This window comes from Coregonus clupeaformis, unplaced genomic scaffold (genome assembly GCF_020615455.1).
Source record: "Coregonus clupeaformis isolate EN_2021a unplaced genomic scaffold, ASM2061545v1 scaf0092, whole genome shotgun sequence".
NCBI lineage: Eukaryota > Metazoa > Chordata > Actinopteri > Salmoniformes > Salmonidae > Coregonus > Coregonus clupeaformis.
Window position 1 is genome coordinate 123,679 of NW_025533547.1, and position 144,179 is coordinate 267,857.

Here is a 144,179-nt window from a genome sequence, read left to right on the forward strand (position 1 = left end):
CAGACCTCCTGTTCCCCTGTTGGTGTCCCCAATGATACCACTACACTCCTCCTCACAGACCTCCTGTTCCCCTGTTGGTGTCCCCAATGATACCACTACACTCCTCCTCACAGACCTCCTGTTCCCCTGTTGGTGTCCCCAATGATACCACTACACTCCTCCTCACAGACCTCCTGTTCCCCTGTTGGTGTCCCCAATGATACCACTACACTCCTCCTCACAGACCTCCTGTTCCCCTGTTGGTGTCCCCAATGATACCACTACACTACTCCTCCTCACAGACCTCCTGTTCCCCTGTTGGTGTCCCCAATGATACCACTACACTACTCCTCCTCACAGACCTCCTGTTCCCCTGTTGGTGTCCCCAATGATACCACTACACTCCTCCTCACAGACCTCCTGTTCCCCTGTTGGTGTCCCCAATGATACCACTACACTACTCCTCTCACAGACCTCCTGTTCCCCTGTTGGTGTCCCCAATGATACCACTACACTCCTCCTCACAGACCTCCTGTTCCCCTGTTGGTGTCCCCAATGATACCACTACACTACTCCTCCTCACAGACCTCCTGTTCCCCTGTTGGTGTCCCCAATGATACCACTACACTACTCCTCCTCACAGACCTCCTGTTCCCCTGTTGGTGTCCCCAATGATACCACTACACTCCTCCTCACAGACCTCCTGTTCCCCTGTTGGTGTCCCCAATGATACCACTACACTACTCCTCCTCACAGACCTCCTGTTCCCTGTTGGTGTCCCCAATGATACTACTACTCCTCCTCACAGACCTCCTGTTCCCCTGTTGGTGTCCCCAATGATACCACTACACTCCTCCTCACAGACCTCCTGTTCCCCTGTTGGTGTCCCCAATGATACCACTACACTCCTCCTCACAGACCTCCTGTTCCCCTGTGGTGTCCCCAATGATACCACTACACTACTCCTCCTCACAGACCTCCTGTTCCCCTGTTGGTGTCCCCAATGATACCACTACACTACCTCCTCACAGACCTCCTGTTCCCCTGTTGGTGTCCCCAATGATACCACTACACTACTCCTCCTCACAGACCTCCTGTTCCCCTGTTGGTGTCCCCAATGATACCACTACACTCCTCCTCACAGACCTCCTGTTCCCCTGTTGGTGTCCCCAATGATACCACTACACTACTCCTCCCTCACAGACCTCCTGTTCCCCTGTTGGTGTCCCCAATGATACCACTACACTACTCCTCCTCACAGACCTCCTGTTCCCTGTTGGTGTCCCCAATGATACCACTTACACTCCTCCTCACAGACCTCCTGTTCCCCTGTTGGTGTCCCCAATGATACCACTACACCTCCTCCTCACAGACCTCCTGTTCCCCTGTTGGTGTCCCCAATGATACCACTACATACTCCTCCTCACAGACCTCCTGTTCCCCTGTTGGTGTCCCCAATGATACCACTACACTCCTCCTCACAGACCTCCTGTTCCCCTGTTGGTGTCCCCAATGATACCACTACACTACTCCTCCTCACAGACCTCCTGTTCCCTGTTGGTGTCCCAATGATACCACTACACTCCTCCTCACAGACCTCCTGTTCCCCTGTTGGTGTCCCCAATGATACCACTACACCTCCTCCTCACAGACCTCCTGTTCCCTGCTGGTGTCCCCAATGATACCACTACACTACTCCTCCTCACAGACCTCCTGTTCCCTGTTGGTGTCCCCAATGATACCACTACACTCCTCCTCACAGACCTCCTGTTCCCCTGTTGGTGTCCCCAATGATACCACTACACTCCTCCTCACAGACCTCCTGTTCCCCTGTTGGTGTCCCCAATGATACCACTCACTACTCCCCCTCACAGACCTCCTGTTCCCCTTCTGGTGTCCCCAATGATACCACTACACTCCTCCTCACAGACCTCCTGTTCCCCTGTTGGTGTCCCTAATGATACCACTACACTCCTCCTCACAGACCTCCTGTTCCCCTGTTGGTGTCCCCAATGATACCACCACACTAATCCTCCTCACAGACCTCCTGTTCCCCTGTTGGTGTCCCCAATGATACCACTACACTCCTCCTCCTCACAGACCTCCTGTTCCCCTTCTGGTGTCCCCAATGATACCACTACACTACTCCTCCTCACAGACCTCCTGTTCCCCTTCTGGTGTCCCCAATGATACCACTACACTCCTCCTCCTCACAGACCTGCTGTTCCCCTTCTGGTGTCCCCAATGATACCACTACACTCTCCTCCTCACAGACCTCCTGTTCCCTTCTGGTGTCCCCAATGATACCACTACACTACTCCTCACAGACCTCCTGTTCCCCTGTTGGTGTCCCCAATGATACCACTACACTCCTCCTCACAGACCTCCTGTTCCCCTGTTGGTGTCCCCAATGATACCACTACACTCCTCCTCACAGACCTCCTGTTCCCCTTCTGGTGTCCCCAATGATACCACTACACTCCTCCTCCTCACAGACCTCCTGTTCCCTTCTGGTGTCCCCAATGATACCACTACTACTCCTCCTCACAGACCTCCTGTTCCCCTGTTGGTGTCCCCAATGATACCACTACACTACTCCTCCTCACAGACCTCCTGTTCCCCTTCTGGTGTCCCCAATGATACCACTACACTACTCCTCCTCACAGACCTCCTGTTCCCCTGTTGGTGTCCCCAATGATACCACTACATACTCCTCTCTCACAGACCTCCTGTTCCCCTGTTGGTGTCCCCAATGATACCACTACACTCCTCCTCACAGACCTCCTGTTCCCCTTCTGGTGTCCCCAATGATACCACTACACTACTCCTCCTCACAGACCTCCTGTTCCCCTGTTGGTGTCCCCAATGATACCACTACACTCCTCCTCACAGACCTCCTGTTCCCCTGTTGGTGTCCCCAATGATACCACTACACTACTCCTCCTCACAGACCTCCTGTTCCCCTGTTGGTGTCCCCAATGATACCACTACACTCCTCCTCACAGACCTCCTGTTCCCCTGTTGGTGTCCCCAATGATACCACTACACTACTCCTCACAGACCTCCTGTTCCCCTTCTGGTGTCCCCAATGATACCACTACACTCCTCCTCCTCACAGACCTCCTGTTCCCCTGTTGGTGTCCCCAATGATACCACTACACTACTCCTCCTCACAGACCTCCTGTTCCCCTGTTGGTGTCCCCAATGATACCACTACACTACTCCTCCTCACAGACCTCCTGTTCCCCTGTTGGTGTCCCCAATGATACCACTACACTACTCCTCCTCACAGACCTCCTGTTCCCCTGTTGGTGTCCCCAATGATACCACTACACTCCTCCTCACAGACCTCCTGTTCCCCTGTTGGTGTCCCCAATGATACCACTACATCTCCTCCTCACAGACCTCCTGTTCCCTGTTGGTGTCCCCAATGATACCACTACACTACTCCTCCTCACAGACCTCCTGTTCCCCTTCTGGTGTCCCCAATGATACCACTACACTCCTCCTCACAGACCTCCTGTTCCCCTTCTGGTGTCCCCAATGATACCACTACACTCCTCCTCACAGACCTCCTGTTCCCCTGTTGGTGTCCCCAATGATACCACTACACTCCTCCTCACAGACCTCCTGTTCCCCTGTTGGTGTCCCCAATGATACCACTACACTACTCCTCCTCACAGACCTCCTGTTCCCCTGTTGGTGTCCCCAATGATACCACTACACTCCTCCTCCTCACAGACCTCCTGTTCCCCTGTTGGTGTCCCCAATGATACCACTACACTACTCCTCCTCACAGACCTCCTGTTCCCCTGTTGGTGTCCCCAATGATACCACTACACTACTCCTCCTCACAGACCTCCTGTTCCCCTTCTGGTGTCCCCAATGATACCACTACACTACTCCTCCTCACAGACCTCCTGTTCCCCTGTTGGTGTCCCCAATGATACCACTACACTCCTCCCTCCTCACAGACCTCCTGTTCCCTGTTGGTGTCCCCAATGATACCACTACACTACTCCTCCTCACAGACCTCCTGTTCCCCTGTTGGTGTCCCCAATGATACCACTACACTCCTCCTCCTCACAGACCCCCTGTTCCCCTGTTGGTGTCCCCAATGATACCACTACACTACTCCTCCTCACAGACCTCCTGTTCCCCTGTTGGTGTCCCCAATGATACCACTACACTACTCCTCCTCACAGACCTCCTGTTCCCCTTCTGGTGTCCCCAATGATACCACTACACTCCTCCTCACAGACCTCCTGTTCCCCTGTTGGTGTCCCCAATGATACCACTACACTCCTCCTCCTCACAGACCTCCTGTTCCCCTGTTGGTGTCCCCAATGATACCACTACACTACTCCTCCTCACAGACCTCCTGTTCCCCTGTTGGTGTCCCCAATGATACCACTACACTACTCCTCCTCACAGACCTCCTGTTCCCCTGTTGGTGTCCCCAATGATACCACTACACTACTCCTCCTCACAGACCTCCTGTTCCCCTGTTGGTGTCCCCAATGATACCACTACACTACTCCTCCTCACAGACCTCCTGTTCCCCTGTTGGTGTCCCCAATGATACCACTACACTCCTCCTCCTCACAGACCTCCTGTTCCCCTGTTGGTGTCCCCAATGATACCACTACACTACTCCTCCTCACAGACCTCCTGTTCCCCTTCTGGTGTCCCCAATGATACCACTACACTACTCCTCCTCACAGACCCCCTGTTCCCCTTCTGGTGTCCCCAATGATACCACTACACTCCTCCTCACAGACCTCCTGTTCCCCTGTTGGTGTCCCCAATGATACCACTACACTACTCCTCCTCACAGACCTCCTGTTCCCCTGTTGGTGTCCCCAATGATACCACTACACTACTCCTCCTCACAGACCTCCTGTTCCCCTTCTGGTGTCCCCAATGATACCACTACACTACTCCTCCTCACAGACCTCCTGTTCCCCTGTTGGTGTCCCCAATGATACCACTACACTCCTCCTCACAGACCTCCTGTTCCCCTGTTGGTGTCCCCAATGATACCACTACACTACTCCTCCTCACAGACCTCCTGTTCCCTGTTGGTGTCCCCAATGATACCACTACACTACTCCTCCTCACAGACCTCCTGTTCCCCTGTTGGTGTCCCCAATGATACCACTACACTACTCCTCCTCACAGACCTCCTGTTCCCCTGTTGGTGTCCCCAATGATACCACTACACTACTCCTCCTCACAGACCTCCTGTTCCCTGTTGGTGTCCCCAATGATACCACTACACTCCTCCTCCTCACAGACCTCCTGTTCCCCTGTTGGTGTCCCCAATGATACCACTACACTACTCCTCCTCACAGACCTCCTGTTCCCTGTTGGTGTCCCCAATGATACCACTACACTACTCCTCCTCACAGACCCCCTGTTCCCCTGTTGGTGTCCCCAATGATACCACTACACTACTCCTCCTCACAGACCTCCTGTTCCCCTGTTGGTGTCCCCAATGATACCACTACACTCCTCCTCACAGACCTCCTGTTCCCCTGTTGGTGTTCCCAATGATACCACTATACTCCTCCTCCTCACAGACCTCCTGTTCCCCTGTTGGTGTCCCCAATGATACCACTACACTACTCCTCACAGACCTCCTGTTCCCCTGTTGGTGTCCCCAATGATACCACTACACTACTCCTCACAGACCTCCTGTTCCCCTGTTGGTGTCCCCAATGATACCACTACACTCCTCCTCACAGACCTCCTGTTCCCCTGTTGGTGTCCCCAATGATACCACTACACTACTCCTCCTCACAGACCTCCTGTTCCCCTGTTGGTGTCCCCAATGATACCACTACACTCCTCCTCCTCACAGACCTCCTGTTCCCCTGTTGGTGTCCCCAATGATACCACTACACTACTCCTCCTCACAGACCTCCTGTTCCCTGTTGGTGTCCCCAATGATACCACTACACTACTCCTCCTCACAGACCTCCTGTTCCCCTGTTGGTGTCCCCCAATGATACCACTACACTACTCCTCCTCACAGACCTCCTGTTCCCCTGTTGGTGTCCCCAATGATACCACTACACTACTCCTCACAGACCTCCTGTTCCCCTGTTGGTGTCCCCAATGATACCACTACACTCCTCCTCACAGACCTCCTGTTCCCCTGTTGGTGTCCCCAATGATACCACTACACTACTCCTCCTCACAGACCTCCTGTTCCCCTGTTGGTGTCCCCAATGATACCACTACACTACTCCTCACAGACCTCCTGTTCCCCTGTTGGTGTCCCCAATGATACCACTACACTACTCCTCCTCACAGACCTCCTGTTCCCCTGTTGGTGTCCCCAATGATACCACTACACTACTCCTCCTCACAGACCTCCTGTTCCCCTTCTGGTGTCCCCAATGATACCACTACACTACTCCTCCTCACAGACCTCCTGTTCCCCTGTTGGTGTCCCCAATGATACCACTACACTACTCCTCACAGACCTCCTGTTCCCCTGTTGGTGTCCCCAATGATACCACTACACTACTCCTCCTCACAGACCTCCTGTTCCCCTGTTGGTGTCCCCAATGATACCACTACACTACTCCTCCTCACAGACCTCCTGTTCCCCTTCTGGTGTCCCCAATGATACCACTACACTACTCCTCACAGACCTCCTGTTCCCCTGTTGGTGTCCCCAATGATACCACTACACTACTCCTCCTCACAGACCTCCTGTTCCCCTGTTGGTGTCCCCAATGATACCACTACACTACTCCTCCTCACAGACCTCCTGTTCCCCTGTTGGTGTCCCCAATGATACTACATACAGTATGGTACAGTGCCTTCAGAAAGTATTCACACCCCTTGACTTTCTCAGCATGTTGTGTTACAGCCTGAATTTAAAATAGATTAAATTCAGATGTTTTGTCACTGGCCTACTCACAATACCCCATAATGTCAAAGTGGAGTTCTGTTTTTTGAAATGTTTACAAATTAATAAAAAATAAACAGCTGAAATGTCTTGAGTCTAAGTATTCAACCCCTTTCTAATGGCAAGCCTAAATAAGTTCAGGAGAAAAAATGTGCTTAACAAATCACAAAGTAAGTTGTACTCTGTGTACAATAATAGTGTTTAACATGATTTTTCAGTGACTATCTCATCTCTGTACCCCACACATACAACTATCTGTAAGGTCCTTCAGTCAAGCAGTGAATTTGAAACAGATTCAACCACAAAGACCAGGGAGGTTTTCCAATGCCTTGCAAAGAAGGGCACCTATTGGTAGATGGGTAAAAATAAAAATGCAGACATTGAATATCCCTTTGAGCATGGTGAAGTTATTAATTACACTTTGGATGGTGTATCAATACACCCAGTCACTACAAAGATACAGGCGTCCTTCCTAACGTAGTTGCCGGAGAGGAAGGAAACCTCTCAGGGATTTCAACATGAGGCCAATGGTGACTTTAAAACAGTTAGTTTCATGGCTGTGATAGGAGAAAACTGAGGTTGGATCAACAACTTTGTAGTTACTTCACAATACTAACCTAATTGACAGAGTGAAAAGAAGGAAGCCTGTACAGAATACATTTTTTTCCAAAACATGCATACTGTTTGCAACAAGTCACTAAAGTAATACAGCAAAAAATGTGACAAAGCAATTAACTTTATGTCTTGAATACAAAGTGTAATGTTTGGGGCAAATCCAATAGAACACATTACTGAGTACCATTCTTCATATTTTCAAGCATAGTGTTGGCTGCATCAAATCAAATCAAATCAAATTTTATCATGTTATGGGTATTCTGGTAATCGTTAAGGACTGTGGAATTTTTCAGGATAAAACATTTACGGAATGGAGCGAAGCACAGGCAAAGTCCTAGAGGAAAACCTGGTTCAGTCTGCTTTCCACCAGACACTGGGAGATGAATTCACCTTTCAGCAGGACAATAACCTAAAACACTAGGCCAAATCTACACCGGAGTTGCTTACCAAGGCGACTATGAATGTTCCTGAGTGGCCGAGTTACAGTTTTGACTTAAAATCTACTTCAAAATCTATGGCAAGACCTGAGAATGGGAGTCTAGCAATGATCAACAAACAATGTTGTACTGGTTGAAGAATTGTTGCACAATCCAGGTGTGGAAAGCTCTTAGACCCTTCCCTTTTTCCACATTTTGTTACGTTACAGCCTTATTCTAAAATGGATTAATATATTTGTTTTCCTCATCAATCTACACACAATACCCCATAATGACAAAGCGAAAACAGTTTTGTAGAATTTATACAAAATAATGAACAGAAATACCTTATTTACATAAGTATTCAGACCTTTTGCTATGAGACTCGAAATTGAGCTCAGGTGCATCCTGTTTCCGTTGATCATCCTTGAGATTTTTCTACAACTTGATTGGAGTGGTAAACTCAATTGATTGGACATGATTTGGAAATGCACACACCTGTCTATATAAGGTCCCACAGTTGACAGTGCATGTCAGAGCAAAAACCAAGCCATGAGGTCGAAGGAATTGTCCGTAGAGCTCCGAGGCAGGATTGTGTCGAGGCACAGATCTGGGGAAGGGTACCAAAACATTTCTGCAGCATTGAAGGTCCCCAAGAACACAGTGGCCTCCACCATTTTTAAATGGAAGAAGTTTGGAACCACCAAGACTCTTCCTAGAGCTTGCCGCCCGGCCAAACTGAGCAATCGGTGGAGAAGGGCCTTGGTCAACAAGGTGACCAAAAACCCAATGGTCACTCTGACAGAGCGCCAGAGTTCCTCTGTGGAGATGGGAGAACCTTCCAGAAGGACAACCATCTCTGCAGCACTCCACTAATCAGGCCTTTGTGGTAGAGTGGCCAGACGGAAACCACTCCTCAGTAAAATACACATTACAGCCCAATTGGAGTTTGCCAAAAGGCACCTAAAGTACTCTCAGACCATGAGAAACAAGATTCTCTGGTCTGATGAAACCAAGATTGAACTCTTTGGCCTGAATGCCAAGCGTCACGTCTGGAGGAAACCTGGCACCATCCCTACGGTGAAGCATGGTGGTGGCAGCATCATGCTGTGGGGATGTTTTTCAGAGGTTGATTAATAACCTGAACCAGATTACAGGCACTGGTTACAGTAAGAAGCTTCCTCTTGAGCGGACAGCTTGATGAAAACCAGTCAATATTCAGGTTCCCAAGAATGTAGACCTCTCTGTTTACATCACATACACTATCAAGCATTTCACACATATTATTTAGATACTGACTGTTAGCACTTGGTGGCCTATAGCAACACCCCAAAAGAAAAGGCTTTATATGTGGCAAGTGAACCTGCAACCACAACACTTGACATAAGATATTCTCTAAGCATTACAGGGATATGGCTCTGAATATATACAGCAACACCTCCCCCATAAGCATTTCTGTCTCTTCTATAGATGTTATATTCTTGTATTGCTACTGCTGTATCATCAAATGAATTATCTAAGCGAGTCTTAGAAATGGCTAATATATTAATGTTATCTGATGTTAGCAAGTTATTGATCTGGTAAAAGATAATACAAACAAAAAGACATGCGTTTTCTAAAAGAATGTTTTTTCCGTCATCTTTAAAATGCAAATCCTATTTGTAAGTCGCTCTGGATAAGAGCGTCTGCTAAATGACGGAAATGTAAGAGAAAGGCCACAATAAAATATTGCAGTTTAGGCGCAATTTAGATGTTGGCCACTAGATGGCAGCAGTGTGTGTGCAAAGTTACAGATTGACCCAGTGAATCATTGCAATACTGGACTATTTTGTATCAAGTCTGCCTAAATGTGCCAAATTGGTCAATTGATACATTTTCAAGTACATAACTATAGAGAACATACAAAAATGATATGGTAATACAAAATGTAAGTTTACACACTCCCAGGAATGTCATAATGATGGATCATTAGCTTATACACTAACTTTCACACATCTAGATGGCCGGGCGGGGTGGGTGTGGAGCCAGAGTCCGCAGGGGTTCAAACTGTAGAACCCAGTTCCTACATTTGAATATAAAAATTGATTTGATCAAACAAAACTATGCTACATTTTATCTCTGGGAACCTTAGGATGACAAATCAGAGCAAGATTACTGAATGTAAGTACATCATTTACCTTCAGAGGTGAATGTATCAAAGAAGTTGCCGTGATGAGTTTTTTGTTGTTGTGCACTCTCCTCAAACAATAGCATGGTATGTTTTCACTGTAATAGCGACTGTAAAAAGTATGATAATGTATGCACACACTAACTGTAAGTCGCTCTGGATAAGAACGTCTGCTAAATGACTAAAAATGTAAAAATGTAAAAAATGTAAATTGGACAGTGCAGTTAGATTAACAATAATGTAAGCTTTCTGCCCATATAAGACATGTCTATGTCCTGGAAAGGTTGCTGTTACTTACAACAGTCATGCTATTCACATTAGTGCACGTTAGCTCAACCGTCCCGTATACGGGACACCGATCCCGTAGAGGTTAATTCCATTTACAAGTTCTGTCAATTTAGTCATTGTATTTTGTTTGGAGTGCTCCTGTCAATGTTGAGTAAGGACTCGCACGCATAGAGTAGGCCTATAGGCTACCTGGCCTGCGCGCAAATGTAGGCATATACTGTAAATGTGCTAATTTGGGGATCTGATAGTATTTCTGATTGTCTTAACGCACCACCACTAATGAGCTGTGGAGCTTCTCAAAGTAATGTTTTATAGATAGACAGATGGGTCAGGGGAAAAAGAGAGAATGTCCCTTGGGAGAGATGAGGATTCCTGTGCCACCGCCACGCTGACCAGATGCTCTCGGGGTAAGCGAGAACACATGGTCAGACGAGGAAAGAGCAGTAGGAGTAGCAGTGTTTTCTGTGGTAATCCATGTTTCCGTCAGCGCCAAGAAGTCGAGGGACTGGAGGGTAGCATAGGCTGAGATGAACTCTGCCTTGTTGGCTGCAGAACGGCAGTTCCAGAGGCTGCCGGAGACCTGGAACTCCACGTGGGTCGTGCACGCAGGGACCACCAGATTAGAGTGGCAGCAGCCACGCGGTGTGAAGCGTTTGTATGGCTTGTGCAGAGAGGAGAGAACAGGGATAGACAGACACATAGTTGACAGGCTACAGAAAAAGGCTACAATAATGCAAAGGAGATTGGAATGAAATGAACTAAACATCTGGGAAAGGAGAGAGCGGGGCCTCTCGCATACGTCTCACTGAAACACTCAAATATAACTCTCCCAACTTCCACTTTAGAAATTATAATTGTTGTAAACTACAGCGGTTCAATGTTTCTAGGAATAGACTCTAACTTAGTTTATTCAGCTAGCTAACTTGGTACAGTATTCTTACGTGAAAACCGTCCAGGGCACCGAATCCTATGACACCAAAGCCAACTAGCATGCCAGCCTCCAATAACACGGTTTACCACCAATACTCAGTTACAACAAACCACCAGTGTGTTAACATGCCGGGCAGATCATTTGTGTCCGTGTCTAACGTTGTGTAAAGTTTTGGGTTAGTTTTGACAGTTTGAGTGAGTACGTCGTCAACTTATTCAGCCAGTTAGTTAGCTAGAATAGTTAGCATACTAGCTAGCCATTGCTCTCTGCCAACGAACCAACCCCTCTTCCCACGGCACGAACACACAGAAAGCCAAGCTAATGTGTAATAATGTTATTCTCTAGTAATGTGTAATAATGTTATTCTCTAGTAATTTGTATAATGTTATTCTCTAGTAATGTGTAATAATGTTATACTCTAGTAATGTGTATAATGTTATTCTCTAATAATGTGTATAATGTTATTCTCTTGTAATGTGTATAATGTTAATCTCTAGTAATGTGTATAATGTTAATCTCTAGTAATGTGTATAATGTTAATCTCTTGTAATGTGTATAATGTTATTCTCTAGTAATGTGTATAATGTTAATCTCTAGTAATGTGTATAATGTTAATCTCTTGTAATGTGTATAATGTTATTCTCTAGTAATGTGTAATTATGTTATTCTCTAGTAATGTGTATAATGTTAATCTCTAGTAATGTGTATTCAATTCAGATCTCATGGTGCATTTCACCTCAGATTGGTTTAATTCACAACACTGCTTTGCCACTTTCTCTCTCCCCCCTTCCTCTACCTCTCCCTCCCCCCTCTTCTCCTCTTCCCCCCCTCTCCGCCCCACACCCTCCACATTATCCTGTCCCTCTCTCTCCTCTCCCCCTCTCCGCCCCACCCCTCCTCTCCCCCTCTCCGCCCCACCCCCTCCACAGCGGTATCAGACCTGGATGTAGAGTCTAAGTTATCAGACCACTACGTGTCTCCATGGCTCCTCCAGAGGAATGTGTTCCTACCCTCCAGCAGACCACCATGTCTCCAGGAGCTGCACCGCACCGCACAGCAGAGCCTCAGGGCCATGCACAGAGGTACACACACACACACACAGGTCGTTATTGTGTTCTCAATGATTTACCTGGTTAAATAAAGGTTGAATAAAATAAACAAAAACACACACTGCACAGAGGTGAGGCCTTAACCAGTGACCACCACTCAGTCAGTAGTAATAAACCAATAATCTGATATTATTATAATAGTAGAAGACATCTCTCTACTCTCCTCCTCTCTACTTGGTCTTAGCTTGTCTGTTAAATTTGTTTTGTTGTCAGGGGATTGTTTTCATGTGTTTCTCTTTGTTTTGCCTCGTTCCTCTAAAGGATTTTCAGGGCGACGTGCCTTAAAGGGCTGCATCTCCTGTTTATAAAAATATATATATACTGCCCTCTAATGATAGAAACACAACACTACACCCCAGATAGTAGGATTGTGTTAATAGAAAGTTGTATTGTGTTAATAGAAAGTTGTATTGTGTTAATAAATAGTAGAGTGGTATTGTGTTAATAGATAGTAGTATTGTGTTATCAGATTTAGTAGTATTTTGTTGATAGATAGCAGCAGGGTGTTGATGGATAGCAGCAGGGTGTTGATGGATAGCAGCAGGGTGTTGATGGATAGCAGCAGGGTGTTGATGGATAGCAGCAGGGTGTTGATGGATAGCAGCAGGGTGTTGATGGATAGCAGCAGGGTGTTGATGGATAGCAGCAGGGTGTTGATGGATAGCAGCAGGGTGTTGATGGATAGCAGCAGGGTGTTGATGGATAGCAGCAGGGTGTTGATAGATAGCAGCAGGGTGTTGATAGATAGCAGCAGGGTGTTGATAGATAGCAGCAGGGTGTTGATAGATAGCAGCAGGGTGTTGATGGATAGCAGCAGGGTGTAATGGATAGCAGCAGGGTGTTGATGGATAGCAGCAGGGTGTTGATGGATAGCAGCAGGGTGTTGATAGATAGCAGCAGGGTGTTGATAGATAGCAGCAGGGTGTTGATAGATAGCAGCAGGGTGTTGATGGATAGCAGCAGGGTGTTGATAGATAGCAGCAGGGTGTTGATGGATAGCAGCAGGGTGTTGATGGATAGCAGCAGGGTGTTGATGGATAGCAGCAGGGTGTTGATAGATAGCAGCAGGGTGTTGATAGATAGCAGCAGGGGTGTTGATAGATAGCAGCAGGGTGTTGATAGATAGCAGCAGGGTGTTGATGGATAGCAGCAGGGTGTTGATGGATAGCAGCAGGGTGTTGATGGATAGCAGCAGGGTGTTGATACATAGCAGCAGGGTGTTGATAGATAGCAGCAGGGTGTTGATAGATAGCAGCAGGGTGTTGATAGATAGCAGCAGGGTGTTGATAGATAGCAGCAGGGTGTTGATGGATAGCAGCAGGGTGTTGATAGATAGCAGCAGGGTGTTGATGGATAGCAGCAGGGTGTTGATGGATAGCAGCAGGGTGTTGATGGATAGCAGCAGGGTGTTGATAGATAGCAGCAGGGTGTTGATGGATAGCAGCAGGGTGTTGATAGATAGCAGCAGGGTGTTGATGGATAGCAGCAGGGTGTTGATAGATAGCAGCAGGGTGTTGATGGATAGCAGCAGGGTGTTGATGGATAGCAGCAGGGTGTTGATAGATAGCAGCAGGGTGTTGATAGATAGCAGCAGGGTGTTGATGGATAGCAGCAGGGTGTTGATGGATAGCAGCAGGGTGTTGATAGATAGCAGCAGGGTGTTGATAGATAGCAGCATGGTGTTGATGGATAGCAGCAGGGTGTAATGGATAGCAGCAGGGTGTTGATGGATAGCAGCAGGGTGTTGATAGATAGCAGCAGGGTGTTGATAGATAGCAGCAGGGTGTTGATAGATAGCAGCAGGGTGTTGATAGATAGCAGCAGGGTGTTGATGGATAGCAGCAGGGTGTTGATAGATAGCAGCAGGGTGTTGATGGATAGCAGCAGGGTGTTGATGGATAGCAGCAGGGTGTTGATGGATAGCAGCAGGGTGTTGATAGATAGCAGCAGGGTGTTGATAGATAGCAGCAGGGTGTTGATAGATAGCAGCAGGGTGTTGATGGATAGCAGCAGGGTGTTGATGGATAGCAGCAGGGTGTTGATACATAGCAGCAGGGTGTTGATGGATAGCAGCAGGGTGTTGATAGATAGCAGCAGGGTGTTGATAGATAGCAGCAGGGTGTTGATAGATAGCAGCAGGGTGTTGATGGATAGCAGCAGGGTGTTGATGGATAGCAGCAGGGTGTTGATGGATAGCAGCAGGGTGTTGATGGATAGCAGCAGGGTGTTGATAGATAGCAGCAGGGTGTTGATAGATAGCAGCAGGGTGTTGATGGATAGCAGCAGGGGTGTTGATGGATAGCAGCAGGGTGTTGATAGATAGCAGCAGGGTGTTGATAGATAGCAGCAGGGTGTTGATGGATAGCAGCAGGGTGTTGATAGATAGCAGCAGGGTGTTGATAGATAGCAGCAGGGTGTTGATAGATAGCAGCAGGGTGTTGATGGATAGCAGCAGGGTGTTGATGGATAGCAGCAGGGTGTTGATGGATAGCAGCAGGGTGTTGATGGATAGCAGCAGTGTGAATTCTGTGAATGTATGTCTGTTCTGTCTTCTGAGTTTCTAGTTTCTAGTTAACCCGTTATTTCCCCTCTGTGTTTGTGGGCACTATCAGTATGGTGTTATATCAGGTTCTGTCTTCAGTACTGACATATAGTATGTTTAGTTAGGGTTAGGGTTCTGTCTTCAGTACTGACATACAGTATGTTTAGTTAGGGTTAGGGTTCTGTCTTCAGTACTGACATACACTATGTTTAGTTAGGGTTAGGGTTCTGTCTTCAGTACTGACATATAGTATGTTTAGTTAGGGTTAGGGTTCTGTCTTCAGTACTGACATACAGTATGTTTAGTTAGGGTTAGGGTTCTGTCTTCAGTACTGACATACACTATGTTTAGTTAGGGTTAGGGTTCTGTCTTCAGTACTGACATATAGTATGTTTAGTTAGGGTTAGGGTTCTGTCTTCAGTACTGACATACAGTATGTTTAGTTAGGGTTAGGGTTCTGTCTTCAGTACTAACATACAGTATGTTTAGTTAGGGTTAGGGTTCTGTCTTCAGTACTGACATACAGTATGTTTAGTTAGGGTTAGGGTTCTGTCTTCAGTACTGACATATAGTATGTTTAGTTAGGGTTAGGGTTCTGTCTTCAGTACTGACATACACTATGTTTAGTTAGGGTTAGGGTTCTGTCTTCAGTACTGACATACAGTATGTTTAGTTAGGGTTAGGGTTCTGTCTTCAGTACTGACATACAGTATGTTTAGTTAGGGTTAGGGTTCTGTCTTCAGTACTGACATATAGTATGTTTAGTTAGGGTTAGGGTTCTGTCTTCAGTACTGACATACACTATGTTTAGTTAGGGTTAGGGTTCTGTCTTCAGTACTGACATATAGTATGTTTAGTTAGGGTTAGGGTTCTGTCTTCAGTACTGACATACACTATGTTTAGTTAGGGTTAGGGTTCTGTCTTCAGTACTGACATATAGTATGTTTAGTTAGGGTTAGGGTTCTGTCTTCAGTACTGACATACAGTATGTTTAGTTAGGGTTAGGGTTCTGTCTTCAGTACTGACATACAGTATGTTTAGTTAGGGTTAGGGTTCTGTCTTCAGTACTGACATACACTATGTTTAGTTAGGGTTAGGGTTCTGTCTTCAGTACTGACATACAGTATGTTTAGTTAGGGTTAGGGTTCTGTCTTCAGTACTGACATACAGTATGTTTAGTTAGGGTTAGGGTTCTGTCTTCAGTACTGACATACAGTATGTTTAGTTAGGGTTAGGGTTCTGTCTTCAGTACTGACATACAGTATGTTAAGCTGTTACTCTGTTACATGCTACATATGTTACTGTGCTGTTTGTGTGTCAGATCACCAACAGAGACAGCGAGCATGCAGCAGAGAATGCAGAGTGACCATCGACGTGTCAGTGGCGCCCTCTATGTCCACGTACCCCTCATCACGTTCTGCCAGGAGGAGACAGCAGAGGCACCGGAGCCTGACCACAACGGTAACACATCTAACAACATATGATCAACTACATACTTACGGATAACAGACAATGTCCTTACAGACAATGGGCTCTATTCAGTCGGTAAAGCTGAAGTGTTACAGATTGAAATGTAAAGATAATTTCTGATTGAGCCGACACATGCAGCGTTTACCGTGAATGCAGTCTCCGCTAAAGCAGGAAAATTGCCTTTAAATTTCAATCACGCTGTAAAGCTGAACTTCTGTGATGTGCATTAAATTGAGCACAATATCTATGATAAAACCTCTCGGTGCCACAGCATGCTGAGTCATCAGTGTGTCTGTTTGACTGTTGGTCTGATGACCATGTCAGATCCTCTCACAGAGGGACTGCTGTCACTCCATGGATCACCCTCAAGGGGTTATCTCTCCCCTTTGTTCTTTAGCTCTCATCTATATACAGTTGAAGTTGGAAGTTTACATACACTTAGGTTGGAGTCATTAAAATTCATTTTTCAACCACTACACAAATCTCTTGTCCTAACCGACTTGCCAAAACTATAGTTTGTTAACATCTACTTTGTGCATGACACAAGTCATTTTTCCAACAATTGTTTACAGACAGATTATTTCACTTATAATTCACTGTATCACAATTCCAGTGGGTCAGAAGTTTACATACACTAAGTTGACTGTGCCTTTAAACAGCTTGGAAAATTCCAGAAGATGATGTCATGGCTTTAGCAGCTTCTGATAGGCTAATTGACATCATTTGAGTCAATTGGAGGTGTACCTGTGGATGTATTTCAAGGCCTACCTTCAAACTCAGTGCCTCTTTGCTTGACCTCATGGGAAAATCACAAGAAATCAGCCAAGACCTCAGAAAAAAATGTGTCGACCTCCACAAGTCTGGTTCATCATTGGGAGCAATTTCCAAACGCCTGAAGGTACCACGTTCATCTGTACAAACAATAGTACGCAAGTATAAACACCATGGGACCACGCAGCCATCATACCGCTCAGGAAGGAGACGCGTTCTGTCTCCTAGAGATGAACGTACTTTGGTGTGAAAAGTGCAAATCAATCCTAGAACAACAGCAAAGGACCTTGTGAAGATGCTGGAGGAAACAGGTACAAAAGTATCTATATCCACAGTAAAACGAGTCCTATATCGACATAACCTGAAAAGCCGCTCAGCAAGGAAGAAGCCACTGCTCCAAAACCGCCATAGAAAAGCCAGACTACGGTTTGCAACTGTACATGGGGACAAAGATCGTACTTTTTTGGAGAAATGTCCTCTGGTCTGATGAAACAAAAATAGAACTGTTTGGCCATAATGACCATTGTTATGTTTGGAGGAAAAAGGAGAAGCTTGCAAGCCGAAGAACACCATCCCAACCGTGAAGCACGGGGGTGGCAGTATCATGCTGTGGGGGTGCTTTGCTGCAGGAGGGACTGGTGCACTTCACAAAATAGATGGCATCATGAGGAAGGAGAATTATGTGGATATATTGAAGCAACATCTCAAGACATCAGTCAGGAAGTTAAAGCTTGGTCGCAAATGGGTCTCCCAAATGGACAATGACCCCAAGCATACTTCCCAAAGTTGTGGCAAAATGGCTTAAGGACAACAAAGTCAAGGTATTGGAGTGGCCATCACAAAGCCCTGACCTCAATCCTTTAGAAAATGTGTGGGCAGAACTGAAAAAGCGTGTGCAAGCAAGGAGGCCTACAAACCTGACTCAGTTACACCAGCTCTGTCAGGAGGAATGGGCCAAATTTCACCCAACTTATTGTGGGAAGCTTGTGGAAGGCTACCCGAAACGTTTGACCCAAGTTAAACAATTTAAAGGCAATGCTACCAAACACTAATTGAGTGTATGTAAACTTCTGACCCACTGGGAATATGCTGAAAGAAATAAAAGCTGAAATAAATCATTCTCTCTACTATTATTCTGACATTTCACATTCTTAAAATAAAGTGGTGATCCTAACTGACCTAAGACAGGAATTTTTACTAGGATTAAATGTCAGGAATTGTGAAAAACAGAGTTTAAATGTATTTGGCTAAGGTGTATGTAAACTTCCGACTTCAACTGTACATGTGGTAATAAGTAGATATTGTAGTGTTTCAGGCTTGTGGTCCACTGTCATCAGTTACTGTGAAAATATGTGTTTGTTCACAAAACATGAAGGTTGTTCATCAATTTGAATTTTTCATTTTCAGATGTGTTTTGATCACTCCTGTCTGCATGTGTCACGTCATATTAATTTACACTATTTCATCCTGAAATGCAGTTAGATCAGACGCAAGTAAACAGAAGGGAGGAGGGGTTACCCTGGTGTTGCTTGGTGTTTGTTGGGTTTTAACTCTGCATTCTCCTCTGTCATTTATTGATCTGGGAAACATTTAAATAATCCTTCATCTTTTGCAGGTGAACAGAGTTCAGAGGTCATGGGTTTCTGGGCAGTTCTGGATCTCTGTTCTAACATGTTTATTCTCTACAGTTCAAATCACCAGGTCAAGGACTGGGGGGTTTGGCCATTGATGAGTCAGTCTCTCTGATATACCTGGGGCCTATTGCAGCCAACATGGCCAGCGGACTAACACACTAAGGGCCATTTATCTTCTTCATCTTGATTTCATTCCTTACAATTGAAAAAATTATTTTATTTCATTGTTTACCACAGCAAATCTTCTATGGCAATGGAGCCTACCCTACACGTTTTATAAATGGAAAACTCATGGTGTAGGATACATTTTTAGTTTCCAATTTATGTAATCCATTAATGATTTCACTTGAATAGGGTGCAGGCCAGGCAGCAGGCTGTTAGCCAACCTGCCAGCTTAGTGGAGTCTGCCAATAGCATAGTCAGTGTAGTCAGCTCAGCCATACCCATTGAGACTGTGTCTGTGCCTCGACCTAGGTTGGGCAAAACTAAACATGGCGGTGTTCACCCTAGCAATCTTATTAGGATAAAGACCTCCTCCATTCCTGCCATTATTGAAAGAGATCGTGATACCTCACATCTCAAAATAGGGTTACTTAATGTTAGATCCCTCACTTCAAAGGCAGTCATAGTCAATGAACTAATCACTGATCATAATCTTGATGTGATTGGCCTGACTGAAACATGGCTTAAGCCTGATGAATTTGCTGTGTTAAATGAGGCCTCACCTCCTGGTTACACTAGTGACCATATTCCCCGTGCATCCCGCAAAGGCGGAGGTGTTGCTAACATTTACGATAGCAAATTTCAATTTACAAAAAAAAATGGCGTTTTCATCTTTTGAGCTTCTAGTCATGAAATCTATGCAGCCTACTCAATCACTTTTTATAGCTACTGTTTACAGGCCTCCTGGGCCATATACAGCGTTCCTCTCTGAGTTTCCTGAATTCCTATCAGACCTTGTAGTCATAGCAGATCATATTCTAATTTTTGGTGATTTTAATATTCACATGGAGAAGTCCACAGACCCACTCCAAAAGTCTTTCGGAGCCATCATCGACTCAGTGGGTTTTGTCCAACATGTCTCTGGACCTACTCACTGCCACAGTCATACTCTGGACCTAGTTTTGTCCCATGGAATAAATGTTGTAGATCTTAATGTTTTTCCACAAAATCCTGGACTATCGGACCACCATTTTATTACGTTTGCAATCGCAACAAATAATCTGCTCAGACCCCAACCAAGGAGCATCAAAAGTCGTGCTATAAATTCTCAGACAACACAAAAATTCCTTGATGCCCTTCGACTCCTTCTGCCTACCCAAGGACGTCAGAGGACAAAAATCAGTTAACCACTTAACTGAGGAACTCAATTTAACCTTGCGCAATACCCTAGATGCAGTTGCACCCCTAAAAACGAAAAACATTTGTCATAAGAAACTAGCTCCCTGGTATACAGAAAATACCCGAGCTTTGAAGCAAGCTTCCAGGAAATTGGAACGGAAATGGCGCCACACCAAACTGGAAGTCTTCCGACTAGCTTGGAAAGACAGTACCGTGCAGTACCGAAGAGCCCTCACTGCTGCTCGATCATCCTACTTTTCCAACTTAATCGAGGAAAATAAGAATAATCCAAAATTTCTTTTTGATACTGTTGCAAAGCTAACTAAAAAGCAGCATTCCCCAAGAGAGGATGGCTTTCACTTCAGCAGTAATAAATTCATGAACTTCTTTGAGGAAAAGATCATGACCATTAGAAAGCAAATTACGGACTCCTCTTTGAATCTGCGTATTCCTCCAGGGCTTAGCTGTCCTGGATCTGCACAGACTCTGCGAGGGCCTGGGATCGGGAGAGACACTTAAGTGTTTTAGTACTATATCTCTTGACACAATGATGAAAATAATCATGGCCTCTAAACCTTCAAGCTGCATACTGGATCCTATTCCTACTAAACTGCTGAAGGAGCTGCTTCCTGTGCTTGGCCCTCCTATGTTGAACATAATAAACAGCTCTCTATCCACCGGATGTGTACCAAACTCACTAAAAGTGGCAGTGATAAAGCCTCTCTTGAAAAAGCCAAACCTTGACCCGGAAAATATAAAAAACTATCGGCCTATATCGAATCTTCCATTCCTCTCAAAAATTTTAGAAAAAAGCTGTTGCGCAGCAACTCACTGCCTTTCTGAAGACAAACAATGTGTACGAAATGCTTCAGTCTGGTTTTAGACCCCATCATAGCACTGAGACTGCACTTGTGAAGGTGGTAAATGACCTTTTAATGGCGTCAGACCGAGGCTCTGCATCTGTCCTCGTGCTACTAGACCTTAGTGCTGCCTTTGACACCATCGATCACCACATTCTTTTGGAGAGACTGGAAACCCAAATTGGTCTACACGGACAAGTTCTGGCCTGGTTTAGATCTTACCTGTCGGAAAGATATCAGTTTGTCTCTGTGAATGGTCTGTCCTCCGACAAATCAACTGTACATTTCGGTGTTCCTCAAGGTTCCGTTTTAGGACCACTATTGTTTTCACTATATATTTTACCTCTTGGGGATGTTATTCGAAAACATAATGTTAACTTTCACTGCTATGCGGATGACACACAGCTGTACATTTCAATGAAACATGGTGAAGCCCCAAAATTGCCCTCGCTAGAAGCCTGTGTTTCAGACATAAGGAAGTGGATGGCTGAAAACTTTTTTACTTTTAAACTCGGACAAAACAGAGATGCTTGTTCTAGGTCCCAAGAAACAAAGAGATCTTCTGTTAAATCTGACAATTCATCTTGATGGTTGTAAAGTCGTCTCAAATAAAACTGTGAAGGACCTCGGCGTTACTCTTGACCCTGATCTCTCTTTTGACGAACATATCAAGACTGTTTCAAGGACAGCTTTTTTCCATCTACGTAACATTGCAAAAATCAGAAATTTTCTGTCCAAAAATGATGCAGAAAAATTAATCCATGCATTTGTTACTTCTAGGTTAGACTACTGCAATGCTCTATTTTCCGGCTACCGGATAAAGCACTAAATAAACTTCAGTTAGTGCTAAATACGGCGCTAGAATCCTGACTAGAACCAAGAAATTTGATCATATTACTCCAGTGCTAGCTTCCCTACACTGGCTTCCTGTTAAGGCAAGGGCTGATTTCAAGGTTTTACTGTTAACCTATAAAGCGTTACATGGGCTTGCTCCTACCTATCTTTCCGAGTTGGTCCTGCCGTACATACCAATACGTACGCTACGGTCACAAGACGCAGGCCTCCTAATTGTCCCTAGAATTTCTAAGCAAACAGCGGGAGGCAGGGCTTTCTCCTATAGATCTCCATTTTTATGGAACAGTCTGCCTACCCATGTGAGAGACGCAGACTCGGTCTCAACCTTTAAGTCTTTACTGAAGACTTATCTCTTCAGTAGGTCATATGATTGAGTGTAGTCTGGCCCAGGAGTGTGAAGGTGAACGGAAAGGCTCTGGAGCAACGAACAGCCCTTGCTGTCTCTGCCGGGCCGGTTCCCCTCTCCACTGGGGTTCTCTGCCTCTAACCCTGTTGCAGGGGCTGAGTCACTGGCTTGCTGGTGCTCTTTCATGCCGTCCCTGGGAGGGGGTGCGTCACTTGAGTGGGTTGAGTTACTGACGTGATCTTCCTGTCTGGGTTGGCGCCCCCCTTGGTTTGTGCTGTGGTGGAGACCTCTGTGGGCTATACTCGGCCTTGTCTCAGGATTGTAAGTTGGTGGTTGAGGATATCCCTCTAGTGGTGCGGGGGGCTGTGCTTTGGCAGAGTGGGTGGGGTTATATCCTTCCTGTTTGGCCCTGTCCGGGGTTTCTTCGGATGGGGCCACAGTGTCTCCGGACCGCTCCTGTCTCAGCCTCCAGTATTTATGCTGCAGTAGTTTATGTGTCGGGGGGCTGGGGTTAGTTGGTTATACCTGGAGTACTTCTCCTGTCTTATCCAGTGTCCTGTGTGAATTTAAGTATGCTCTCTCTAATTCTCTCGTTCTCTCTTTCTCTCTGAGAACCTGAGCCCTAGGACCATACGTCAGGACTACCGGGCATGATGACACCTTGCTGTCCCCAGTCCGCCTGGCCTTGCTGCTATTCCAGTTTCAACTGTTCTGCCTGCGGTTACGAAACCCCTACCTGTCCCAGACCTGCTGTTTTCAACTCTTAATGATCGGCTATGAAAAGCCAACTGAGAGACCTGAGCACCTAGGACCATACGTCGGGACTACCGGCCGTGGTGACTCCTTGCTGTCCCCAGTCCGCCTGGCCTTGCTGCTATTCCAGTTTCAACTGTTCTGCCTGCGGTTATGGAACCCCTACCTGTCCCAGACCTGCTGTTTTCAACTCTTAATGATCGGCTATGAAAAGCCAACTGAGATTTATTCCTGATTATTATTTGACCATGCTTGTCACTTATGAACATTTTTGAACATCTTGGCATGGTTCTGTTATAATCTTCACCCGGCACAGCCAGAAGAGGACTGGCCACCCCTCATAGCCTGGTTCCTCTCTAGGTTTCTTCCTAGGTTTTCGCCTTTCTAGGGAGTTTTTCCTAGCCACCGTGCTTCTACACCTGCATTACTAGCTGTTTGGGGTTTTAGGCTGGGTTTCTGTACAGCACTTCGAGATATTAGCTGATGTAAGAAGGGCTATATAAAATAAAATTGATTGATTGATTGATTGACTTGTCTTAATAAAATATGGCAATTTCTGATCAAGAAAAATCGAAGAGAAACAACTAAATGGGTTACAACTAAAACAATCATTCATTACAACTAAAATAAAGTATACAGAGATACAGAGATCCAGAACTGCCCAGAAACCCATGACCTTGTACTATTATGTGTGTTTTTCCGCGTTATTTGTAATTTATTTTGTACATAATGTTTCTGCCATCGTCTCTTATAACCAAAGAGAGCTTCTGGATATCAGGACAGCGATTACTCACCTCGCATTGGACGAAGATTTTTTCTTCAACGAGGCGTTCGCGAAGGATTTCCTACAGACACCCGACAAGGCCCAGATCCCCGTCATTCGCGTGAGGAAGAGACGGAGATATCGTGGACGCAGATCCGGGTGCCTTGTAAGGATCCGACGGCGAGCGAGTAAACTGCCTCTCCCATCAATCCTATTAGCCAACGTTCAATCTTTTGAGAATAAAATTGACGATTTAAGATTACGGTTATCCTACCAACGGGACATTAAAAACTGTAATATCTTATGTTTCACGGAGTCGTGGCTGAACGACAACAATGATAACATTCAGCTAGCAGGCTATACGCTACATCGACAGGACAGAACGGCAGACTCCGGTAAGACAAGGGGTGGCGGTCTGTGTATATTTGTAAACAACAGCTGGTGCACAAAATCAAATACTAAGGAAGTCTCGAGGTTTTGCTCGCCTGAGGTAGAGTATCTTATGATAAGCTGTAGACCACACTATTTACCAAGAGAGTTTTCATCTATATTTTTCATAGCTGTCTATTTACCACCACAAACCAATGCTGGCATTAAAGATTGCACTGAATGAGTTGTACAAGGCCATTAATCAACAGGAAAACGCTCATCCAGATGCAGCGCTCCTAGTAGCCGGGGACTTTAATGCAGGGAAACTTAAATCCGTTCTACCTAATTTCTAAATATAAACATTCACAAGGCCGCAGGGCCAGACGGATTACCAGGACGTGTACTCCGAGCATGTGCTGACCAACTGGCAAGTGTCTTCACTGACATTTTCAACATGTCCCTGACTGAGTCTGTAATACCAACATGTTTCAAGCAGACCACCATAGTCCCCGTGCCCAAGAACTCTAAGATAACCTGCCTAAATGACTACCGACCCGTAGCACTGACGTCTGTAGCCATGAAGTGCTTTGAAAGACTGGTCATGGCTCACATCAACAGCATAATCCCAGAAACCCTAGACCCACTCCAATTTGCATACCGCCCCAACAGATCCACAGATGATGCAATCTCTATCGCACTCCACACTGCCCTTTCCCACCTGGACAAGAGGAACACCTACGTGAGAATGCTATTCATTGACTACAGCTCAGCATTCAACACCATAGTGCCCTCTAAGCTCATCACTAAGCTAAGGATCCTGGGACTAAACACCTCCCTCTGCAACTGGATCCTGGACTTCCTGACGGGCCGCCCCCAGGTGGTAAGGGTAGGTAACAACACATCTGACACACTGATCCTCAACACGGGGCCCCTCAGGGGTGCGTGCTCAGTCCCCCTCCTGTACTCTCTGTTCACCCATGACTGCATGGCCAGGCACGACTCCAACACCATCATTAAGTTTGCCGACGACACAACAGTGGTAGGCCTGATCACCGACAACGATGAGACAGCCTATAGGGAGGAGGTCAGAGATCTGGCCGTGTGGTGCCAGGACAACAACCTCTCCCTCAACGTGACCAAGACAAAGGAGATGATTGTGGACTACAGGAAAAAAAAAGAGGACTGAGCACGCCCCCATTCTCATCGACGGGGCTGTAGTGGAACAGGTTGAGAGCTTCAAGTTCCTTGGTGTCCACATCACCAACGAACTATCATGGTCCAAACACACCAAGACAGTCGTGAAGAGGGCACGACAAAGCCTATTCCCCCTCAGGAGACTAAAAAGATTTGGCATGGGTCCTCAGATCCTCAAAAAAATTCTACAGCTGCACCATCGAGAGCATCCTGACTGGTTGCATCACCGCCTGGTATGGCAACTGCTTGGCCTCTGACCGCAAGGCACTACAGAGGGTAGTGCGTACGGCCCAGTACATCACTGGGGCCAAGCTTCCTGCCATCCAGGACCTCTATACCAGGCGGTGTCAGAGGAAGGCCCTCAAAATTGTCAAAGACTCCAGCCACCCTAGTCATAGACTGTTCTCTCTGCTACCGCACGGCAAGCGGTACCGGAGTGCCAAGTCTAGGTCCAAAAGACTTCTCAACAGCTTCAACCCCCAAGCCATAAGACTCCTGAACAGCTAATCATGGCTACCCGGACTATTTGCACTGCCCCCCCACCCCATCCTTTTTACGCTGCTGCTACTCTGTTAAGTAAGTACTTATGCATAGTCACTTTAACTCTACCCACATGTACATATTACCTCAACTACCTCAACTAGCCGGTGCCCCCGCACATTGACTCTGCAACGGTACCCCCCTGTATATATAGCCTCCCTACTGTCACTTTATTTTACTGTATATATAGCCTCCCTACTGTCACTTTATTTTACTTCTGCTCTTTTTTTCTCAACACTTTTTTTGTTGTTGTTTTATTCTTACTTTTTTTGTTTAAAATAAATGCACTGTTGGTTAAGGGCTGTAAGTAAGCATTTCACTGTAATGTCTGCACCTGTTGTATTCAGCGCATATGACCAATAAAATTTGATTTGATTTGATTTGAAGTATTTCCTCGTTTACCCCAGCGAATTCTATGATTGGAAAACTCATGTTGGTGCAGCCACTTATACATTTTTCATTTCCAATGTATGTAATCCATTCATTACAATTTGTCTTAAAGTATATAGTAATTTCTTATCAAGACCGAGGGAGAAATATCCCTGAACTGTCCATATTTGAAATGTGTAAATTGTGATGGGTTATATAATCTATACTTTTTATCAAATGAAAATGTAGTCTAATAAAGTTATTTCAAATGGCACACATACAGTGAGGGAAAAAAGTATTTGATCCCCTGCTGATTTTGTATGTTTGCCCACTGACAAAGACATGATCAGTCTATAATTTTAATGGTAGGTTTATTTGAACAGTGAGAGACAGAATAACAACAAAAAAATCCAGAAAAACACATGTAAAAAATGTTATAAATTGATTTGCATTTTAATGAAGGAAATAATTATTTGACCCCCTCTCAATCAGAAAGATTTCTGGCTCCCAGGTGTCTTTTATACAGGTAACGAGCTGAGATTAGGAGCACACTCTTAAAGGGAGTGCTCCTAATCTCAGTTTGTTACCTGTATAAAAGACACCTGTCCACAGAAGCAATCAATCAATCAGATTCCAAATTCTCCACCATGGCCAAGACCAAAGAGCTCTCCAAGGATGTCAGGGACAAGATTGTAGTCCTTCACAAGGCTGGAATGGGCTACAAGACCATTGCCAAGCAGCTTGGTGAGAAGGTGACAACAGTTGGTGCAATTATTCGCAAATGGAAGAAACACAAAAGACCTGTCAATCTCCCTCGGCCTGGGGCTCCATGCAAGATCTCACCTCGTGGAGTTGCAATGATCATGAGAACGGTGAGGAATCAGCCCAGAACTACACGGGAGGATCTTGTCAATGATCTCAAGGCAGCTGGGACCATAGTCACCAAGAAAACAATTGGTAACACACAACGCCGGGAAGGACTGAAATCCTGCAGCGCCCGCAAGTTCCCCCTGCTCAAGAAAGCACATATACATGCCCGTCTGAAGTTTGCCAATGAACATCTGAATGATTCAGAGGAGAACTGGGTGAAAGTGTTGTGGTCAGATGAGACCAAAAATGGAGCTCTTTGGCATCAATTCAACTCGCCGTGTTTGGAGGAGGAGGAATGCTACCTATGACCCCAAGAACACCATCCCCACCGTCAAACATGGAGGTGGAAACATTATGCTTTGGGGGTGTTTTTCTGCTAAGGGGACAGGACAACTTCACTGCATCAAAGGGACGATGGACGGGGCCATGTACCTTCAAATCTTGGGTGAGAACCTCCTTCCGTCAGCCAGGGCATTGAAAATGGGTCGTGGATGGGTATTCCAGCATGACAATGACCCAAAACACACGGCCAAGGCAACAAAATAGTGCCTCAAGAAGAAGCACATTAAGGTCCTGGAGTGGCCTAGCCAGTCTCCAGACCTTAATCCCATAGAAAATCTGTGGAGGGAGCTGAAGGTTCGGGTTGCCAAACGTCAGCCTCAAAACCTTAATGACTTGGAGAAAATCTGCAAAGAGGAGTGGGACAAAATCCCTCCTGAGATGTGTGCAAACCTGGTGGCCAACTACAAGAAACGTCTGACCTCTGTGATTGCCAACAAGGGTTTTGCCACCAAGTACTAAGTCATGTTTTGCAGAGGGGTCAAATACTTATTTCCCTCATTAAAATGCAAATCAATTTATAACATTTTTGACATGCATTTTTCTGGATTTTTTTGTTGTTATTCTGTCTCACTGTTCAAATAAACCTACCATTAAAATTATAGACTGATCATGTCTTTGTAAGTGGGCAAATGTACAAAATCAGCAGGGGATCAAATACTTTTTTCCCTCACTGTATATGATTTAGCCATTTAATAGGAGTTATAGGTCTACTACCATTTAATAGGAGTTATAGGTCTACTACCATTTAAAAGGAGTTATAGGTCTACTACTTCTATATTCTTATAACAAGTAGCCTATTTTCCATTTTTCAGTCTTACGCTTTCCGATGCTCCTGATAGGTCCTTCTTTCATTGGGGGCGGGAATAGAGAATGTTGACAAGCTGTCTGGTATCAACCTAAGATCAGCTACACTGCCTTCAAAGATTTCACACCCCTTGACTTTTTCCACATTTTATTGTGTTACAAGGTGAGATTAAAATTGATGTAATTCTCATTTTTTGTCAATGATCTACACAAAATACTCTTATGTCAAAGTGGAAGAAAAGTTCTAACATTTGTAAAAAAATTCATGAAAAATAAAACACTAATATATCTTGATTACATCAGTATTCAACCCCCTGAGTCAATACAGGTTAGAATCAACTTTGGCAGCGATTACAGCTGTGAGTCTTTCTGGTTTGCACATTTATTCTTTAAAAAATTCTTCAATGATCTGTTGTGTTAGATTTGCCTCAACAATATTTAGGACATACATTTAATTTCTTTGCCACATTTTTTGCAGTTGTATTTCAGTGCCTTATTACAAACAGGATGCATGTTTTGGTATCTTTTTTTATTCTGTACTTGCTTCCTTCTTTTCACTGTGTCATTTAGGTTAGTATTGTGGAGTTAATACAATGTTGTTGATCCATCATCAGTTTTCTCCTATCACAGCCATTAAAATCTGTAACTGTTTTAAAGTCACCATTGGCCTCATGGTTAAATCCCTGAGATGTTTCCTTCCTCTCCGGCAACTGAGTTAGGAAGGACGCCTGTATCTTTGTAGTGACTGGGTGTATAGATACACCATCCAAAGTGTAATTAATAACTTCACCACGCTCAAAGGGATATTCATTGTTTGCTTTAAAAAAAAAAAAATCTACCAATAGGTGCCCTTCATTGTGAGGTATTGGAAAACCTCCCTGGTCTTTGTGGTTGAATCTGTGTTTGAAATTCACTGCTCGACTGAGGGGCCTTACAGATAATTGTATGTGTGGGGTACAGAGATGAGGTAGTCATTCAAAAATCATCTTAAACACTATTATTATTGTACACAGAGTGAGTCCATGCAACTTATTATGTGACTTGTTAAGCACATTTGTACTCCTGAACTTATTTAGGCTTGCCATAACAAAGGGGTTCAATACTTATTGACTCGATCCAGTCTGCACCACCCCCCTCCTCTCCTCTGATCCGGTCTCCTCTGGCTGTTCTCTCCAGTCTGCGCCATCCCCCTCCTCTCCTCTGATCCTGTCTCCTCTGGCTGTTCTCTCCAGTCTGCACCATCCCCCTCCTCTCCTCTGATCCTGTCTCCTCTGGCTGTTCTCTCCAGTCTGCGCCACCCCCTCCTCTCCTCTGATCCTGTCTCCTCTGGCTGTTCTCTCCAGTCTGCACCATCCCCCTCCTCTCCTCTGATCCTGTCTCCTCTGGCTGTTCTCTCCAGTCTGCACCACCCCCCTCCTCTCCTCTGATCCTGTCTCCTCTGGCTGTTCTCTCCAGTCTGCACCATCCCCCTCCTCTCCTCTGATCCTGTCTCCTCTGGCTGTTCTCTCCAGTCTGCGCCATCCCCCTCCTCTCCTCTCCTCTGATCCTGTCTCCTCTGGCTGTTCTCTCCAGTCTGCACCATCCCCCTCCTCTCCTCTGATCCTGTCTCCTCTGGCTGTTCTCTCCAGTCTGCACCATCCCCCTCCTCTCCTCTGATCCTGTCTCCTCTGGCTGTTCTCTCCAGTCTGCACCATCCCCCTCCTCTCCTCTGATCCTGTCTCCTCTGGCTGTTCTCTCCAGTCTGCGCCATCCCCCTCCTCTCCTCTGATCCTGTCTCCTCTGGCTGTTCTCTCCAGTCTGCACCATCCCCCTCCTCTCCTCTGATCCTGTCTCCTCTGGCTGTTCTCTCCAGTCTGCACCACCCCCCCTCCTCTCCTCTGATCCTGTCTCCTCTGGCTGTTCTCTCCAGTCTGCACCACCCCCCTCCTCTCCTCTGATCCTGTCTCCTCTGGCTGTTCTCTCCAGTCTGCACCACCCCCCTCCTCTCCTCTGATCCTGTCTCCATTATGCTGTTTGGTGTATTGTGGTTCAACAACGCTCCATAAGTCTTAATCCATTCTTATTTCTTCATCATCATTCGTTCATTTTGTCATCCTTTTGTTTTTGTCTTTGATGTTGTAGTTTGACAGCCCCGCCCCCCGTTCCTCCTCCCCCACCGAATGTTGCCACTTCTCTCCCTGGAGCAGAAAGGTATTGGTCCTCCTCTCCTGCTTTCCCTGTCTGGTCTGATGTTCTGGTTTTCTAATGTTCTAACTCTAGAATGGTTCTGAAATATTCTCTCAACATTCCTTCTCTATTGCATGTTTCGTCACAATATTGTTTTGAACATTCGTTTTGGACTGATGACTGACTGAGCATTCTACTCAATGCATTTTTCAATGACCACAGATGAAGACTTCATCAAAAGTGCATTACATTGGCTTGGAAATACAATGACATTCCAAAAGGAGGCAAATAATTAGTAGGAAAACCTTTTGTCATCATTTTGATGTTGCCAGATTGACATTAGATGGAGTATATAACGTTAGCTAGCTAGCTAAGATTGAGGGGGACCACCACATTTTAGCTAGCTAAATTAGCATTGCTTGCTATTTTCGACGAACTTTTTCTAGCTGATGACAACATTGCCATCTGTCTAAAGTAAATTTGACGACATGATAAGGATGGCAAAGTTGTTTCCTACTAAATATCTGCCTACTTGAGCAATGTCATCGTATTTCCAGGACACTATAGTGTAATTTAGACGAAGCAGCCATTAGCCTCCGTCCAGAATGACTGGGCTTATCACCACTCTAGGGCCCCACTATGGCGCCGCCGGCAGATGGCTGCTTGACAACCTTCATAACAATGGCATGATGCGACCGAGTGACAGAGGTGCAACCTACAGTATGAACACTGTTTCTTCTGTTGTTTTGAACTTTTGTCTTTGTCAACATCCACATAATACCTGGCTATCCTTGCTACCACAGAAGTATGTTACAGCAGCATGTTATAGATAGTTTACAGGCTCTTACTGGTTCTGCTATTCAAAACTGGTCAGATTATAGAAACATACGGGGCAGTAAATAACAACCAATCCCATGTGATTCTCTTTTATGCACCTCGTTCAGTCAGGCGCTCACAGAGCTAGCTATTGTTTTCCTAGTGCCTGTGGAGGGTCAGGCTGTAAAGTAAGGCTTTAGAATAGTTATCTGACATCTGAACTGCAGTATGTCTGGAATGTGTGTGTGACGGGTTAAAGGGTTCCCTCCAGACAGAGTCCCAGCAGCCTGTTAGGGTTCCTCCCAGAGTCCCAGCAGCCTGTTAGGGTTCCCCCCAGACAGAGTCCCAGCAGCCTGTTAGGGTTCCCTCCAGACAGAGTCCCAGCAGCCTGTTAGGGTTCCTCCCAGAGTCCCAGCAGCCTGTTAGGGTTCCCCCCAGACAGAGTCCCAGCAGCCTGTTAGGGTTCCCCCCAGACAGAGTCCCAGCAGCCTGTTAGGGTTCCTCCCAGACAGAGTCCCAGCAGCCTGTTAGGGTTCCCTCCAGACAGAGTCCCAGCAGCCTGTTAGGGTTCCTCCCAGAGTCCCAGCAGCCTGTTAGGGTTCCCCCCAGACAGAGTCCCAGCAGCCTGTTAGGGTTCCTCCCAGAGTCCCAGCAGCCTGTTAGGGTTCCCCCAGACAGAGTCCCAGCAGCCTGTTAGGGTTCCTCCCAGACAGAGTCCCAGCAGCCTGTTAGGGTTCCCCCAGACAGAGTCCCAGCAGCCTGTTAGGGTTCCTCCCAGACAGAGTCCCAGCAGCCTGTTAGGGTTCCTCCCAGACAGAGTCCCAGCAGCCTGTTAGGGTTCCTCCCAGACAGAGTCCCAGCAGCCTGTTAGGGTTCCTCCCAGAGTCCCAGCAGCCTGTTAGGGTTCCTCCCAGAGTCCCAGCAGCCTGTTAGGGTTCCTCCCAGACAGAGTCCCAGCAGCCTGTTAGGGTTCCTCCAGACAGAGTCCCAGCAGCCTGTTAGGGTTCCTCCCAGAGTCCCAGCAGCCTGTTAGGGTTCCTCCCAGACAGAGTCCCAGCAGCCTGTTAGGGTTCCTCCCAGACAGAGTCCCAGCAGCCTGTTAGGGTTCCCCCCAGATAGAGTCCCAGCAGCCTGTTAGGGTTCCTCCAGACAGAGTCCCAGCAGCCTGTTAGGGTTCCTCCCAGAGTCCCAGCAGCCTGTTAGGGTTCCTCCCAGACAGAGTCCCAGCAGCCTGTTAGGGTTCCCCCCAGACAGAGTCCCAGCAGCCTGTTAGGGTTCCTCCCAGAGTCCCAGCAGCCTGTTAGGGTTCCCCCCAGACAGAGTCCCAGCAGCCTGTTAGGGTTCCTCCCAGACAGAGTCCCAGCAGCCTGTTAGGGTTCCTCCCAGAGTCCCAGCAGCCTGTTAGGGTTCCTCCCAGACAGAGTCCCAGCAGCCTGTTAGGGTTCCCTCCAGACAGAGTCCCAGCAGCCTGTTAGGGTTCCTCCCAGAGTCCCAGCAGCCTGTTAGGGTTCCTCCCAGACAGAGTCCCAGCAGCCTGTTAGGGTTCCTCCCAGACAGAGTCCCAGCAGCCTGTTAGGGTTCCCCCCCAGACAGAGTCCCAGCAGCCTGTTAGGGTTCCTCCCAGAGTCCCAGCAGCCTGTTAGGGTTCCTCCCAGAGTCCCAGCAGCCTGTTAGGGTTCCTCCCAGAGTCCCAGCAGCCTGTTAGGGTTCCTCCCAGACAGAGTCCCAGCAGCCTGTTAGGGTTCCCCCCAGACAGAGTCCCAGCAGCCTGTTAGGGTTCCTCCCAGACAGAGTCCCAGCAGCCTGTTAGGGTTCCTCCCAGACAGAGTCCCAGCAGCCTGTTAGGGTTCCCTCCAGACAGAGTCCCAGCAGCCTGTTAGGGTTCCTCCCAGACAGAGTCCCAGCAGCCTGTTAGGGTTCCTCCCAGACAGAGTCCCAGCAGCCTGTTAGGGTTCCTCCCAGAGTCCCAGCAGCCTGTTAGGGTTCCTCCCAGACAGAGTCCCAGCAGCCTGTTAGGGTTCCTCCCAGAGTCCCAGCAGCCTGTTAGGGTTCCTCCCAGACAGAGTCCCAGCAGCCTGTTAGGGTTCCTCCCAGAGTCCCAGCAGCCTGTTAGGGTTCCCCCAGACAGAGTCCCAGCAGCCTGTTAGGGTTCCTCCCAGAGTCCCAGCAGCCTGTTAGGGTTCCCCCCAGACAGAGTCCCAGCAGCCTGTTAGGGTTCCTCCCAGACAGAGTCCCAGCAGCCTGTTAGGGTTCCTCCCAGAGTCCCAGCAGCCTGTTAGGGTTACCTCCAGACAGAGTCCCAGCAGCCTGTTAGGGTTCCTCCCAGACAGAGTCCCAGCAGCCTGTTAGGGTTCCTCCCAGAGTCCCAGCAGCCTGTTAGGGTTCCCCCAGACAGAGTCCCAGCAGCCTGTTAGGGTTCCTCCCAGAGTCCCAGCAGCCTGTTAGGGTTCCTCCCAGACAGAGTCCCAGCAGCCTGTTAGGGTTCCTCCCAGAGTCCCAGCAGCCTGTTAGGGTTCCTCCCAGACAGAGTCCCAGCAGCCTGTTAGGGTTCCTCCCAGAGTCCCAGCAGCCTGTTAGGGTTCCCCCAGACAGAGTCCCAGCAGCCTGTTAGGGTTACCTCCAGACAGAGTCCCAGCAGCCTGTTAGGGTTCCCCCCAGACAGAGTCCCAGCAGCCTGTTAGGGTTCCTCCCAGAGTCCCAGCAGCCTGTTAGGGTTCCTCCCAGAGTCCCAGCAGCCTGTTAGGGTTCCCCCCAGACAGAGTCCCAGCAGCCTGTTAGGGTTCCTCCCAGACAGAGTCCCAGCAGCCTGTTAGGGTTCCTCCCAGACAGAGTCCCAGCAGCCTGTTAGGGTTACCTCCAGCAGCTTGGGGTTTAGTAATGATGGGGTTCTGTCTGTCATTACCCATGATGCCTCTGGGCTATGGTTACCCAGAAACATTTACATTTGAGTCATTTAGCATGCTTTTATCCAGAGTGACTTACAGTTGGTGCATTCATCTTCAGATAGCTAGGTGAGATAACCACATATCATGGTCCCGTGTAGCTCAGTTGGTAGAGCATGGCGCTTGCAACGGCAGGGTTGTGGGTTCGAATCCCACGGGGGGCCAGTATGAAAAAAATGTATGCACTCACTAACTGTAAGTCGCTCTGGATAAGAGCGTCTGCTAAAATGACTAAAAAATATATATATATATATATATATATCACAGTCGTAGTAAGTACATTATTCCTCAATAAATACGTTTTCAGCAGGCAGTGCCAGTAGGAAAAGACTAGTGGTTTAAGATACTCTTTGAAGAGGCAGGGTTTCAGACATTTTCAGAACATATGCAGCTTCAGGGGGAAGCTGGTTCCACCATTGGGGTGCCAGGACAGAGAAGAGCTTGGACTGGGCTGAGTGGGAGCTGACCTCTCATAGGGGTGGGAGGGCCAAGAGACCAGAGGTGGCAGAACGGAGTACTTTGGTTGGGATGTAGGGTTTGAGCAGAGCCTGAAGGTAGGGAGGGGCAGTTCCTCTTGCTGTTCAGTAGGTAAGCACCATGGTATTGTAGTGGATACGAGCTTCGACTGGAAGCCAGAGGAGTGTACGGAGGGGCTGCAGCGTTCTGGATAAGTTGCAGGGGTTTGATGGCACAAGCGAGGAGTGCAGCCAACAGAGAGTTGCGCAGTAGTCCAGATGGGATATGGCGAGTGCCTGGATTAAGACCTGCGGTGCTTCCTGTGGATGATTGAAGACTCCTCTGAACAGAGCCATGAACCTCCCATAGGAACCCAACTCCTCCTCTCCTCTCCTCTCTCCCAGACGGCCATAGCCCATTCCAACGCCCGCCCGGTCAACAGGGAAATAACCATGGCAACCTTGGACCTTTCGGTGGTGGGGGCTCCCGCTTGATGAGCAAAATAGAGGGAGCACTGGAGGAGGAAGCCACGGCATGATGGAGTCCCGTCATATTTATCTGGAAGGGACAAACAGGCATTGCTGACCTGGGCAGACTGCTGAATGGGCTGGGGTGCTGGCTCGCTGGGTCGACTCATGGTAGAGGATCCTCCGCTCGTTGGGGTGACACCCCATGGGGAAGATCTAGACATTGATGAACGCGGAGGACCTCATCCATTGCCGTCCCCAGTTGCGCCAGCTGATCGTTGTGTTGGCGAAGTAGGTCTCCCTGTTCGTCGACCATCTGGGAGATGTCTTGGTTGGCTGCTGCTTCCATTTTGTGAGGCAATATTCTGTAACGTAGACGCAGGGAGTCAGGAAGCAAGTGCAGTTAGTGAGTTTAATGACGAAGAACATGGACCGATACAGAACAAGGGAAGCGTCTAACATGGAAACATAAACAACACTGCCTGGTGGGTGATAACAACAGAGCGCTAGATAAAGGGGAAGTCATCAGGGAGGTGATGGAGTCCAGGTGTGCCTCATGATGGGGCGCAGGTGTGCGTAATGAGGGTTGCCAGGTGTGCGTAATGATGGGTTGTCAGGTGTGCGTAATGAGGGTTGCCAGGTGTGCGTAATGAGGGTTGCCAGGTGTGCGTAATGAGGGTTGCCAGGTGTGCGTAATGAGGGTTGCCAGGTGTGCGTAATGAGGGTTGCCAGGTGTGCGTAATGATGGGTTGCCAGGTGTGTGTAGTGATGGGTTGCCAGGTGTGCGTAATGAGGGTTGCCAGGTGTGCGTAATGAGGGTTGCCAGGTGTGCGTAATGAGGGTTGCCAGGTGTGCGTAATGATGAGTTGCCAGGTGTGTGTAGTGATGGGTTGCCAGGTGTGCGTAATGAGGGTTGCCAGGTGTGCGTAATGAGGGTTGCCATTGTTCAAATTTTGCCTTTGTGCATGTTATAGGATACTACTAAATCTGATTTAAAAAACGTTTTTAATCACTATGAGGACCAAAAAAAATAACCCTAATCAACTCCTGACCCTAACCTTCAACCCCTGCATGTAACTCTGCTGTAACCCAGCTATAGTAACCTTAACCGTAATCCAACCCTAACCTTCAACCCCTGACCCTAACCTTAACCACCACTTACTGTCTGTCTGTTCCAGGCTGGTCCTCCCTCTGACCCTGAGCGTCTCGGCCAGCGACCCCGGCACCCTGTCCCTAACGTTCCCTCCACGCTGGACAAGCAGACTAACTGGTCCAGCGTTCTGCCGCTGCCCACGCCTCAGGAGAGGATGAAGAGCGACTCACAAGTCATCACATCCTGCATCGTCCCAATTAACGTCACTGGTAAATACCATGCAGCTTCTTAACCCTGTCTGTCTGTCAGTCAGTCTGTAGCATATTTGCATGGAACCGGGAGTGTTACCACAAGACCACGGCTCCGCACAAGTTCTCTTTCAAGATATTAAAAGGCAGTCTTGTTGTCAGTACAGTATTAGGTAGTTTATTAGGATCCCCAGTAGCTGTATTAGGTAGTTTATTAGGATCCCCAGTAGCTGTATTAGGTAGTTTATTAGGATCCCCAGTAGCTGTATGTGGTTGTAGGTAGTTTATTAGGATCCCCAGTAGCTGTATTTGGTAGTTTATTAGGATCCCCAGTAGCTGTATTTGGTAGTTTATTAGGATCCCCAGTAGCTGTATGTGGTAGTTTATTAGGATCCCCAGTAGCTGTATTTGGTAGTTTATTAGGATCCCCAGTAGCTGTATTTGGTAGTTTATTAGGATCCCCAGTAGCTGTATTTGGTAGTTTATTAGGATCCCCAGTAGCTCTATTTGGTAGTTTATTAGGATCCCCAGTAGCTGTATTTGGTAGTTTATTAGGATCCCCAGTAGCTGTATTTGGTAGTTTATTGGGATCCCCAGTAGCTGTATTAGGTAGTTTATTAGGATCCCCAGTAGCTGTATTAGGTAGTTTATTAGGATCCCCAGTAGCTGTATTAGGTAGTTTATTAGGATCCCCAGTAGCTGTATGTGGTAGTTTATTAGGATCCCCAGTAGCTGTATTTGGTAGTTTATTAGGATCCCCAGTAGCTGTATTTGGTAGTTTATTAGGATCCCCAGTAGCTGTATTTGGTAGTTTATTAGGATCCCCAGTAGCTGTATTTGGTAGTTTATTAGGATCCCCAGTAGCTGTATTTGGTAGTTTATTAGGATCCCCAGTAGCTGTATTTGGTAGTTTATTAGGATCCCCAGTAGCTGTATTTGGTAGTTTATTAGGATCCCCAGTAGCTGTATTAGGTAGTTTATTAGGATCCCCAGTAGCTGTATGTGGTATTAGGTAGTTTATTAGGATCCCCAGTAGCTGTATTTGGTAGTTTATTAGGATCCCCAGTAGCTGTATTTGGTAGTTTATTAGGATCCCCAGTAGCTGTATTTGGTAGTTTATTAGGATCCCCAGTAGCTGTATTTGGTAGTTTATTAGGATCCCCAGTAGCTGTATTAGGTAGTTTATTAGGATCCCCAGTAGCTGTATTAGGTAGTTTATTAGGATCCCCAGTAGCTGTATTTGGTAGTTTATTAGGATCCCCAGTAGCTGTATTTGGTAGTTTATTAGGATCCCCAGTAGCTCTATTTGGTAGTTTATTAGGATCCCCAGTAGCTGTATTTGGTAGTTTATTAGGATCCCCAGTAGCTGTATTTGGTAGTTTATTAGGATCCCCAGTAGCTGTATTTGGTAGTTTATTAGGATCCCCAGTAGCTGTATTTGGTAGTTTATTAGGATCCCCAGTAGCTGTATTTGGTAGTTTATTAGGATCCCCAGTAGCTCTATTTGGTAGTTTATTAGGATCCCCAGTAGCTGTATTTGGTAGTTTATTAGGATCCCCAGTAGCTGTATTTGGTAGTTTATTAGGATCCCCAGTAGCTGTATTTGGTAGTTTATTAGGATCCCCAGTAGCTGTATTAGGTAGTTTATTAGGATCCCCAGTAGCTGTATTAGGTAGTTTATTAGGATCCCCAATAGCTGTATGTGGTTGTAGGTAGTTTATTAGGATCCCCAGTAGCTGTATTTGGTAGTTTATTAGGATCCCCATTAGCTGTATTTGGTAGTTTATTAGGATCCCCAGTAGCTGTATTTGGTAGTTTATTAGGATCCCCAGTAGCTGTATTTGGTAGTTTATTAGGATCCCCAGTAGCTGTATTTGGTAGTTTATTAGGATCCCCAGTAGCTGTATTTGGTAGTTTATTAGGATCCCCAGTAGCTGTATTATGTAGTTTATTAGGATCCCCAGTAGCTGTATTAGGTAGTTTATTAGGATCCCCAGTAGCTGTATGTGGTATTAGGTAGTTTATTAGGATCCCCAGTAGCTGTATTATGTAGTTTATTAGGATCCCCAGTAGCTGTATGTGGTATTAGGTAGTTTATTAGGATCCCCAGTAGCTGTATGTGGTAGTTTATTAGGATCCCCAGTAGCTGTATTTGGTAGTTTATTAGGATCCCCAGTAGCTGTATTAGGTAGTTTATTAGGATCCCCAATAGCTGTATGTGGTTGTAGGTAGTTTATTAGGATCCCCATTAGCTGTATTTGGTAGTTTATTAGGATCCCCATTAGCTGTATTTGGTAGTTTATTAGGATCCCCAGTAGCTGTATTTGGTAGTTTATTAGGATCCCCAGTAGCTGTATTTGGTAGTTTATTAGGATCCCCAGTAGCTGTATGTGGTTGTAGGTAGTTTATTAGGATCCCCAGTAGCTGTATTTGGTAGTTTATTAGGATCCCCAGTAGCTGTATTTGGTAGTTTATTAGGATCCCCAGTAGCTGTATTTGGTAGTTTATTAGGATCCCCATTAGCTGTATTTGGTAGTTTATTAGGATCCCCAGTAGCTCTATTTGGTAGTTTATTAGGATCCCCATTAGCTGTATTAGGTAGTTTATTAGGATCCCCAGTAGCTGTATTTGGTAGTTTATTAGGATCCCCAGTAGCTGTATTTGGTAGTTTATTAGGATCCCCAGTAGCTGTATGTGGTTGTAGGTAGTTTATTAGGATCCCCAGTAGCTGTATTTGGTAGTTTATTAGGATCCCCAGTAGCTGTATTTGGTAGTTTATTAGGATCCCCAGTAGCTGTATTTGGTAGTTTATTAGGATCCCCATTAGCTGTATTTGGTAGTTTATTAGGATCCCCAGTAGCTCTATTTGGTAGTTTATTAGGATCCCCATTAGCTGTATTAGGTAGTTTATTAGGATCCCCAGTAGCTGTATTTGGTAGTTTATTAGGATCCCCATTAGCTGTATTTGGTAGTTTATTAGGATCCCCATTAGCTGTATTTGGTAGTTTATTAGGATCCCCATTAGCTGTATTTGGTAGTTTATTAGGATCCCCAGTAGCTGTATTTGGTAGTTTATTAGGATCCCCAGTAGCTGTATTTGGTAGTTTATTAGGATCCCCAGTAGCTGTATGTGGTTGTAGGTAGTTTATTAGGATCCCCAGTAGCTGTATTTGGTAGTTTATTAGGATCCCCAGTAGCTGTATTTGGTAGTTTATTAGGATCCCCAGTAGCTGTATTTGGTAGTTTATTAGGATCCCCAGTAGCTCTATTTGGTAGTTTATTAGGATCCACAGTAGCTGTATTTGGTAGTTTATTAGGATCCCCAGTAGCTGTATTAGGTAGTTTATTAGGATCCCCAATAGCTGTATGTGGTTGTAGGTAGTTTATTAGGATCCCCAGTAGCTGTATTTGGTAGTTTATTAGGATCCCCATTAGCTGTATTTGGTAGTTTATTAGGATCCCCAGTAGCTGTATTTGGTAGTTTATTAGGATCCCCAGTAGCTGTATTTGGTAGTTTATTAGGATCCCCAGTAGCTGTATTTGGTAGTTTATTAGGATCCCCAGTAGCTGTATTATGTAGTTTATTAGGATCCCCAGTAGCTGTATTAGGTCGTTTATTAGGATCCCCAGTAGCTGTATGTGGTATTAGGTAGTTTATTAGGATCCCCAGTAGCTGTATTATGTAGTTTATTAGGATCCCCAGTAGCTGTATGTGGTATTAGGTAGTTTATTAGGATCCCCAGTAGCTGTATGTGGTAGTTTATTAGGATCCCCAGTAGCTGTATTTGGTAGTTTATTAGGATCCCCAGTAGCTGTATTAGGTAGTTTATTAGGATCCCCAATAGCTGTATGTGGTTGTAGGTAGTTTATTAGGATCCCCATTAGCTGTATTTGGTAGTTTATTAGGATCCCCATTAGCTGTATTTGGTAGTTTATTAGGATCCCCAGTAGCTGTATTTGGTAGTTTATTAGGATCCCCAGTAGCTGTATTTGGTAGTTTATTAGGATCCCCAGTAGCTGTATGTGGTTGTAGGTAGTTTATTAGGATCCCCAGTAGCTGTATTTGGTAGTTTATTAGGATCCCCAGTAGCTGTATTTGGTAGTTTATTAGGATCCCCAGTAGCTGTATTTGGTAGTTTATTAGGATCCCCATTAGCTGTATTTGGTAGTTTATTAGGATCCCCAGTAGCTGTATTTGGTAGTTTATTAGGATCCCCAGTAGCTCTATTTGGTAGTTTATTAGGATCCCCAGTAGCTCTATTTGGTAGTTTATTAGGATCCCCAGTAGCTGTATTTGGTAGTTTATTAGGATCCCCAGTAGCTGTATTTGGTAGTTTATTAGGATCCCCAGTAGCTGTATTAGGTAGTTTATTAGGATCCCCAATAGCTGTATGTGGTTGTAGGTAGTTTATTAGGATCCCCAGTAGCTGTATTTGGTAGTTTATTAGGATCCCCAGTAGCTGTATTTGGTAGTTTATTAGGATCCCCAGTAGCTGTATTTGGTAGTTTATTAGGATCCCCAGTAGCTGTATTTGGTAGTTTATTAGGATCCCCAGTAGCTGTATTTGGTAGTTTATTAGGATCCCCAGTAGCTGTATTTGGTAGTTTATTAGGATCCCCAGTAGCTGTATTATGTAGATTATTAGGATCCCCAGTAGCTGTATTAGGTAGTTTATTAGGATCCCCAGTAGCTGTATGTGGTATTAGGTAGTTTATTAGGATCCCCAGTAGCTGTATTAGGTAGTTTATTAGGATCCCCAGTAGCTGTATTTGGTAGTTTATTAGGATCCCCATTAGCTGTATTTGGTAGTTTATTAGGATCCCCAGTAGCTGTATTTGGTAGTTCATTAGGATCCCCAGTAGCTGTATTTGGTAGTTTATTAGGATCCCCAGTAGCTGTATTAGGTAGTTTATTAGGATCCCCAGTAGCTGTATTAGGTAGTTTATTAGGATCCCCATTAGCTGTATTTGGTAGTTTATTAGGATCCCCAGTAGCTGTATTAGGTAGTTTATTAGGATCCCCATTAGCTGTATTTGGTAGTTTATTAGGATCCCCAGTATCTGTATTTGGTAGTTTATTAGGATCCCCAGTAGCTGTATTTGGTAGTTTATTAGGATCCCCAGTAGCTATATTTGGTAGTTTATTAGGATCCCCAGTAGCTGTATTTGGTAGTTTATTAGGATCCCCAGTAGCTGTATTTGGTGGTTTATTAGGATCCCCAGTAGCTGTATTAGGTAGTTTATTAGGATCCCCAGTAGCTGTATTTGGTAGTTTATTAGGATCCCCAGTAGCTGTATTAGGTAGTTTATTAGGATCCCCAGTAGCTGTATTTGGTAGTTTATTAGGATCCCCAGTAGCTGTATTAGGTAGTTTATTAGGATCCCCATTAGCTGTATTTGGTAGTTTATTAGGATCCCCAGTAGCTGTATTAGGTAGTTTATTAGGCTCCCCAGTAGCTGTATTTGGTAGTTTATTAGGATCCCCATTAGCTGTATTTGGTAGTTTATTAGGATCCCCAGTAGCTGTATTTGGTAGTTCATTAGGATCCCCAGTAGCTGTATTTGGTAGTTTATTAGGATCCCCAGTAGCTGTATTAGGTAGTTTATTAGGATCCCCAGTAGCTGTATTAGGTAGTTTATTAGGATCCCCATTAGCTGTATTTGGTAGTTTATTAGGATCCCCAGTAGCTGTATTTGGTAGTTTATTAGGATCCCCATTAGCTGTATTTGGTAGTTTATTAGGATCCCCAGTAGCTGTATTTGGTAGTTTATTAGGATCCCCATTAGCTGTATTTGGTAGTTTATTAGGATCCCCAGTAGCTGTATTTGGTAGTTTATTAGGATCCCCATTAGCTGTATTAGGTAGTTTATTAGGATCCCCAGTAGCTGTATTAGGTAGTTTATTAGGATCCCCAGTATCTGTATTTGGTAGTTTATTAGGATCCCCAGTAGCTGTATTTGGTAGTTTATTAGGATCCCCAGTAGCTGTATTTGGTAGTTTATTAGGATCCCCAGTAGCTGTATTTGGTAGTTTATTAGGATCCCCAGTAGCTGTATTTGGTGGTTTATTTGGATCCCCAGTAGCTGTATTAGGTAGTTTATTAGGATCCCCAGTAGCTGTATTTGGTAGTTTATTAGGATCCCCAGTAGCTGTATTAGGTAGTTTATTAGGATCCCCAGTAGCTGTATTTGGTAGTTTATTAGGATCCCCAGTAGCTGTATTAGGTAGTTTATTAGGATCCCCATTAGCTGTATTTGGTAGTTTATTAGGATCCCCAGTAGCTGTATTATGTAGTTTATTTTTTTCCAAGATGGCGAAGTAGTGCAGTCCTGTTTCTGTCGTGTGTCTGTAAATAGCCTGTAAATACCCTGTTTTTTTGTATTTTTCGTACATATTTCCCTATCAGACTTTTCATCCTTCTACAAAATATACTTTCCTGCAACCCGCCTCACTCAATGTGGAACGGATTCTATTTTTGACTTACCTTTATCTAGAATCTAGAATCTCCAGTTGAAACTAGCTAGCCAGCTAACTAGCTACTTGCTATTAGCCACAGCTAGCGGTGTTTCACCCAAAACATTGGATTTTTTTTCCGCGGGATTAATTTTAATCATTGGACATTGATTACCGGATATTCGGCCAGTCTGCACAGCGCGTTATCGACCCAGATCATATCAGTTTTTCGGCCGGAATCACTGAATCACTGGACCTTTAACTCCGGATTCATCGCTACCAGCTGGCTACAACAAAACGGACGCTGTGGTCTGGCTAATCATCCTGAGCTAGGCCCATCTCCCGGCTATCTACCTCTCTGTCAACCGGACGGGACCACCTAGTGTTGACACGAAGCCCCGCCGATCCTACACGACTGGTCTGCCGACGAAATCGTCTGATGTGGTTACGACGTTAACCACGAAGATTCCATCCATCTGCTAGCCCTGGCCCGCTAGCACACGCTATCCGTGGCCTCTTACTCACAAGTGCTTCACCACCGGACCTTATGATAACTCAGCTATACAGCTGATATCTGCTGGACTGTTCCTTTTACGGTACTACATCCTGTTTATGTTTAGCCTCAGCCCAAACATGGTTAGTTTATTGTTGTTTCGGTTATTTCTAATTGTACTATATCACTGTAGACCCCCCAGCCTAGCTAAACCTGCCTTAGATAGCTCCTTTGTCCCTCCCCCCATACACTCAGAGACCGACTCAATTGATGCCTCTAGAGATACTATCTCTTTCATTGTTACCCAACGCTTAGGTTTACCTCCACTTTACTCATATCCTTCCATATCCTTGTCTGTACATAATGCCCTGAATCTTTTCTATAACACCCGGAAATCTGCCCCTTTATTCTATGTACCCAACGCACTAGAAGACCAGTTCTTAAAGCCTTTAGCCGTATCCTTATTCTAGTCCTCCTCTGTTCCTCTGGTGATGTAGAGGCTAACCCAGGCCCTGCAGCCCTCAGTATCACTCCTACTCCCCAGGCGCTATCATTTGATGACTTCTGTATCGCAAAAGTCTTGGTTTCTTGCACATAAATATCAGAAGTCTACTTCCTAAGTTTGAGTTATTCACTGCGTTAGCACACTCTGCCAACCCTGATGTTCTAGCAGTGTCTGAATCCTGGCTCAGGAAGGCCACCAAAAATTCTGAAATTTCCATCCCCAACTATAACATTTTCCGTCTAGATAGAACTGCCAAAGGGGGGTGGAGTTGCAATCTACTGTAGAGAGAGCCTGCAGAGCTCCATCATACTATCCAGGTCCGTGCCCAAACAGTTTGAGCTTCTACTTCTAAAAATCCACCTTTCCAGAAATAAGTCTCTCACTGTTGCCGCTTGCTACAGACCCCCCTCAGCCCCCAGCTGTGCCCTGGACACCATATGTGAATTGATTGCCCCCATTTATCCTCAGAGTTTGTACTGCTTGGTGACCTAAATTGGGATATGCTTAATACCCCAGCCATCCTACAATCCAAGCTAGATGCCCTCAACCTCACGCAAATTATCAACGAACCTACCAGGTACAACCCTAAATCCGTAAACATGGGTACCCTCATAGATATCATCCTGACTAACATACCCTCTAAATACACCTCAGCTGTCTTCAACCAGGATCTCAGCGATCACTGCCTTATTGCCTGCGTCCGTAACGGGTCCGCGGTCAAACGACCACTCCTCATCACTGTCAAATGCTCCCTAAAACACTTTAGCGAGGAGGCCTTCCTAATTGACCTGGCCCAGGTATCCTGGATGGATATAGATCTCATTCCGTCAGTAGAGGATGCCTGGTTGTTCCTTAAAAGTAATTTCCTCTCAATCTTAAATAAACATGCCCCATTAAAAAAATACAGAACTAAGAACCGATATAGCCCCTGGTTCTCCTCAGACTTGACTGCCCTTGACCAGCACAAAAACATCCTGTGGCGTACAGCATTAGCATCAAATAGCCCCCGCGATATGCAACTTTTCAGGGAAGTTAGGAACCAATATACACAAGCAGTCAGGAAAGCAAAGGCTAACTTTTTCAAAAAGAAATGTGCATCCTGTAGCACTAACTCCAAAAAGTTTTGGGACACTGTAAAGTCCATGGAGAATAAGAGCACTTCCTCCCAGCTGCCCACTGCACTGAGGCTAGGAAACACTATCACCACCGATAAATCTACAATAATCGAGAATTTCAACAAGCATTTTGCTACAGCTGGCCATGCTTTCCATCTGGCTACCACTAACCCGGCCACCAACTCTGCACCCTCTGCTGCAACTTGCCCATGCCCCCCGCTTCTCCTTCACACAAATTCAGACAGCTGATGTTTTGAAAGCGCTGCAAAATCTGGACCCCTACAAATCAGCTGGGCTAGACAATCTGGACCCTTTCTTTCTAAAACTAGCCGCCGAAATTGTCGCAACCCCTATTACTAGTCTGTTCAACCTCTCTTTCATAACGTCTGAGATCCCCAGAGATTGGAAAGCTGCCGCGGTCATCCCCCTCTTCAAAGGGGGTGACACTCCTAGATCCAAACTGCTACAGACCTATATCCATCCTGCCCTGCCTTTCGAAAGTATTCGAAAGCCAAGTTAACAAACAGATCATCGACCATTTCGAATACCACCGTACCTTCTCCGCTATGCAATCCGGTTTCGAGCTGGTCACGGGTGCACTTCAGCCACGCTCAAGGTCCTAAACGATATTATAACCGCGATTGATAATAGACAGTACTGTGCAGCCGTCTTCATCGACCTGGCCAAGGCTTTCGACTCTGTCAACCACCGCATTCTTATTGGCAGACTAAATAGCCTTGGTTTCTTAAATGACTGCCTCGCCTGGTTCACCAACTACTTCTCAGATAGAGTTCAGTGTGTCAAATCGGAGGGCCTGTTGTCTGGACCTATAGCAGTCTCTATGGGGGTGCCACAGGGTTCAATTCTTGGGCCGACACTTTTCTCCGTGTATATCAATGATGTCGCTCTTGCTGCTGGTGACTCTCAGATCCACCTCTACGCAGACGACACCATTTTGTATACATCTGGCCCTTCATTGGACACTGTGTTAACAAACCTCCAAACGAGCTTCAATGCCATACAACAATCCTTCAGTAGCCTTCAACTGCTCTTAAACACTAGTAAAACTAAATGCATGCTTTTCAATCGAACGCTGCTAGCACCCGCCCACCCGACTAGAATCACCACTCTCGACGGGTCTGACCTAGAGTATGTGGACAACTACAAATATCTAGGTGTCTGGTTAGACTGTAAACTCAACTTCCAGACTCACATAAAGAATCTCCAATCCAAAGTTAAATCTAGAATCGGCTTCCTATTTCGCAACAAAGCCTCCTTCACTCATGCTGCCAAACATGCCCTCGTAAAACTGACTATCCTACCGATCCTTGACTTCGGCGATGTCATTTACAAAATAGCCTCCAACACTCTACTCAGCAAATTGGATGTAGTCTATCACAGTGCCATCCGTTTTGTCTCCAAAGCCCCATACACTACCCACCACTGTGACCTGTACGCTCTTGTTGGCTGGTCCTCACTACATGTTCGTCGTCAAACCCACTGGCTCCAGGCCATCTATAAATCACTGCTAGGCAAATCCCCGCCTTATCTTAGCTCATTGGTCAACATAGCAGCACCCACCCGTAGTCTGCGCTCCAGCAGGTATATCTCTCTGGTCATTCCCAAAGCCAACACCTCCTTTGGCCGCCATTCCTTCCAGTTCTCTGCTGCCAATGACTGGAACGAATTGCAAAAATCTCTGAAGCTGGAGACTCTTATCTCCCTCAATAACTTTAAGCATCAGTTGTCAGAGCACCTTACCGATCACTGCACCTGTACACAGCCCATCTGAAATTAGCCCACCCAACTACCTCATCCCTATATTGTTATTTATTTTGCTCTTTTGCACCCCAGTATCTCTATTTGCACATAATCTCTTGCACATCTAGCATTCCAGTGTTAATACTATTGTAATTATTCTGCACTATAGCCTATTTATTGCCTTACCTCCATAACTTGCTACATTTGCACACACTGTATATATATTTTCTGTTGTATTTCTGACTTTATGTTTTTTTTTTTACCCCATATGTAACTCTGTGTTGTTTTTATTGCACTACTTTGCTTTATCTTGGCCAGGTCGCAGTTGTAAATGAGAACCTGTTCTCAACTGGCTTACCTGGTTAAATAAAGGTGAAATATTAGGTAGTTTATTAGGATCCCCAGTAGCTGTATTAGGTAGTTTATTAGGATCCCCAGTAGCTGTATTAGGTAGTTTATTAGGATCCCCAGTAGCTGTATGTGGTATTAGGTAGTTTATTAGGATCCCCAGTAGCTGTATTATGTAGTTTATTAGGATCCCCAGTAGCTGTATTAGGTAGTTTATTAGGATCCCCAGTAGCTGTATTTGGTAGTTTATTAGGATCCCCAGTAGCTGTATTTGGTAGTTTATTAGGATCCCCAGTAGCTGTATTTGGTAGTTTATTGGGATCCCCAGTAGCTGTATTAGGTAGTTTATTAGGATCCCCAGTAGCTGTATTATGTAGTTTATTAGGATCCCCAGTAGCTGTATTTGGTAGTTTATTAGGATCCCCATTAGCTGTATTTGGTAGTTTATTAGGATCCCCAGTAGCTGTATTTGGTAGTTTATTAGGATCCCCAGTAGCTGTATTTGGTAGTTTATTAGGATCCCCAGTAGCTGTATTTGGTAGTTTATTAAGATCCCCATTAGCTGTATTTGGTAGTTTATTAGGATCCCCAGTAGCTGTATTTGGTAGTTTATTAGGATCCCCAGTAGCTGTATGTGGTAGTTTATTAGGATCCCCAGTAGCTGTATTAGGTAGTTTATTAGGATCCCCAGTAGCCGTATTTGGTAGTTTATTAGGATCCCCAGTAGCTGTATTAGGTAGTTTATTAGGATCCCCATTAGCTGTATTTGGTAGTTTATTAGGATCCCCAGTAGCTGTATTTGGTAGTTTATTAGGATCCCCAGTAGCTGTATGTGGTATTAGGTAGTTTATTAGGATCCCCAGTAGCTGTATTTGGTAGTTTATTAGGATCCCCAGTAGCTGTATTTGGTAGTTTATAAGGATCCCCAGTAGCTGTATTTGGTAGTTTATTAGGATCCCCAGTAGCTGTATTTGGTAGTTTATTAGGATCCCCAGTAGCTGTATTTGGTAATTTATTAGGATCCCCATTAGCTATATGTGGTAGTTTATTGGGATCCCCATTAGCTGTATTTGGTAGTTTATTAGGATCCCCATTAGCTGTATTTGGTAGTTTATTAGGATCCCCATTAGCTGTATTAGGTAGTTTATTAGGATCCCCAGTAGCTGTATTTGGTAGTTTTTTAGGATCCCCAGTAGCTGTATTTGGTAGTTTTTTAGGATCCCCAGTAGCTGTATTTGGTAGTTTTTTAGGATCCCCAGTAGCTGTATTTGGTAGTTTTTTAGGATCCCCAGTAGCTGTATTAGGTAGTTTATTAGGATCCCCAGTAGCTGTATTTGGTATTAGATAGTTTATTAGGATTCTTAGCTGAAAGCAGGGGTTCAGCACTTCGTCTGAGGACAAACTATAGATAAACTATCACTCCTTTAGCTTTTCACACAGTTACCATCGAGCTCCCCTGTGGTTTCCTGCTCGAGCCCACAATATGGTCTGGCAGCAGGACACCTAAGGTGACCCTCCTGAACCTGTAACCTAACCCTAACCCTAACCCTAACCTGTTGTAATGATAGTCTTCTGGCTGCAGGACACCTAAGGTGACCCTCCTGAACCTGTAGTTGTTGTAATGATAGTCTTCTGGCTGCAGGACACCTACTTTATTTAACAAGTCATTTAACTCGTTAATGAAATGAAAACCAGTAACACTTGCCTTTTGGTTCCACAGTTTCACAACTGATGGATTATATTGTTTTTTTAAATATCAATTATAATGCAGTAGCTTCTAACAATAGTAATTAAGTTATGTTCTTACCTTACCCCAAAAGTCTTCTAACTTCAAGTACATCAATCATCTCCTGATCTGTCTTCCTCCTGAATCTCCGCTCCTCTCTTTTCCCTCTCTTTTACATTGGGTTTTATACCCCTTAATAGCCTCCTTTGTTTGCTGCCACACAAGACTTCCTCCTTTTTACACGTGATTTAAGCAAAGTTCCGTAACACATATTCTCATTTACACGTATTTGTATTTATTATGGATCCCTGTTAGTTCCTGCCAAGGCAGCAGCTACTCTTCCTGGGGTTTATTATGGATCCCCATTAGTTCCTGCCAAGGCAGCAGCTACTCTTCCTGGGGTTTATTAGGGATCCCTGTTAGTTCCTGCCAAGGCAGCAGCTACTCTTCCTGGGGTTTATTATGGATCCCCATTAGTTCCTGCCAAGGCAGCAGCTACTCTTCCTGGGGTCCAGCAAAATTAAGGCCGTTATACAATTTTAAAAACATTACAATACATTCATAACAGATTTCACAACACACTGTGTGCCCTCAGGCACCTACTCCACTACCACATATCTACAACACAAAATCCATGTGTACGTGTGTGTATAGTGCGTATGTTATCGTGTGTGTGTATGCATGTGTCTGTGCCTATGTTTGTGTTGCTTCACAGTCCCCACTGTTCCAGAAGGTGTATTTTATTTGTTTTTGAAATCTAATTTTACTGCTTGCATCAGTTACCTGATGTGGAATAGAGTTCCATGTAGTCATGACTCTATGTAGTACTGTGTGCCTCCCATAGTCTGTTCTGGACTTGGGGACTGTGAAGAGACCGCTGGTGGCATGTCTTGTGGGGTATGCATGGGTGTCCGAGCTGTGTGCCAGTAGTTCAAACAGACAGCTCGGTGCATTCAACATGTCAATACCTCTCACAAATGCAAGTAGTTATGAAATCAATCTCTCCTCCACTTTGAGCCAGGATAGATTGACATGCATATTATTAATGATAGCTCTCTATGTACATCCAAGGGCCAGACGTGCTTCCCTGTTCTGAGCCAATTGCAATTTTCCTAAGTCTCTCTTTGTGGCACCTGACTGAACAGTAGTCCAGGTGTGACAAAACTAGGGCCTGTAGGACCTGCCTTGTTGATAGTGCTGTTAAGAAGGCAGAGAAGTGCTTTATTATGGACAGACTTCTCCCCATCTTAGCTACTGTTGTATCAACATGTTTTGACCATGACAGTTTACAATCCAGGGTTACTCCAAGCAGTTTAGTCACCTCAACTTGCTCAATTTCCACATTATTTATTACAAGATTTAGATGAGGTTTAGTGTTTAGTGAATGATTTGTCTCAAATACAATTATTTTAGTTTTTGAAATATTTAGGACTAACTTATTCCTTGCCACCCCATTCTGAAACTAACTGCAGCTCTTTGTTAAGTGTTGCAGTCATTTCAGTCACTGTAGTAGCTGACGTGTATAGTGTTGAGTCATCCGCATACATAGACACACTGGCTTTACTCAAAGCCAGTGGCATGTCATTAGTAAAGATTGAAAAAAGTAAGGGGCCTAGACAGCTGCCCTGGGGAATTCCTAATTCTACCTGGATTATGTTGGAGAGTCTTCCATTAAAGAACACCCTCTGTGTTCTGTTAGACAGGTAACTCTTTATCCACAATATAGCAGGGGGTGTAAAGCCATAACACATACGTTTTTCCAGCAGCAGACTATGATCGATAATGTCAAAAGACGCACTGAAGTATAACAAAACAATTTAACCGTTTTTACAGTCATTTTCTTAATAGGTGCAGGCTTATTAGTAACTGGGAAAAGCAATTTCATAAATGTGTCAAGTGCAGCGTCTGTTTTTTCTTCATTACACACCATGGACCAACAAATATTATTTACATCAACATCATAGGAATCACTACAAAACTTATTGTATGACCTCTTATACACTATATTAGGCCCATCCTTTGGAACTTTGGTTTTCCTAGATATGGCTACTATATTGTGATCACTACATCCAATGGATTTGGATACTGCTTTCAAGCACATTTCTGCAGCTTGATGATTTCATTCCTGTGCTGTTTGTAACTACCCTGGTAGGTGGACTGATAACCTGAATCAGGTAGCAGGCACTGGTTACAGTTTGAAGCTTTTTCTTGAGTGGGCAGCTTGATGAAAGCCAGTAAATATTTAAATCACCCAGAAAATATACCTCTCTGTTGATATCACATTCATTATCAGGCATTTCACACATTATCCAGATACTGACTGTTAGCACTTGGTGGTCTATAGCAGCTTCCCACCAGAATGGGCTTTAGGTGAGGCAGATTAACCTGTAGCCATATTACTTCAACAGTATTTAACATGAGATCCTCTCTAAGCTTTACAGGAATGTGGTTCTGAATATAAACAGCAACACCTCCACCATTGGCATTTGTCTTTTCTGTAAATGTTATAAACTTGTATTGCTACCACTGTATCATCAAAGGCATTATCTAAGTGAGTTTCAGAGATAGTCAGAATATGAATGTCATCTGTTACTAGCAAGTTATTAATTTCATGAACCTTGTTTCTTAAGCTACATATGTTAACGTGGGCTATTTTGAACACTTTTCTGGGATGCTTGCTTGTTTTCATTGCTTTACTGGGAAGCTTAGCAGAAGTAGTTATTCTCATGTTATTTATGTTAGTGCAGGGTGAGCTGCACATAGTGGACTTCCTACTAGGGCACACCGCCTCAGTGCTAAGAGCATAAGTCTGGTTCATAGGCACATGATTGCTGCATACTATAGCTGTAGGATCAGCAGAGGCATTCAGGGCAGTTAGAGGGACATAAATTAGGTTACTTATATTGTGTCTATCAACTCCCCTGATATAATGTACATTTGCTAAAGCATAATGACAACTCAGCGACACAATGGTAGGGATTAACTGAGCTGGGCTTGGGTCATTGATAAGTCATTGTTTCATCGCAGCCTTATAATGCTGTGAAAGGATCCAGGAGCCCAAATGATTTGGGTGGATCCCATCATCCTTATAAAACGTGTTGTTTCCAAAAGGTATCGAAATTGTCAACAAAAGTTAGACCCATTGAGCTGCAATAATCACGTAGCCAGTTGTGAAGAGACAGAATCCTGCTAAAGCGTTCAATGCCATGATTCAGAGAGGGCACAGGGCCAGATATGATGCCATGATTCAGAGAGGGCACAGGGCCAGATATGATGCCATGATTCAGAGAGGGCACAGGGCCAGATATGATGCCATGATTCAGAGAGGGCACAGGGCCAGATATGATGCCATGATTCAGAGAGGGCACAGGGCCAGATATGATGGGTCTTTTATTAGTGTCTAGCAGAGAGTCAATCAGTTCTTTAAAATCCAGTTTCAACTGTTCAGACCTGCCCTTCATAATGTCATTAAAACCCACATGGACTACGATATAATCTATTTCCATGTCCTGGTGTAGTACATTCGGGAGCAGCTTAGTAATGTCATTTACTCAAGTTCCGGGATAGGACATTGTTTTTGCACCAGGAACAGTCACATTTCTTACCATGGAGCTGCCTAGAAGGATGAGGAAATCCGCCTACTCCCACGCTTCACAGGATTCGGAGAACCCTTTAAGGACGGGCGAGAGGTAGGATAACTTAAGCCCGTAGCTCCCGGTGCCTTGTTGCAGGCCTCCGACAGATGGAGAAGCCCCGCTCGATCCAGAGCAGGGACGGAAGGTTGTCGACGTCAACTTTGAAATCTTAGGGGAAGGAGTAAGAGTGCCCCAGTGACAAAGGTGCAGGAAGGTCAGCCTCCAGGGCAGCTAAACTATTCGTTGTTTGTATCCGCTCCGGGCCTCTCGTTGGGAGTGTAGACTGCTTTGAGGGAGGCCGCTGTCTTTGACTTCCACGGCTCGTGACATGCGACCATCGTTGATTGCCATGCTCCTCTTCCTGTGCTGCTTCGACCACTATCAGATGGGGGAGGAGAGGCAGGAGTTGGCTACCCTGGAGAACGAAATCTGGGCAATACCGGTCGAACAACGACAAACAACAAGGTGGAGATGCATCCAACAAGCGCGAACACCGTCCAGCCACCGGCGTAGAAAAGGTAAACATTCCACTATGCGTTTTCCACAGTTTCTTACGTAGGCTGTCGACCTGTGTGATCAAGGAAGCCAACTCAAGCCTATAATCCTCGGAAAGCAAACAATTGCCGCATTGGAACTCTGAGTGATCCAGTTTGTCCTGAAACAAAGCGTAGTAACCGTTCATTTACTTCTCCAGACAAAGAGGGCTCCATTGCAAAACTCATCTAGGACTAACAAGTGATGTCTACACAGAGTCAGGTAACACATTGGTTCCTTTGTAGGTGACGACAATCCGTGGTGTCATATGCTTAATGCCCACGTTACATCAGGCAACTCTACCAACTCCATCCCAGGGCCGAGATCTGACAGGGGTGTTGCCATATAAGATGAACCTCCACCCTCCAGAGAATCATCTGCATACAGTCTACCTCCACCCTCCAGAGGATCATCTGCATACAGTCTACCTCCACCCTCCAGCAGAGGATCATCTGCATACAGTCTACCTCCACCCTCCATCAGTCTCTGTCTGGGTTGTCCTGTGGTTGAGACCTCTTCCTGTCCTCCTTCTGCTTCTTCTTCATCTACCTTGTCTCAGTGTTACCATAGCTCTGACTGGAGGAGTCACCAGGTCATCTACCTTGTCTCAGTGTTACCATAGCTCTGACTGGAGACTGGAGGAGTCACCAGGTCATCTACCTTGTCTCAGTGTTACCATAGCTCTGACTGGAGACTGGAGGAGTCACCAGGTCATCTACCTTGTCTCAATGTTACCATAGCTCTGAAGGAGACTGGAGGAGTCATCAGGTCATCTATCTTGTCTCAGTGTTACCATAGCTCTGACTGGAGACTGGAGGAGTCACCAGGTCATCTACCTTGTCTCAGTGTTACCATAGCTCTGACTGGAGACTGGAGGAGTCACCAGGTCATCTACCTTGTCTCAGTGTTACCATAGCTCTGACTGGAGGGAGTCACCAGGTCATCTACCTTGTCTCAGTGTTACCATAGCTCTGACTGGAGACTGGAGGAATCACCAGGTCATCTACCTTGTCTCAGTGTTACCATAGCTCTGACTGGAGACTGGAGGAGTCACCAGGTCATCTACCTTGTCTCAGTGTTACCATAGCTCTGACTGGAGGAGTCACCAGGTCATCTACCTTGTCTCAGTGTTACCATAGCTCTGACTGGAGACTGGAGGAGTCACCAGGTCATCTACCTTGTCTCAGTGTTACCATAGCTCTGACTGGAGACTGGAGGAGTCACCAGGTCATCTACCTTGTCTCAGTGTTACCATAGCTCTGACTGGAGACTGGAGGAGTCACCAGGTCATCTACATTGTCTCAGTGTTACCATAGCTCTGACTGGAGACTGGAGGAGTCACCAGGTCATCTACCTTGTCTCAGTGTTACCATAGCTCTGACTGGAGACTGGAGGAGTCACCAGGTCATCTACCTTGTCTCAGTGTTACCATAGCTCTGACTGGAGACTGGAGGAGTCACCAGGTCATCTACCTTGTCTCAGTGTTACCATAGCTCTGACTGGAGACTGGAGGAGTCACCAGGTCATCTACCTTGTCTCAGTGTTACCATAGCTCTGACTGGAGACTGGAGGAGTCACCAGGTCATCTACCTTGTCTCAGTGTTGCCATAGCTCTGACTGGAGACTGGAGGAGTCACCAGGTCATCTACCTTGTCTCAATATTACCATAGCTCTGACTGGAGACTGGAGGAGTCACCAGGTCATCTACCTTGTCTCAGTGTTACCATAGCTCTGACTGGAGACTGGAGGAGTCACCAGGTCATCTACCTTGTCTCAGTGTTACCATAGCTCTGACTGGAGGAGTCACCAGGTCATCTACCTTGTCTCAGTGTTACCATAGCTCTGACTGGAGACTGGAGGAGTCACCAGGTCATCTACCTTGTCTCAGTGTTACCATAGCTCTGACTGGAGGAGTCACCAGGTCATCTACCTTGTCTCAGTGTTACCATAGCTCTGACTGGAGACTGGAGGAGTCACCAGGTCATCTACCTTGTCTCAGTGTTACCATAGCTCTGACTGGAGACTGGAGGAGTCACCAGGTCATCTACCTTGTCTCAGTGTTACCATAGCTCTGACTGGAGGAGTCATCAGGTCATCTACCTTGTCTCAGTGTTACCATAGCTCTGACTGGAGACTGGAGGAGTCACCAGGTCATCTACCTTGTCTCAGTGTTACCATAGCTCTGACTGGAGACTGGAGGAGTCACCAGGTCATCTACCTTGTCTCAGTGTTACCATAGCTCTGACTGGAGACAGGAGGAGTCACCAGGTCATCTACCTTGTCTCAGTGTTACCATAGCTCTGACTGGAGCCTGGAGGAGTCACCAGGTCATCTACCTTGTCTCAGTGTTACCATAGCTCTGACTGGAGACTGGAGGAGTCACCAGGTCATCTACCTTGTCTCAGTATTACCATAGCTCTGACTGGAGACTGGAGGAGTCATCGGTCATCTACCTTGTCTCAGTGTTACCATAGCTCTGACTGGAGACTGGAGGAGTCACCAGGTCATCTACCTTGTCTCAGTGTTACCATAGCTCTGACTGGAGCCTGGAGGAGTCACCAGGTCATCTACCTTGTCTCAGTGTTACCATAGCTCTGACTGGAGACTGGAGGAGTCACCAGGTCATCTACCTTGTCTCAGTGTTACCATAGCTCTGACTGGAGACTGGAGGAGTCACCAGGTCATCTACCTTGTCTCAGTGTTACCATAGCTCTGACTGGAGACTGGAGGAGTCACCAGGTCATCTACCTTGTCTCAGTGTTACCATAGCTCTGACTGGAGACTGGAGGAGTCACCAGGTCATCTACCTTGTCTCAGTGTTACCATAGCTCTGACTGGAGACTGGAGGAGTCACCAGGTCATCTACCTTGTCTCAGTGTTACCATAGCTCTGACTGGAGACTGGAGGAGTCATCCGGTCATCTACCTTGTCTCAGTGTTACCATAGCTCTGACTGGAGACTGGAGGAGTCACCAGGTCATCTACCTTGTCTCAGTGTTACCATAGCTCTGACTGGAGACTGGAGGAGTCATCCGGTCATCTACCTTGTCTCAGTGTTACCATAGCTCTGACTGGAGGAGTCACCAGGTCATCTACCTTGTCTCAGTGTTACCATAGCTCTGACTGGAGACTGGAGGAGTCACCAGGTCATCTACCTTGTCTCAGTGTTACCATAGCTCTGACTGGAGACTGGGGGAGTCACCAGGTCATCTACCTTGTCTCAGTGTTACCATAGCTCTGACTGGAGACTGGAGGAGTCATCCGGTCATCTACCTTGTCTCAGTGTTACCATAGCTCTGACTGGAGACTGGAGGAGTCACCAGGTCATCTACCTTGTCTCAGTGTTACCATAGCTCTGACTGGAGACTGGAGGAGTCACCAGGTCATCTACCTTGTCTCAGTGTTACCATAGCTCTGACTGGAGACTGGAGGAGTCATCAGGTCATCTACCTTGTCTCAGTGTTACCATAGCTCTGACTGGAGACTGGAGGAGTCACCAGGTCATCTACCTTGTCTCAGTGTTACCATAGCTCTGACTGGAGACTGGAGGAGTCACCAGGTCATCTACCTTGTCTCAGTGTTACCATAGCTCTGACTGGAGGAGTCATCAGGTCATCTACCTTGTCTCAGTGTTACCATAGCTCTGACTGGAGACAGGAGGAGTCACCAGGTCATCTACCTTGTCTCAGTGTTACCATAGCTCTGACTGGAGACTGGAGGAGTCACCAGGTCATCTACCTTGTCTCAGTGTTACCATAGCTCTGACTGGAGACTGGAGGAGTCACCAGGTCATCTACCTTGTCTCAGTGTTACCATAGCTCTGACTGGAGGAGTCACCAGGTCATCTACCTTGTCTCAGTGTTACCATAGCTCTGACTGGAGACTGGAGGAGTCACCAGGTCATCTACCTTGTCTCAGTGTTACCATAGCTCTGACTGGAGACTGGAGGAGTCACCAGGTCATCTACCTTGTCTCAGTGTTACCATAGCTCTGACTGGAGACTGGAGGAGTCATCAGGTCATCTACCTTGTCTCAGTGTTACCATAGCTCTGACTGCTGGAGGAGTCATCAGGTCATCTACCTTGTCTCAGTGTTACCATAGCTCTGACTGGAGACTGGAGGAGTCACCAGGTCATCTACCTTGTCTCAGTGTTACCATAGCTCTGACTGGAGACTGGAGGAGTCACCAGGTCATCTACCTTGTCTCAGTGTTACCATAGCTCTGACTGGAGGAGTCACCAGGTCATCTACCTTGTCTCAGTGTTACCATAGCTCTGACTGGAGACTGGAGGAGTCACCAGGTCATCTACCTTGTCTCAGTGTTACCATAGCTCTGACTGGAGACTGGAGGAGTCACCAGGTCATCTACCTTGTCTCAATGTTACCATAGCTCTGACTGGAGACTGGAGGAGTCACCAGGTCATCTACCTTGTCTCAGTGTTACCATAGCTCTGACTGGAGACTGGAGGAGTCACCAGGTCATCTACCTTGTCTCAGTGTTACCATAGCTCTGACTGGAGACTGGAGGAGTCACCAGGTCATCTACCTTGTCTCAGTGTTACCATAGCTCTGACTGGAGACTGGAGGAGTCACCAGGTCATCTACCTTGTCTCAGTGTTACCATAGCTCTGACTGGAGACTGGAGGAGTCACCAGGTCATCTACCTTGTCTCAGTGTTACCATAGCTCTGACTGGAGACTGGAGGAGTCACCAGGTCATCTACCTTGTCTCAGTGTTACCATAGCTCTGACTGGAGACTGGAGGAGTCACCAGGTCATCTACCTTGTCTCAGTGTTACCATAGCTCTGACTGGAGACTGGAGGAGTCACCAGGTCATCTACCTTGTCTCAGTGTTACCATAGCTCTGACTGGAGACTGGAGGAGTCACCAGGTCATCTACCTTGTCTCAGTGTTACCATAGCTCTGACTGGAGACTGGAGGAGTCACCAGGTCATCTACCTTGTCTCAGTGTTACCATAGCTCTGACTGGAGACAGGAGGAGTCACCAGGTCATCTACCTTGTCTCAGTGTTACCATAGCTCTGACTGGAGACTGGAGGAGTCACCAGGTCATCTACCTTTGTCTCAGTGTTACCATAGCTCTGACTGGAGACTGGAGGAGTCACCAGGTCATCTACCTTGTCTCAGTGTTACCATAGCTCTGACTGGAGGAGTCACCAGGTCATCTACCTTGTCTCAGTGTTACCATAGCTCTGACTGGAGGAGTCACCAGGTCATCTACCTTGTCTCAGTGTTACCATAGCTCTGACTGGAGGAGTCACCAGGTCATCTACCTTGTCTCAGTGTTACCATAGCTCTGACTGGAGACTGGAGGAGTCACCAGGTCATCTACCTTGTCTCAGTGTTACCATAGCTCTGACTGGGAGGAGTCACCAGGTCATATACCTTGTCTCAGTGTTACCATAGCTCTGACTGGAGACTGGAGGAGTCACCAGGTCATCTACCTTGTCTCAGTGTTACCATAGCTCTGACTGGAGACTGGAGGAGTCACCAGGTCATCTACCTTGTCTCAGTGTTACCATAGCTCTGACTGGACTGGAGGAGTCACCAGGTCATCTACCTTGTCTCAGTGTTACCATAGCTCTGACTGGAGACTGGAGGAGTCACCAGGTCATCTACCTTGTCTCAGTGTTACCATAGCTCTACTGGAGACTGGAGGAGTCACCAGGTCATCTACCTTGTCTCAGTGTTACCATAGCTCTGACTGGAGACTGGAGGAGTCACCAGGTCATCTACCTTGTCTCAGTGTTACCATAGCTCTGACTGGAGACTGGAGGAGTCACCAGGTCATCTACCTTGTCTCAGTGTTACCATAGCTCTGACTGGAGACTGGAGGAGTCACCAGGTCATCTACCTTGTCTCAGTGTTACCATAGCTCTGACTGGAGACTGGAGGAGTCACCAGGTCATCTACCTTGTCTCAGTGTTACCATAGCTCTGACTGGAGACTGGAGGAGTCACCAGGTCATCTACCTTGTCTCAGTGTTACCATAGCTCTGACTGGAGGAGTCACCAGGTCATCTACCTTGTCTCAGTGTTACCATAGCTCTGACTGGAGACTGGAGGAGTCACCAGGTCATCTACCTTGTCTCAGTGTTACCATAGCTCTGACTGGAGACTGGAGGAGTCACCAGGTCATCCACCTTGTCTCAGTGTTACCATAGCTCTGACTGGAGACTGGAGGAGTCACCAGGTCATCTACCTTGTCTCAGTGTTACCATAGCTCTGACTGGGAGGAGTCACCAGGTCATCTACCTTGTCTCAGTGTTACCATAGCTCTGACTGGAGACTGGAGGAGTCACCAGGTCATCTACCTTGTCTCAGTGTTACCATAGCTCTGACTGGAGACTGGAGGAGTCACCAGGTCATCCACCTTGTCTCAGTGTTACCATAGCTCTGACTGGAGACTGGAGGAGTCACCAGGTCATCTACCTTGTCTCAGTGTTACCATAGCTCTGACTGGAGACTGGAGGAGTCACCAGGTCATCTACCTTGTCTCAGTGTTACCATAGCTCTGACTGGAGACTGGAGGAGTCACCAGGTCATCTACCTTGTCTCAGTGTTACCATAGCTCTGACTGGAGACTGGAGGAGTCACCAGGTCATCTACCTTGTCTCAGTGTTACCATAGCTCTGACTGGAGGAGTCACCAGGTCATCTACCTTGTCTCAGTGTTACCATAGCTCTGACTGGAGACTGGAGGAGTCACCAGGTCATCTCCCTTGTCTCAGTGTTACCATAGCTCTGACTGGAGACTGGAGGAGTCACCAGGTCATCTACCTTGTCTCAGTGTTACCATAGCTCTGACTGGAGACTGGAGGAGTCACCAGGTCATCTACCTTGTCTCAGTGTTACCATAGCTCTGACTGGAGACTGGAGGAGTCACCAGGTCATCTACCTTGTCTCAGTGTTACCATAGCTCTGACTGGAGACTGGAGGAGTCACCAGGTCATCTACCTTGTCTCAGTGTTACCATAGCTCTGACTGGAGACTGGAGGAGTCACCAGGTCATCTACCTTGTCTCAGTGTTACCATAGCTCTGACTGGAGACTGGAGGAGTCACCAGGTCATCTACCTTGTCTCAGTGTTACCATATCTCTGACTGGAGACTGGAGGAGTCACCAGGTCATCTACCTTGTCTCAGTGTTACCATACTCTGGGAGACTGGAGGAGTCCCCAGGTCATCTACCTTGTCTCAGTGTTACCATAGCTCTGACTGGAGACTGGAGGAGTCACCAGGTCATCTACCTTGTCTCAGTGTTACCATAGCTCTGACTGGAGACTGGAGGAGTCACCAGGTCATCTACCTTGTCTCAGTGTTACCATAGCTCTGACTGGAGACAGGAGGAGTCATCAGGTCATCTTCCTTGTCTCAGTGTTACCATAGCTCTGACTGGAGACTGGAGGAGTCACCAGGTCATCTACCTTGTCTCAGTGTTACCATAGCTCTGACTGGAGACAGGAGGAGTCACCAGGTCATCTACCTTGTCTCAGTGTTACCATAGCTCTGACTGGAGACTGGAGGAGTCACCAGGTCATCTACCTTGTCTCAGTGTTACCATAGCTCTGGGCGACTGGAGGAGTCACCAGGTCATCTACCTTGTCTCAGTGTTACCATAGCTCTGACTGGAGACTGGAGGAGTCACCAGGTCATCTACCTTGTCTCAGTGTTACCATAGCTCTGACTGGAGGAGTCACCAGGTCATCTACCTTGTCTCAGTGTTACCATAGCTCTGACTGGAGACTGGAGGAGTCACCAGGTCATCTACCTTGTCTCAGTGTTACCATAGCTCTGACTGGAGGAGTCACCAGGTCATCTACCTTGTCTCAGTGTTACCATAACTCTGACTGGAGACTGGAGGAGTCACCAGGTCATCTACCTTGTCTCAGTGTTACCATAGCTCTGACTGGAGACTGGAGGAGTCACCAGGTCATCTACCTTGTCTCAGTGTTACCATAGCTCTGACTGGAGACTGGAGGAGTCACCAGGTCATCTACCTTGTCTCAGTGTTACCATAGCTCTGACTGGAGGAGTCACCAGGTCATCTACCTTGTCTCAGTGTTACCATAGCTCTGACTGGAGACTGGAGGAGTCACCAGGTCATCTACCTTGTCTCAGTGTTACCATAGCTCTGACTGGAGACTGGAGGAGTCACCAGGTCATCTACCTTGTCTCAGTGTTACCATAGCTCTGACTGGAGACTGGAGGAGTCACCAGGTCATCTACCTTGTCTCAGTGTTACCATAGCTCTGACTGGAGACTGGAGGAGTCACCAGGTCATCTACCTTGTCTCAGTGTTACCATAGCTCTACCTGGAGACTGGAGGAGTCACCAGGTCATACTGACTAGGCTCATTCAAGACACCCCTCTCTCTACCACTATAAGGTTGAGACTGTAGATCTGACCCCTCTCTGTACCACTATAAGGTTGAGACTGTAGATCTGACCCCTCTCTGTACCACTATAAGGTTGAGACTGTAGATCTGACCCCTCTCTGTACCACTATAAGGTTGAGACTGTAGATCTGACCCCTCTCTGTACCACTATAAGGTTGAGACTGTAGATCTGACCCCTCTCTGTACCACTATAAGGTTGAGACTGTAGATCTGACCCCTCTCTGTACCACTATAAGGTTGAGACTGTAGATCTGACCCCTCTCTGTACCACTATAAGGTTGAGACTGTAGATCTGACCCCTCTCTGTACCACTATAAGGTTGAGACTGTAGATCTGACCCCTCTCTCTATCACTATAAGGTTGAGACTGTAGATCTGACCCCTCTCTGTACCACTATAAGCTTGAGACTGTAGATCTGACCCCTCTCTGTACCACTATAAGGTTGAGACTGTAGATCTGACCCCTCTCTGTACCACTGTAAGGTTGAGACTGTAGATCTGACCCCTCTCTGTACCACTATAAGGTTGAGACTGTAGATCTGACCCCTCTCTCTACCACTATAAGGTTGAGACTGTAGATCTGACTCCTCTCTGTACCACTATAAGGTTGAGACTGTAGATCTGACCCCTCTCTGTACCACTATAAGGTTGAGACTGTAGATCTGACCCCTCTCTCTACCACTATAAGGTTGAGACTGTAGATCTGACCCCTCTCTGTACCACTATAAGGTTGAGACTGTAGATCTGACCCCTCTCTCTACCACTATAAGGTTGAGACTGTAGATCTGACCCCTCTCTGTACCACTATAAGGTTGAGACTGTAGATCTGACCCCTCTCTCTACCACTATAAGGTTGAGACTGTAGATCTGACCCCTCTCTGTACCACTATAAGGTTGAGACTGTAGATCTGACCCCTCTCTCTACCACTATAAGGTTGAGACTGTAGATCTGACCCCTCTCTGTACCACTATAAGGTTGAGACTGTAGATCTGACCCCTCTCTGTACCACTATAAGGTTGAGACTGTAGATCTGACCCCTCTCTCTACCACTATAAGGTTGAGACTGTAGATCTGACCCCTCTCTGTACCACTATAAGGTTGAGACTGTAGATCTGACCCCTCTCTGTACCACTATAAGGTTGAGACTGTAGATCTGACCCCTCTCTCTACCACTATAAGGTTGAGACTGTAGATCTGACCCCTCTCTCTACCACTATAAGGTTGAGACTGTAGATCTGACCCCTCTCTCTACCACTATAAGGTTGAGACTGTAGATCTGACCCCTCTCTCTACCACTATAAGGTTGAGACTGTAGATCTGACCCCTCTCTGTACCACTATAAGGTTGAGACTGTAGATCTGACCCCTCTCTCTACCACTATAAGGTTGAGACTGTAGATCTGACCCCTCTCTCTACCACTATAAGGTTGAGACTGTAGATCTGACCCCTCTCTCTACCACTATAAGGTTGAGACTGTAGATCTGACCCCTCTCTCTACCACTATAAGGTTGAGACTGTAGATCTGACCCCTCTCTGTACCACTATAAGGTTGAGACTGTAGATCTGACCCCTCTCTCTACCACTATAAGGTTGAGACTGTAGATCTGACCCCTCTCTGTACCACTATAAGGTTGAGACTGTAGATCTGACCCCTCTCTGTACCACTATAAGGTTGAGACTGTAGATCTGACCCCTCTCTGTACCACTATAAGGTTGAGACTGTAGATCTGACCCCTCTCTCTACCACTATAAGGTTGAGACTGTAGATCTGACCCCTCTCTCTACCACTATAAGGTTGAGACTGTAGATCTGACCCCTCTCTGTACCACTATAAGGTTGAGACTGTAGATCTGACCCCTCTCTCTACCACTATAAGGTTGAGACTGTAGATCTGACCCCTCTCTGTACCACTATAAGGTTGAGACTGTAGATCTGACCCCTCTCTGTACCACTATAAGGTTGAGACTGCAGATCTGACCCCTCTCTCTATCACTATATGTCCACCTTTGTATAAAGTTGCAACCGGTTATTGACTGTTGAATGTGTGTTATTTTGAAGTCTATTGTTGAGCATGACGCCATACTGATTGGTTTATTATGAAGTCTAATGTTTATTTTTTATTTTATTTTATTTTTGGTCATTTAGCAGACGCTCTTATCCAGAGCGACTTACAGGAGCAATTAGGGTTAAGTGCCTTGCTCAAGGGCACATCGACAGATTTTTCACCTAGTCGGCTCGGGGATTAGAACCAGCGACCTTTCGGTTACTGGCACAACGCTCTTACCCACTAAGCTACCTGCCGCCCCTGTTGCAACCGAGGATAGACAATTTTTACGCGCTACACGCTTCAACACTCTGCGGTCTCGTTTTGTGAGCTTGTGTGGCCTACCACTTCACGGCTGAGCCGTTATTGCTCCTAGACGTTTCCACTTCACAATAATGTTGAGCATGATGCCATACTGATTGGTTTATTATGAAGTCTATTGTTGATCATGATGCCATACTGATTGGTTTATTATGAAGTCTATTGTTGATCATGATGCCAGTGAGGCCGGGCACTGATGTTGGGCGATTAGGCCTGGCTCGCAGTCGTGGTTCCAATTCATCCCAAAGGTGTTCAATGGGGTTGAGGTCAGGGCTCTGTGCAGGCCAGTCAAGTTCTTCCACATCGATCTTGACAAACCATTTCTTTATGGACCTCGCTTTTTGCACAGGGGCATTGTCATGCTGAAACAGGAAAGGGCCTTCCCCAAACTGTTGCCACAAAGTTGGAAGCACAGAATCGTCTAGAATGTCATTGTATGCTGTAGCCTTAAGATTTCCCTTCACTGGAACTAAGGGGCCTAGCCCGAACCATGAAAAACAGCCCCAGACCATTATTCCTCCTCCACCAAACTTTACAGTTGGCACTATGCAATGGGGCAGGTGGCGTTCTCCTGGCATCCGCCAAACCCAGATTAGTCCGTTGGACTGCCAGATGGTGAAGCGTGATTCATCACTCCAGAGAACGCGTTTCCACTGCTCCAGAGTCCAATGGTGGCGAGCTTTACACCATTCCAGCCGACGCTTAGCATTGTGCATGGTGATCTTAGGCTTGTGTGCGGCTGCTCGGCCATGGAAACCCATTTGATGAAGCTCCCGACAAACAGTTATTGTGCTGACGTTGCTTCCAGAGGCAGTTTGGAACTCAGTAGTGAGTGTTGCAACCGAGGATAGACAATTTTTACGCGCTACACGCTTCAACACTCTGCGGTCTCGTTTTGTGAGCTTGTGTGGCCTACCACTTCACGGCTGAGCCGTTATTGCTCCTAGACGTTTCCACTTCACAATAACAGCTCTTCCAGTTGACCGGGGCAGCTCTAGCAGGGCAGAAATTTGACGAACTGACTTGTATGACGGTGCCACGCTTTAAGTCACTGAGCTCTTCAGTAAGGCCATTCTACTGCCAATGTTTGTCTATGGAGATTGCATGGCTGTGTGCTCGATTTTAAACACCTGTCAGCAACGGGTGTGGCTAAAATAGCCGAATCCACTAATTTGAAGGGTTTTCCACATACATACTTTTGTACAGTGAGGGGAAAAAGTATTTGATCCCCTGCTGATTTTGTACGTTTGCCCACTGACAAAGACATGATCAGTCTATAAGTTTAATGGTAGGTTTATTTGAGCAGTGAGAGACAGAATAACAACAACAAAATCCAGAAAAACGCATGTCAAAAATGTTATAAATTGATTTGCATTTTAATGAGGGAAATAAGTATTTGACACCTCTGCAAAACATGACTTAGTACTTGGTGGCAAAACCCTTGTTGGCAATCACAGAGGTCAGACGTTTCTTGTAGTTGGCCACCGTGTTTGCACACATCTCAGGAGGGATTTTGTCCCACTCCTCTTTGCAGATCTTCTCCAAGTCATTAAGGTTTCGAGGCTGACGTTTGGCAACTCGAACCTTCAGCTCCCTCCACAGATTTTCTATGGGATTAAGGTCTGGAGACTGGCTAGGCCACTCCAGGACCGTAATGTGCTTCTTCTTGAGCCACTCCTTTGTTGCCTTGGCCGTGTATTTTGGGTCATTGTCATGCTGGAATACCCATCCGCTACCCATTTTCAATGCCCTGGCTGAGGGAAGGAGGTTCTCACCCAAGATTTGACTGTACATGGCCCTGTCCATTGTCCCCTTTGCTGCAGGATTTCAGTCCTTCACGGCGTAGTGTGTTGCCAATTGTTTTCTTGGTGACTATGGTCCCAGCTGCCTTGAGATCATTGACAAGATCCTCCCGTGTAGTTCTGGGCTGATTCCTCACCATTCTCATGATCATTGCAACTCCACGAGGTGAGATCTTGCATGGAGCCCCAGGCCAAGGGAGATTGACAGTTATTTTGTGTTTCTTCCATTTGCAAATAATCGCACCAACTGTTGTCACCTTCTCACGAAGCTGCTTGGCGATGGTCTTGTAGCCCATTCCAGCCTTGTGTAGGTCTACAATCTTGTCCCTGACATCCTTGGAGAGCTCTTTGGTCTTGGCCATGGTGGAGAGTTTGGAATCTGATTGATTGATTGCTTCTGTGGACAGGTGTCTTTTATACAGGTAACAAACTGAGATTAGGAGCACTCCCTTTAAGAGTGTGCTCCTAATCAGCTCGTTACCTGTATAAAAGACACCTGGCAGCCAGAAATCTTTCTGATTGAGAGGGGGTCAAATACTTATTTCCCTCATTAAAATGCAAATCAATTTATAACATTTTTGACATGCGTTTTTCTGGATTATTTTGTTGTTATTCTGTCTCTCACTGTTCAAATAAACCTACGATTAAAATTATAGACTGATAATTTCTTTGTCAGTGCGCAAACTTACAAAATCAGCAGGGGATCAAATACTTATTTCCCTCACTGTATATGTAGTGTATTTTATGAATGAATACTACAAATAAATTGTATAACCAATTAAGAAGTTTCTGGACTAAGATTGCATTTACTTATTTTAAGTTAATTGGGTAGAAGAAATGTATTATTCAAGAAAATGTACTTGCTAAACGTGGGGAAGCGGACACAAATAGAAAATAGGTTTTGACATTTTAATATAAAGAAGGGGTGTGGCTTTCTGAACTGTTACTAGGAAGAACACAGTTTAAAGTTATATGGAAAGATATTGGTGTTTCTGTTGTGATTGGGTTATATTGACCAAATTATTAGGACTTTTTTTTTTTACTCTATTTTCCTTAAGTTCACCTGAAACAAGCATTTCACAGCTATTTGAAAAACGATTATGTCCCGGCATGTCGCTGAACCCCCATAAGAGGTGTTGACACCGGAACCAATTGATCCTGACTTCCCCAATATCCAACACAAAGTTACACCTTTGGCTAAACGAGAACTACTGTAACTGCTAGCTATAACTACTGCTGTAGTTCTCCTGGGGGTTCCGGTGTAGAATAGAGGAGAGGGCTTCACTGCTTCGTTGGCGTCACTTAAACACACATCCTGTCCTATCTTTCTCTCTGCAGGGGTTCAGTTCGACTCGCTAGGCCACTCTCAGTCTGTTCTTCAGAGGAGGAGGAAACTGAGGAGACGGAAAACTGTCATCGGGATTCCTAGACGAGTTCAGCAGGACCTAGGTATGACTAACCTAAGCCCTAACACCTCTCCTGTTTATATACAAAGGTATGACTAACCTTAGCCCTAACCTAAGCCCTATCACCTCTCCTGTTTATAGACATAGGTATGACTAACCTTAAAGGGATACTTCTGGATTTAGGCAATTAGTCCTTTTATCTACTTCCCCAGAGTCAGATGAACTTGTCGATACCATTTTATGTCTCTGTGTCCAGTATGAAGGAAGTTAGAGGTAGTTTTGCTAGCCAATGCTAACTAGCATTAGCACAATGACTGAAAGTCTATGGGTATCTGCTAGCATGTAGTTAGCAATGGCGCTAGCGCTAGTTAGCAACTTCCTTCAAACTACACGCAGAGACAAAAATGGTATCTACGAGTTCATCTGACTCTGGGGAGGTAAATAAAGGCCCTCGTTGCCAAAATTTCTAAGTATCCCTTTAACCCTGTTTATAGATCTAGGTATGTCTGACCCTAACCTTGACATGAATCTACAATAACATGAACAAATATAGCTGCAAGCAGCAATGCCGGTGTTCAAGCTGTGGGCCCACTTTGCCACCATCAGGACAAATTGGAAACATTTCCCTAGAATGAAATACTTCTGTACTCCTTACCACACTTGCCAAATATCAGAACTCAAAATCAAACAGATCATGCAATACGCTTTTAATGCATTTTGGAAATAATGTTATGATGTTGACTACTTTAAAACGTGTTCTTCTACAGAACCGCTGGAATGATCTGCAAAATTCTTTAGGTATGTAATGATTCACCGATATCCAACGGTCCCCGATTTAAATGTTTAAGATATGTCTGCATCGGTCCGCGGAACCCAAACCGATCCAAATGAGGCATGCATCGGTCAGAAAATCGATTCAAATGTTAGGCATCGCCGATTCAAATGTTTTTTGCTCATATTACTTTCTTTCTACCTTCCGAAAATAAAACTGATGCGTCCTCTACTTCAATGTCGAACTAACCCTAATTAATCCTCTGTAGCTCAATGGTAGAGCACGGCGCTGCTAAATGGCATATTATTATTATTATAACCCCAGGGAATATCAGTCAACAAAACACCCAATATAATAATAATAAGCCTTTGGACTTTTTCTCCCCCTACTAGCTCTGACTGCTGACAGAAACTTCATTGAGGAAAAATGTACTTACTATGACTGTGATATGTGGTTGTCACCTAACTATCTTAAGATGAATGCACTTAACTGTAAGTCGCTCTGGATAAGAGCATCTGCTAAATGACTAAAATGTAAACTGCGCACTGTGCCCAGCTTTGCGCGCTGACTAACGTGAGGTGGCCTGTTCCTGATCTTGCACATCTGCACAGCACTAGGGCTGTGGCGGTCATGAAATTTTGTCAGCCGGTGATTGTCAAGCAAATAACTGCCGGTCTTACGGTAATTGACCCTTATAGACACAGTAATTGTCCCTGCTCCCGAGTGGCTAGAGTGCTAGAGGCGTCACTACAGACCCTGGTTCGAATCCAGGCTGTATCACAATCCGGCTGTGATTGGGAGTCCCATAGGGCGGCGCACAATTGGCCCAGCATCGTCCGGGTTTGGCCGTCATTGTAAATAAGAATTTGTTCTTAACTGACTTGCCTAGTTAAATAAAGGTTAAAACAATACAAAAAAATACAAAAACATAAACACATTTAGCATCTCCTGGCTTCCACACATAGCCTACAAGCCACTGATGCAGACCTTTGGAACGCAAAAGAAAATTCAAGGAACTTATTCTCCTTCACGCTGCTCCCTCTGTGAGGAAGCGAATGCTCCTACCCCTGTCTCTCCCAAGCATCTTGGACCGGTGTTTTGGCTTACTGTCCCGAATTCTGCTTGTATCCACAGCACTAACTTGCGAGTTGGTAATCTCCTGCTCGCTTAGTAAAGTGCAGCCAGGATCCATACAGTGAGAAAATTCTCAGCTTTCTCTCTGTTTATCGTACTGGTGCATGTGTGATCAAGTATGTTTTTGCTATTTCACTGGCGGAGCTTATTTTTGGGAGGCGGGTTGTGTTTGCGAGCTCATTTTAGCTCACAATAAGCTTGTAGCATGGCTAATACTAGACAGAAAAACACTGCAAAGCTCAATGTGGAAGAGGAATACGGATCAACACTACACTCCATTAACTACTCAATCAACACAAATAGTTCTATAAAGATCTAATAGATCTGCAGGAAAAAAACTTGAAGTCCTTCCTGCAACTCTTTATGGATTCTAGCAACAGAAGGGTTAATGATCTGTTTAAACCTCTTAAATGTAATGGCAAAATGTAGATTTCTGCCTAAATAGACAGACCCCTAAGTAACTGCTATTCATGTGGAATTACATGATTCTGACATGCGAAAAACGTGGTATATTTGTTAAGAAGACATCTGGGAAATTATGAGGAAATGATCAGAAGATCGATAGGAGTTACATAGTTCAGATTACACAAGATCAACACGAAATAACCGTTCTTTTGTCTTCTTATTTTGAATGAATTATTGATGACTAGAGCTGGAAACACATCAGATGGCTTCAACAACATGTGAACAATATCAGAAAGGAAAATGGGATTGATAGACCTAACAACTAGAAATGGGCAGATGTTTTAGGAAGTGGTGTCAGGTGTGGTCATGGGACGTTTCCAAGTGTCCCTAAACGTCTCCAAAGTAGCATATCAAATAAAATCAAATTGTCACATGCGCCGAATACAACAGGTGTAGACCTTACAGTGAAATGCTTACTTACAAGCCCTTAACCAACAATGCCGTTTTAAGAAAGAATACCAAAAAATAAATAAAAATGTAAAAGAATTCACACAAACAAATACTATATAAAATAATACGAAATAAAAGTAACAAATAATTAAAGAACAGTAGCAAAAATAACAATAGCGAGGCTATATACAGGGGGTACCGGTACCGAGTCTATGTGCAGGGGCACCAGTTAGTCGAGGTAATTGAGGTAATATGTACATGTAGGTAGAGTTATTAAAGTGACTATGCATAGATAATAAACAGAGAGTAGCAGCAGCGTAAAAGAGGGGGGTGGGGCAATGCAAATAGTCTGGGTAGCCATGATTAGCTGTTCAGGAGTATTATGGCTTGGGGGTAGAAGCTGTTCAGGAGCCTTTTGGACCTAGACTTGGCGCTCCGGTACCACTTGCGGTGCGGTAGCAGAGAGAACAGTCTATGACTTGGGTGGCTGGAGTCTTTGACCATTTTTAGGGCCTTCCTCTGACACCGCCTGGTATAGAGGTCCTGGATGGCAGGAAGCTTGGCCCCAGTGATGTACTGAGCCGTACGCACTACCCTCTGTAGTGCCTTGCAGTCGGAGGCAGAGCAGTTGCCATAACAGGCAGTGATGCAACCAGTCAGGATGCTCTCGATGGTGCAGCTGTAGAACCTTTTAAGGATCTGAGGACCCATGCCAAATCTTTTCAGTCTCCTGAGGGGGAATAGGCTTTGTTGTGCCCTCTTCACGACTGTCTTGGTGTGCTTGGACCATGTTAGTTTGTTGGTGATGTGGACACCAAGGGACTTGAAGCTCTCAACCTGCTCCACTACAGCCCCGTCAATGAGAATGGGGGCGTGCTTGGTCCTCTTCTTTTTCCTACAGTCCACAATCATCTCCTTTGTCTTGATCACGTTGAGGGAGAGGTTGTTGTCCTGGCACCACACTGCCAGGTCTCTGACCTCCTCCCTATAGGCTGTCTCATCGTTGTCGGTGATCAGGCTTAGCACTGTTGTGTCATCGGCAAACTTAATGATGGTGTTGGAGTCATGCCATGCAGTCATGGGTGAACAGGGAGTACAGGAGGGGACTGAGCACGCACCCCTGAGGGGCCCCCGTGTTGAGGATCAGCCTGGCGGATATGTTGTTACCTACCCTTACCACCTGGGGGCGGCCCGTCAGGAAGTCCAGGATCCAGTTGCAGAGGGAGGTGTCAATGAATAGCATTCTCACGTAGGTGTTCCTCTTGTCCAGGTGGGAAAGGGTAGTGTGGAGCGCAATAGAGATTGCATCATCTGTGGATCTGTTGGGGTGGTATACAAATTGGAGTGGGTCTAGGGTTTCTTGGATATTGGTGTTGATGTGAGCCATGACCAGCCTTTCAAATCACTTCATGGCTACAGACATGAGTGCTACGGGTCGGTAGTCATTTAGGCAGGTTACCTTAGTGTTCTTGGGCACAGGGACTATGGTGGTCTGCTTGAAACATGTTGGTATTATAGACTCAGACAGGGAGAGGTTGAAAATGTCAGTGAAGACACTTGCCAGTTGGTCAGCGCATGCTCGGAGTACATGTCCTGGTAATCCGTCTGGCCCTGCGGCCTTGTGAATGTTGACCTGTTTAAAGGTTTTACTCACATCGGCTATGGAGAGCGTGTTCACACAGTCGTCCGCAACAGCTGATGCTCTCATGCATGTTTCAGTGTTACTTGCCTCGAAGCGAGCATAGAATTGATTTAGCTCGTCTGGTAGGCTCGTGTCACTGGGCAGCTTGCAAGTCCTGCCACATCCGACGAGTGTCAGAGCCGGTGTAGTACGATTCAATCTTAGTCCTGTATTGACTCTTTGCCTGTTTGATGGTTCGTCGGAGGGCATAGTGGGATTTCTTATAAGCGTCCGGGTTAGAGTCCCGCTCCTTGAAAGCGGCAGCTCTACCCTTTAGCTCAGTGCGGATGTTTCCTGTAATCCATGGCTTCTGGTTGGGGTATGTACGTACGGTCACTGTGGGGACGACGTCATCGATGCACTTATTGATGAAGCCAGTGACTGATGTGGTGTACTCCTCAATGCCATCGGAAGAATCCCGGAACATATTCCAGTCTGTGCTAGCAAAACAGTCCTGTAGCTTAGCATCTGCTTCATCTGACCACTTTTTTATTGATGAGTCACTGGTGCTTCCTGCTTTAGTTTTAGCTTGTAATAGAATTATGGTGAGATTTGCCAAATGGAGGGTGAGGGAGAGCTTTGTATGCGTCTCTGTGTGTGGAGTAAAGGTGGTCTAGAGTTTTTATCCCTCTGGTTGCACATTTAACATGCTGGTAGAAATGAGGTAGAATGGATTTAAGTTTCCCTGCATTAAAGTCCCCGGCCACTAGGAGTGCCGCCTCTGGATGAGCGTTTTCCTGTTTGCTTATGGCTGTATACAGTTCATTGAGTGCGGTCTTAGTGCCAGCATCGGTTTGTGGTGGTAAATAGACAGCTACGAAGAATATAGATGAAAACTCTCTTGGTAGATAGTGTGGTCTACAGCTTATCATGAGGTACTCTACCTCAGGCGAGCAAAACCTTGAGACTTCATTAGATATCGTGCACCAGCTGTTGTTTACAAATATACATAGACCGCCACCCTTTGTCTTACCAGAGGCTGCTGTTCTATCCTGCCGGTACAGTGTATAACCCGCCAGCTGTATGTTATTCATGTCTTCGTTCATAAGATATTACAGTTTTTAATGTCCCGTTGGTAGGATATTCCTGATATACGTGCTTGTAGTTCGTCCACTTTATTATCAAACGATTGTACGTTGGCCAATAGTATCGATGGCAAAAGCAGATTAGCCACTCGTCACCGACTCCTTACCAGGCACCCCGATCTCCTTCCGCGATATCTCCTTTTCTTTCTACTGCGAATGACGGGGATGAGGGCCCTGTCGGGTATCTGGAGAAAATCCCTCTCGTCCGACTCATTAAATCAAAATTATTCGTCCAGTTCAAGGTGAGTAGTCGCTGTTCTGATGTCCAGAAGCTCTTTTCGGTCATAAGAGACGGTAGCAGCAACATTATGTACAAAATAAGTTACAAACAATGCAAAAAAACACACAAAATAGCACCATTGATCATATGTTTGTAAATTTGATAATTCCAGTGCTATTACATATTTGCAATACCTAAAAGCTATTTGTTCAGTATAAAAACACAATTTCTACCATATCAACCTCACTCAAACATTGTGGTGGTGTTATGGGGTATCCAGGGTACATTCAAGTGTCCTTTCAACCTCTCCAAAATGTCAGAATGTGGTAATTGCACACTGGATGTGCCTCTTGCTTTGTCCCACCCAGGTCAACTGCATATCCCTGGAAAGCTTATCTCATTGGCTACAAGACTGTCAAGGTGCCATAGTAGCCAATCCCCTGTGTAATGGATGCCTACAGCGCGTAAGCAGGCAACATCATATTTTTGATGTGTCACTCGGTGGACATTCGATGTTGTCATTAAGTCATACATCATGACAATAGGCTAGATTTGTTTCTACCAACCTAAGGATTCATTTGATACCCCCCATGTAGCTATAACTCAAACACAGACCAAATCGAAGTTTACCTTGTAAGATGTTTGCTGTTTGGTGAAAACGTTGTGTAAAATAAACATTTTGACTCTCGGGGCTGGTGATCAACAACGGTAGGTCACAGGCAGACAAATAAGACGACCTCATGATCTGTGGAGTCCCGGCTTTCGGTGTGTATCAACGTATATTTCTTTATGCTTCACAACGCTAACCAGAATTTATAAGATCGGCCTGCCCTTATAAATTCATATGCCCATATATGGTAGTAAGTCACACCAAAGATTTGAAGGCACCGATCAATAGCCAAGATACTCAGCTTTCCGCAGATAGGGGCTACCGTTCTCATACCAAACTGAATTGAATTTAAAAAATCTAATAGGGTCCCCAAATATGGGGACTTTACATTTAAGAGTTAAGGATGTAATGGCATTTAAACACAGTTTGGACTTTACACAGTCAGAGGTGGAGGAGCAAAAGGGAGGGAATGTCACCAGCCAGACCTCATTCAAAACCATGTCTGAGGATTTCACAATCTTCCAAACAACACTTGACAAGCACTCTTCCAAAGAACATTTTAATTGATGGTATTGAGGACGCAAAGACTGAAACTTGGCATGACACAGAAGTCAAAACCAAGAAACTCCTGGCACATCAACTCAAACTGGACCCTAAACTCATGGAGATGGAGAGGGAGGATAGGAATGGTACTTTGTTCCCCGATGGACGGCCCAGATCTATAGGACCAGTCAGTTTGGCCCAGATCTATAGTGGTGAAACTGCTCAGGTTCAAAGACAAGGAGGAGATTCTCAGGGAACCAAAATCTTCATTAATGAAGACATCCCCCGAAAAGGTACGCCTCAAAAGAAAGGAACTGCTGCCACGGCTAATTGAATAATTTTTAAAAAGGCAACATGGAATACCTAAAGTTTGATCAGCTGGTCGTTCACCCCCCCTCTCGTTGGCCAATGGCAAGTGACTCCGCTATAGTCCACTGATTTGACACACACACATATTTACTCTACTTTGTTCATGTGTTTCACCTAACCTCATGACCAAAAACACACATTGCCCTAAATGTCATAACCCTCTGAAGTCTTCAGTGGTGTTGTGTGGACTGTGTCAATGTGTATTACATAGGAAGTGCACCCCTATTGATAAAACTATTACAAATGTATGGTTGTATTGGACATGTGAGGCATGCACTTCTATGTTTCTGTTCTACTCTCTGGATGATTCCGACTTTGTATCTCTCTTAGTTGGGCCGGATATCAACCCTGATTACATGGTCTTTAACACATTAGATATTAATGAAGCCAACAATAAACATAATGATTGTGTTGATCCAGATTCATGTTTCCTGAAGTTTACCAGAGATGAGTCTATCATTTGTGATTACTATAACGTTAATCAGTTTAACAACCTGTTTAACAGTTTATCTAATTCCAAGACAAGCTTATTTTCTACCTTTCATATGAATGTTCACAGTCTTCCTAAACATCACGACCACCTTGTTCATTATCTGGCTTCTCTCAGTCATGAATGTTCCATCGTTGCCCTTTCAGAAACATGGTTGACTGAAGAGACAGACATGCTTTATGACATGTCTCCTCATAATGCTGTTCACCACTGGAGAACATCAAGAGTGGGAGGAGGGGCCATTTTTGTTCATAAACGTTTTCAATTCTTTGTAAGAGAGGACCTCGCACTTACATCTGATAACGTTGATGTTGAATCTCTTTTCATAGAAATTCCCTCATGTTCATTTTTTGGTGATAAAAAAGTGTTAATTGGATCCATCTATCGGCCACCCGATTCTGACATTGGTAGTTTCACTGATATCCTTGCATCAACCTTGGATTTGATTAATAATGAAGATAAAATGTGTTTTCTATTGGGTGATTACAACAAATGTATTTAAAAGTGAGAACCAATCACTGACGTCTGACTTTTTGAATACTTTAAACTCCAGCTGTCTGTATCCCCTCATCTATAAGCCCACTAGAGTGACCAGTTCATCTGCCACCCTTATTGATAATAGTTTTTCAAATTCTTTGAATAATGTGGCTCATACAGGTATACTTTATACTGACATTTCTGACCACTTTCCAATTTTCCACTTCTCTTTGGCAGATAGTAATGAACAGATAGGAATGATTAGTAGCATTAAAGGTAGAATATTTAACTTAAGTAATTGTGAGTGCTTTAAGATGCTGATTAACAAGATGGTGTATTGAACGCACAGCGGTGCGAATCACCTCAAGATAAAAACATAATATTCAATATCAGTAAGTCAGACTAAATATTAGCACTTCATATATTCGTGGGTAATAACATTCAATCTGGATAATAACACAAAACGGATCATAAGGCTAGAGAAATGTATCGACAAATAGTACAACAACACGCAACACTCAAACATGACGGAGGATAAACGAGGAGAATCAATCTCCAAGAGGAAACGCGACTCCTCGACGGATACAGATGATTTATGCTTTTCACCACTGGGTCTGGTAAGTGTGGAAAGCGATCTGTTGAAGTCGATAAATGACAAACTGGGCATACTAGAGTTGGTCAGTAATGATGTAAAAGAGTTGAAGGCGAGTCTTGAAATGAGTGATGAAAAAGCTGCGATAATGGAGAAAGATACAAAAAAGCTAAAAGGGACAGTCACTAAGATAGAAATGGACGTTAAGGATCTTAAAAAGGAGAACAACTTTCTGAGAGAAGCCTTACAAGACTTACAGACTAGATCAATGAGAGAAAATCTAGTACTTACGGGTATCCAAGAAAAAGAAGGAGAGGTTACCGAATAAATTGTGAAGGACTTCTTTCTTACAGCGCTTCAAATCCCACATGATGCTGTCGATAAAATCCAACTTGAACGTGTACACCATCTCGGACAAAGAGGACAGAGATATGAGCATCCAATCGTTGCCAAATTTGCTTTCTTTAAGGATAAAGTAATGGTTAAAAGCCTAGGTAAAAGACTTGTGGCACAAAAATAGGCATGAATGATCAGTTCCCGAGGGAGATTGCAGAACGGCGCAAAGTTCTGTACCAAATCAAGGAAAATAGATTAAAAGGGAAGCGTGTTGCTCTCGTAGTTGATAAACGGTATATTGACAACCAAATGTTCCACGACACAAAGATGGCTATTCTGAAAGTTAAGTAATAGAGGAGTCGAATAATGGAGCACCCAATCCTAGCCATGATAAAACACATTTATATTATTTTATAAAGGGACGGCATTACAAGAAAGGAAAACAAGTGAAATACATCTTCAAATATAACTAATTAGAACACAAGAACTCAATCAACATAGTGGAGATAAAAACATAGCAAACAGAAGACAAGCCCAGTTCCCGCTCAGCCCAGTTCCCGCTCAGCCCAGTTCCCGCTCAGCCCAGTTCCCGCTCAGCCCAGTTCCCGCTCAGCCCAGTTCCCACTCAGCCCAGTTCCCGCTCAGCCCAGTTCCCACTCAGCCCAGTTCCCGCTCAGCCCAGTTCCCGCTCAGCCCAGTTCAGTTCCCGCTCAGCCCAGTTCCCACTCAGCCCAGTTCTCGCTCAGCCCAGTTCTCGCTCAGCCCAGTTCCCGCTCAGCCCAGTTCCCGCTCAGCCCAGTTCCCGCTCAGCCCAGTTCCCACTCAGCCCAGTTCCCGCTCAGCCCAGTTCCCGCTCAGCCCAGTTCCCACTCAGCCCAGTTCCCACTCAGCCCAGTTCCCGCTCAGCCCAGGTCCCGCTCAGCCCAGGTCCCCCTCAGCCCAGTTCCCGCTCAGCCCAGTTCCCGCTCAGCCCAGTTCCCACTCAGCCCAGTTCCCGCTCAGCCCAGTTCCCGCTCAGCCCAGTTCCCGCTCAGCCCAGTTCCCGCTCAGCCCAGTTCCCGCTCAGCCCAGTTCCCACTCAGCCCAGATACCGCTCAGCCCAGTTCCCGCTCAGCCCAGATCCCGCTCAGCCCAGTTCCCGCTCAGCCCAGTTCCCACTCAGCCCAGTTCCCGCTCAGCCCAGTTCCCACTCAGCCCAGTTCCCACTCAGCCCAGTTCCCGCTCAGCCCAGTCAAAGCTATTCGCTGCTCTGGCACCCCAATGGTGGAACAAGCTCCCCCACGACGCCAGGACAGCGGAGTTACTGACCACCTTCCGGAGACACTTGAAACCCTACCTCTTTAAGGAATACCTGGGATAGTATAAAGTCATCCTTCTACCCCCCCCCCCCCCACCCCCCCATAAAAAAAGAAGAAAAAAGTGGTTGTCCCACTTGCTATCATAAGTTGAATGCACCAATTTGTAAGTCGCTCTGGATAAGAGCGTCTGCTAAATTATGTAAATGTAAAATGTAAGACATAGAAGGCACAGTATGTGGGTACAGTTGAAGTCGGAAGTTTACATACACTTAGGTTGGAGTCATTAAAATTCGTTTTTCAACCACTCCACACATTTCTTGTTAACAAACTATAGTTTTGGCAAGTCGGTTAGGACATCTACTTTGTGCATGACACAAGTAATTTTTCCAACAATTGTTTACAGACAGATCATTTCACTTATAATTAACTGTATCACAATTCCAGCGGATCAGAAGTTTACATACTCTAAGTTGACTGTGCCTTTAAACAGCTTGGAAAATTCCAGAAAATGATGTCATGGCTTTAGAAGCTTCTGATAGGCTAATTGACATCATTTGAGTCAATTGGAGGTGTACCTGTGGTTGTATTTCAAGGCCTACCTTCAAACTCAGTGCCTCTTTGCTTGACATCATGGGAAAATCACAAGAAATCAGCCAAGACCTCAGTAAAAACATTGTAGACCTCCACAAGTCTGGTTCATCCTTGGGAGCAATTTCCAAATGCCTGAAGGTACCATGTTCATCTGTACAAACAATAGTACGCAAGTATAAACCCCATGGGACCACACAGCCGTCATACCGCTCAGGAAGGAGACGCGTTCTGTCTCCTAGAGATGAACGTACTTTGGTGCGAAAAGTGCAAATCAATCCCAGAACAGCAGCAAAGGACCTTGTGAAGAGGCTGGAGGAAACGGATACAAAAGTATCTATATCCACAGTAAAACGAGTCCTATATCGACATAACCTGAAAGGCCGCTCAGCAAGGAAGAAGCCACTGCTCCAAAACCGCCATAAAAAAGCCAGACTACGGTTTGCAACTGCACATGGGCACAAAGATCATACTTTTTGGAGAAATGTCCTCTGGTCTGATGAAACAAAAATATAACTGTTTGGCCATAATGACCATCGTTATGTTTGGAGGAAAAGGGGGTAACTTGCAAGCCGAAGAACACCATCCAAACCGTGAAGCACGGGGGTGGCAGCATCATGCTGTGGGGGTGCTTTGCTATAGGAGGGACTGGTGCACTTCACAAAATAGATGGCATCATGAGGAAGGAAAATTATCTGGATATATTGAAGCAACATCTCAATACATCAGTCAGGAAGTTAAAGCTTGGTCGCAAATGGGTCTTCCAAATGGACAATGACCCCAAGCATACTTCCAAAGTTGTGGCAAAATGGCTTAAGAACAACAAAGTCAAGGTATTGGAGTGGCCATCACAAAGCCCTGACCTCAATCCTAAAGAACATTTGTGGGCAGAACTGAAAAAGCGTGTGCGAGCAAGGAGGCCTACAAACCTGACTCAGTTACACCAGCTCTGTCAGGAGGAATGGGCCAAAATTCACCCAACTTATTGTGGAAATTGTGGAAGGATACCAGAAACGTTTGACCCAAGTTAAACCATTTAAAGGCAATGCTACCAAATACTAATTGAGTGTATGTAAACTTCTGACCCACTGGAAATGTGATGAAATAAATAAAAGCTGAAATAAATCATTCTCTCTACTATTATTCTGACATTCTTAAAATAAAGTGGTGATCCTAACTAACCTAAGACAGGGAATTTTTACTAGGATTAAATGTCAGGAATTGTGAAAAACTTAGTTTAAATGTATTTGGCTAAGGTGTATGTAAACTTCCGACTTCAACTGTATATATTTATATATATATACTTACGTAAAGTGGTTATCCCACTGGTAAAGTGGTTGTCCCACTGGCTATAAGGTGAATGCACCAATTTGTAAGTCGCCCTGGATAAGAGCGTCTGCTAAATGATGTAAATGTAATAATTACATACAACAACCCACGATAACTACCTACAATACCTAACTACAATCTAAATACATAGTTTAAGCTTTACTCGACAAAGCCCAAGCTATGTATATAAGCCATATGAGCCAAGCTTACCTCCCGCCAGAGAGAGACAACCTCACCCAACGACGACAAAATAAACTAAGACCTTTTATCCTCCTGATGTAATGGAGGTGATGGAGGTGATGGAGGTCATTGGTAACTTAAAGGTATCAGCAGCAGGTTATGATGAGATTGGTGCCTCTTTGGTGAAATCAGTGTCTTCCTCAATCAATGAACCTCTAATGTATATCTTCACCAAATCTATGCAAACTGGTATTGTTCCTAAAGATTTGAAAATTGCCAAAGTTATACCCCTCTATAAATCTGGGGATCCCAGATCTTTTACAAATTATCGCCCAGTATCTGTACTACCATGTTTTTCTAAAATCCTGGAAAAATGTGTGTAAGAGAATGTTGAAACATTTAAATCAACGCTGTATTCTATATGAGCACCAATATGGTTTCAACACTGTATTCTATTTGTGCACCAATATGGTTTCAACACTGTATTCTATTTGTGCACCAATATGGTTTCAACACTGTATTCTATATGAGCACCAATATGGTTTCAACACTGTATTCTATATGAGCACCAATATGGTTTCAACACTGTATTCTATATGAGCACCATTTAAATCAACACTGTATTCTATATGAGCACCAATATGGTTTCAACACTGTATTCTATATGAGCACCAATATGGTTTCAACACTGTATTCTATATGAGCACCAATATGGTTTCAACACTGTATTCTATATGAGCACCAATATGGTTTCAACACTGTATTCTATATGAGCACCAATATTGTTTTTCGTAAAAACTACTCCACAGATATGACTCTTTTGCAACTTGTTGATAAAATCTTTACAGCCCTGAACAACAATGAATACGCTCTTGGCATCTTTTTAGATTTATCCAAAGCGTTTGACACGGTTGATCATGAAATATTACTTTCTAAATTGCATTATTACGGTTTTCATGATTATACATATAAGTGGCTATGCATTCGGAAAGTATTCAGACCCCTTGGCTTTTTCCACATTTTGTTACATCCTTATTCTAAAATGGATTAAATGGGTTTTTTCCCTCATCAATCTACACACAATACCCCATAATGACAAAGCAAAACAAGTTTTTTAGAATTGTTTGCAAATGTATTAAAATAAAAAAAACTGAAATGTACACATTTACATAAGTATTCAGACCCTTTACTCAGTACTTTGTTGAAGCACCTTTGGCAGTGATTACAGCCTCGAGTCTTCTTGGGTATGACGCTACAAGCTTGGCACACCTGTATTTGGGGAGTTTCTCCCATTCTTCTCTGCAGATCCTCTCAAATTCTGTCAGGTTGGATGGGGAGCGTCGCTGCACAGCTATTTTCAGGTCTCTCCAGAGATGTTAGATCGGGTTGAAGTCCGGGCTCTGGCTGTGCCACTCAAGGACATTCAGAGACTTTTCCCGAAGCCAATCCTGCATTGTCTGGGCTGTGTGCTTAGGGTCGTTGTCCTGTTGGAAGGTGAACCTTCGCCCCAGTCTGAGGTCCTGAGCGCTCTGGAGCAGGTTTTCATCAAGGATCTCTCTGTACTTTGCTCCGTTTATCTTTCCCTCGATCCTGACTAGTCTCCCAGTCCCTGCCGATGAAAAACATCCACACAGCATGATGCTACCACCACCATGCTTCACCGTAGGGATGGTGCCAGGTTTCCTCCAGACGTGACAATTGGCATTCAGGCCATCTTGGTTTCATCAAACCAGAGAATCTTGTTTCTCATGGTCTGAGAGTCTTTAAGTGCCTTTTGGCAAACTCCAAGCGGTCTGTCATGTGCCTTTTACTGAGGAGTGGTTTCCGTCTGGCCACTCTACCATAAAGGCCTGATTGGTGGAGTGCTGCAGAGATGGTTGTCCTTCTGGAAGGTTCTCCCATCTCCACAGAGGAACTCTGGAGCTCTGTCAGAGTGACCATCAGGTTCTTGGTCACCTCCCTGACCAAGGCCCTTCTCCCCCGATTGCTCAGTTTGGCCGGGCAGCCAGCTCTAGGAAGAGTTTAGGTGGTTCCAAACTTCTTCCATTTAAGAATGATGGAGGCCAATGTGTTCTTGGGGACCTTCAATGCTGCAGACATTTTTTGGTACCCTTCCCCAGATCTGTGCCTCGACACAAACCTGTCTCGGAGCTCTACAGACAATTTCTTTGACCTCATAGCTTGGATTTTGCTCTGACATGCACTGTCAACTGTGGGACCTTATATAAACAGATGTGTGCCTTTCCAAATCATGTCCAATCAATTGAATTGACCACAGGTGGACGCCAATCAAGTTGTAGAAACATCTCAAGGATGATCAATGGAAACAGGACGCACCTGAGCTCAATTTCGAGTCTCATAGCAAAGGGTCTGAATAGTTACAGTGGGGAAGAAAAGTATTTAGTCAGCCACCAATTGTGCAAGTTCTCCCACTTAAAAAGATGAGAGAGGCCTGCAATTTTCATCATAGGTACACGTCAACTATGACAGACAAATTGAGAATTTTTTCCAGAAAATCACATTGTAGGATTTTTAATGAATTTATTTGCAAATTATGGTGGAAAATAAGTATTTGGTCACCTACAAACAAGCAAGATTTATGTCTCTCACAGACCTGTAACAACTTCTTTAAGAGGGTCCTCTGTCCTCCACTCGTTACCTGTATTAATGGCACCTGTTTGAACTTGTTATCAGTATAAAAGACACCTGTCCACAACCTCAAACAGTCACACTCCAAACTCCACTATGGCCAAGACCAAAGAGCTGTCAAAGGACACCAGAAACAAAATTGTAGACCTGCACCAGGCTGGGAAGACTGAATCTGCAATAGGTAAGCAGCTTGGTTTGAAGAAATCAACTGTGGGAGCAATTATTAGGAAATGGAAGACATACAAGACCACTGATAATCTCCCTCGATCTGGGGCTCCACGCAAGATCTCACCCCGTGGGGTCAAAATGATCGCAAGAACGGTGAGCAAAAATCCCAGAACCACACGGGGGGGACCTACTGAATGACCTGCAGAGAGCTGGGACCAAAGTAACAAAGCCTACCATCAGTAACACACTACGCCGCCAGGGACTCAAATCCTGCAGTGCCAGACGTGTCCCCCTGCTTAAGCCAGTACATGTCCAGGCCCGTCTGAAGTTTGCTAGAGTGCATTTGGATGATCCAGAAGAGGATTGGGAGAATGTCATATGGTCAGATGAAACCAAAATATAACTTTTTGGTAAAAACTCAACTCGTCGTGTTTGGAGGACAAAGAATGCTGAGTTGCATCCAAAGAACACCATACCTACTGTGAAGCATGGGGGTGGAAACATCATGCTTTGGGGCTGTTTTTCTGCAAAGGGACCAGGATGACTGATCCGTGTAAAGGAAAGAATGAATGGGGCCATGTATATTGAGATTTTGAGTGAAAACCTCCTTCCATCAGCAAGGGCACTGAAGATGAAACGTGGCTGGGTCTTTCAGCATGACAATGATCCCAAACACACCGCCCGGGCAACGAAGGAGTGGCTTCGTAGGAAGCATTTCAAGGTCCTGGAGTGGCCTAGCCAGTCTCCAGATCTCAACCCCATAGGAAATCTTTGGAGGGAGTTGAAAGTCCGTGTTGCCCAGCGACAGCCCCAAAACATCACTGCTCTAGAGGAGATCTGCATGGAGGAATGGGCCAAAATACCAGCAACAGTGTGTGAAAACCTTGTGAAGACTTACAGAAAACGTTTGACCTGTGTCATTGCCAACAAAGGGTATATAACAAAGTATTGAGAAACTTTTGTTATTGACCAAATACTTATTTTCCACCATAATTTGCAAATAAATTCATTAAAAATCCTACAATGTGATTTTCTGGATATTTTTTTCTCATTTTGTCTGTCATAGTTGACGTGTACCTATGATGAAAATTACAGGCCTCTCTCATCTTTTTAAGTGGGAGAACTTGGACCATTGATGGCTGACTAAATACTTTTTTCCCCCACTGTATATAACACAAGACACTGCGATAACCTTCACCCTCCCCACTGCCGCACCTCTCATAGCCAATTCTCTATCAGATACAGAGGTCCCAAGAATTCTTAACATCACATTGCCAAAACATCATCATCCCTCAATAACTTCAAGCGAAGACTGGGGGTCAGCCTGATGAACCAAACTACACAGTAATCTCCTCCATATAGCCTAACTCTCACATGCATACAAATGTTGTTGTTTTTGAGTGATTACTGATAAATTAATGTATACATTTATAATTAGGAGGATTTGTTGTCTGTTTTAACAAACCTTTTTTATTTTTGTACTTATGTATTGTATTTAGTTTTTATGCGGTTTTCATATCAGCCCTTTGGCTTCCAACCACACCTGAACACCGTAAAAAAATATATTTAAAGTTTTATCTATATTGTTGTCTATCACTTGTTTTCTTTGGCGCAAATAAATAAAACAAACAAAATTAATATGTACACTACCGGTCAAAAGTTATAGAACACCTACTCATTCAAGGCTTTTTCTTTATTTGTACTATTTTCTACATTGTAGAATAACAGTGAAGACATCAACATGATGAAATAACACATATGGAATCATGTAGTAACCAAAAAAGTGTTCAACAAATCTAAATATATTTTATATTTGAGATTCTTCAAATAGCCACCCTTTGCCTTGATGACAGCTTTGCACACTCTTGGCATTCTCTCAACCAGCTTCATGAGGAATGCTTTTCCAACAGTACAGTCTTGAAGGAGTTCCCACATATGCTGAGCACTTGTTGGCTGCTTTTCCTTCACTCTGGGGTCCGACTCATCCCAAACCATCTCAATTTGGTTGAGGTCGGGGGATTGTGGAGGCCAGGTCATCTGATGCAGCACTCCATCACTCTCCTTCTTGGTAAAATAGCCCTTACACGGCCTAGGAAAAAAACAAATGATAGTCCCACTAAGCCCAAACCAGATGGGATGGTGTAATGCTGCAGAATGCTGTGGTAGCCATGCTGGCTAAGAGTGCCTTGAATTTTAAATAAAACACTGACAGTTTCACCATCAAAGCACTCCCACACCATAACACCTCCTCCTCTATGCTTTACGGTGGGAAATACACATGCAGAGATCATCCGTTCACCCACACCGCGTCTCACAAAGAACCAGAAATCTCCAATTTGGACTCCAGACCAAAGGACTAATGTCCATTGCTCGTGTTTCTTGGCCCAAGCAAGTCTCTTCTTATTATTGGTGTCCTTTAGTAGTGGTTTCTTTGCAGCAATTCGACCATGAAGGCCTGATTTACACAGTGTCCTCTGAACAGTTGATGTTGAGATGTGTCTGTTACTTGAACACTGTGAAGCATTTATTTGGGCTTCAAATTCTGAGGCTGGTAACTCTAATGAACTTATCCTCTGCAGCAGAGGTAACTCTGGGTCTTCCTTTCCTGTGGCAGTCCTCATGAGAGCCAGTTTAATCATAGCGCTTGATGGTTTTTGCGACTGCAGTTGAAGAAACGTTCAAAGTTCTTGAAATTTTCCATATTGACTGACCTTCATGTCTTAACGTAATGATGGACTGTCGTTTCTCTTTGCTTATTTGAGCTGTTCTTGCCATAATATGGACTTGGTCTTTTACCATATAGGGCTATCTTCTGTATACCCCCCCATACCTTGTCACAACACAACTGATTGGCTCAAACACATTAAGAAGGAAATAAATTCCACATATTAACTTTTAAGAAGGCACACCTGTTAATTGAAATGCATTCCAGGTGACTACCTCATGAAGCTGGTTGAGAGAATGCCAAGAGTGTGCAAAGCTGTCATCAAGGCAAAGGGTGGCTACTTTGAAGAATCTCAAATATAAAATATATTTTGATTTGTTTAACACTTTTTTGGTTACTACATGATTCCATATGTGTTATTTCATAGTTTTGATGTCTTCACTATTATTCTACAATGGAGAAAATAGTACAAATAAAGAAAAACCCTTGAATGAGTAGGTGTGTCCAAACTTTTGACCGGTAGTGTACGTATTAATTTGGTTTGTTTATTTGCGCCAAAGAAAACAAGTGATAGACAACAATACAGATTCTAAAACTTTTGACCGGTAGTGTAGTTACGTGTCATTTGCGGCGTGCATGATCATGAGCAAAGTCATTGTAGCCTATCATTTCACTTCCCCTGTGAGAACCATCAGCACGAGCTGACTTGGCTTTGCTGTACCCCAGCCTGCCAGCAGCCTAACAAAGGCTGCACCGTGTCCATTACAATGTTATTCTTTTAAACTATTTCAATGGCGGATTTGTGGCCACAATTTATGGAAGATGCCAAAAGTTTGGCGATAACAATAGATGGTGAAGTCAGAGATAAGCCAGTGGTTTCCATCTGTGGTGAAGTCAGAGATAAGCCAGTGGTTTCCATCTGTGGTGAAGTCAGAGATAAGGCAGTGGTTTCCATCTGTGGTGAAGTCAGAGATAAGCCAGTGGTTTCCATCTGTGGTGAAGTCAGAGATAAGCCAGTGGTTTCCATCTGTGGTGAAGTCAGAGATAAGGCAGTGGTTTCCATCTGTGGTGAAGTCAGAGATAAGGCAGTGGTTTCCATCTGTGGTGAAGTCAGAGATAAGCCAGTGGTTTCCATCTGTGGTGAAGTCAGAGATAAGCCAGTGGTTTCCATCTGTGGTGAGGTTTTCCCTAAATCAATGCTTATGACAAATCCAGCTCCAGAACCAGTCATAGAGCCACTACTGTGTAGTAAAAAACAAAACAGCAACAGCAGATAACATTAGCTAGCTGGAGAAGGTTAGCATGCTAGCTAACTATACTGATAGCTGTCATGGACCTATTTGTTCATTACGTTTATAAACTGCACTTGGAAATACCCACACCTAATTCGTAGCCTTTGTCATTCTTCAGAGGTGGAACCTAAATGTGCATTATCTCTCTAGGACAGGAAATTACGTTGAAATAGGAGCAGCAGCCTCTAGGACAGGAAATTACGTTGAAATAGGAGCAGCAGCTTTGCTGCTTGAACCCCTAATAATAAGCTGTTTTGTCTAGCTTGATGTTATACCGTTTCATTTATCTCTGATTGTATAATCAACTCTTCAGTGAAAGATAATTATACTCTGTTTTGAATAATGACTCTATGTGTCTTCATGTCTCTCTTCCTCCAGACTCTGATGAGTCTCCGGGCGCCAGGGAGCAGACGGTGGTCGTCTATGGCAACCCTGTCCTCTGTAGTGAGGACCTGTTCAGCCATCTGAACACCAAGAAGGACTCCGGCTGCCAGACTGAAGACTTCCTTGTCAGTGCTCCGTCCCGCCGCAGGCTCCGGTCACAGCGGGGTCAGCACAGGGTCAGCTCCATCCCCACGTCCCTGTCCGTCTCCACGGGGAACATCTCCTCTCTCCCGTTACCAGACGCCTCGGAGCGCGATGCCATGTTCTCCTCCTCGCTGGGTGTGCGTCTCCGGTTCCGCAGCCTGCCGATGGAGGAGGGGAGACTGATGGACGAGGAAGATGATGAGGAGGAAGAGGAGCTGTCTCCCTACAAGACTGAGGACTTCCTGTCCGGGCCGGGGGAGCTGAAGGAGGAGGGGGAGGAGAGTACCGATGACCAGGCCCAGCCGGACCACCCTCTGGCCAGCCTGAAGTACCAGCAGCACCCTGGCAGCCCCTGGATGGAGAGGGGCCGCTCCCGCCTCCCCCGGAAGGTTGACATGGGGAGCTGTGAGATGTCCTCCAGCTCAGACACCTTCTCCAGTCCGCTCCACTCTACCTCCACCAGGGGAGTTCTGGGGTGTCAGATGGACCATAAAGACGACCACCAGTCTTCTAGTGGGAACTGGAGCGGCAGCAGCTCAACATGCCCCTCCCACACCTCTGAGATCCTCCCTCAAGCCATCTCCCCCCCGTTCACTGGCTTCTCTCACTGTGACTCGGAGCAGTCTCTCAACACCGCCCCAAACGCCAAGGTTGACCCCGCCACCTTCTTCATCCTGGACCCGTACCAGGCAGACCGGCTGCTGGACGGCGCGGGGGTCAGCACGGCTAGCGACGGGGAGTGGAGTTACTCACACCCTGACCACCCCAGCCCCAGGCCCCATGACCTCAGCCCTGAGCGCTCCAGAGAGGGGGAGGGGAGTCTGGGCTGCCCAAGCTTTACCAGCATGGCTACCTGTGAGAGCTTCACTACAGACAAGCCTCCTTCTGAGAAGGCTGACACTGTATCATACTACTCCATAGACACTGAGGGTTACTACACCTCCATGCACTTTGACTGTGGTCTGAAAGGGAGCAAGAGCTTCATGTATAACTACTCTGCCTCTGACTGTGGCCAGGAGCACATGACTCTGGGGAGACGCTGTCTGACGTTGAGGAAACCCAAGGCCAAGCCCTCTGCCCCCAGGCGCAGCTCCTCACTAAGGAAGATCAGTGGGGGGGGGAACGCTCCTGACGACAGCGAACCAAAGACCCCCAGCGGGCAGCAGAGAGAGATGTCCTCCAGAGAGAGGAGACAACAGCTGGACCTGGAGGGCTCCCTGGGCCGCCCTGACCCTGCTCTGAGAGGGGAGGGGGGCCTGGGGGGGTTTGGGTTAGAGCAGGAACCTCTGGACCGTCTAGAGGTCTGGCTGGGGGAGGGTAGACAGGAGATGCCTGGCTCCGGCCTGTTTGGTTACTCTGACACACACTCCTTTAAGGATGAGGGAGTTGTCCAGTCAGACTATTCAGATCTCTGGCTCATGAATGACTTGAAGTCCAACACCGACCCCTACCGCTCCCTGTCCAACTCATCCACTGCTACCGGTGCTACTGTTATAGAATGCAGGAGAGTTCAGGAGAGTTCAGAGCCCCAGGCCTCCCAGTCAGGCTCCAGAGCCACCACACCCTCCCTGCACTCAGTAGAAGACTTCAAGATGTCCTCCCTGCCCTCAGTAGAAGACTTCAAGATGTCCTCCCTGCCCTCAGTAGAAGGGGACTTCAAGATGTCCTCCCTGCCCTCAGTAGAAGGGGACTTCAGAATCTCCTCCCTGCCCTCAGTAGAAGGGGACTTCAGAATCTCCTCACTGCCCTCAGTAGAAGGGGACTTCAGGATGTCCTCTCCAGAGAGGCTGACCGGCTTAGTGTCACCCACTAGTGGCTACTCAGAAACCCCCACCTCCTACTTCCCCTCAGCCTTCTTCCCCGAACCCCTGTCACCCATCAATCAGAAAAGGAAGCCTACGATTCCAGAGAGGAAGTCATCTCTGTCCGTCACCTCCACCAGAGATCCGGAGCTGCCAATCATCCCCCCCAGCCACCTGGACCTCAGTGCCCTTAACAGCCCTAACCCTACCAACCCTACCCCTACCAACCCTAACCCTACCAACCCTAACCCAACCCCTACCAACCCTAACCCTACCAACCCTAACCCTACCAACCCTAACCCAACCGCTACCAACCCTAACCCTACCCCTACTAACCCTAACCCTACCCCTACCAACCCTAACCCTACCAACCCTAACCCTACCAACCCTAACCCAACCCCTACCAACCCTAACCCAACCCCTACCAACCCTAACCCTAACCCTACCAACCCTAACCCTACCCCTACCAACCCTAACCCTACCAACCCTAACCCTACCCCTACCAGCCCTAACCCTACCAACCCTAACCCTACCAGGCCTCCTCCAGTCTCTGCCAACCCTAACCCTAACCCTACCAACCAAAACCCTAACCCTACCAACCCTAACCCTAACCCTACTAACCTTAACCCTACCAACCTTAACAATAACCATAAGGCCCCAGGTCACAGGAAGCAGCTCTATCTCCTGCAGAAGAACAAGCAGAAGTCATCAGCGTCGGCCAGGACAGCAACAGAGACTACCAGCAGTATTCCCATGGCCATCACCCCCACCGTGCTGCGCTCAGTCCAGCTGAGGTCTGTGGGGAAACAGGGAGGGAGCCCTGACCGGCCCGGCCCAGAAATTGCCATCAGACCCAAGTGTACCACTGTGAACATCATCAGCCCCTCCTCCAACAGCTGGTCCACTGAGGCCAGGAAGCCTCAAGCCTACAACTCCCAGGTTCCCCCCTCTCAACAGTACTGTGAGTCACTGTTCACCCCCAGTGATAGCCCTGTCGCTAGGGAACCAGCAGGTCACAGTAGTGTGAGGTACAGACAGGACAGACACCCTGCTGAACCCCAGTGGAGTCCCACCGCCTTCAGAGTCTCATCAGACCACACACTACCAGACCAGGAGACACTGGCAGACCAGGAGACACTACCAGACCAGGAGACACTACCAGACCAGGAGACACTGGCAGACCAGGAGACACTACCAGACCAGGAGACACTACCAGACCAGGAGACACTACCAGACCAGGAGACACTGGCAGACCAGGAGACACTACCAGACCAGGAGACACTACCAGACCAGGAGACACTACCAGACCAGGTGACACTACCAGACCAGGAGACACTGGCAGACCAGGAGACACTACCAGACCAGGAGACACTACCAGACCAGGAGACACTACCAGACCAGGAGACACTACCAGACCAGGAGACACTACCAGACCAGGAGACACTGGCAGACCAGGAGACACTGGCAGACCAGGAGACACTACCAGACCAGGAGACACTACCAGACCAGGTGACACTATCAGACCAGGTGACACTATCAGACCAGGAGACACTGGCAGACCAGGAGACACTACCAGACCAGGAGACACTACCAGACCAGGATACACTACCAGACGAGGAGACACTACCAGACCAGGAGACACTACCAGACCAGGAGACACTATCAGACCAGGAGACATTGGCAGACCAGGAGACACTACCAGACCAGGAGACACTACCAGACCAGGAGACACTACCAGACCAGGAGACACTACCAGACCAGGAGACACTATCAGACCAGGAAATATTGGCAGACCAGGAGACTCTACCAGACCAGGAGACACTATCAGACCAGGAGACACTATCAGACCAGGAGACACTACCAGACCAGGAAATACTGGCAGACCAGGAGACACTATCAGACCAGGAAACACTATCAGACCAGGTGACACTACCAGACCAGGAGACACTATCAGACCAGGAGACACTGGCAGACCAGGAGACACTATCAGACCAGGAAATACTGGCAGACCAGGAGACACTATCAGACCAGGAGACACTATCAGACCAGGTGACACTACCAGACCAGGAGACACTATCAGACCAGGAGACACTGGCAGACCAGGAGGCACTGGCAAACCAGGAGACACTACCAGACCAGGAAATACTGGCAGACCAGGTGACACTATCAGACCAGGTGACACTATCAGACCAGGTGACACTATCAGACCAGGAGACACTATCAGACCAGGAGACATTGGCAGACCAGGAGACACTACCAGACCAGGAGACACTATCAGACCAGGAGACACTGGCAGACCAGGAGACACTACCAGACCAGGTGATACTACCAGACCAGGAGACACTATCAGACCAGGAGACATTGGCAGACCAGGAGACACTACCAGACCAGGAGACACTACCAGACCAGGAGACACTGGCAGACCAGGAGACACTACCAGACCAGGTGATACTACCAGACCAGGAGACACTATCAGACCAGGAGACATTGGCAGACCAGGAGACATTGGCAGACCAGGAGACACTACCAGACCAGGAGACACTATCAGACCAGGAGACATTGGCAGACCAGGAGACACTACCAGACCAGGAGACACTACCAGACCAGGAGACACTACCAGACCAGGAAATACTGGCAGACCAGGAGACACTACCAGACCAGGAGACACTACCAGACCAGGAGACACTACCAGACCAGGAGACACTATCAGACCAGGAAACACTATCAGACCAGGAAATACTAGCAGACCAGGAGACACTACCAGACCAGGAGACACTACCAGACCAGGAGACACTACCAGACCAGGAGACACTGGCAGACCAGGAGACACTACCAGTCCAGGTGATACTACCAGTCCAGGAGACACTACCAGACCAGGAGACACTACCAGACCAGGAGACACTACCAGACCAGGAGACACTACCAGACACAGACACCACCCCAGAGACAGACACCACCCCAGACACAGAGACCACCCCAGACACAGAGACCACCCCAGACACAGAGACCACCCCAGACACAGAGACCGCCCCAGACACAGAGACCGCCCCAGACACAGAGACCGCCCCAGACACAGAGACCACCCCAGACACAGACACCACCCCAGAGACAGACACCACCCCAGAGACAGACACCACCCCAGAGACAGAGACCACCCCAGACACAGAGACCACCCCAGACACAGAGACCACCCCAGACACAGAGCAAGGATACTGCAGTAAAGGTGAGGTATCAGACATTCAACTGTTGCTGTCAATGACTAGAAATGTGAAATAGCCCACATCAGGTGTCTTGTTTTAACATACTTGTCTTGTTTTAACATAGCCCACATCAGGTGTCTTGTTTTAACATACTTGTCTTGTTTTAACATACTTGTCTTGTTTTAACATACTTGTCTTGTTTTAACATACTTGTCTTGTTTTAACATAGCCTACATAAGTTGTCTGTTTTCCAGAGTCCAGCCCCAGTGACAACTCTAGTGAGGAGACCAAGGCTGAAGATGATGTCTTCCTGTCGCCCACCAAGGCACGTACTACAGAGGACCTGTTTGCCATTATACACAGGTGGGTTTCTGGTGGTAGTTTGATTCATCACTAAGATAATAATCTTGTTTTGACATGCCAGAAACACAAGTCCACTAACTTTTACAAATGTAACCCTGTAATCTATAACCCTAACTACTGTTCTGTTATCTATAACCCTAACTACTGTTCTGTTATCTATAACCCTAACTACTGTTCTGTTATCTATAACCCTAACTACTGTTCTGTTATCTATAACCCTAACTACTGTTCTGTTATCTATAACCCTAACTACTGTTCTGTTATCTATAACCCTAACTACTGTTCTGTTATCTATAACCCTAACTACTGTTCTGTTATCTATAACCCTAACTACTGTTCTGTTATCTATAACCCTAACTACTGTTCTGTTATCTATAACCCTAACTACTGTTCTGTTATCTATAACCCTAACTACTGTTCTGTTATCTATAACCCTAACTACTGTTCTGTTATCTATAACCCTAACTACTGTTCTGTTATCTATAACCCTAACTACTGTTCTGTTATCTATAACCCTAACTACTGTTCTGTTATCTATAACCCTAACTACTGTTCTGTTATCTATAACCCTAACTACTGTTCTGTTATCTATAACCCTAACTACTGTTCTGTTATCTATAACCCTAACTACTGTTCTGTTATCTATAACCCTAACTACTGTTCTGTTATCTATAACCCTAACTACTGTTCTGTTATCTATAACCCTAACTACTGTTCTGTTACACCCAGTCCTAACTACTGTTCTGTTACACCCAGTCCTAACTACTGTTCTGTTATCTATAACCCTAACTACTGTTCTGTTATCTATAACCCTAACTACTGTTCTGTTATCTATAACCCTAACTACTGTTCTGTTATCTATAACCCTAACTACTGTTCTGTTATCTATAACCCTAACTACTGTTCTGTTATCTATAACCCTAACTACTGTTCTGTTATCTATAACCCTAACTACTGTTCTGTTATCTATAACCCTAACTACTGTTCTGTTATCTATAACCCTAACTACTGTTCTGTTATCTATAACCCTAAGTACTGTTCTGTTACACCCAGTCCTAACTACTGTTCTGTTATCTATAACCCTAACTACTGTTCTGTTATCTATAACCCTAACTACTGTTCTGTTATCTATAACCCTAACTACTGTTCTGTTATCTATAACCCTAACTACTGTTCTGTTATCTATAACCCTAACTACTGTTCTGTTATCTATAACCCTAACTACTGTTCTGGTATCTATAACCCTAACTACTGTTCTGTTATCTATAACCCTAACTACTGTTCTGGTATCTATAACCCTAACTACTGTTCTGTTATCTATAACCCTAACTACTGTTCTGTTATCTATAACCCTAACTACTGTTCTGTTATCTATAACCCTAACTACTGTTCTGTTATCTATAACCCTAACTACTGTTCTGTTATCTATAACCCTAACTACTGTTCTGTTATCTATAACCCTAACTACTGTTCTGTTATCTATAACCCTAACCACTGTTCTGTTATCTATAACCCTAACTACTGTTCTGTTATCTATAACCCTAACCACTGTTCTGTTATCTATAACCCTAACTACTGTTCTGTTATCTATAACCCTAACTACTGTTCTGTTATCTATAACCCTAACTACTGTTCTGTTATCTATAACCCTAACTACTGTTGTGTTATCTATAACCCTAACCACTGTTCTGTTATCTATAACCCTAACCACTGTTCTGTTATCTATAACCCTAACTACTGTTCTGTTATCTATATCCCTAACTACTGTTCTGTTATCTATATCCCTAACTACTGTTCTGTTATCTATAACCCTAACTACTGTTCTGTTATCTATAACCCTAACTACTGTTCTGTTATCTATAACCCTAACTACTGTTCTGTTATCTATAACCCTAACTACTGTTCTGTTATCTATAACCCTAACTACTGTTCTGGTATCTATAACCCTAACTACTGTTCTGTTATCTATAACCCTAACTACTGTTCTGTTATCTATAACCCTAACTACTGTTCTGTTATCTATAACCCTAACTACTGTTCTGTTATCTATAACCCTAACTACTGTTCTGTTATCTATAACCCTAACTACTGTTCTGTTATCTATAAACCCTAACTACTGTTCTGTTATCTATAACCCTAACTACTGTTCTGTTATCTATAACCCTAACTACTGTTCTGTTATCTATAACCCTAACTACTGTTCTGTTATCTATAACCCTAACTACTGTTCTGTTATCTATAACCCTAACTACTGTTCTGTTATCTATAACCCTAACTACTGTTCTGTTATCTATAACCCTAACTACTGTTCTGTTATCTATAACCCTAACTACTGTTCTGTTATCTATAACCCTAACTACTGTTCTGTTATCTATAACCCTAACTACTGTTCTGTTATCTATAACCCTAACTACTGTTCTGTTATCTATAACCCTAACTACTGTTCTGTTATCTATAACCCTAACTACTGTTCTGTTATCTATATCCCTAACTACTGTTCTGTTATCTATAACCCTAACTACTGTTCTGTTATCTATAACCCTAACTACTGTTCTGTTATCTATAACCCTAACTACTGTTCTGTTATCTATAACCCTAACTACTGTTCTGTTATCTATAACCCTAACTACTGTTCTGTTATCTATAACCCTAACTACTGTTCTGTTATCTATAACCCTAACCACTGTTCTGTTATCTATAACCCTAACCACTGTTCTGTTATCTATAACCCTAACCACTGTTCTGTTATCTATAAACCTAACTACTGTTCTGTTATCTATAACCCTAACTACTGTTCTGTTATCTATAACCCTAACTACTGTTCTGTTATCTATAACCCTAACTACTGTTCTGTTATCTATAACCCTAACTACTGTTCTGTTATCTATATCCCTAACTACTGTTCTGTTATCTATAACCCTAACTACTGTTCTGTTATCTATAACCCTAACTACTGTTCTGTTATCTATAACCCTAACTACTGTTCTGTTATCTATAACCCTAACTACTGTTCTGTTATCTATAACCCTAACTACTGTTCTGTTATCTATAACCCTAACTACTGTTCTGTTATCTATAACCCTAACTACTGTTCTGTTATCTATAACCCTAACTACTGTTCTGTTATCTATAACCCTAACTACTGTTCTGTTATCTATAACCCTAACTACTGTTCTGTTATCTATAACCCTAACTACTGTTCTGTTATCTATAACCCTAACTACTGTTCTGTTATCTATAACCCTAACTACTGTTCTGTTATCTATAACCCTAACTACTGTTCTGTTATCTATAACCCTAACTACTGTTCTGTTATCTATAACCCTAACTACTGTTCTGTTATCTATAACCCTAACTACTGTTCTGTTATCTATAACCCTAACTACTGTTCTGTTATCTATAACCCTAACTACTGTTCTGTTATCTATAACCCTAACTACTGTTCTGATATCTATAATCCTAACTACTGTTCTGTTATCTATAACCCTAACCACTGTTCTGTCATCTATAACCCTAACTACTGTTCTGCTATCTATAACCCTAACTACTGTTCTGTTATCTATAACCCTAACTACTGTTCTGTTATCTATAACCCTAACTACTGTTCTGTTATCTATAACCCTAACTACTGTTCTGTTATCTATAACCCTAACTACTGTTCTGTTATCTATAACCCTAACTACTGTTCTGTTATCTATAACCCTAACTACTGTTCTGTTATCTATAACCCTAACCACTGTTCTGTTATCTATAACCCTAACCACTGTTCTGTTATCTATAACCCTAACTACTGTTCTGTTATCTATAACCCTAACTACTGTTCTGTTATCTATAACCCTAACTACTGTTCTGTTATCTATAACCCTAACTACTGTTCTGTTATCTATAACCCTAACTACTGTTCTGTTATCTATAACCCTAACTACTGTTCTGTTATCTATAACCCTAACCACTGTTCTGTTATCTATAACCCTAACTACTGTTCTGTTATCTATAACCCTAACTACTGTTCTGTTATCTATAACCCTAACTACTGTTCTGTTATCTATAACCCTAACTACTGTTCTGTTATCTATAACCCTAACTACTGTTCTGTTATCTATAACCCTAACTACTGTTCTGTTATCTATAACCCTAACTACTGTTCTGTTATCTATAACCCTAACCACTGTTCTGTTATCTATAACCCTAACCACTGTTCTGTTATCTATAACCCTAACCACTGTTCTGTTATCTATAACCCTAACCACTGTTCTGTTATCTATAACCCTAACTACTGTTCTGTTATCTATAACCCTAACTACTGTTCTGTTATCTATAACCCTAACTACTGTTCTGTTATCTATAACCCTAACTACTGTTCTGTTATCTATAACCCTAACCACTGTTCTGTTATCTATAACCCTAACTACTGTTCTGTTATCTATAACCCTAACTACTGTTCTGTTATCTATAACCCTAACTACTGTTCTGTTATCTATAACCCTAACTACTGTTCTGTTATCTATAACCCTAACTACTGTTCTGTTATCTATAACCCTAACTACTGTTCTGTTATCTATAACCCTAACTACTGTTCTGTTATCTATATCCCTAACTACTGTTCTGTTATCTATAACCCTAACTACTGTTCTGTTATCTATAACCCTAACTACTGTTCTGTTATCTATAACCCTAACTACTGTTCTGTTATCTATAACCCTAACTACTGTTGTGATATCTATAACCCTAACCACTGTTCTGTTATCTATAACCCTAACTAATGTTCTGTTATCTATAACCCTAACTACTGTTCTGTTATCTATAACCCTAACTACTGTTCTGTTATCTATAACCCTAACTACTGTTCTGTTATCTATAACCCTAACTACTGTTCTGTTATCTATAACCCTAACTGCTGTTCTGTTATCTATAACCCTAACTACTGTTCTGTTATCTATAACCCTAACTACTGTTCTGTTATCTATAACCCTAACTACTGTTCTGTTATCTATAACCCTAACTACTGTTCTGTTATCTATAGCCCTAACTACTGTTCTGTTAACTATAACCCTAACTACTGTTCTGTTATCTATAACCCTAACTACTGTTCTGTTATCTATAACCCTAACTACTGTTCTGTTATCTATAACCCTAACTACTGTTCTGTTATCTATAACCCTAACTACTGTTCTGTTATCTATAACCCTAACTACTGTTCTGTTATCTATAACCCTAACTACTGTTCTGTTATCTATAACCCTAACTACTGTTCTGTTATCTATAACCCTAACTACTGTTCTGTTATCTATAACCCTAACTACTGTTCTGTTATCTATAACCTTAACTAATGTTATGTTATCTATAACCCTAACTACTGTTCTGTTATCTATAACCCTAACTACTGTTCTGTTATCTATAACCCTAACTACTGTTCTGTTATCTATAACCCTAACTACTGTTCTGTTATCTATAACCCTAACTACTGTTCTGTTATCTATAACCCTAACTACTGTTCTGTTATCTATAACCCTAACTACTGTTCTGTTATCTATAACCCTAACTACTGTTCTGTTATCTATAACCCTAACTACTGTTCTGTTATCTATAACCCTAACTACTGTTCTGTTATCTATATCCCTAACTACTGTTCTGTTATCTATAACCCTAACTACTGTTCTGTTATCTATAACCCTAACTACTGTTCTGTTATCTATAACCCTAACCACTGTTCTGTTATCTATAACCCTAACTACTGTTCTGTTATCTATAACCCTAACTACTGTTCTGTTATCTATAACCCTAACTACTGTTCTGTTATCTATAACCCTAACTACTGTTCTGTTATCTATAACCCTAACTACTGTTCTGATATCTATAACCCTAACTACTGTTCTGTTATCTATAACCCTAACTACTGTTCTGTTATCTATAACCCTAACTACTGTTCTGTTATCTATAACCCTAACTACTGTTCTGTTATCTATAACCCTAACTACTGTTCTGTTATCTATAACCCTAACTACTGTTATGTTATCTATAACCCTAACTACTGTTCTGTTATCTATAACCCTAACTACTGTTCTGTTATCTATAACCCTAACTACTGTTCTGTTATCTATAACCCTAACTACTGTTCTGTTATCTATAACCCTAACTACTGTTCTGTTATCTATAACCCTAACCACTGTTCCATTGTCCTCCATAGATCCAAGAGGAAAGTTCTGGGCAGGAAGGACTCTGGAGAGTTGAGTGCCCGGAGCCATCTGTGTGCTGCGTCTGGGAGCACGCCACCTGGCAATCCTTTGACCTCTCCCGTGACCTCTCCTAGCACCCCACTGACCCCCATCACCCCCACTGGCCCCCAGAAGGCCTCGGGACCCATCTACCGCAGCCTGAAGAAGTCCTCCACCTCCAACGAGGAGTTCAAACTACTGCTCCTGAAGAAAGGCAGCCGGTCAGACTCCAGCTACCGCATGTCGGCCACAGAGATCCTGAAGAGCCCCATCGGCCACAAGTCCCCTGGAGACCACCTGCCCACGCTGGAGGAGCCCCTCTCCCCCCCACCATGCGCAGAGCAGCTCCCCAGCCCCTTCACAGAGGACTTGTCTCCTAAAGGCCTGTCCCCTGCAGCCTCCTTCAGACAGAGCCGCTCACGCATCCCTCCACCAGCCACCAGCAGCCACTACAGCATCCGCAGCAGACACCACCCTGCCCCCATGCAGGCCATCTCAGAGGGCGAGACGGAGAACTCAGATAGGAACCCCTCCTCACAGGGCTCCTCCTAACAGACAGCACCTAACACTACCAGACAATTAACACAGACAGAGGTACAGATTAAGGTTTTAGATTAGGGTAGATAATAGACAGAGCAACTGGACCACAATGACTTATGACATTTGAACTGTGGTAAACTGTTTGTAATACAGTATGTATTAGTAGGGTTTTGACCTTTTTGTAAGAATACAGACACTAATGAAACAGAAATGTGAATGAAACAACCTTTTATATTATCCTGTAGCTACAAACACAACATTTACTTGTGTAATGATTTCCTCATGAAATAAACACTTTTTTTTATTGAAGACTTAGAAAAGGAATGAGGAATATGTACTGTGTTATATATATATATTTTTTGTAATTTAGCAGACGCTTTTATCCAGAGCGACATACAGGAGCAATTAGGGTTAAGTGCCTTGCTCAAGGGCACATTGACAGATTTTTCACCTAGTCTGCTCGGGGATTAGAACCAGCGACCTTTCGGTTACTGGCACAACGCTCTTACCCACTGAGCTACCTGCGCCCCAAGGCAACCTTGTGTTGTAGCGCCACAGAATGTATGTTCCATTGTTAAACTGACAGGACTATGAACTGATAAAACACACCTACTGGACTGTGTTCAGGGCCTAGAGGCAGGTGTCCAGTCAGTGGATTAAGAAGGGAAAGCAGTTGTAATACTGTATCTTCTACAACAGGCACATTGGGACAATCTTAACGGGAGTCTTCTCTTCCTAATAACTGTAGGTTATTATTCAACACATCCTTTGCACTCAATCTTAATTACTCAATAATACGATATTTGGAAAATGCCAAGTATAGAGAATATATTTATTTATACAACGGGTTGGTCTAATCCTGAATGCTGATTGGTTTAAACCGCATTCCAGCCGTTGTCTATTCCACAAGTTACCACCGGCTAAATCTATGATGTTAAAATGCCTATTTACTCTGTTCCATCTGGCTGCCCAATCCACTGTCTCATCAGCCCAGCCAGGCAATTTATAAACTTGATCTCCACTATAAAAAGCATCTAGACATTATCTCACATTTCTTTTGAACTAACATTTCATTTTTAACAGAGGAGATTTGTATAAACCTTGCTGTCTGTCTCTCCGACATTTGCAACATTGTTTCAATATTCAAATTCCACCTCCAGCTGTCCCATAGTAATGAATGTGTCGGGACGAGACCGACAGGCAGGCAGCTTTTCTCAGCCAGTCGAAATCATGAATCAGCATCATTTTTATGGATATATACAAAGAACTATCAATAGAAAACAGGTCAAACGAAACGAAGTGCAGCTAGTTTGCAGTCTTTCCAGCTTCACTTTGAAGTGATTGTGTTAGCTGTGTTGTTGGCTAGCTCCTCTGAACAACAGTGTCCTGACGAGAGAGCACATTTTCTATGCCAGGTGAAATCACGCATCATAAGCTCATTGTTATGGATGTATCCAAATAAATGTCACTAGAATACAGCTTTAAAAAATGCAAATGCAGCTACTTTGTTGTTATCAGGGTTGCACTGTTTGACGTGACTGTAAGATAGCCCTAGTTGGCTAGCTAGAAAGCAAGGGATAAGAACTTTGCCAGCCAGTATGGCAATAGAACATTTAGAACGAACGACTGGGTCACGTCCATAGATACAGAACAAAAATACTTCTCTGGCAACCGAACCGATAGAACGAACGACCAGCCGGCTTGGGTAGCAACCCTAGATTTGTGTCGGGACTATATCTTGTGGAAGGATGAAATAGTATGAATAAATTCATCTAAATAACGTTTTTATTTATAATATGTAAATCATTATTTGAATATGTTGGTAACACGACTTCGTCTCGGGCTTAACAACACCCATGCCAATATATCCTCCAAACACCGGCTTTTCGGGCATTATCACTTAAATAATGAGAAATATATATATATATATATATACAGTATATATACAGTACCAGTCAAAAGTTTGGACACACCTACTCATACAAGGGTTTTTCTTTATTTTTACTATTTTCTACATTGTAGAATAATAGTAAAGACATCAAAACTATGAAATAACATATATGGAATCATAAAGTAACCAAAAAAGTGTTAAACAAATCAAAATATATTTTATATTTGAGATTCTTCAAAGGAGCCACCCTTTGCCTTGATGAAAGCTTTGCACACTCTTGGCATTCTCTCAACCAGCTTCATGAGGAATGCTTTTCCAACAGTCTTGAAGGAGTTCCCACATATGCTGAGCACTTGTTGGCTGATTTTTCTTCACTCTGCGGTCCGACTCATCCCAAACCATCTCAATTGGGTTGAGGTCGGGGGATTGTGGAGGCCAGGTCATCTGATGCAGCACTCCATCAATCTCCTTCTTGGTCAAATAGCCCTTACACAGCCTGGAGGAGGTGTGTTTTGGATCATTGTCCTGTTGAAAAACAAATGATAGTCCCACTAAGCCCAAACCAGATGGGATGGCATATCGCTGCAGAATGCTGTGGTAGCCATGCTGGTTAAGTGTGCATTGAATTCTAAATAAATCACAGACAGTGTCACCAGCAAAGCACCCCCACACCATAACACCACCTCTATGCTTCACGGTGGGAACCAAACTTGCAGAGATCATCCGTTCACCTACTCTGCGTCTCACAAAGACACGGCAGTTCGAACAAAAAGTCTCACATTTGGACTCATCAGACCAAAGGACAGATTTCCACCGGTCTAATGTCCATTGCTCGTGTTTCTAGGTCCAAGCAAGTCTCTTCTTATTATTGGTGTCCTTTAGTAGTGGTTTCTTTGCAGCAATTCGACCATGAAGGCCTGATTCACGCAGTCTCCTCTGAATAGTTGATGTTGAGATGTGTCTGTTACTTGAACTCTGTGAAGCATTTATTGGGGCTGAAATCTGAGGTGCAGTTAACTCTAATGAACTTATCCTCTGCAGCAGAGGTAACTCTGGGTCTTCCTTTCCTGTGACGATCCTCATGAGAGCCAGTTTCATCATAGCGCTTGATGGTTTTTGCGACTGCACTTGAAGAAGCATTCAAAGTTCTTGAAATGTTCCGGATTGACTGACCTTCATGTCTTAAAGTAATGATGGACTGTCATTTCTCTTTGCTGTTCTTGCCAAAATATGGACTTGGTCTTTTACCAAATAGGGCTATCTTCTGTATACCACCCCTACCTTGTCATAACACAACTGATTGGCTCAAACGCATTAAGAAGGAAAGAAATTCCACAAATTAACTTTTAACAAGGCACACCTGTTAATTCAAATGCATTCCAGGTGACTACCTCATGAAGCTGGTTGAGAGAATGCCAAGAGTGTGCAAAGCTGTCATCAAGGCAAAGGGTGGCTATTTGAAGAATCTCAAATACAGTGGGGAAAAAAAGTATTTAGTCAGCCACCAATTGTGCAAGTTCTCCCACTTAAAAAGATGAGAGAGGCCTGTAATTTTCACCATAGGTACACGTCAACTATGACAGACAAAATGAGAAAAAAATATCCAGAAAATCACATTGTAGGATTTTTAATGAATTTATTTGCAAATTATGGTGGAAAATAAGTATTTGGTAAATAACAAAAGTTTCTCAATACTTTGTTATATACCCTTTGTTGGCAATGACACAGGTCAAACGTTTTCTGTAAGTCTTCACAAGGTTTTCACACACTGTTGCTGGTATTTTGGCCCATTCCTCCATGCAGATCTCCTCTAGAGCAGTGATGTTTTGGGGCTGTCGCTGGGCAACACGGACTTTCAACTCCCTCCAAAGATTTTCTATGGGGTTGAGATCTGGAGACTGGCTAGGCCACTCCAGGACCTTGAAATGCTTCTTACGAAGCCACTCCTTCGTTGCTCGGCGGTGTGTTTGGGATCATTGTCATGCTGAAAGACCCAACCACGTTTCATCTTCAATGCCCTTGCTGATGGAAGGAGGTTTTCACTCAAAATCTCACGATACATGGCCCCATTCATTCTTTCCTTTACACGGATCAGTCGTCCTGGTCCCTTTGCAGAAAAACAGCCCCAAAGCATGATGTTTCCACCCCCATGCTTCACAGTAGGTATGGTGTTCTTTGGATGCAACTCAGCATTCTTTGTCCTCCAAACACGACGAGTTGAGTTTTTACCAAAAAGTTCTATTTTGGTTTCATCTGACCATATGACATTCTCCCAATCCTCTTCTGGATCATCCAAATGCACTCTAGCAAACTTCAGACGGGCCTGGACATGTACTGGCTTAAGCAGGGGGACACGTCTGGCACTGCAGGATTTGAGTCCCTGGCGGCGTAGTGTGTTACTGATGGTAGGCTTTGTTACTTTGGTCCCAGCTCTCTGCAGGTCATTCACTAGGTCCCCCCGTGTGGTTCTGGGATTTTTGCTCACCGTTCTTGTGATCATTTTGACCCCACGGGGTGAGATCTTGCGTGGAGCCCCAGATCGAGGGAGATTATCAGTGGTCTTGTATGTCTTCCATTTCCTAATAATTGCTCCCACAGTTGATTTCTTCAAACCAAGCTGCTTACCTATTGCAGATTCAGTCTTCCCAGCCTGGTGCAGGTCTACAATTTTGTTTCTGGTGTCCTTTGACAGCTCTTTGGTCTTGGCCATAGTGGAGTTTGGAGTGTGACTGTTTGAGGTTGTGGACAGGTGTCTTTTATACTGATAACAAGTTCAAACAGGTGCCATTAATACAGGTAACGAGTGGAGGACAGAGGAGCCTCTTAAAGAATAAGTTACAAGTCTGTGAGAGCCAGAAATCTTGCTTGTTTGTAGGTGACCAAATATTTATTTTCCACCATAATTTGCAAATAAATTCATTAAAAATCCTACAATGTGATTTTCTGGATTTTTTTTTCTCAATTTGTCTGTCATAGTTGACGTGTACCTATGATGAAAATTACAGGCCTCTCTCATCTTTTTAAGTGGGAGAACTTGCACAATTGGTAAATGACTAAATACTTTTTTTCCCCACTGTATATTTGATTTGTTTAACACTTTTTGTGTTACTACATGATTCCATATGTGTTATTTCATAGTTTTGATGTCTTCACTATTATTCTACAATGTAGAAAATAGTAAAAATAAAGAAAAACCCTGGAATGAGGTAGGTGTGTCCAAACTTTTGACTGGTACTGTATATTTAGGTATATTAATACCTGTGGATAAATCGACCAATATAATAACCACTTGTATTCTGTGAATACCTTTGCAATTAGACAAAGATTTTGTAGATTTCTACTAAACAAACTAGGAAATATTTGAATAATCAAAATATCAAATGCTCAAAGATGAATTTGAGGACTGCAAGGAAGAGCAGCAGAGAAGTGGTGAAGAGCCTAGTATTCTATATTACATAAATATCCATATCAATGGCTGGAGAGCAGCTTAGTGTGGACTGTAGATAAATATCCATATCAATGGCTGGAGAGCAGCTTAGTGTGGACTGTAGATAAATATCCATATCAATGGCCGGAGAGCAGCTTAGTGTGGACTGTAGCTAAATATCCATATCAATGGCTGGAGAGCAGCTTAGTGTGGACTGTAGATAAATATCCATATCAATGGCTGGAGAGCAGCTTAGTGTGGACTGAGCTAAATATCCATATCAATGGCTGGAGAGCAGCTTAGTGTGGACTGTAGATAAATATCCATATCAATGGCTGGAGAGCAGCTTAGTGTGGACTGAGCTAAATATCCATATCAATGGCCGGAGAGCAGCTTAGTGTGGACTGTAGCTAAATATCCATATCAATGGCTGGAGAGCAGCTTAGTGTGGACTGTAGATAAATATCCATATCAATGGCTGGAGAGCAGCTTAGTGTGGACTGAGCTAAATATCCATATCAATGGCCGGAGAGCAGCTTAGTGTGGACTGTAGATAAATATCCATATCAATGGCCGGAGAGCAGCTTAGTGTGGACTGTAGCTAAATATCCATATCAATGGCTGGAGAGCAGCTTAGTGTGGACTGTAGCTAAATATCCATATCAATGGCTGGAGAGCAGCTTAGTGTGGACTGAGCTAAATATCCATATCAATGGCTGGAGAGCAGCTTAGTGTGGACTGTAGATAAATATCTGGACTGTTCATATTCTCTCTTAGACCTTTTTTAAACAGCATTAAAAATAGTGAAAATAAATGATGGAATTTAGATTCAGATAATTTTTTGAAAGAATAAGATTTTCAAATCACTTGATCATGTATCGATGTGTACAATAGATATGATATTTTAAAAAGTATAAAATGTTCTTGTAGAAATTGGTCATATGGAGCTTGAGAACTAACTTGACAATCTGTTATGGGAGGTTGGGAGGTCATGAGCAGTAGACAGCTAGATGGGATTATGGGATAAGATTTGAAGAGGTGGATATAGGTGAGGTTAGGGTGAGGTCAGGGGTCGTGGACGTGGAGCTGTGGAGGACACGATAAGGTGGACATTTAATATTGATAAAGGTTGTTTGTAGTTTGTTGACGTGATGTGTTTAATGAAGTGTTGAAGGGGAAAGAGGGACATGTTTAAGTGGAACAAAAAGTAGTTTACCTACAGCGTATAAAGGAGTTAAATAAAGAGTTTACCTATCAACCTGTCAGGCATTAGGAGTGTGAAATGTGTTTGTCTTGGTGGCAGCTTCCAGTTTTGAAGGGCGACTGCACTTCCTGGTTTGGCCTTGTTTTAGATTTGTTTGATTAAGAAATGCTAGCGGCCATGACTGAATTCAAACATGACTTGGTTTCAGGGAGCATCCCATTGGTTCCTGCATGAACGCCCCCCCCTCGAGTATCCCATTGGTTCCTACATGAACGCCCCCCCCCCTTCCCCGAGAACCCAATATTCATGCTTGTGTGACACTTTTTTGATATTCTGGATTTCCCCTGATTATCTATGCGATTTAAAATGTGGGTCAAAAGGGAAATCAAATAAATGTATTATCAGAGTTTTTAGGGGGGCTAAGGACACTGTCTACCTTTATCCTAGCTAGCCAGCTACCGCTGTCGCCCCCGCCTGCTGTGTACCAGACTCCTCCTAGCTAGCCAGCTACCGCTGTCGCCCCCGCCTGCTGTGTACCAGACTCCTCCTAGCTAGCCAGCTACCGCTGTCGCCCCCGCCTGCTGTGTACCAGACTCCTCCTAGCTAGCCAGCTACCGCTGTCGCCCCCGCCTGCTGTGTACCAGACTCCTCCTAGCTAACTAGCTAGCACCCAGTGTCGTTTGCTAACGCCTGCCGAACTCCTGCCCTCGCCGTCGTTAACAGCACTGCGGGAAAACAGTGCAGGAACACGCCGAATTGCAGGCCGCAAATTCACCCTTCTCGACTGTGATAGGAAGCACGAGCACCACCACCAATCAGCCGACACCACTGCACACGCGCCCGTCATTACTATGATACGTCAACAAATAACTACTGTCCGAACACACACAAATCAGATTTGGTCACTTGCAACTTGCTGTTTGGACAGTCAGTATTCCAAAATGTATTTGATAAACAAAACTGATTTGAGCAAGGCCTGCAGTGTGAACAAGATTTTAGACTTTCCTCAATAATCCTCTGTGGTTCCTAATCTGAGCGTGCTTTAGGACGGGGGCCCATAGGTGGTGCTTTAGGACGGGGGCCCATAGGTGATGCTTTAGGACGGGGGCCCATAGGTGGTGCTTTAGGACGGGGGGCCCATAGGTGGTGCTTTAGGACGGGGGCCCATAGGTGGTGCTTTAGGACGGGGGCCCATAGGTGATGCTTTAGGACGGGGGCCCATAGGTGGTGCTTTAGGACGGGGGCCCATAGGTGGTGCTTTAGGACGGGGGCCCATAGGTGGTGCTTTAGCCAAAGGGTATAAATGTGTACATGTGTAACATTCAACTGTTCTTTTGGTTTACTTCATTAAAAACATACAATGAAACGGATACTAACAGTGTGAAAGTGTAATTGACTTGGTAATAGATGCTGACTGCTTCAAGTCAACCGATTTGCATCAGTTTTGTGTATATATATTTTTTTACAAATGTGTAAATACAATATGTTTTTAAGAATTTTGCAAAGGTTGTTAAATTTTTTCTTTTGTAAAATGTTTTCAAAGTTTACATTAATTCCAAGCCTTTGTATATTTGAGCTGTGCAACACTGTCTTGTATTTATTTTGTAGTAAACATCCTGTTAACCTTCAGCCAGGACAGTTAGTCAATGTGTATAGAGAAGAGGCCAATACATGTGACTGCTTTGAACAATACCCTCCTCTCACTGTCTCTGTCATTAATCTGCTGTCAGTATAGTTCTGCAGACAAAATACTCAAAAATGTCCTTTAAATTTCTACAACGCTACGGATTGGATCCAGTCCTTACTACTACAGTCTTTGTTACCAAACAACCTGGCTGCACTTGTTATGTCTGGGGTCTGGCAAAATGATTTAGGGGTCTGGCAAAATGATTTAGGTGTCTGGCAAAATGATCTAAGGGTCTGGCAAAATGATCTTGTGGTCCTCTGTAGCTCAGCTGGTAGAGCACGGCGCTTTTAACGCCAGGGTAGTGGGTTCGATCCCCGGGACCACCCATACACAAAAATGTATGCACGCATGACTGTAAGTCGCTTTGGATAAAAGCGTCTGCTAAATGGCATATTATTATTATTATTTTATTATTATCTAGCAGTCTGGGGTCTGGCTAAATGATCTAGGGGTCTGATAAAATGAACTAGGGGTCTGGCAAAATGATCTGGCGGTCTGGCAAAATGTTCTAGGGGTCTTGGGTCTGTAACCTGTCTTAAAGTGTGCATTAACGTGAGAAGTAGGAGTCAGCAGACTGGTGTTGAATGGATATGTCTAGGAGACAGAAACGGCACTGGGACCAGAGCTAGCTCAGTCCTGACTCCTCCTGAGTGGACCAGCAGGTTAGTTATGGAGACAGAAACGGCACTGGGACCAGAGCTAGCTCAGTCCTGACTCCTCCTGAGTGGACCAGCAGGTTAGTTATGGAGACAGAAACGGCACTGGGACCAGAGCTAGCTCAGTCCTGACTCCTCCTGAGTGGACCAGCAGGTTAGTTATGGAGACAGAAACGGCACTGGGACCAGAGCTAGCTCAGTCCGGACTCCTCCTGAGTGGACCAGCAGGTTACATTTACATTTACATTTTAGTCATTTAGCAGACGCTCTTATCCAGAGCGACTTACAGTTAGTGAATACATATATTATTATTTTTATACTGGCCCCCCGTGGGAATCGAACCCACAACGCCATGCTCTATCAACTGAGCTACATCCCTGCCGGCCATTCCCTCCCCTACCCTGGACGACGCTGGGCCAATTGTGCGCCGCCCATGAGTCGCCGCCCATGAGGTTAGTTATGGAGACAGAAACGGCACTGGGACCAGAGCTAGCTCAGTCCGGACTCCTCCTGAGTGGAGCAGCAGGTTAGTTATGGAGACAGAAACGGCACTGGGACCAGAGCTAGCTCAGTCCGGACTCCTCCTGAGTGGACCAGCAGGTTATGGAGACAGAAACGGCACTGGGACCAGAGCTAGCTCAGTCCTGACTCCTCCTGAGTGGACCAGCAGGTTATGGAGACAGAAACGGCACTGGGACCAGAGCTAGCTCAGTCCGGACTCCTCCTGAGTGGACCAGCAGGTTATGGAGACAGAAACGGCACTGGGACCAGAGCTAGCTCAGTCCTGTCTCCTCCTGAGTGGACCAGCAGGTTAGTTATGGAGACAGAAACGGCACTGGGACCAGAGCTAGCTCAGTCCGGACTCCTCCTGAGTGGACCAGCAGGTTATGGAGACAGAAACGGCACTGGGACCAGAGCTAGCTCAGTCCGGACTCCTCCTGAGTGGACCAGCAGGTTAGTTATGGAGACAGAAACGGCACTGGGACCAGAGCTAGCTCAGTCCTGACTCCTCCTGAGTGGACCAGCAGGTTAGTTATGGAGACAGAAACGGCACTGGGACCAGAGCTAGCTCAGTCCGGACTCCTCCTGAGTGGACCAGCAGGTTAGTTATGGAGACAGAAACGGCACTGGGACCAGAGCTAGCTCAGTCCGGACTCCTCCTGAGTGGACCAGCAGGTTATGGAGACAGAAACGGCACTGGGACCAGAGCTAGCTCAGTCCTGACTCCTCCTGAGTGGACCAGCAGGTTAGTTATGGAGACAGAAACGGCACTGGGACCAGAGCTAGCTCAGTCCGGACTCCTCCTGAGTGGACCAGCAGGTTAGTTATGGAGACAGAAACGTCACTGGGACCAGAGCTAGCTCAGTCCGGACTCCTCCTGAGTGGACCAGCAGGTTAGTTATGGAGACAGAAACGGCACTGGGACCAGAGCTAGCTCAGTCCGGACTCCTCCTGAGTGGACCAGCAGGTTAGTTATGGAGACAGAAACGGCACTGGGACCAGAGCTAGCTCAGTCCGGACTCCTCCTGAGTGGACCAGCAGGTTAGTTATGGAGACAGAAACGGCACTGGGACCAGAGCTAGCTCAGTCCGGACTCCTCCTGAGTGGACCAGCAGGTTAGTTATGGAGACAGAAACGGCACTAGGACCAGAGCTAGCTCAGTCCTGACTCCTCCTGAGTGGACCAGCAGGTTATGGAGACAGAAACGTCACTGGGACCAGAGCTAGCTCAGTCCTGACTCCTCCTGAGTGGACCAGCAGGTTAGTTATGGAGACAGAAACGGCACTGGGACCAGAGCTAGCTCAGTCCTGACTCCTCCTGAGTGGACCAGCAGGTTAGTTATGGAGACAGAAACGGCACTGGGACCAGAGCTAGCTCAGTCCGGACTCCTCCTGAGTGGACCAGCAGGTTAGTTATGGAGACAGAAACGGCACTGGGACCAGAGCTAGCTCAGTCCGGACTCCTCCTGAGTGGACCAGCAGGTTAGTTATGGAGACAGAAACGGCACTGGGACCAGAGCTAGCTCAGTCCGGACTCCTCCTGAGTGGACCAGCAGGTTAGTTATGGAGACAGAAACGGCACTGGGACCAGAGCTAGCTCAGTCCGGACTCCTCCTGAGTGGACCAGCAGGTTATGGAGACAGAAACGTCACTGGGACCAGAGCTAGCTCAGTCCGGACTCCTCCTGAGTGGACCAGCAGGTTAGTTATGGAGACAGAAACGGCACTGGGACCAGAGCTAGCTCAGTCCGGACTCCTCCTGAGTGGACCAGCAGGTTACAGGTTATGGAGACAGAAACGGCACTGGGACCAGAGCTAGCTCAGTCCTGACTCCTCCTGAGTGGACCAGCAGGTTAGTTATGGAGACAGAAACGGCACTGGGACCAGAGCTAGCTCAGTCCTGACTCCTCCTGAGTGGACCAGCAGGTTAGTTATGGAGACAGAAACGGCACTGGGACCAGAGCTAGCTCAGTCCGGACTCCTCCTGAGTGGACCAGCAGGTTATGGAGACAGAAACGGCACTGGGACCAGAGCTAGCTCAGTCCGGACTCCTCCTGAGTGGACCAGCAGGTTAGTTATGGAGACAGAAACGGCACTGGGACCAGAGCTAGCTCAGTCCGGACTCCTCCTGAGTGGACCAGCAGGTTAGTTATGGAGACAGAAACGGCACTAGGACCAGAGCTAGCTCAGTCCTGACTCCTCCTGAGTGGACCAGCAGGTTATGGAGACAGAAACGTCACTGGGACCAGAGCTAGCTCAGTCCGGACTCCTCCTGAGTGGACCAGCAGGTTAGTTATGGAGACAGAAACGGCACTGGGACCAGAGCTAGCTCAGTCCGGACTCCTCCTGAGTGGACCAGCAGGTTATGGAGACAGAAACGGCACTGGGACCAGAGCTAGCTCAGTCCGGACTCCTCCTGAGTGGACCAGCAGGTTAGTTATGGAGACAGAAACGGCACTGGGACCAGAGCTAGCTCAGTCCTGACTCCTCCTGAGTGGACCAGCAGGTTATGGAGACAGAAACGGCACTGGGACCAGAGCTAGCTCAGTCCTGACTCCTCCTGAGTGGACCAGCAGGTTAGTTATGGAGACAGAAACGTCACTGGGACCAGAGCTAGCTCAGTCCTGACTCCTCCTGAGTGGACCAGCAGGTTAGTTATGGAGACAGAAACGGCACTGGGACCAGAGCTAGCTCAGTCCGGACTCCTCCTGAGTGGACCAGCAGGTTAGTTATGGAGACAGAAACGGCACTGGGACCAGAGCTAGCTCAGTCCTGACTCCTCCTGAGTGGACCAGCAGGTTAGTTATGGAGACAGAAACGGCACTGGGACCAGAGCTAGCTCAGTCCTGACTCCTCCTGAGTGGACCAGCAGGTTAGTTATGGAGACAGAAACGGCACTGGGACCAGAGCTAGCTCAGTCCGGACTCCTCCTGAGTGGACCAGCAGGTTAGTTATGGAGACAGAAACGGCACTGGGACCAGAGCTAGCTCAGTCCTGACTCCTCCTGAGTGGACCAGCAGGTTAGTTATGGAGACAGAAACGGCACTGGGACCAGAGCTAGCTCAGTCCGGACTCCTCCTGAGTGGACCAGCAGGTTAGTTATGGAGACAGAAACGGCACTGGGACCAGAGCTAGCTCAGTCCTGACTCCTCCTGAGTGGACCAGCAGGTTAGTTATGGAGACAGAAACGGCACTGGGACCAGAGCTAGCTCAGTCCGGACTCCTCCTGAGTGGACCAGCAGGTTAGTTATGGAGACAGAAACGGCACTGGGACCAGAGCTAGCTCAGTCCGGACTCCTCCTGAGTGGACCAGCAGGTTATGGAGACAGAAACGGCACTGGGACCAGAGCTAGCTCAGTCCGGACTCATCCTGAGTGGACCAGCAGGTAGTTATGGAGACAGAAACGGCACTGGGACCAGAGCTAGCTCAGTCCGGACTCCTCCTGAGTGGACCAGCAGGGTTATGGAGACAGAAACGGCACTGGGACCAGAGCTAGCTCAGTCCGGACTCATCCTGAGTGGACCAGCAGGAGTTATGGAGACAGAAACGGCACTGGGACCAGAGCTAGCTCAGTCCGGACTCCTCCTGAGTGGACCAGCAGGTTATGGAGACAGAAACGGCACTGGGACCAGAGCTAGCTCAGTCCTGACTCATCCTGAGTGGACCAGCAGGTTATGGAGACAGAAACGGCACTGGGACCAGAGCTAGCTCAGTCCGGACTCCTCCTGAGTGGACCAGCAGGTTAAGGAGACAGAAACGGCACTGGGACCAGAGCTAGCTCAGTCCTGTCTCCTCCTGAGTGGACCAGCAGGTTAGTTATGGAGACAGAAACGGCACTGGGACCAGAGCTAGCTCAGTCCGGACTCCTCCTGAGTGGACCAGCAGGTTATGGAGACAGAAACGGCACTGGGACCAGAGCTAGCTCAGTCCGGACTCCTCCTGAGTGGACCAGCAGGTTAGTTATGGAGACAGAAACGTCACTGGGACCAGAGCTAGCTCAGTCCTGACTCCTCCTGAGTGGACCAGCAGGTTATGGAGACAGAAACGGCACTGGGACCAGAGCTAGCTCAGTCCTGACTCCTCCTGAGTGGACCAGCAGGTTAGTTATGGAGACAGAAACGTCACTGGGACCAGAGCTAGCTCAGTCCTGACTCCTCCTGAGTGGACCAGCAGGTTAGTTATGGAGACAGAAACGGCACTGGGACCAGAGCTAGCTCAGTCCTGACTCCTCCTGAGTGGACCAGCAGGTTAGTTATGGAGACAGAAACGGCACTGGGACCAGAGCTAGCTCAGTCCGGACTCCTCCTGAGTGGACCAGCAGGTTAGTTATGGAGACAGAAACGGCACTGGGACCAGAGCTAGCTCAGTCCTGACTCCTCCTGAGTGGACCAGCAGGTTATGGAGACAGAAACGTCACTGGGACCAGAGCTAGCTCAGTCCTGACTCCTCCTGAGTGGACCAGCAGGTTAGTTATGGAGACAGAAACGGCACTGGGACCAGAGCTAGCTCAGTCCGGACTCCTCCTGAGTGGACCAGCAGGTTAGTTATGGAGACAGAAACGGCACTGGGACCAGAGCTAGCTCAGTCCGGACTCCTCCTGAGTGGACCAGCAGGTTAGTTATGGAGACAGAAACGGCACTGGGACCAGAGCTAGCTCAGTCCGGACTCCTCCTGAGTGGACCAGCAGGTTATGGAGACAGAAACGTCACTGGGACCAGAGCTAGCTCAGTCCGGACTCCTCATGAGTGGACCAGCAGATTATTTAAGGAGACAGACACGGCACTGGGACCAGAGCTAGCTCAGTCCGGACTCCTCCTGAGTGGACCAGCAGGTTACAGGTTATGGAGACAGAAACGGCACTGGGACCAGAGCTAGCTCAGTCCTGACTCCTCCTGAGTGGACCAGCAGGTTAGTTATGGAGACAGAAACGGCACTGGGACCAGAGCTAGCTCAGTCCTGACTCCTCCTGAGTGGACCAGCAGGTTAGTTATGGAGACAGAAACGGCACTGGGACCAGAGCTAGCTCAGTCCGGACTCCTCCTGAGTGGACCAGCAGGTTAGTTATGGAGACAGAAACGGCACTGGGACCAGAGCTAGCTCAGTCCTGACTCCTCCTGAGTGGACCAGCAGGTTAGTTATGGAGACAGAAACGGCACTGGGACCAGAGCTAGCTCAGTCCGGACTCCTCCTGAGTGGACCAGCAGGTTAGTTATGGAGACAGAAACGGCACTGGGACCAGAGCTAGCTCAGTCCTGACTCCTCCTGAGTGGACCAGCAGGTTAGTTATGGAGACAGAAACGGCACTGGGACCAGAGCTAGCTCAGTCCGGACTCCTCCTGAGTGGACCAGCAGGTTAGTTATGGAGACAGAAACGGCACTGGGACCAGAGCTAGCTCAGTCCTGACTCCTCCTGAGTGGACCAGCAGGTTAGTTATGGAGACAGAAACGGCACTGGGACCAGAGCTAGCTCAGTCCGGACTCCTCCTGAGTGGACCAGCAGGTTAGTTATGGAGACAGAAACGGCACTGGGACCAGAGCTAGCTCAGTCCTGACTCCTCCTGAGTGGACCAGCAGGTTAGTTATGGAGACAGAAACGGCACTGGGACCAGAGCTAGCTCAGTCCGGACTCCTCCTGAGTGGACCAGCAGGTTAGTTATGGAGACAGAAACGGCACTGGGACCAGAGCTAGCTCAGTCCTGACTCCTCCTGAGTGGACCAGCAGGTTAGTTATGGAGACAGAAACGGCACTGGGACCAGAGCTAGCTCAGTCCTGACTCCTCCTGAGTGGACCAGCAGGTTAGTTATGGAGACAGAAACGGCACTGGGACCAGAGCTAGCTCAGTCCTGACTCCTCCTGAGTGGACCAGCAGGTTGAGTTATGGAGACAGAAACGGCACTGGGACCAGAGCTAGTTCAGTCCTGACTCCTCCTGAGTGGACCAGCAGGTTAGTTATGGAGACAGAAACGGCACTGGGACCAGAGCTAGCTCAGTCCGGACTCCTCCTGAGTGGACCAGCAGGTTAGTTATGGAGGCAGAAACGGCACTGGGACCAGAGCTAGCTCAGTCCGGACTCCTCCTGAGTGGACCAGCAGGTTAGTTATGGAGACAGAAACGGCACTGGGACCAGAGCTAGCTCAGTCCTGACTCCTCCTGAGTGGACCAGCAGGTTAGTTATGGAGACAGAAACGGCACTGGGACCAGAGCTAGCTCAGTCCTGACTCCTCCTGAGTGGACCAGCAGGTTAGTTATGGAGACAGAAACGGCACTGGGACCAGAGCTAGCTCAGTCCGGACTCCTCCTGAGTGGACCAGCAGGTTAGTTATGGAGACAGAAACGGCACTGGGACCAGAGCTAGCTCAGTCCTGACTCCTCCTGAGTGGACCAGCAGGTTAGTTATGGAGACAGAAACGGCACTGGGACCAGAGCTAGCTCAGTCCTGACTCCTCCTGAGTGGACCAGCAGGTTAGTTATGGAGACAGAAACGGCACTGGGACCAGAGCTAGCTCAGTCCTGACTCCTCCTGAGTGGACCAGCAGGTTAGTTATGGAGACAGAAACGGCACTGGGACCAGAGCTAGCTCAGTCCTGACTCCTCCTGAGTGGACCAGCAGGTTAGTTATGGAGACAGAAACGGCACTGGGACCAGAGCTAGCTCAGTCCGGACTCCTCCTGAGTGGACCAGCAGGTTAGTTATGGAGACAGAAACGGCACTGGGACCAGAGCTAGCTCAGTCCTGACTCCTCCTGAGTGGACCAGCAGGTTAGTTATGGAGACAGAAACGGCACTGGGACCAGAGCTAGCTCAGTCCGGACTCCTCCTGAGTGGACCAGCAGGTTAGTTATGGAGACAGAAACGGCACTGGGACCAGAGCTAGCTCAGTCCTGACTCCTCCTGAGTGGACCAGCAGGTTAGTTATGGAGACAGAAACGGCACTGGGACCAGAGCTAGCTCAGTCCTGACTCCTCCTGAGTGGACCAGCAGGTTAGTTATGGAGACAGAAACGGCACTGGGACCAGAGCTAGCTCAGTCCGGACTCCTCCTGAGTGGACCAGCAGGTTAGTTATGGAGACAGAAACGGCACTGGGACCAGAGCTAGCTCAGTCCTGACTCCTCCTGAGTGGACCAGCAGGTTAGTTATGGAGACAGAAACGGCACTGGGACCAGAGCTAGCTCAGTCCGGACTCCTCCTGAGTGGACCAGCAGGTTAGTTATGGAGACAGAAACGGCACTGGGACCAGAGCTAGCTCAGTCCTGACTCCTCCTGAGTGGACCAGCAGGTTAGTTATGGAGACAGAAACGGCACTGGGACCAGAGCTAGCTCAGTCCGGACTCCTCCTGAGTGGACCAGCAGGTTAGTTATGGAGACAGAAACGGCACTGGGACCAGAGCTAGCTCAGTCCGGACTCCTCCTGAGTGGACCAGCAGGTTAGTTATGGAGACAGAAACGGCACTGGGACCAGAGCTAGCTCAGTCCTGACTCCTCCTGAGTGGACCAGCAGGCTAGTTATGGAGACAGAAACGGCACTGGGACCAGAGCTAGCTCAGTCCGGACTCCTCCTGAGTGGACCAGCAGGTTAGTTATGGAGACAGAAACGGCACTGGGACCAGAGCTAGCTCAGTCCTGACTCCTCCTGAGTGGACCAGCAGGTTAGTTATGGAGACAGAAACGGCACTGGGACCAGAGCTAGCTCAGTCCTGACTCCTCCTGAGTGGACCAGCAGGTTAGTTATGGAGACAGAAACGGCACTGGGACCAGAGCTAGCTCAGTCCTGACTCCTCCTGAGTGGACCAGCAGGTTAGTTATGGAGACAGAAACGGCACTGGGACCAGAGCTAGCTCAGTCCTGACTCCTCCTGAGTGGACCAGCAGGTTAGTTATGGAGACAGAAAGCGGCACTGGGACCAGAGCTAGCTCAGTCCGGACTCCTCCTGAGTGGACCAGCAGGTTAGTTATGGAGACAGAAACGGCACTGGGACCAGAGCTAGCTCAGTCCTGACTCCTCCTGAGTGGACCAGCAGGTTAGTTATGGAGACAGAAACGGCACTGGGACCAGAGCTAGCTCAGTCCGGACTCCTCCTGAGTGGACCAGCAGGTTAGTTATGGAGACAGAAACGGCACTGGGACCAGAGCTAGCTCAGTCCGGACTCCTCCTGAGTGGACCAGCAGGTTAGTTATGGAGACAGAAACGGCACTGGGACCAGAGCTAGCTCAGTCCGGACTCCTCCTGAGTGGACCAGCAGGTTAGTTATGGAGACAGAAACGGCACTGGGACCAGAGCTAGCTCAGTCCGGACTCCTCCTGAGTGGACCAGCAGGTTAGTTATGGAGACAGAAACGGCACTGGGACCAGAGCTAGCTCATTCCGGACTAATCCTGAGTGGACCAGCAGGTTAGTTATGGAGACAGAAACGGCACTGGGACCAGAGCTAGCTCAGTCCTGACTCCTCCTGAGTGGACCAGCAGGTTAGTTATGGAGACAGAAACGGCACTGGGACCAGAGCTAGCTCAGTCCGGACTCCTCCTGAGTGGACCAGCAGGTTAGTTATGGAGACAGAAACGGCACTGGGACCAGAGCTAGCTCAGTCCGGACTCCTCCTGAGTGGACCAGCAGGTTAGTTATGGAGACAGAAACGGCACTGGGACCAGAGCTAGCTCAGTCCTGACTCCTCCTGAGTGGACCAGCAGGTTAGTTATGGAGACAGAAACGGCACTGGGACCAGAGCTAGCTCAGTCCGGACTCCTCCTGAGTGGACCAGCAGGTTAGTTATGGAGACAGAAACGGCACTGGGACCAGAGCTAGCTCAGTCCGGACTCCTCCTGAGTGGACCAGCAGGTTACAGTTATGGAGACAGAAACGGCACTGGGACCAGAGCTAGCTCAGTCCGGACTCCTCCTGAGTGGACCAGCAGGTTAGTTATGGAGACAGAAACGGCACTGGGACCAGAGCTAGCTCAGTCCTGACTCCTCCTGAGTGGACCAGCAGGTTAGTTATGGAGACAGAAACGGCACTGGGACCAGAGCTAGCTCAGTCCGGACTCCTCCTGAGTGGACCAGCAGGTTACAGGTTATGGAGACAGAAACGGCACTGGGACCAGAGCTAGCTCAGTCCGGACTCCTCCTGAGTGGACCAGCAGGTTAGTTATGGAGACAGAAACGGCACTGGGACCAGAGCTAGCTCAGTCCTGACTCCTCCTGAGTGGACCAGCAGGTTAGTTATGGAGACAGAAACGGCACTGGGACCAGAGCTAGCTCAGTCCTGACTCCTCCTGAGTGGACCAGCAGGTTAGTTATGGAGACAGAAACGGCACTGGGACCAGAGCTAGCTCAGTCCGGACTCCTCCTGAGTGGACCAGCAGGTTAGTTATGGAGACAGAAACGGCACTGGGACCAGAGCTAGCTCAGTCCTGACTCCTCCTGAGTGGACCAGCAGGTTAGTTATGGAGACAGAAACGGCACTGGGACCAGAGCTAGCTCAGTCCTGACTCCTCCTGAGTGGACCAGCAGGTTAGTTATGGAGACAGAAACGGCACTGGGACCAGAGCTAGCTCAGTCCTGACTCCTCCTGAGTGGACCAGCAGGTTAGTTATGGAGACAGAAACGGCACTGGGACCAGAGCTAGCTCAGTCCGGACTCCTCCTGAGTGGACCAGCAGGTTAGTTATGGAGACAGAAACGGCACTGGGACCAGAGCTAGCTCAGTCCGGACTCCTCCCTGAGTGGACCAGCAGGTTAGTTATGGAGACAGAAACGGCACTGGGACCAGAGCTAGCTCAGTCCTGACTCCTCCTGAGTGGACCAGCAGGCTAGTTATGGAGACAGAAACGGCACTGGGACCAGAGCTAGCTCAGTCCGGACTCCTCCTGAGTGGACCAGCAGGTTAGTTATGGAGACAGAAACGGCACTGGGACCAGAGATAGCTCAGTCCTGACTCCTCCTGAGTGGACCAGCAGGTTAGTTATGGAGACAGAAACGGCACTGGGACCAGAGCTAGCTCAGTCCTGACTCCTCCTGAGTGGACCAGCAGGTTAGTTATGGAGACAGAAACGGCACTGGGACCAGAGCTAGCTCAGTCCTGACTCCTCCTGAGTGGACCAGCAGGTTAGTTATGGAGACAGAAACGGCACTGGGACCAGAGCTAGCTCAGTCCTGACTCCTCCTGAGTGGACCAGCAGGTTAGTTATGGAGACAGAAACGGCACTGGGACCAGAGCTAGCTCAGTCCTGACTCCTCCTGAGTGGACCAGCAGGTTAGTTATGGAGACAGAAACGGCACTGGGACCAGAGCTAGCTCAGTCCTGACTCCTCCTGAGTGGACCAGCAGGTTAGTTATGGAGACAGAAACGGCACTGGGACCAGAGCTAGCTCAGTCCTGACTCCTCCTGAGTGGACCAGCAGGTTAGTTATGGAGACAGAAACGGCACTGCGACCAGAGCTAGCTCAGTCCTGACTCCTCCTGAGTGGACCAGCAGGTTAGTTATGGAGACAGAAACGGCACTGGGACCAGAGCTAGCTCAGTCCGGACTCCTCCTGAGTGGACCAGCAGGTTAGTTATGGAGACAGAAACGGCACTGGGACCAGAGCTAGCTCAGTCCGGACTCCTCCTGAGTGGACCAGCAGGTTAGTTATGGAGACAGAAACGGCACTGGGACCAGAGCTAGCTCAGTCCGGACTCCTCCTGAGTGGACCAGCAGGTTAGTTATGGAGACAGAAACGGCACTGGGACCAGAGCTAGCTCAGTCCTGACTCCTCCTGAGTGGACCAGCAGGTTAGTTATGGAGACAGAAACGGCACTGGGACCAGAGCTAGCTCAGTCCGGACTCCTCCTGAGTGGACCAGCAGGTTAGTTATGGAGACAGAAACGGCACTGGGACCAGAGCTAGCTCAGTCCGGACTCCTCCTGAGTGGACCAGCAGGTTAGTTATGGAGACAGAAACGGCACTGGGACCAGAGCTAGCTCATTCCGGACTAATCCTGAGTGGACCAGCAGGTTAGTTATGGAGACAGAAACGGCACTGGGACCAGAGCTAGCTCAGTCCTGACTCCTCCTGAGTGGACCAGCAGGTTAGTTATGGAGACAGAAACGGCACTGGGACCAGAGCTAGCTCAGTCCGGACTCCTCCTGAGTGGACCAGCAGGTTAGTTATGGAGACAGAAACGGCACTGGGACCAGAGCTAGCTCAGTCCTGACTCCTCCTGAGTGGACCAGCAGGTTAGTTATGGAGACAGAAACGGCACTGGGACCAGAGCTAGCTCAGTCCTGACTCCTCCTGAGTGGACCAGCAGGTTAAGTTATGGAGACAGAAACGGCACTGGGACCAGAGCCAGCTCAGTCCTGACTCCTCCTGAGTGGACCAGCAGGTTGAGTTATGGAGACAGAAACGGCACTGGGACCAGAGCTAGCTCAGTCCGGACTCCTCCTGAGTGGACCAGCAGGTTAGTTATGGAGACAGAAACGGCACTGGGACCAGAGCTAGCTCAGTCCGGACTCCTCCTGAGTGGACCAGCAGGTTAGTTATGGAGACAGAAACGGCACTGGGACCAGAGCTAGCTCAGTCCGGACTCCTCCTGAGTGGACCAGCAGGTTACAGGTTATGGAGACAGAAACGGCACTGGGACCAGAGCTAGCTCAGTCCGGACTCCTCCTGAGTGGACCAGCAGGTTAGTTATGGAGACAGAAACGGCACTGGGACCAGAGCTAGCTCAGTCCTGACTCCTCCTGAGTGGACCAGCAGGTTAGTTATGGAGACAGAAACGGCACTGGGACCAGAGCTAGCTCAGTCCTGACTCCTCCTGAGTGGACCAGCAGGTTAGTTATGGAGACAGAAACGGCACTGGGACCAGAGCTAGCTCAGTCCTGACTCCTCCTGAGTGGACCAGCAGGTTAGTTATGGAGACAGAAACGGCACTGGGACCAGAGCTAGCTCAGTCCTGACTCCTCCTGAGTGGACCAGCAGGTTAGTTATGGAGACAGAAACGGCACTGGGACCAGAGCTAGCTCAGTCCGGACTCCTCCTGAGTGGACCAGCAGGTTAGTTATGGAGACAGAAACGGCACTGGGACCAGAGCTAGCTCAGTCCTGACTCCTCCTGAGTGGACCAGCAGGTTAGTTATGGAGACAGAAACGGCACTGGGACCAGAGCTAGCTCAGTCCTGACTCCTCCTGAGCGGACCAGCAGGTTAGTTATGGAGACAGAAACGGCACTGGGACCAGAGCTAGCTCAGTCCTGACTCCTCCTGAGTGGACCAGCAGGTTAGTTATGGAGACAGAAACGGCACTGGGACCAGAGCTAGCTCAGTCCGGACTCCTCCTGAGTGGACCAGCAGGTTAGTTATGGAGACAGAAACGGCACTGGGACCAGAGCTAGCTCAGTCCGGACTCCTCCTGAGTGGACCAGCAGGTTAGTTATGGAGACAGAAACGGCACTGGGACCAGAGCTAGCTCAGTCCGGACTCCTCCTGAGTGGACCAGCAGGTTAGTTATGGAGACAGAAACGGCACTGGGACCAGAGCTAGCTCAGTCCGGACTCCTCCTGAGTGGACCAGCAGGTTAGTTATGGAGACAGAAACGGCACTGGGACCAGAGCTAGCTCAGTCCGGACTCCTCCTGAGTGGACCAGCAGGTTAGTTATGGAGACAGAAACGGCACTGGGACCAGAGCTAGCTCAGTCCTGACTCCTCCTGAGTGGACCAGCAGGTTAGTTATGGAGACAGAAACGGCACTGGGACCAGAGCTAGCTCAGTCCTGACTCCTCCTGAGTGGACCAGCAGGTTAGTTATGGAGACAGAAACGGCACTGGGACCAGAGCTAGCTCAGTCCTGACTCCTCCTGAGTGGACCAGCAGGTTAGTTATGGAGACAGAAACGGCACTGGGACCAGAGCTAGCTCAGTCCTGACTCCTCCTGAGTGGACCAGCAGGTTAGTTATGGAGACAGAAACGGCACTGGGACCAGAGCCAGCTCAGTCCGGACTCCTCCTGAGTGGACCAGCAGGTTAGTTATGGAGACAGAAACGGCACTGGGACCAGAGCTAGCTCAGTCCTGACTCCTCCTGAGTGGACCAGCAGGTTAGTTATGGAGACAGAAACGGCACTGGGACCAGAGCTAGCTCAGTCCGGACTCCTCCTGAGTGGACAAGCAGGTTAGTTATGGAGACAGAAACGGCACTGGGACCAGAGCTAGCTCAGTCCTGACTCCTCCTGAGTGGACCAGCAGGTTAGTTATGGAGACAGAAACGGCACTGGGACCAGAGCTAGCTCAGTCCTGACTCCTCCTGAGTGGACCAGCAGGTTAGTTATGGAGACAGAAACGGCACTGGGACCAGAGCTAGCTCAGTCCGGACTCCTCCTGAGTGGACCAGCAGGTTAGTTATGGAGACAGAAACGGCACTGGGACCAGAGCTAGCTCAGTCCTGACTCCTCCTGAGTGGACCAGCAGGTTAGTTATGGAGACAGAAACGGCACTGGGACCAGAGCTAGCTCAGTCCGGACTCCTCCTGAGTGGACCAGCAGGTTAGTTATGGAGACAGAAACGGCACTGGGACCAGAGCTAGCTCAGTCCGGACTAATCCTGAGTGGACCAGCAGGTTAGTTATGGAGACAGAAACGGCACTGGGACCAGAGCTAGCTCAGTCCTGACTCCTCCTGAGTGGACCAGCAGGTTAGTTATGGAGACAGAAACGGCACTGGGACCAGAGCTAGCTCAGTCCGGACTCCTCCTGAGTGGACCAGCAGGTTAGTTATGGAGACAGAAACGGCACTGGGACCAGAGCTAGCTCAGTCCTGACTCCTCCTGAGTGGACCAGCAGGTTAGTTATGGAGACAGAAACGGCACTGGGACCAGAGCTAGCTCAGTCCGGACTCCTCCTGAGTGGACCAGCAGGTTAGTTATGGAGACAGAAACGGCACTGGGACCAGAGCTAGCTCAGTCCTGACTCCTCCTGAGTGGACCAGCAGGTTAGTTATGGAGACAGAAACGGCACTGGGACCAGAGCTAGCTCAGTCCGGACTCCTCCTGAGTGGACCAGCAGGTTAGTTATGGAGACAGAAACGGCACTGGGACCAGAGCTAGCTCAGTCCGGACTCCTCCTGAGTGGACCAGCAGGTTAGTTATGGAGACAGAAACGGCACTGGGACCAGAGCTAGCTCAGTCCGGACTCCTCCTGAGTGGACCAGCAGGTTACAGGTTATGGAGACAGAAACGGCACTGGGACCAGAGCTAGCTCAGTCCGGACTCCTCCTAAGTGGACCAGCAGGTTAGTTATGGAGACAGAAACGGCACTGGGACCAGAGCTAGCTCAGTCCTGACTCCTCCTGAGTGGACCAGCAGGTTAGTTATGGAGACAGAAACGGCACTGGGACCAGAGCTAGCTCAGTCCTGACTCCTCCTGAGTGGACCAGCAGGTTAGTTATGGAGACAGAAACGGCACTGGGACCAGAGCTAGCTCAGTCCTGACTCCTCCTGAGTGGACCAGCAGGTTAGTTATGGAGACAGAAACGGCACTGGGACCAGAGCTAGCTCAGTCCTGACTCCTCCTGAGTGGACCAGCAGGTTAGTTATGGAGACAGAAACGGCACTGGGACCAGAGCTAGCTCAGTCCGGACTCCTCCTGAGTGGACCAGCAGGTTAGTTATGGAGACAGAAACGGCACTGGGACCAGAGCTAGCTCAGTCCTGACTCCTCCTGAGTGGACCAGCAGGTTAGTTATGGAGACAGAAACGGCACTGGGACCAGAGCTAGCTCAGTCCTGACTCCTCCTGAGTGGACCAGCAGGTTAGTTATGGAGACAGAAACGGCACTGGGACCAGAGCTAGCTCAGTCCTGACTCCTCCTGAGTGGACCAGCAGGTTAGTTATGGAGACAGAAACGGCACTGGGACCAGAGCTAGCTCAGTCCGGACTCCTCCTGAGTGGACCAGCAGGTTAGTTATGGAGACAGAAACGGCACTGGGACCAGAGCTAGCTCAGTCCGGACTCCTCCTGAGTGGACCAGCAGGTTAGTTATGGAGACAGAAACGGCACTGGGACCAGAGCTAGCTCAGTCCGGACTCCTCCTGAGTGGACCAGCAGGTTAGTTATGGAGACAGAAACGGCACTGGGACCAGAGCTAGCTCAGTCCTGACTCCTCCTGAGTGGACCAGCAGGTTAGTTATGGAGACAGAAACGGCACTGGGACCAGAGCTAGCTCAGTCCGGACTCCTCCTGAGTGGACCAGCAGGTTAGTTATGGAGACAGAAACGGCACTTGGACCAGAGCTAGCTCAGTCCTGACTCCTCCTGAGTGGACCAGCAGGTTAGTTATGGAGACAGAAACGGCACTGGGACCAGAGCTAGCTCAGTCCTGACTCCTCCTGAGTGGACCAGCAGGTTAGTTATGGAGACAGAAACGGCACTGGGACCAGAGCTAGCTCAGTCCTGACTCCTCCTGAGTGGACCAGCAGGTTAGTTATGGAGACAGAAACGGCACTGGGACCAGAGCTAGCTCAGTCCTGACTCCTCCTGAGTGGACCAGCAGGTTAGTTATGGAGACAGAAACGGCACTGGGACCAGAGCTAGCTCAGTCCGGACTCCTCCTGAGTGGACCAGCAGGTTAGTTATGGAGACAGAAACGGCACTGGGACCAGAGCTAGCTCAGTCCTGACTCCTCCTGAGTGGACCAGCAGGTTAGTTATGGAGACAGAAACGGCACTGGGACCAGAGCTAGCTCAGTCCGGACTCCTCCTGAGTGGACAAGCAGGTTAGTTATGGAGACAGAAACGGCACTGGGACCAGAGCTAGCTCAGTCCGGACTCCTCCTGAGTGGACCAGCAGGTTAGTTATGGAGACAGAAACGGCACTGGGACCAGAGCTAGCTCAGTCCGGACTCCTCCTGAGTGGACCAGCAGGTTAGTTATGGAGACAGAAACGGCACTGGGACCAGAGCTAGCTCAGTCCGGACTCCTCCTGAGTGGACCAGCAGTAGTTATGGAGACAGAAACGGCACTGGGACCAGAGCTAGCTCAGTCCGGACTCCTCCTGAGTGGACCAGCAGGTTAGTTATGGAGACAGAAACGGCACTGGGACCAGAGCTAGCTCAGTCCTGACTCCTCCTGAGTGGACCAGCAGTAGTTATGGAGACAGAAAACGGCACTGGGACCAGAGCTAGCTCAGTCCTGACTCCTCCTGAGTGGACCAGCAGGTTAGTTATGGAGACAGAAACGGCACTGGGACCAGAGCTAGCTCAGTCCGGACTCCTCCTGAGTGGACCAGCAGGTTAGTTATGGAGACAGAAACGGCACTGGGACCAGAGCTAGCTCAGTCCGGACTCCTCCTGAGTGGACCAGCAGGTTACGTTATGGAGACAGAAACGGCACTGGGACCAGAGCTAGCTCAGTCCTGACTCCTCCTGAGTGGACCAGCAGGTTAGTTATGGAGACAGAAACGGCACTGGGACCAGAGCTAGCTCAGTCCTGACTCCTCCTGAGTGGACCAGCAGGTTAGTTATGGAGACAGAAACGGCACTGGGACCAGAGCTAGCTCAGTCCGGACTCCTCCTGAGTGGACCAGCAGGAGTTATGGAGACAGAAACGTCACTGGGACCAGAGCTAGCTCAGTCCGGACTCCTCCTGAGTGGACCAGCAGGAGTTATGGAGACAGAAACGGCACTGGGACCAGAGCTAGCTCAGTCCGGACTCCTCCTGAGTGGACCAGCAGGTTAGTTATGGAGACAGAAACGGCACTGGGACCAGAGCTAGCTCAGTCCTGACTCCTCCTGAGTGGACCAGCAGGTTAGTTATGGAGACAGAAACGGCACTGGGACCAGAGCTAGCTCAGTCCTGACTCCTCCTGAGTGGACCAGCAGGTTAGTTATGGAGACAGAAACGTCACTGGGACCAGAGCTAGCTCAGTCCGGACTCCTCCTGAGTGGACCAGCAGGTTAGTTATGGAGACAGAAACGGCACTGGGACCAGAGCTAGCTCAGTCCGGACTCCTCCTGAGTGGACCAGCAGGTTAGTTATGGAGACAGAAACGGCACTGGGACCAGAGCTAGCTCAGTCCGGACTCCTCCTGAGTGGACCAGCAGGTTATGGAGACAGAAACGTCACTGGGACCAGAGCTAGCTCAGTCCTGACTCCTCCTGAGTGGACCAGCAGGTTAGTTATGGAGACAGAAACGGCACTGGGACCAGAGCTAGCTCAGTCCGGACTCCTCCTGAGTGGACCAGCAGGTTAGTTATGGAGACAGAAACGGCACTGGGACCAGAGCTAGCTCAGTCCGGACTCCTCCTGAGTGGACCAGCAGGTTAGTTATGGAGACAGAAACGGCACTGGGACCAGAGCTAGCTCAGTCCGGACTCCTCCTGAGTGGACCAGCAGGTTAGTTATGGAGCAGAAACGCACTGGGACCAGAGCTAGCTCAGTCCGGACTCCTCCTGAGTGGACCAGCAGGTTATGGAGACAGAAACGTCACTGGGACCAGAGCTAGCTCAGTCCGGACTCCTCCTGAGTGGACCAGCAGGTTAGTTATGGAGACAGAAACGGCACTGGGACCAGAGCTAGCTCAGTCCTGACTCCTCCTGAGTGGACCAGCAGGTTAGTTATGGAGACAGAAACGGCACTGGGACCAGAGCTAGCTCAGTCCTGACTCCTCCTGAGTGGACCAGCAGGTTAGTTATGGAGACAGAAACGGCACTGGGACCAGAGCTAGCTCAGTCCGGACTCCTCCTGAGTGGACCAGCAGGTTAGTATGGAGACAGAAACGGCACTGGGACCAGAGCTAGCTCAGTCCTGACTCCTCCTGAGTGGACCAGCAGGTTGGTTATGGAGACAGAAACGGCACTGGGACCAGAGCTAGCTCAGTCCGGACTCCTCCTGAGTGGACCAGCAGGTTAGTTATGGAGACAGAAACGGCACTGGGACCAGAGCTAGCTCAGTCCTGACTCCTCCTGAGTGGACCAGCAGGTTAGTTATGGAGACAGAAACGGCACTGGGACCAGAGCTAGCTCAGTCCTGACTCCTCCTGAGTGGACCAGCAGGTTAGTTATGGAGACAGAAACGGCACTGGGACCAGAGCTAGCTCAGTCCTGACTCCTCCTGAGTGGACCAGCAGGTTAGTTATGGAGACAGAAACGGCACTGGGACCAGAGCTAGCTCAGTCCGGACTCCTCCTGAGTGGACCAGCAGGTTAGTTATGGAGACAGAAACGGCACTGGGACCAGAGCTAGCTCAGTCCGGACTCCTCCTGAGTGGACCAGCAGGTTAGTTATGGAGACAGAAACGGCACTGGGACCAGAGCTAGCTCAGTCCGGACTCCTCCTGAGTGGACCAGCAGGTTAGTTATGGAGACAGAAACGGCACTGGGACCAGAGCTAGCTCAGTCCGGACTCCTCCTGAGTGGACCAGCAGGTGTTATGGAGACAGAAACGGCACTGGGACCAGAGCTAGCTCAGTCCGACTCCTCCTGAGTGGACCAGCAGGTTATGGAGACAGAAACGGCACTGGGACCAGAGCTAGCTCAGTCCGACTCCTCCCTGAGTGGACCAGCAGGTTAGTTATGGAGACAGAAACGGCACTGGGACCAGAGCTAGCTCAGTCCTGACTCCTCCTGAGTGGACCAGCAGGTTATGGAGACAGAAACGGCACTGGGACCAGAGCTAGCTCAGTCCGGACTCCTCCTGAGTGGACCAGCAGGTTAGTTATGGAGACAGAAACGGCACTGGGACCAGAGCTAGCTCAGTCCTGACTCCTCCTGAGTGGACCAGCAGGTTAGTTATGGAGACAGAAACGGCACTGGGACCAGAGCTAGCTCAGTCCGGACTCCTCCTGAGTGGACCAGCAGGTTAGTTATGGAGACAGAAACGGCACTGGGACCAGAGCTAGCTCAGTCCGGACTCCTCCTGAGTGGACCAGCAGGTTAGTTATGGAGACAGAAACGGCACTGGGACCAGAGCTAGCTCAGTCCGGACTCCTCCTGAGTGGACCAGCAGGTTAGTTATGGAGACAGAAACGTCACTGGGACCAGAGCTAGCTCAGTCCTGACTCCTCCTGAGTGGACCAGCAGGTTAGTTATGGAGACAGAAACGGCACTGGGACCAGAGCTAGCTCAGTCCGGACTCCTCCTGAGTGGACCAGCAGGTTAGTTATGGAGACAGAAACGGCACTGGGACCAGAGCTAGCTCAGTCCGGACTCCTCCTGAGTGGACCAGCAGGTTAGTTATGGAGACAGAAACGGCACTGGGACCAGAGCTAGCTCAGTCCGGACTCCTCCTGAGTGGACCAGCAGGTTAGTTATGGAGACAGAAACGGCACTGGGACCAGAGCTAGCTCAGTCCGGACTCCTCCTGAGTGGACCAGCAGGTTATGGAGACAGAAACGGCACTGGGACCAGAGCTAGCTCAGTCCGGACTCCTCCTGAGTGGACCAGCAGGTTAGTTATGGAGACAGAAACGGCACTGGGACCAGAGCTAGCTCAGTCCGGACTCCTCCTGAGTGGACCAGCAGGTTAGTTATGGAGACAGAAACGGCACTGGGACCAGAGCTAGCTCAGTCCGGACTCCTCCTGAGTGGACCAGCAGGTTAGTTATGGAGACAGAAACGGCACTGGGACCAGAGCTAGCTCAGTCCTGACTCCTCCTGAGTGGACCAGCAGGTTAGTTATGGAGACAGAAACGGCACTGGGACCAGAGCTAGCTCAGTCCGGACTCCTCCTGAGTGGACCAGCAGGTTAGTTATGGAGACAGAAACGGCACTGGGACCAGAGCTAGCTCAGTCCGGACTCCTCCTGAGTGGACCAGCAGGTTAGTTATGGAGACAGAAACGGCACTGGGACCAGAGCTAGCTCAGTCCGGACTCCTCCTGAGTGGACCAGCAGGTTAGTTATGGAGACAGAAACGGCACTGGGACCAGAGCTAGCTCAGTACTGACTCCTCCTGAGTGGACCAGCAGGTTAGTTATGGAGACAGAAACGGCACTGGGACCAGAGCTAGCTCAGTCCTGACTCCTCCTGAGTGGACCAGCAGGTTAGTTATGGAGACAGAAACGGCACTGGGACCAGAGCTAGCTCAGTCCTGACTCCTCCTGAGTGGACCAGCAGGTAGTTATGGAGACAGAAACGGCACTGGGACCAGAGCTAGCTCAGTCCGGACTCCTCCTGAGTGGACCAGCAGGTTAGTTATGGAGACAGAAACGGCACTGGGACCAGAGCTAGCTCAGTCCGGACTCCTCCTGAGTGGACCAGCAGGTTAGTTATGGAGACAGAAACGGCACTGGGACCAGAGCTAGCTCAGTCTGGACTCCTCCTGAGTGGACCAGCAGGTTAGTTATGGAGACAGAAACGGCACTGGGACCAGAGCTAGCTCAGTCCTGACTCCTCCTGAGTGGACCAGCAGGTTTGTAGTGACCATTGACAGCAGGTTATGGAGACAGAAACGGCACTGGGACCAGAGCTAGCTCAGTCCGGACTCCTCCTGAGTGGACCAGCAGGTTAAGGAGACAGAAACGGCACTGGGACCAGAGCTAGCTCAGTCCTGTCTCCTCCTGAGTGGACCAGCAGGTTAGTTATGGAGACAGAAACGGCACTGGGACCAGAGCTAGCTCAGTCCGGACTCCTCCTGAGTGGACCAGCAGGTTAGTTATGGAGACAGAAACGGCACTGGGACCAGAGCTAGCTCAGTCCTGACTCCTCCTGAGTGGACCAGCAGGGTTATGGAGACAGAAACGGCACTGGGACCAGAGCTAGCTCAGTCCTGACTCCTCCTGAGTGGACCAGCAGGTTAGTTATGGAGACAGAAACGGCACTGGGACCAGAGCTAGCTCAGTCCGGACTCCTCCTGAGTGGACCAGCAGGTTAGTTATGGAGACAGAAACGGCACTGGGACCAGAGCTAGCTCAGTCCGGACTCCTCCTGAGTGGACCAGCAGGTTAGTTATGGAGACAGAAACGGCACTGGGACCAGAGCTAGCTCAGTCCGGACTCCTCCTGAGTGGACCAGCAGGTTAGTTATGGAGACAGAAACGGCACTGGGACCAGAGCTAGCTCAGTCCGGACTCCTCCTGAGTGGACCAGCAGGTTAGTTATGGAGACAGAAACGGCACTGGGACCAGAGCTAGCTCAGTCCTGACTCCTCCTGAGTGGACCAGCAGGGTTATGGAGACAGAAACGTCACTGGGACCAGAGCTAGCTCAGTCCTGACTCCTCCTGAGTGGACCAGCAGGTTAGTTATGGAGACAGAAACGGCACTGGGACCAGAGCTAGCTCAGTCCTGACTCCTCCTGAGTGGACCAGCAGGTTAGTTATGGAGACAGAAACGGCACTGGGACCAGAGCTAGCTCAGTCCGGACTCCTCCTGAGTGGACCAGCAGGTTAGTTATGGAGACAGAAACGGCACTGGGACCAGAGCTAGCTCAGTCCGGACTCCTCCTGAGTGGACCAGCAGGGTTATGGAGACAGAAACGGCACTGGGACCAGAGCTAGCTCAGTCCGGACTCCTCATGAGTGGACCAGCAGGTTAGTTATGGAGACAGAAACGGCACTGGGACCAGAGCTAGCTCAGTCCGGACTCCTCCTGAGTGGACCAGCAGGTTACAGGTTATGGAGACAGAAACGGCACTGGGACCAGAGCTAGCTCAGTCCGGACTCCTCCTGAGTGGACCAGCAGGTTAGTTATGGAGACAGAAACGGCACTGGGACCAGAGCTAGCTCAGTCCTGACTCCTCCTGAGTGGACCAGCAGGTTAGTTATGGAGACAGAAACGGCACTGGGACCAGAGCTAGCTCAGTCCGGACTCCTCCTGAGTGGACCAGCAGGTTAGTTATGGAGACAGAAACGGCACTGGGACCAGAGCTAGCTCAGTCCTGACTCCTCCTGAGTGGACCAGCAGGTTAGTTATGGAGACAGAAACGGCACTGGGACCAGAGCTAGCTCAGTCCGGACTCCTCCTGAGTGGACCAGCAGGTTAGTTATGGAGACAGAAACGGCACTGGGACCAGAGCTAGCTCAGTCCTGACTCCTCCTGAGTGGACCAGCAGGTTAGTTATGGAGACAGAAACGGCACTGGGACCAGAGCTAGCTCAGTCCGGACTCCTCCTGAGTGGACCAGCAGGTTAGTTATGGAGACAGAAACGGCACTGGGACCAGAGCTAGCTCAGTCCTGACTCCTCCTGAGTGGACCAGCAGGTTAGTTATGGAGACAGAAACGGCACTGGGACCAGAGCTAGCTCAGTCCGGACTCCTCCTGAGTGGACCAGCAGGTTAGTTATGGAGACAGAAACGGCACTGGGACCAGAGCTAGCTCAGTCCGGACTCCTCCTGAGTGGACCAGCAGGTTAGTTATGGAGACAGAAACGGCACTGGGACCAGAGCTAGCTCAGTCCGGACTCCTCCTGAGTGGACCAGCAGGTTAGTTATGGAGACAGAAACGGCACTGGGACCAGAGCTAGCTCAGTCCGGACTCCTCCTGAGTGGACCAGCAGGTTAGTTATGGAGACAGAAACGGCACTGGGACCAGAGCTAGCTCAGTCCGGACTCCTCCTGAGTGGACCAGCAGGTTAGTTATGGAGACAGAAACGGCACTGGGACCAGAGCTAGCTCAGTCCGGACTCCTCCTGAGTGGACCAGCAGGTTAGTTATGGAGACAGAAACGGCACTGGGACCAGAGCTAGCTCAGTCCTGACTCCTCCTGAGTGGACCAGCAGGTTAGTTATGGAGACAGAAACGGCACTGGGACCAGAGCTAGCTCAGTCCGGACTCCTCCTGAGTGGACCAGCAGGTTAGTTATGGAGACAGAAACGGCACTGGGACCAGAGCTAGCTCAGTCCGGACTCCTCCTGAGTGGACCAGCAGGTTAGTTATGGAGACAGAAACGGCACTGGGACCAGAGCTAGCTCAGTCCGGACTCCTCCTGAGTGGACCAGCAGGTTAGTTATGGAGACAGAAACGGCACTGGGACCAGAGCTAGCTCAGTCCTGACTCCTCCTGAGTGGACCAGCAGGTTAGTTATGGAGACAGAAACGGCACTGGGACCAGAGCTAGCTCAGTCCGGACTCCTCCTGAGTGGACCAGCAGGTTAGTTATGGAGACAGAAACGGCACTGGGACCAGAGCTAGCTCAGTCCTGACTCCTCCTGAGTGGACCAGCAGGTTAGTTATGGAGACAGAAACGGCACTGGGACCAGAGCTAGCTCAGTCCTGACTCCTCCTGAGTGGACCAGCAGGTTAGTTATGGAGACAGAAACGGCACTGGGACCAGAGCTAGCTCAGTCCGGACTCCTCCTGAGTGGACCAGCAGGTTAGTTATGGAGACAGAAACGGCACTGGGACCAGAGCTAGCTCAGTCCTGACTCCTCCTGAGTGGACCAGCAGGTTAGTTATGGAGACAGAAACGGCACTGGGACCAGAGCTAGCTCAGTCCGGACTCCTCCTGAGTGGACCAGCAGGTTAGTTATGGAGACAGAAACGGCACTGGGACCAGAGCTAGCTCAGTCCTGACTCCTCCTGAGTGGACCAGCAGGTTAGTTATGGAGACAGAAACGGCACTGGGACCAGAGCTAGCTCAGTCCGGACTCCTCCTGAGTGGACCAGCAGGTTAGTTATGGAGACAGAAACGGCACTGGGACCAGAGCTAGCTCAGTCCGGACTCCTCCTGAGTGGACCAGCAGGTTAGTTATGGAGACAGAAACGGCACTGGGACCAGAGCTAGCTCAGTCCGGACTCCTCCTGAGTGGACCAGCAGGTTAGTTATGGAGACAGAAACGGCACTGGGACCAGAGCTAGCTCAGTCCGGACTCCTCCTGAGTGGACCAGCAGGTTAGTTATGGAGACAGAAACGGCACTGGGACCAGAGCTAGCTCAGTCCGGACTCCTCCTGAGTGGACCAGCAGGTTAGTTATGGAGACAGAAACGGCACTGGGACCAGAGCTAGCTCAGTCCGGACTCCTCCTGAGTGGACCAGCAGGTTAGTTATGGAGACAGAAACGGCACTGGGACCAGAGCTAGCTCAGTCCGGACTCCTCCTGAGTGGACCAGCAGGTTAGTTATGGAGACAGAAACGGCACTGGGACCAGAGCTAGCTCAGTCCTGACTCCTCCTGAGTGGACCAGCAGGTTAGTTATGTAGACAGAAACGGCACTGGGACCAGGAGCTAGCTCAGTCCGGACTCCTCCTGAGTGGACCAGCAGGTTACAGGTTATGGAGACAGAAACGGCACTGGGACCAGAGCTAGCTCAGTCCTGACTCCTCCTGAGTGGACCAGCAGGTTAGTTATGGAGACAGAAACGGCACTGGGACCAGAGCTAGCTCAGTCCTGACTCCTCCTGAGTGGACCAGCAGGTTAGTTATGGAGACAGAAACGGCACTGGGACCAGAGCTAGCTCAGTCCGGACTCCTCCTGAGTGGACCAGCAGGTTAGTTATGGAGACAGAAACGGCACTGGGACCAGAGCTAGCTCAGTCCGGACTCCTCCTGAGTGGACCAGCAGGTTAGTTATGGAGACAGAAACGGCACTGGGACCAGAGCTAGCTCAGTCCGGACTCCTCCTGAGTGGACCAGCAGGTTAGTTATGGAGACAGAAACGGCACTGGGACCAGAGCTAGCTCAGTCCGGACTCCTCCTGAGTGGACCAGCAGGTTAGTTATGGAGACAGAAACGGCACTGGGACCAGAGCTAGCTCAGTCCTGACTCCTCCTGAGTGGACCAGCAGGTTAGTTATGTTGACAGAAACGGCACTGGGACCAGAGCTAGCTCAGTCCGGACTCCTCCTGAGTGGACCAGCAGGTTACAGGTTATGGAGACAGAAACGGCACTGGGACCAGAGCTAGCTCAGTCCTGACTCCTCCTGAGTGGACCAGCAGGTTAGTTATGGAGACAGAAACGGCACTGGGACCAGAGCTAGCTCAGTCCTGACTCCTCCTGAGTGGACCAGCAGGTTAGTTATGGAGACAGAAACGGCACTGGGACCAGAGCTAGCTCAGTCCGGACTCCTCCTGAGTGGACCAGCAGGTTAGTTATGGAGACAGAAACGGCACTGGGACCAGAGCTAGCTCAGTCCTGACTCCTCCTGAGTGGACCAGCAGGTTAGTTATGGAGACAGAAACGGCACTGGGACCAGAGCTAGCTCAGTCCTGACTCCTCCTGAGTGGACCAGCAGGTTAGTTATGGAGACAGAAACGGCACTGGGACCAGAGCTAGCTCAGTCCTGACTCCTCCTGAGTGGACCAGCAGGTTAGTTATGGAGACAGAAACGGCACTGGGACCAGAGCTAGCTCAGTCCTGACTCCTCCTGAGTGGACCAGCAGGTTAGTTATGGAGACAGAAACGGCACTGGGACCAGAGCTAGCTCAGTCCGGACTCCTCCTGAGTGGACCAGCAGGTTAGTTATGGAGACAGAAACGGCACTGGGACCAGAGCTAGCTCAGTCCTGACTCCTCCTGAGTTGACCAGCAGGTTAGTTATGGAGACAGAAACGGCACTGGGACCAGAGCTAGCTCAGTCCTGACTCCTCCTGAGTGGACCAGCAGGTTAGTTATGGAGACAGAAACGGCACTGGGACCAGAGCTAGCTCAGTCCTGACTCCTCCTGAGTGGACCAGCAGGTTAGTTATGGAGACAGAAACGGCACTGGGACCAGAGCTAGCTCAGTCCTGACTCCTCCTGAGTGGACCAGCAGGTTAGTTATGGAGACAGAAACGGCACTGGGACCAGAGCTAGCTCAGTCCTGACTCCTCCTGAGTGGACCAGCAGGTTACAGGTTATGGAGACAGAAACGGCACTGGGACCAGAGCTAGCTCAGTCCGGACTCCTCCTAAGTGGACCAGCAGGTTAGTTATGGAGACAGAAACGGCACTGGGACCAGAGCTAGCTCAGTCCTGACTCCTCCTGAGTGGACCAGCAGGTTAGTTATGGAGACAGAAACGGCACTGGGACCAGAGCTAGCTCAGTCCTGACTCCTCCTGAGTGGACCAGCAGGTTAGTTATGGAGACAGAAACGGCACTGGGACCAGAGCTAGCTCAGTCCGGACTCCTCCTGAGTGGACCAGCAGGTTAGTTATGGAGACAGAAACGGCACTGGGACCAGAGCTAGCTCAGTCCTGACTCCTCCTGAGTGGACCAGCAGGTTAGTTATGGAGACAGAAACGGCACTGGGACCAGAGCTAGCTCAGTCCTGACTCCTCCTGAGTGGACCAGCAGGTTAGTTATGGAGACAGAAACGGCACTGGGACCAGAGCTAGCTCAGTCCGGACTCCTCCTGAGTGGACCAGCAGGTTAGTTATGGAGACAGAAACGGCACTGGGACCAGAGCTAGCTCAGTCCGGACTCCTCCTGAGTGGACCAGCAGGTTAGTTATGGAGACAGAAACGGCACTGGGACCAGAGCTAGCTCAGTCCTGACTCCTCCTGAGTGGACCAGCAGGTTAGTTATGGAGACAGAAACGGCACTGGGACCAGAGCTAGCTCAGTCCTGACTCCTCCTGAGTGGACCAGCAGGTTAGTTATGGAGACAGAAACGGCACTGGGACCAGAGCTAGCTCAGTCCGGACTCCTCCTGAGTGGACCAGCAGGTTAGTTATGGAGACAGAAACGGCACTGGGACCAGAGCTAGCTCAGTCCGGACTCCTCCTGAGTGGACCAGCAGGTTAGTTATGGAGACAGAAACGGCACTGGGACCAGAGCTAGCTCAGTCCTGACTCCTCCTGAGTGGACCAGCAGGTTAGTTATGGAGACAGAAACGGCACTGGGACCAGAGCTAGCTCATTCCGGACTCCTCCTGAGTGGACCAGCAGGTTAGTTATGGAGACAGAAACGGCACTTGGACCAGAGCTAGCTCAGTCCGGACTCCTCCTGAGTGGACCAGCAGGTTAGTTATGGAGACAGAAACGGCACTGGGACCAGAGCTAGCTCAGTCCGGACTCCTCCTGAGTGGACCAGCAGGTTAGTTATGGAGACAGAAACGGCACTGGGACCAGAGCTAGCTCAGTCCTGACTCCTCCTGAGTGGACCAGCAGGTTAGTTATGGAGACAGAAACGGCACTGGGACCAGAGCTAGCTCAGTCCGGACTCCTCCTGAGTGGACCAGCAGGTTAGTTATGGAGACAGAAACGGCACTGGGACCAGAGCTAGCTCAGTCCGGACTCCTCCTGAGTGGACCAGCAGGTTAGTTATGGAGACAGAAACGGCACTGGGACCAGAGCTAGCTCAGTCCTGACTCCTCCTGAGTGGACCAGCAGGTTAGTTATGGAGACAGAAACGGCACTGGGACCAGAGCTAGCTCAGTCCGGACTCCTCCTGAGTGGACCAGCAGGTTAGTTATGGAGACAGAAACGGCACTGGGACCAGAGCTAGCTCAGTCCTGACTCCTCCTGAGTGGACCAGCAGGTTAGTTATGGAGACAGAAACGGCACTGGGACCAGAGCTAGCTCAGTCCGGACTCCTCCTGAGTGGACCAGCAGGTTAGTTATGGAGACAGAAACGTCACTGGGACCAGAGCTAGCTCAGTCCTGACTCCTCCTGAGTGGACCAGCAGGTTAGTTATGGAGACAGAAACGGCACTGGGACCAGAGCTAGTTCAGTCCTGACTCCTCCTGAGTGGACCAGCAGGTTAGTTATGGAGACAGAAACGGCACTGGGACCAGAGCTAGCTCAGTCCGGACTCCTCCTGAGTGGACCAGCAGGTTAGTTATGGAGACAGAAACGGCACTGGGACCAGAGCTAGCTCAGTCCGGACTCCTCCTGAGTGGACCAGCAGGTTAGTTATGGAGACAGAAACGGCACTGGGACCAGAGCTAGCTCAGTCCTGACTCCTCCTGAGTGGACCAGCAGGTTAGTTATGGAGACAGAAACGGCACTGGGACCAGAGCTAGCTCAGTCCGGACTCCTCCTGAGTGGACCAGCAGGTTAGTTATGGAGACAGAAACGGCACTGGGACCAGAGCTAGCTCAGTCCGGACTCCTCCTGAGTGGACCAGCAGGTTAGTTATGGAGACAGAAACGGCACTGGGACCAGAGCTAGCTCAGTCCTGACTCCTCCTGAGTGGACCAGCAGGTTAGTTATGGAGACAGAAACGGCACTGGGACCAGAGCTAGCTCAGTCCTGACTCCTCCTGAGTGGACCAGCAGGTTAGTTATGGAGACAGAAACGGCACTGGGACCAGAGCTAGCTCAGTCCGGACTCCTCCTGAGTGGACCAGCAGGTTAGTTATGGAGACAGAAACGGCACTGGGACCAGAGCTAGTTCAGTCCTGACTCCTCCTGAGTGGACCAGCAGGTTAGTTATGGAGACAGAAACGGCACTGGGACCAGAGCTAGCTCAGTCCGGACTCCTCCTGAGTGGACCAGCAGGTTAGTTATGGAGACAGAAACGTCACTGGGACCAGAGCTAGCTCAGTCCTGACTCCTCCTGAGTGGACCAGCAGGTTAGTTATGGAGACAGAAACGGCACTGGGACCAGAGCTAGTTCAGTCCTGACTCCTCCTGAGTGGACCAGCAGGTTAGTTATGGAGACAGAAACGGCACTGGGACCAGAGCTAGCTCAGTCCGGACTCCTCCTGAGTGGACCAGCAGGTTAGTTATGGAGACAGAAACGGCACTGGGACCAGAGCTAGCTCAGTCCGGACTCCTCCTGAGTGGACCAGCAGGTTAGTTATGGAGACAGAAACGGCACTGGGACCAGAGCTAGCTCAGTCCTGACTCCTCCTGAGTGGACCAGCAGGTTAGTTATGGAGACAGAAACGGCACTGGGACCAGAGCTAGCTCAGTCCGGACTCCTCCTGAGTGGACCAGCAGGTTAGTTATGGAGACAGAAACGGCACTGGGACCAGAGCTAGCTCAGTCCGGACTCCTCCTGAGTGGACCAGCAGGTTAGTTATGGAGACAGAAACGGCACTGGGACCAGAGCTAGCTCAGTCCTGACTCCTCCTGAGTGGACCAGCAGGTTAGTTATGTTGACAGAAACGGCACTGGGACCAGAGCTAGCTCAGTCCTGACTCCTCCTGAGTGGACCAGCAGGTTAGTTATGGAGACAGAAACGGCACTGGGACCAGAGCTAGCTCAGTCCTGACTCCTCCTGAGTGGACCAGCAGGTTAGTTATGGAGACAGAAACGGCACTGGGACCAGAGCTAGCTCAGTCCGGACTCCTCCTGAGTGGACCAGCAGGTTAGTTATGGAGACAGAAACGGCACTGGGACCAGAGCTAGCTCAGTCCGGACTCCTCCTGAGTGGACCAGCAGGTTAGTTATGGAGACAGAAACGGCACTGGGACCAGAGCTAGCTCAGTCCGGACTCCTCCTGAGTGGACCAGCAGGTTAGTTATGGAGACAGAAACGGGCACTGGGACCAGAGCTAGCTCAGTCCGGACTCCTCCTGAGTGGACCAGCAGGTTAGTTATGGAGACAGAAACGGCACTGGGACCAGAGCTAGCTCAGTCCGGACTCCTCCTGAGTGGACCAGCAGGTTAGTTATGGAGACAGAAACGGCACTGGGACCAGAGCTAGCTCAGTCCGGACTCCTCCTGAGTGGACCAGCAGGTTAGTTATGGAGACAGAAACGGCACTGGGACCAGAGCTAGCTCAGTCCTGACTCCTCCTGAGTGGACCAGCAGGTTAGTTATGTTGACAGAAACGGCACTGGGACCAGAGCTAGCTCAGTCCTGACTCCTCCTGAGTGGACCAGCAGGTTAGTTATGGAGACAGAAACGGCACTGGGACCAGAGCTAGCTCAGTCCTGACTCCTCCTGAGTGGACCAGCAGGTTAGTTATGGAGACAGAAACGGCACTGGGACCAGAGCTAGCTCAGTCCTGACTCCTCCTGAGTGGACCAGCAGGTTAGTTATGGAGACAGAAACGGCACTGGGACCAGAGCTAGCTCAGTCCTGACTCCTCCTGAGTGGACCAGCAGGTTAGTTATGGAGACAGAAACGGCACTGGGACCAGAGCTAGCTCAGTCCTGACTCCTCCTGAGTGGACCAGCAGGTTAGTTATGGAGACAGAAACGGCACTGGGACCAGAGCTAGCTCAGTCCTGACTCCTCCTGAGTGGACCAGCAGGTTACAGGTTATGGAGACAGAAACGGCACTGGGACCAGAGCTAGCTCAGTCCGGACTCCTCCTGAGTGGACCAGCAGGTTAGTTATGGAGACAGAAACGGCACTGGGACCAGAGCTAGCTCAGTCCTGACTCCTCCTGAGTGGACCAGCAGGTTAGTTATGGAGACAGAAACGGCACTGGGACCAGAGCTAGCTCAGTCCTGACTCCTCCTGAGTGGACCAGCAGGTTAGTTATGGAGACAGAAACGGCACTGGGACCAGAGCTAGCTCAGTCCTGACTCCTCCTGAGTGGACCAGCAGGTTAGTTATGGAGACAGAAACGGCACTGGGACCAGAGCTAGCTCAGTCCGGACTCCTCCTGAGTGGACCAGCAGGTTAGTTATGGAGACAGAAACGGCACTGGGACCAGAGCTAGCTCAGTCCGGACTCCTCCTGAGTGGACCAGCAGGTTAGTTATGGAGACAGAAACGGCACTGGGACCAGAGCTAGCTCAGTCCTGACTCCTCCTGAGTGGACCAGCAGGTTAGTTATGGAGACAGAAACGGCACTGGGACCAGAGCTAGCTCAGTCCGGACTCCTCCTGAGTGGACCAGCAGGTTAGTTATGGAGACAGAAACGGCACTGGGACCAGAGCTAGCTCAGTCCTGACTCCTCCTGAGTGGACCAGCAGGTTAGTTATGGAGACAGAAACGGCACTGGGACCAGAGCTAGCTCAGTCCTGACTCCTCCTGAGTGGACCAGCAGGTTAGTTATGGAGACAGAAACGGCACTGGGACCAGAGCTAGCTCAGTCCTGACTCCTCCTGAGTGGACCAGCAGGTTAGTTATGGAGACAGAAACGGCACTGGGACCAGAGCTAGCTCAGTCCTGACTCCTCCTGAGTGGACCAGCAGGTTAGTTATGGAGACAGAAACGGCACTGGGACCAGAGCTAGCTCAGTCCGGACTCCTCCTGAGTGGACCAGCAGGTTAGTTATGGAGACAGAAACGGCACTGGGACCAGAGCTAGCTCAGTCCGGACTCCTCCTGAGTGGACCAGCAGGTTAGTTATGGAGACAGAAACGGCACTGGGACCAGAGCTAGCTCAGTCCTGACTCCTCCTGAGTGGACCAGCAGGTTAGTTATGGAGACAGAAACGGCACTGGGACCAGAGCTAGCTCAGTCCGGACTCCTCCTGAGTGGACCAGCAGGTTAGTTATGGAGACAGAAACGGCACTGGGACCAGAGCTAGCTCAGTCCTGACTCCTCCTGAGTGGACCAGCAGGCTAGTTATGGAGACAGAAACGGCACTGGGACCAGAGCTAGCTCAGTCCGGACTCCTCCTGAGTGGACCAGCAGGTTAGTTATGGAGACAGAAACGGCACTGGGACCAGAGCTAGCTCAGTCCTGACTCCTCCTGAGTGGACCAGCAGGTTAGTTATGGAGACAGAAACGGCACTGGGACCAGAGCTAGCTCAGTCCTGACTCCTCCTGAGTGGACCAGCAGGTTAGTTATGGAGACAGAAACGGCACTGGGACCAGAGCTAGCTCAGTCCTGACTCCTCCTGAGTGGACCAGCAGGTTAGTTATGGAGACAGAAACGGCACTGGGACCAGAGCTAGCTCAGTCCGGACTCCTCCTGAGTGGACCAGCAGGTTAGTTATGGAGACAGAAACGGCACTGGGACCAGAGCTAGCTCAGTCCTGACTCCTCCTGAGTGGACCAGCAGGTTAGTTATGGAGACAGAAACGGCACTGGGACCAGAGCTAGCTCAGTCCCGGACTCCTCCTGAGTGGACCAGCAGGTTAGTTATGGAGACAGAAACGGCACTGGGACCAGAGCTAGCTCAGTCCTGACTCCTCCTGAGTGGACCAGCAGGTTAGTTATGGAGACAGAAACGGCACTGGGACCAGAGCTAGCTCAGTCCGGACTCCTCCTGAGTGGACCAGCAGGTTAGTTATGGAGACAGAAACGGCACTGGGACCAGAGCTAGCTCAGTCCTGACTCCTCCTGAGTGGACCAGCAGGTTAGTTATGGAGACAGAAACGGCACTGGGACCAGAGCTAGCTCAGTCCGGACTCCTCCTGAGTGGACCAGCAGGTTAGTTATGGAGACAGAAACGGCACTGGGACCAGAGCTAGCTCAGTCCTGACTCCTCCTGAGTGGACCAGCAGGTTAGTTATGGAGACAGAAACGGCACTGGGACCAGAGCTACCTCAGTCCTGACTCCTCCTGAGTGGACCAGCAGGTTAGTTATGGAGACAGAAACGGCACTGGGACCAGAGCTAGCTCAGTCCGGACTCCTCCTGAGTGGACCAGCAGGTTAGTTATGGAGACAGAAACGGCACTGGGACCAGAGCTAGCTCAGTCCTGACTCCTCCTGAGTGGACCAGCAGGTTAGTTATGGAGACAGAAACGGCACTGGGACCAGAGCTAGCTCAGTCCGGACTCCTCCTGAGTGGACCAGCAGGTTAGTTATGGAGACAGAAACGGCACTGGGACCAGAGCTAGCTCAGTCCTGACTCCTCCTGAGTGGACCAGCAGGTTAGTTATGGAGACAGAAACGTCACTGGGACCAGAGCTAGCTCAGTCCTGACTCCTCCTGAGTGGACCAGCAGGTTAGTTATGGAGACAGAAACGGCACTGGGACCAGAGCTAGCTCAGTCCGGACTCCTCCTGAGTGGACCAGCAGGTTAGTTATGGAGACAGAAACGGCACTGGGACCAGAGCTAGCTCAGTCCTGACTCCTCCTGAGTGGACCAGCAGGTTAGTTATGGAGACAGAAACGGCACTGGGACCAGAGCTAGCTCAGTCCGGACTCCTCCTGAGTGGACCAGCAGGTTAGTTATGGAGACAGAAACGGCACTGGGACCAGAGCTAGCTCAGTCCGGACTCCTCCTGAGTGGACCAGCAGGTTAGTTATGGAGACAGAAACGGCACTGGGACCAGAGCTAGCTCAGTCCGGACTCCTCCTGAGTGGACCAGCAGGTTAGTTATGGAGACAGAAACGGCACTGGGACCAGAGCTAGCTCATTCCGGACTAATCCTGAGTGGACCAGCAGGTTAGTTATGGAGACAGAAACGGCACTGGGACCAGAGCTAGCTCAGTCCTGACTCCTCCTGAGTGGACCAGCAGGTTAGTTATGGAGACAGAAACGGCACTGGGACCAGAGCTAGCTCAGTCCTGACTCCTCCTGAGTGGACCAGCAGGTTAGTTATGGAGACAGAAACGGCACTGGGACCAGAGCTAGCTCAGTCCTGACTCCTCCTGAGTGGACCAGCAGGTTACAGGTTATGGAGACAGAAACGGCACTGGGACCAGAGCTAGCTCAGTCCGGACTCCTCCTAAGTGGACCAGCAGGTTAGTTATGGAGACAGAAACGGCACTGGGACCAGAGCTAGCTCAGTCCTGACTCCTCCTGAGTGGACCAGCAGGTTAGTTATGGAGACAGAAACGGCACTGGGACCAGAGCTAGCTCAGTCCTGACTCCTCCTGAGTGGACCAGCAGGTTAGTTATGGAGACAGAAACGGCACTGGGACCAGAGCTAGCTCAGTCCGGACTCCTCCTGAGTGGACCAGCAGGTTAGTTATGGAGACAGAAACGGCACTGGGACCAGAGCTAGCTCAGTCCTGACTCCTCCTGAGTGGACCAGCAGGTTAGTTATGGAGACAGAAACGGCACTGGGACCAGAGCTAGCTCAGTCCTGACTCCTCCTGAGTGGACCAGCAGGTTAGTTATGGAGACAGAAACGGCACTGGGACCAGAGCTAGCTCAGTCCTGACTCCTCCTGAGTGGACCAGCAGGTTAGTTATGGAGACAGAAACGGCACTGGGACCAGAGCTAGCTCAGTCCGGACTCCTCCTGAGTGGACCAGCAGGTTAGTTATGGAGACAGAAACGGCACTTGGACCAGAGCTAGCTCAGTCCTGACTCCTCCTGAGTGGACCAGCAGGTTAGTTATGGAGACAGAAACGGCACTGGGACCAGAGCTAGCTCAGTCCTGACTCCTCCCTGAGTGGACCAGCAGGTTAGTTATGGAGACAGAAACGGCACTGGGACCAGAGCTAGCTCAGTCCGGACTCCTCCTGAGTGGACCAGCAGGTTAGTTATGGAGACAGAAACGGCACTGGGACCAGAGCTAGCTCAGTCCTGACTCCTCCTGAGTGGACCAGCAGGTTAGTTATGGAGACAGAAACGGCACTGGGACCAGAGCTAGCTCAGTCCTGACTCCTCCTGAGTGGACCAGCAGGTTACAGGTTATGGAGACAGAAACGGCACTGGGACCAGAGCTAGCTCAGTCCGGACTCCTCCTAAGTGGACCAGCAGGTTAGTTATGGAGACAGAAACGGCACTGGGACCAGAGCTAGCTCAGTCCTGACTCCTCCTGAGTGGACCAGCAGGTTAGTTATGGAGACAGAAACGGCACTGGGACCAGAGCTAGCTCAGTCCTGACTCCTCCTGAGTGGACCAGCAGGTTAGTTATGGAGACAGAAACGGCACTGGGACCAGAGCTAGCTCAGTCCGGACTCCTCCTGAGTGGACCAGCAGGTTAGTTATGGAGACAGAAACGGCACTGGGACCAGAGCTAGCTCAGTCCTGACTCCTCCTGAGTGGACCAGCAGGTTAGTTATGGAGACAGAAACGGCACTGGGACCAGAGCTAGCTCAGTCCTGACTCCTCCTGAGTGGCCAGCAGGTTATGGAGACAGAAACGGCACTGGGACCAGAGCTAGCTCAGTCCGGACTCCTCCTGAGTGGACCAGCAGGTTAGTTATGGAGACAGGAACGGCACTGGGACCAGAGCTAGCTCAGTCCGGAGTCCTCCTGAGTGGACCAGCAGGTTAGTTATGGAGACAGAAACGGCACTGGGACCAGAGCTAGCTCAGTCCTGACTCCTCCTGAGTGGACCAGCAGGTTAGTTATGGAGACAGAAACGGCACTGGGACCAGAGCTAGCTCAGTCCTGACTCCTCCTGAGTGGACCAGCAGGTTATGGAGACAGAAACGGCACTGGGACCAGAGCTAGCTCAGTCCTGACTCCTCCTGAGTGGACCAGCAGGTTATGGAGACAGAAACGGCACTGGGACCAGAGCTAGCTCAGTCCGGACTCCTCCTGAGTGGACCAGCAGGTTAGTTATGGAGACAGAAACGGCACTGGGACCAGAGCTAGCTCAGTCCGGACTCCTCCTGAGTGGACCAGCAGGTTACAGGTTATGGAGACAGAATTGGCACTGGGACCAGAGCTAGCTCAGTCCTGACTCCTCCTGAGTGGACCAGCAGGTTACAGGTTATGGAGACAGAAACGGCACTGGGACCAGAGCTAGCTCAGTCCGGACTCCTCCTGAGTGGACCAGCAGGTTAGTTATGGAGACAGAAACGGCACTGGGACCAGAGCTAGCTCAGTCCTGACTCCTCCTGAGTGGACCAGCAGGTTAGTTATGGAGACAGAAACGGCACTGGGACCAGAGCTAGCTCAGTCCTGACTCCTCCTGAGTGGACCAGCAGGTTAGTTATGGAGACAGAAACGGCACTGGGACCAGAGCTAGCTCAGTCCTGACTCCTCCTGAGTGGACCAGCAGGTTAGTTATGGAGACAGAAACGGCACTGGGACCAGAGCTAGCTCAGTCCTGACTCCTCCTGAGTGGACCAGCAGGTTAGTTATGGAGACAGAAACGGCACTGGGACCAGAGCTAGCTCAGTCCGGACTCCTCCTGAGTGGACCAGCAGGTTAGTTATGGAGACAGAAACGGCACTGGGACCAGAGCTAGCTCAGTCCTGACTCCTCCTGAGTGGACCAGCAGGTTATGGAGACAGAAACGGCACTGGGACCAGAGCTCAGTCCTGACTCCTCCTGAGTGGACCAGC

At 47.8% G+C, this 144,179-nt stretch overlaps 1 protein-coding gene across 1 annotated transcript; it reads left to right on the top strand.

Moving 5' to 3' along the window:
• The first annotated feature begins 11,977 nt into the window (after positions 1-11,977).
• LOC121533038 (Nance-Horan syndrome protein-like) lies at positions 11,978-99,312 on the top strand. The gene is made up of 11 exons (XM_045213232.1): positions 11,978-11,990; positions 12,248-12,400; positions 16,291-16,430; positions 30,372-30,440; positions 36,276-36,459; positions 66,928-67,038; positions 86,707-88,919; positions 89,349-91,499; positions 91,719-91,881; positions 92,113-92,221; positions 98,409-99,312. Exons 1-11 carry the CDS (start codon positions 11,978-11,980, stop codon positions 98,986-98,988), a joined length of 5,886 nt encoding a protein of 1,961 aa, XP_045069167.1. The 3' UTR covers positions 98,989-99,312.
• Positions 99,313-144,179: the final 44,867 nt, after the last annotated feature.

What these genes read in the sequence shown, in the direction of transcription:
- LOC121533038 (XM_045213232.1), top strand. An exon ending in ACCCTAACCCAACCCCTACC is followed by an intron (nt 88,920 to 89,348) that starts AACCCTAACCCT and finishes TATCTCCTGCAG; the next exon opens with AAGAACAAGCAGAAGTCATC. An exon ending in AGGAGACACTACCAGTCCAG is followed by an intron (nt 91,500 to 91,718) that starts GTGATACTACCA and finishes CCAGACACAGAG; the next exon opens with ACCGCCCCAGACACAGAGAC.